Below are 124,045 nucleotides of genomic sequence, written 5' to 3' on the forward strand. Positions count from 1 at the left end.
TTAAGTTCTTCTTTATTTCCCCCAGGTCCTGCCAGGCTGTGCAATGCATTTCCCACCAAAGGCTTGAAAACCATTTGTATCTGACCCACAACTTCAAATGAACATGCAGGAAAACACAGCAGAATGGATCTGGTGAAGAAAGCTTTCCCATTGTTCTCAAATGGGTCAACAAACACAGGCTACAACTTCCCAAGAATTTATAATTCCCAGTTCGGCCCGTATCAGTACATACAATGAAAAGTGAACTTGATTTAACTTTAATTTCTTGTATCATCAGCAGAAGTCCAAGGAAAAAATGATCACTGGGAACGGTCACTAAGACCCTGTTTTCTAGAGGATTGGGTAACATGGCTATTCCTACGGGATTTCAGAAACGCTGACTGCAAACCACTGTTTATTTCATTTCCATCTTCAGAACAGGCAATTCTCAAACTACTGACAAGCAAACCCAAGAACTCCCCGTTTCATAACATAGGTGTCCACCTACACTAACCTAATGTGGTTTGCTGCCTTTGGTTTCCAGGCTACATCTGATCCTAGAGTCACATAATAGGCAGTACTTAATGTTGCCCAAGTGGCCTTAAATAATCCTTTCATTTTCAGTTGCCATTAATCCATGAAAGGAAAGAAGAGGCTGCCTGAACTAGCACTTTCTCGGTTTGTTCTATCATGAACTGGTTTTACTCAATGGAATTGTGCACAAGCAGTAAAGATAGCTATGCCAGGAGAGGAAGGGGGGAAAGGAAAGAGGCTTTTTACTCCTGAGGGCTTTTCCTCTTTCCTTGTCATTTTCTGGATGATATAGCTCCTCTTTTCATTGCCCAGCAGGGAATCCCAGAGGCCAGAGGCAAATTTTCCCTTTGGTCTTGGAGCATTCATGACGGATTCTTGTTTTAAGAAGAGGTTATTAGTTGTTTGCTCTTGAGAATTATATCATCACCATTACAGCAAAGTTGGTCTCATTCTAAATTTCGTTTATTCTTTGGCACACATGAGGTATCTTGGGTTACACAGCTAACATCCCTTTATGCAACAAAGTCAATAAAACCCTTTCCACTGGCTCCAATGGTGGCAGATGAAAAGTTGCAAAGGTGCTGAAAAAATTATTTCTTTAGGGCTTAATTCTGTTTCCACTGGTAAAATTCCCTCTGACTTTGACAGGGGTTGCTTTAAGCCCACCAATTTAAACAGCTTTTTAGAAACCATGAAACTATTCAGTTACCATATAAGCTTCTGCTTGATAGGGGATGCTCATAGACTTTGAACTTTGTTTAGGTTGCACCTTGTTAATAGAAGTTATCACTTTAAAATGTCTTGGCTACTGTTTATATTTTCATTACTTATAATTCATATAAGTTACTGCAGAAATAGCAAAAGATACAACATTTAGAAGAGATATCCAGTTAGGCACAGTATCTGCTTAAATTTTTAAAACATCCTAGTGTTTCCAGGTTCTTGATAAATAACAGAAAATTGCTGATCCTGATCAGAAATTTCACCTTCTATTATATAATATATAATATTACCTTATACAGCCATTTTCAGCCCCTTTCATTTAAGTTTCACGGTTTGGGAAAATACAACCTAGCCTCATCTCAGTGCTTAACTTCCCAAGGCTCATAAGCAAGCAAAAGATTCCTTTGGTGCTTTTCCAGTTTTGTAATGACACCGATGTGCAGAAAAAGATCCATTAGTCAAAAAGACTCTGCACATTCATGGATTAAACACTATTTTTATCATTTTTCTTCTCTCAATATGTCTTTGCTTAACAAATTAAGACAGTTAAACATGCACACAGAAAATCAACCTTCCATATACTTAAGGTACACTTGGGTAGGAGGTGCTTTCTCTTGTTTTTCTGTTGTTGTGCCTGAAGGATTATTTTTCCGCATCCCAAAATAGTTTGTGTTATCATGTATTAACTTCAAGAAGTTCAAGAACCTACAACCAGAAAACTCTCCATGTTCAAAGAAGAAAAAAGGCACCTTTTATCTTATCTGTTCCACACATACTTTTAATTCTGAGTCTGACATCATTGCTGGCAAAACCTTCATAGTTACCAGAGAACTAGCAAGTTCACTACGGTAATGAGCTTCAAAAAGTAAACTTACTGAATCTCTGTTTACAGATGTCAGCATCAAAGAGTTTGAAAATTCAGAGTGTTACCTGATATTTCTCAGAATACTGACTTTAATTTTTCCACTCCCCATTGCTTCGTCATCTCTGTTAGCTCTGGAGATGGAGTGTGAGAACTCCGATACAAATTATCATGTTTACTTTGCGAACAGTTTCAGCTCTGAACACAGTTAAAACCAACCTAGTGATTTCAAATTCTTTCAAACTTGCACTGTACACTTGATAAAATTGACTAACCCTCCCTTCACTTCTGCTCCCACCACCACCCCCTGAGACTGGAGATTCCCATATTCCAATACTTTAATTCATAGTGCAAAACAGAAGAGAAATGAAATGTAGGTTCCTAGGAAAAAAATAATTTACACAAATATTTCAAGAGCTATTTTAAGATGTTTTCTGCATCTCTAGGTTTGCCACTTGCACCAGAGCAAGATCTAGCTATGCCAGTTAATTACTTGGATAGACTATCCACATTTATTAACCACCTAATTTTTTGCAGTGAATGTCAAGCATTGATGCCTGATATTTGGGAATAATTGCTTCCACAGAAGAAGGGTTTGCAGTACCTTTGAATTTTCTTTTCAAGGCTATCAGGATGAGGTCATTAAGGGAAGTCTGTGTCCTGTTATGCATAACAGAGCACTCCCATCTGCTTTCTCTGCTTTTGCACAGTACTCCTGTGCTTACACAGGTAATGCATACTGCAGGAACAAACAGCCAAGTATGGCTTGTGTGTTTACACTGCAGAAGATGTTTGGCCAAAAAATTTTCAAAAGTGAGCACCTGCCTTTAGATTTTAAAAAAGCAGGTTTTGAACACCTACTTAAGTGCTGGGATCATCAGAGGTGCCAGCAAGCAATCAGAGGGTTACATCTTATTCTCTTCCTTGGGCTGCGAGACAACCCTATGTTCTCTTCTAGCTAGGGCTAAGGCAAAGCAGAAACACTCATACAAAAGCCTGCAAAGGCAGAATTAATAGCAGCCTCCAGGGCAATCGGAATGGTGCTGCAGCAGAGCAGCAGGTGTTCAGCTCTTCCTCTCCTACCCCACCGCAAAAGCTCAGTTTCTGTCTTTTTTTTTTTTTCTTCTGAGCTAGCCATGCTTCATCTTGACTTTTTGTTTGTTTGTTTTAAGGGAGAGCAAGGCAACAGCCTCATCACGGCTTCAAATGCTGCCATTATATGCCACAAGTGGGAAGGAACTGGTTAGTAGGTTAGACAGGGAGTCACCCAGGGAGGAGGAGAGGCAAGAGGGGCTGCGGACAGGAGGGAGAAGCAGGATGGTTGCCACTGGGCCCCTCAAGGCCATTACACAAGCTCTTCTGCCCTCTCTAAGCACCATGACCTTCTCTGGGTATTAAATAGGGCTGTTTTGTTTTCTTCGAGCTAGGATGATTCCTGCCACGTATTTGATATTAGAATCTCTCTCTAGTGGTTTGCAAGTATTTGATCCCCTAGGGCTTGTGATGCTGGATCCACTAATGATTCACACAATGGCATTAATGTCATTCATGGATGAAACCACATTTCCTTACCCTACAGGGTGAGAGCGAGATGGGAAGACTGTGGCTAACATTAGGAAGGGACTGGGTGGGAAATAAAAATTGAAGTATTCAGGTCAAAAGACAGTGGGTGGCTAAATAAAAATCCGTGATTTCTGATCGTTTTGGAGGTGGGGTGAACAATAGAGATTTCACCCTCAAATGCCTGAGGATCCAGCACTGAAAAAAATAGACAATAAATGACCCCCCAAGTGAGCAATTTAAAACGATTCTCTTTGAAAACAGTTCTTGAAAATGAGTTGGCAGAACAGTTAGATCTCCCCACAGCAATGCATCATGAGATCACGTACAAGGAAACAGCAGAAGTATCAAAGCATGCTTTACTAGAGTATGCCCTTAGTTGCTCTGCTGTCTTAAGCCAGGCAGCCCAGACTAGTGCCTAACGGCAGAGGCTGAGTGAGGAACTGGGTAGATGCTGCCAGCCAAACAGTGCCTTAAATCCTTGCCTTCGCGTGGGAAATGGACTCTCAATTTTTATTTATTTAAAGTAATCACAGCAGACTGAAAGTAGGAACTTACATTTAATTGCTAATGTGCATGCAAATTTTGAAGGAACATTTCACATACTAATTTCCAGGGGAGCTTCCACTGATGAATGGTATGAGGAAGGTGAGCAATAACACAGGAATGTAGGAACCAACAACTTCCAGGAGTACAGAGGGACTGAGCCAGCTGACTGAGGCTGGCATGCAGGAACATCTTAACCCAAAACACAAAAAGAAGGTTGAAACAAAAGCAAAAGACAAAAAAAAAAGTCCCTGAAGAAATGCATCAGAATTATCTGCTTGTGTGGGGATGCTGATAGCACCAGAGTGATCAGCTTAGAAAAACATGCCAGAGAAATTTCCAGCAGAAAGGTCTGTTCCAAAGCTGGGCCAGACCTAGGTGACTCAGAGGGCCTTCCCAGCTCTGGGGTGGAAGAAAGAGGAAAGATTTCCAGTTCCTCACGAGAAGGGAAACAACACTTGGACCAGATATCAGCCTTATAATCAAGGTGCACTTTTCGTAATCTTGAAATGTCCAGACTGAGAAAATACACATTGTTCACTGGTTAACAAAACACAATAACTGTCAGAAAAGGGGCTTGCATCTTGATTTGTGGATATAATTTATATGCAGGAGAGTCTCAGCTCCAGCTTCAGTTTTGTGGGTGCCAATCCTACCATTTAAGGATGTGATCTTGGAGACAGCTACTCCTCTGAGCCACGTCACTGACGTAATTTCCCAGTGAAGTCCCCTTACACCCACAAATCAGGTGCTGAAATCCCTTTGTGGGATAGTAAAAATGCTGGCACAACTAACTGCCAATGTAAAATTATTCCTGAAAATGAGAGGGACAGGTCAAAGCCCCTTTAAAAAAACAAGCCTTGGTGGCTACGCAGAAAAGGATTATATTATGCTTAGCTAGTGCGTGGGTGTAGAGAACAAGGGACAGAGACAGTCTTCCTCAGTACACGCTCCCCACAGCCCCTTGCAAGGCAGAATACATATGCAACTTTTCAACCTCAAACCCACAATCAGATCGGGATACACTGGAGGGGAGAGAGACAGCTTGCTTGTTTTTTAATAAAAGGTAGGATTAGGAAAAGACGTAGGTGGGGAAGGTGCAAAACAAGCAGGCAGGCAGTCCTTACTCAGCTTCCCTCTTATATTCATTGCTCTGAGAAGTGGACAAGCCTTAGGAAGAAATAAGACACATGGCTGTGGGTAAAGGGAGGGAGGAATTAGAAACTGTAATTCAATCTAATATTTGAGGCTTGGCAAATGCACCTATGGGATTTCATGAAAACCCCTGAATCTTTTTCATTTCGGAGCAATTAACCAGATCCCAGCATCGCTGGCTCCAGTGAGCCGCTTAGCTCTCTGTTTTATTACCCATTTCCTTTCCCCCTCGCCAGCACTAGCTCCCATCCTCGCACTTGGGGAAAAAAAAAGGGGAAAAAAAAACCCCACACTGTTACAATGCCACAAAGGGGCCACCACAAACAAGTGCCAGCCAGTGCATTTCAGAGCAAACACAGAACACACATAAATGAGGCTCACATTTGGATTAAAACGCTGTTGTGTTCAGGCATTTATGTGTGGCATAATTAAAAACATCCAGCCGTAATTTAATAGTTCCCACCAAGCACAGACATAAAGTCTAGCAATTTTTTCCCTCTGCATATTTAACCCTTAGAGACAGAAGGAAGAGGAGGCGGGGGCAGGGGGAGGGAGCAGGAAGCCAGGGAGAGACAGAGGTCTTTTGAACACATTTTTTCCCCTTCCTTTGTGTTACTCTAGTTTGCTTTTTACCTTCTCTGATCTTTTGCTTCTACAGAGAGAAAGCAAGTATCTTCTGGATGTCATCGAAATAGGAATCACATTCAGATAGCATTTCTGTAGTTCAACAGCAGCAGGGCTGGGTACAGGATCCTCGATTTGCAGAGGATAACATCTGTAGCTGGATGCACTGATTCACAATTTGTGAAGATGCCAGATTTTTCAGGCTTAAAAATCAGCTACTAAAAAGACAGGCTAATTTCACCACCATTACTCACCCTGAGCACAGTCTTTCTATTCAGAGCTGCCCTTCTACATCAAAGGCAGCAGTGACAAGACTAAGTACAGTGTTAGGACGGGAAGGATAACCCAGCATTTGCAGCAGTAGCTGAGCACCTGAGACACCAGGGTGGGTTCAAGTCCCTGTTCTGCCACGTCGCTGACTTTCAGAAAGACATCTCTAGGGACTTTTTTTTTTTTTTAAATGCCTAGCTACCAGCTATGAGACTGAGGCATCTGAGTAAGGTCACATCTGTACCACTGGAAACCTGAGTGTTTTGAAGTTTTTTACCTCTCCCCATGTCAATTCCCTATAGGCAGATTCGGGAAGATAACTTTTTTTTCCATCACAAAGTATGTTACAAAGAGAAACATACTAAAGATTGGGAAGTGCTCAAATCCCACAGCAAGGAAGAAAGTTAATAAAGAGTGGAAAATCTGCTTGGCCCTACATTTCTAGATGCTGCAGTCTTCATGCAGGCAACAGTCCATCACCTTGACTCAGCTGCACAGCAGAACTTTGCTTAAGCAAGGAACACAGAATCCCACCCTTATTCTGAGTGAAACTGAAGGAATTGCTCTGCATAAATTAATAATCTCAGTCAACTTTGTCCCAATTTTCCATCAGTTGTGTATATAATAATTAGCCTAGGACCTTAGATCTACTAGTCTTCAGAGACAGAAGACTACCTATGCCTGTAAAAGACATATAAGACTTCTATGACTAGCTGTTCAGCTCTACCCTTTAAAGATGTTCCTGCCCAAAAGAAGATATGTGTAAAAATACAAAGAGGGCAAAGGAAAAGGACTTCCAGGTCAGTAATGTAAAACAGAGCAAACTGAGAAACAAGCCACTTCTGTGTGTATAATTTTTTAAGATCATTCACTCCTCCCTTCAGCCTTTCTTTGTCACATCTAGGTCAGTATCTACTGGCATGAAAATCTGCAGAAAGTGTATGTCAATCTTGCCATTGTGAGGAATAAGAGGAAGCATCCAACCTATTCACTCATGATTATGAAAGCCAGCAATGCTGTGAACTTGTCCCAGGTAGGTCAGAAACAACAACTTGAAAGTCCTGGTACCTAACTGCAAAGTAGCCGTCAAGAAGCCTGGTGATGCTCACAGAATGGTTCATAACCAACATATAGAGAAAAGATCTGTGAAAAACAGCTTTCTAGAATATGTAAAGCAATGAATGTGAGAAAATGATGACCAGTTCATACGTATCCTGCCTGCTGATAAAAGATAATACATCAACTTCATTCTGAACTATTTGCTCAGCTGTACTACCAGGTGAGAAGCACTGCTACCTGTGTCAGCTGCTGTCCTACTGTCAGTGTAGCCAACTAACCACAGTATGGGGTGAAGGAAAGGACTGCCTAGTGGCTGCAGCAATAGCTCTGGATTTGTGAAATGTAGGATCACAGGATCATACAGTAATTCAGGTTGGAAGGGACCTCAGGAGGTACTTTCAGCTGCTGTGAGGTAAGTCACTCAGGCATATCTGCTTTACACTTCAGAGCCCCCAAACACTGACAGCTCTGACCCCCCAGGCACCATTTGGCTGCAGTGCAGCACAGTATGGTGCAGAGACGTGGAGAAGTTCTCACCCAGATCTGTTGGCGGGGCAGGCCCCCAGGCCCAGCACATCCCTGAGAAATACAGGTTTCTCCTCAGGAGGGTCAGTTAACCTGGTATGATGTGGCACTGATGTAAATGTATTGGCTCCCGGCTTCAGAGTCATTACTGCCATCTCTGTACTCCGTACCTGTAGTGTCCATATATCCTTACCTCTCTGCACTTCCCCTTCCCAACAATAAAGCCTTCCAGGCTGCTGTGAGAAAGAACTAAATTTAAGAGTCTGACGGCCCCAAGTACTCCGAAGAGGAGACTCATGTAGGTGCCTAAGACAGATAGCTGTGTGGGAGGGGGTTAGGTAAATAAGTTCCAAACGAAATCCCACAAACTGCAGCTCAGGACTACTGAAGCGTTGTTTTTGATTGCCACTTTATTACCGCTTTTATTGCCTCTCAAATAGATTGCAGAGAGCATGGCATGCCAAGAGAGAAGAATGAGCCCCCCTGTCCTAGTAAAATCATGGGTTTCTTCCAACTAGAAATCCTAACCCTGATCTCTTTTTATATAAATAAAAGTCAGAGCAGGTCTTGCACTGTAGCAATTTCTTACAATGTCATTTTAAAAGTGTTCTGCTGCAAACCTCTCTGCAAATGAAAACAATCCGTCTTCTCAAGGCATCCTGCAGACTGTGTAACTTTTCAGGCAAGGCAGGAGTGGGTGATGCTGAAATGAAGATGGAACAGGGTGACACAGTATACCAGCACTTCATGAGATCTGTTTTCTGCATCCTGACGCTTACTAATGAGAAAAAAGCTCTGCTGTGCCTTAAATATCATGAAATTGCAGACAAGAACAACTAGCTGATAATGTCTGCCAACAGTGCTTCTTTTCTCCCTCTGTACCTCCACACCAACCAGTGAGTGCTGGGCTTCAGTAACACACGTAACATGGACTAATGACATGAAGGCACCCAACCAGCTGAGCAGCAGATCTGCCAACCTGCTGCTTTTGGTGTTCTGCTATAATGATAAAGTCCTGAGCACACAGGTAGGACAACAATGTTTGACATGGGTATTTCTGTCATAAAGTTTCCCAGGTAAAAAATACTTGAAAGGCACTAAAAGTGGAGAGAGTCATAGAATGAACAGTTTTTCTGTTTGACTGAGCCAGAGCTGATGCTGAGGTTCTAGCCAGTCCTAACAGGGAAAAAAAAGCATTTTTTCTTAGTTTCAATAACATGGGTGAACTGGAAAGCTGCCACCTTTCCCCCATAGCTATTTTGCTTTAACTTCCACCCACCTTCACCATCCACCATCATTTTAATGCAATAGATTGCACATATATAGTACTATATAGGTGTCAACCATGTTACAAATAAAGAAAAAAAGCAATCGAATCTGTTCCATACATCTTATGTCACTGTGGCACCCCAACATCACCACAATGAGAAGCACTTCCACCACACAAGCTGAACCGGTGAGCCCAGCTAACCCAACGACGTCAGCAATGAAGCTTCAATATATAACTCACTCACTGCTTCAGAAATCTGCATCACCACCAAAACTCAACCACTGCTGGACTGGAAGTCATCCACTGACTCATGGCTTGCTGCACAACAGTTACTGTGGGACATAATTATAGTCAAGAACTCTGCAACAAACCACTACTCTTAGGAAAAAGCATAGCGGCATCTTTAATGTCTGCACAGAGCAGATGGGGACTGGGAGTCCAGCCCTGCAAGCTTGACTAAGCACATTGGTGAGGCTGTGAGCCATGCCATGAAGCTTCCTGGCATGATAGGGGCAGAAAGTATGACAGTGAGTTCTGAGGAGCTGAATTCACACTTAAGAGAACAGCACCGCGAGGCCATAGATACAACTGTAATTCACACTCACTTGGAAGCCCCTTTCCCTTTGCCAGGCTGGTAGGAGTGTAAATAGGGCTCAGGAGCCAGGGCTTGAAAGAATGAAGCATTGTTTTTCTTAAGGCCATGTTTTAAAAAAATATAATAATTATAATAAATAATAATAATCCCCCTATGTTTTTCTCCTGCGCTTTGCATGCTAGTCAGAATGCACTTTCCTGGGAAATGCATTATAATAACCAGCAATGTTTAGTATCACATCTGAAGTGAGCACATCCCCGTGATTAAAATCCAGGCAACAGAAATAAACACATCAGCAGGACATGCTGCACAGTACTGAATTGGGATTTCTTTGTTTTATGACTTTCTTGAACGTTAAATACTGTGTGAGAAAAACATTGTTCAAACTTAACCATCTGTATTTGGTTTCTTTTGAGTGCATTACAATCATCAGTAATCATTTTAAGCCTAAAATCAGAAAACCTGGTTGTACTTGTGGGAGACTAATTGCAGCAGTAAAAGGTGGCTTATGCAGCAATAGAACCGTTTGATTTATTTTTTTACGTGAATTTATTAGAAACTTGTTTTTACATGGGGTTACTCCATGTTAAAGTGGCACAGCCCATTATGTTAAGCTGAGAGAGAAACGGTTTCCCTGTAAACAGTTTTCTAGATATCAATATTTTTTCCACACTTCCAAGTGGGAGGAAAAGTTATTAAAATTATTGAAAATTGTTAAAATTTTCAAGGCCAAAGACCTAGAGCAAAGAAAAAAACCCTGGAGCTCAAGGCCAACATTTTGCTTTGACAATTTCAAAACATATATTTTCAGTAAAACTTTTTAAATATGCTATTAAGTTTAATATTCAAAACAAAAAGTAAATTTGAATGAGAAAGCCATTCAGTTAGAAACTGCGAAAACATTCTGACAGTTCCAAAACTTTATTTCCACAATAGTTTTCGAGTCAAGATACTTGTGAAAGCCAACCCTTTCCCACAAACAGTCTCAATTTCTGTGAATCAGCATGTTCCATCTTCAAACACTTTATTACCAGCATGACACAAAGGCTCCCACCTCACAAGACCTCTTCTCCAAGAGCCTGTTACTCTCACACCCTCCTGGGAGCTGCCACCGCAGGGAGTGTTCTGAGCTGATCTCCCACCCCTCACTGACAGACGATGTCCTGCTGCCAGCTGAGGTTCTCAGCAGAAGTCTTCTGTCTTTGCAGAAGTGTTATATCTCTCTAGCCAAACACCAGAAGCTAACAGAGAGGAAGAACACAGGGTAAAAGAAATGCTTCACCTGCAAGCATCACCTCACACCTACCTCTTGGGTAAAGCTTCAGATCCTTAGAAAGGTCACTTGGAGAAGATCAGCATGAAGAGGAAGAAGCTGGCCGTCCCACCCACAGTTCCTTGAAATCTCACAGTACAGAAGTACAGTAGTAGCCATCAGGATGTCTGGTGGTATCACAATTTTATTTTAATCATCTACACTGAAAAGCATTGAAATGGTCTCTCTCATTTGTCCTACCTCATTGCACAATATAACTCTGGCTTCCAGGTCACCCTCCAGGCCTCTCTGGCCACGTCCATGGTCACAGGATGTCTGTTACCCTGGATATGTCACCTCAAGGCTTCCCAGCCACAGCATCAGCACACACCCCTCAGCAGTCCAGCTTACAGCATCCCAGGGATCCTCTCATTCTACCAGTTCCTTGTTCCCCATACCAGAGTTAGCAGCTGTTCTCATCGCTTTTGAGCTCTACTCATGGAAATCCCAGCCTAGGCACAGAGGCTGGAAAAACTGCCTTAATCCAGGGTAAAACTTTCTGCTCCACACATTAGACCTACTTGCGTGTTGAACAAGTGACTAGCTGGTTGGATGTGCCTGCATCATTCTGCAGTCTTAGTAGATTAACCAGTTGAGGCCATACCCAGCAAAAGGCATGCAGGAGATGCAGGCAGTTCTGTGCCCAAATAGGATAAAATCAAAACTTGGTTTCTAAATTGCTTGCAGAAAGGCTGCCCACATAATCCCACTCTTCCTTTCTCTAGCAGCGTCAGCATTAGGGGTTTTCTGTGTGTCTTGGGCCATTAAAGCCATCCAACCTTTGGCCTCATGCCTTATAACTCCACCCAAGGCATGTTGTAATTCCCTAGAAATGCACTGTTTGCTGTGTTTTATTGTTTAGCTACAGTTTGGCTTTATTTTATTGATACATGTATGTTTCTTGACTAGCTGCATGGGATTTTTTATGCTGCTGAAGGCAAGAGTGGGAGCAGAGATGCTCTGCAACCATTGCCACTACCAGAACTGCGGTACTCAGCACCTGTCCCTCTTCTGTTTGCTGGCCTTGCTCGTGTCCCCCCTAGAAGCATGGCCCTACCAATGAGCACAGTGCCAGCAGCAAACTCTACACTGTTCATATCTCAGAGTGGACAATGTCATCGTGTCACATTGTGCATCCCCAGACTCCCAATGATGAGTTAGTTATCCTTTACACCTTGGTAATTTCTTAAATCAACAGAAGTGAGCAAAGGAAGCAAATGAGCTTTTATTTGAAATATTATCATTTTGATGCAAGTAGTAAGGTATTTGTCTTCACAGATTTTTATTCCAAGAACTTACATCAGCAGGCACCAAAAAGAATGAATGAACAACACATCTAAGATGTTAATCAGGGAAAAAAAAAGAGGGAAAAAAGCAAGAAAAAAATCAAGTGATTTGGTCAGTCATTCCCAGGTCCAGGATGTTTACATGTCCTAGAAGTATAGAGTCTTAGGATGGAGGAAAAGCAAAGCAGCCTGATGCAGCTTCATTTCTCAAGGCTTGGCCCAGCTGAGCACACACAGAATCTGTGGTAGTACTAGACAGACTGACAAGGTAGAGCATCCAGTAGGAGGATAATTATTTCCACATCAAGAATCCTGAGGTCATTATTCATATAAATTCCCATGGAAGTTGAGCAAAAGTTTGAAGAATTCCCCCACAAATATGAAAGTATCGTAAGGGTATTTACAGTAAATTTCAAAATATAATCAAAGTTGGATGGTATGCTCTAGAATCACTCTCATTCTTACTAGCTATACTGATCTTGCCCCTCTCCTCTTTTTCCTCTAGTTTGACCAGTTGCAAGAAATATAAGTCTTACCTAGCTGAGAAATCCTTTCAAATAGGAAACTGCCTATTTGGAAGTGCATAAGAAAGGAGGAATAACAAGCACCCTCTGTAAACATCCCTTACCTCCTTTCATTTTGCCCTTTCAGAGAAGGGAATTTGCCATTTGGAGCCAGTAAAGTCTTTTTGTTGCCTGCTCCTGGGTCCCAGTTGATCAATATTTCCCAAAACACAACACTGCTGTTTGAGTTGCATGTTAGGCATCTAGAGTTCAACAATAACAGAATTCTTTCTGTTTTGGCAGAGCTTGTCTCAGTTTGGAAACTTTCAGACTTGAGTTTGATGTCACTTACAGCAGTCAATATGCCCATCCAAAAAAATAATGCTAAGTAAATAGAATTACTGCAACTTCTGCTAAGGCAACGGACATCGTTATACGTTTCCAAAACTTTTGCCAGTCCAGGGATAACAAACAAGCAATACAGATTTCATTATATATATATATATGCCTATATAGATGTATTATATATTTAGTTTAACTGATGGATACTGTTAGGGATTAAATTTGTGTAACTGTCAGATCACAAGCCCAGGGAAGGCCAATTGCCCTCATAATTTATGCCACAGCCTATAGAATCTATGATGAGATTAAGGAAGTAATAGTAATAAACTAGTTCTTTTGGCTAACAGAAATCCTCCTGAGTGTGAAATTGCCAAACTTGAACCAGAACACTTTTGTGAGTCTGCAAAAAGAGAGGCTGAAGCAATAACTGACAAGGTGTCTCTCCTACGTTAATAGTTAACTCAAAGGACTGCCCTGGGACATTGAAAATGCCCATGTTGCCAACTACTTATTGCACAGGAAGGAGGAGGAGACATGACCCTTCCTCTTCAAACCCCAGAAAGCATGGGAATGAGAAAAGAAAGCTAAGGTAACTGTTAATAAAATTCTGGATTATATGCATGACATTTGCATGACTATGCATCTCTGATCCCCTCACAAAGAAACATTACGTCTGTTTTTCACCTTGCATCTTCTTTGATCCCTAATAAAAATTAACACTGAAATACTCTGTCTTTAAACTAATGATTTGCACATGAAATGTCATTTGCTACAAATTGATTTTTAGACTTAGCTTGTAACCTCTAAAATTAAACATTACTAAACATCACCTCATATCTTTACATGTCAAAAAAACTAAGGATGTTTGCCCATTCAATGATCACAGACAACTTTACATGCTGAAATGGCTCCATAAGTACTGTGGGGTCCTCACTAGACTGTTTTCCTAACAGCCTGATGTTTCTTGGTAGTTATGGTATGACACATCAATCACAACACTTTTTAAGTATAGCCAACTTAGAGAGTCTGTGAAACCCACAGCTGCAAGGGCTTGGAAAAGCAACTTGCAAAGTTACTTTGAAAAACTTAATTTTTGAGGGGAAAAGTTTCATTTAGACATTTTGATGCTTTTATCACCCTTTGAGCCTGCTTTATTTTTTAAAAATTGGATTGGCTTCCTATGAAATCAGTCAACAGTTAAGTAAATGAACATCTATTTACTTGGCCTGCTACAAATAACAAGAAATTCCTCCTGTATTTAACAAAGTCAGGGATGGTTTCTGTGTAGTTGTCTGTCCCCTTCCTATTTGTCCCTGAAACGTATTTATCTTTTTCACTAGCTATGAGCTAAAGTTTGGATAGACCTGCCTGCAACTATTTAAAGGTCTTTTCCATAAACAGTAACAGCTAACATGGAGTCTAGCATTGAATAACATAGTCGCAGCTGATTCTCCTCCCTAAATGAATTATTTTGCATTTATTAACATACAATTTCTAGTCATTAAGTGTTATGACCTTTTTCTATTGCCCTGCAAAGGACTTTCCTGCTCAAATAAGCCAACGTTGCCCTTCATCCTCTCATAAATACACCAACAGGCCCAGGTACACAGACTAATCTACTAAGACCCTAGTGGAAAAGTCTCTTTACTCTGCAAACAAATTTTTACCTCTCACATCCTTCTCAGAAGGGAACCTTCCCACTTAACTGAACACCATAATTTTATAAGAGGAATGGTGGTGGTGGTGGATGATGTTTCTTGGAAAGGCAGCACACAGCACCCACCAGTCCTACTTTAACTCCTTCAGAAATATCAGTAGAATATTGAAGCAGGGCTACAAAACCACAATGTCAGTTGTTCATGATACATATTCCTGTGCCTCTTCACCTCATCTTCATTACTTAGCTTCTAACAGCCTGCCTGACACAAAGCCAGACACTCTAGACTGGCAACACAAACAGCCACTTTCCATCACTCTGCTAGTAAGAGCTAGGACGTGTATCCCAGTTAGACATTTGGCAATTTCATATTTGCGTCATTTAAACTCCTGGGTAAGCAGCATCTGTCCTCAGAATTTCATAAGAACTATGTTATACTCAGCCTAATACTCAATTTGAATATATTTCCTTGCCTCACCTCCTACACAAAAAATGTAGCAGCTGTAAGCTCCTGCATATGGAATGTCAGTACCATGCCATCACTCTCCTTCCATATACTGATTCCACAGATACACCAGTAGACTATATAGAGTTCAACTTCTAATGTGTTTTGAAATAGATCTGATTTACTTTTATGTCTTTTGTAATTTTCTTCAAAATATTTTTGGCATACCTTACTATGGTTTGACATGCATTTTGTGAAATTTTGTTCTGTTTTGTATGTTCCTTATTTGGAATGGCTTCCACATATTCAATTACGTCCCTTTATTTATTCTTTTTTAGTCTGTTTAGAAACTGATTTTCGGAAAGCAAATGCACACTACCTACCAAAAAGACCCTAAAGCCACCCCTTATAGTTCATGGCACTTCAGGAAATTTAACATTTTGGCTGTTTAAATTTCCTTTCAGAGGGGTTTCCTCACTTTTATCTAACACCTCTGTGGCTCTTTCATTCCCACAAGAATATTGTGCTTCAGTACACAGTGATCACTGTTGCACTGACTCTTTGACAGTTACATTTAGGGCCACGTCTGGCACAGTAACTCTGGCCTAAATCACAAGCTGTTTCTTCTCTTGTTTGTTCTTTGACCATTTACTCTAAAATTTCATTCATGGTGTCAAAAAAAAAAAAAAAAGAGTCTTTGTCTCGTACGCCCATATGATGCTTACACTGTTTATACAGAAACAAAGTTTTTCATTATTATTGTGATTTTTTTTACTCTCTCTTAGCATATCATGTTCATTGTTAGTTGCCCAACCAAGAGATCAACATTGTAATGACATTCTAATATTCTTTGTAATTGAAATCCACAAGCACACTGTGATACCATTAATTTATTTAGCTTGTTTGAACCTGAATTTTAATGTATCATGCCACTTCTTCATCAGCAAAGGTACTCTGTTATTACGGTATGTTTTCTACTCTAATATTATAGCTGCTTTCATTCGTTCTACCTATTGGCATACTTATCTTAATATCATTTCTGAGCTTCTAAATATGCCCAACATAAACAGGATGCTTCCAGAGGGCTGAATAAATTTAGGGCACCTCTTAGTGTCTGATGAGGGCCCGTGTGCCAGCTCTGTCTACATTCCACAGAGTGGAAGAAGCCAGGTCTAGTCCTGCAGCCATCACAGTGGCACCATCTAGAATGATGCCGAGTCCTTCCCATCTGGAAGTGAAGACAATTTCACAAGCAAAATACCATACTAGCATCACTGCCATTATTCAGGAGATCCATTATCCCTGCTTCCTGAACTGACAGTGCAAGAAGAGAAAGGATGAAGTCTTTGGTTTCTACACAGCAAGGCACGCCTGCAAATCTTAGGTCAGGACCTGGACAGTTTAAAGAAAAGAGAGGGAGAGAGCTCTCCTCTCCTACCCTACAATCTAAGCAAAGTTGCTCAACACAACAAATTAGCATATTTCATTTTTTAACAATTAGAATTTATTAACGTGGCTGTTTTTTTCTGAAGAGAGCCTACCTTTCCAGTTAAGAATTAAACAGGGTAAAACCCCAGAGTTTAAAAATTTATCATTCTTGTCAAGATACAACCCATTTTTAATAAGGCTTATATGACAAAAAATCCAAGAGGTATTGGTAACTTACAAAGGAGCAACAAGTCCCTTTTTCCTTACTGCTTTTCTGTGGTACAATCCAGAAATTCAACAGAAACCACCATCTCCATTTGGACCAGTCCCCTGATCACACAGGCTATAACTTCTGGTTGATTTACAGTGTATATCTTTAAGAAAGATACCTTGTTTTAAAGACTTCCTTATGGACAGTCTACTATATACCTTAGCAATTTTCTAATAAATATTTGCCCTTGCTTAACTTATTTTTCAATTTATTCCCAGGTTAAATCTGATTAGCTTTAAATGTCCAGTCTTTAGATTTTGTAAACCCTCTTTGTCAAAGAACCCTGAACTATCACCAACTTTTGCTCAGATACATATTTAAAAACATAGAGATCAGCCATCTTTAGTCTTTTTATTTTTTCTGCACAGACTGAGTTATGATGCTTTTCTGCTGTTGCATTGAGGAAAAGAAGTGAGAAGCTAAAAGGAACCAGAGCAGAATCAAAGTGAGAGTGAAGATGAATGGTGATGATGCCAGTGTTTCTTTTCTTTTGCCTCCCCGAGGCAACTACTGTCCCAGCGTCCAAATGCTGTGAGATGTGGAACACAACCAAACCCTCCAGCCACTTCAGTAAGTCCTCCAGGTATCAAAGTCAAAAACATCATGGGTGTATAAACTTCATTAGTGATGATTCAAACTACCACACAATAGAAGTGTTTTGCATAGCTCAGCAAGATTATTCAAAGATGCAAATCCAAATCAAAGATATGGACATCTTTGTTTTACTGTTAACTGTTTGGTTATTAATAATTGCTTATATGATTCCACAAGTAAATGTAACCTTTAAACAAAACCAAAAACCAAAAATCAGGATAAGACCTGTTCTTTACAATGAAATATAATTTTAGCAAGACACCTGCAAAACAGACATGCTTCTGCATTCAAGGAAACTAGTAAGGAACCTGGCAACTTAACAGAGCAGATTCTGGTTATAAAAACAAACACAGGATCTCATTTCCCCTGATTCTACAGCACGTGCATTATGCGTACATGTGAACAGGACATCTCCACTCCATAGTCCATCACTTGAATAAAGAAGGCATATTTCATCTACTGAAATGTGACTCGTGCCAATCAATAGTAGACACAAATACACTCCTATGGCTCCTTCCTTGGGCTCAGAAAGGAGGGTACTGACTTTGCAGTCTTCCTTTACTGTTTTGACTGACCATCATGCAAGTAGCTTGTTGAAACTTCAGTAATAAAGCAAATACAAAGAGCAGTTCTGGAGGGTCTGACTGGTGCTAAAGATTCTGGCTTACAATTTCAGATTGTAATCAGACAAACAAGCATGGTGATTTCAGCTGCACCTCTCTAACAGACATCATACACTCAACATGGCATAACCCAGAGCTGACTCCAGGAGACCACCTCTTGAAGTCACTAAGGCTTTTCTCCCAAGTAAGGACTAACGAGGAAATGGAACATTGACCCAAGGTGCAAAAGAAGAAGATGAACTTAAACTAAGGAGGAACTAATGCCTAGAAAATCTGTGGATTTGGGGAAAAAAAAAGAGCAAGTGGTAGAATGTGTTTGGAAGTATAAGCAAAATGACAGAAATGTATCACAATAAATGAAATAAGTTTAAGCATGTTCCTAGCAGCAAAACAGAAAGTATGCATCCTTTTCTATCAGTCATGCTACAGCAACCAACAAATGAAAGCAGATAAAATGTCATATAAGATCTGTATTGATTTATTTCTTTGATTTGTTATTTTTTTAGAAAACAGCCATTCACAAATAAACCCAAATCAAGTCTGCTATTGCTCTTCATCAGCAGGAGGGAGGACTGTAAGATTGGGAGCTTTTCAGATGTTATTTCCCTACAATGCTGGTGGTCTTAGGCTCCTGGCCTTTTTAAACTCTTTGCGCAAGCCAGACCAGCATAACAGAGACTGGGAAGAATTAACACCACTACAATAGTAAGAGTCCAGAGCATTAGCAACACCTAAAGAAATGGATCATATTTCCAAGTTACATTGAAATATAAAAATATTTCATGGCAACATGTAGAATCAGTTCAAACAAAAATCATCAGTCACCATAAAGCATATTGTTGTTTTCAAAAACTATAGACTGGATAAAAAAATAACATGTAAGAACGTGAAATTTAGCTAAGCAAAAAAACATAACCAGGATTCTGACAACCCTATAATTTACAGAGCACAGAGATACTACATTTGCCTGTTAATTATCTGCTCATGAAAGCTTAATTCTGCTTGACTTCAGCATATGCAAATCCCACCACCAACAATGGAGAGCTGTGAGCAAATATTGAGAGAACAGACAGTACTGTAAATAAAATGTTGATATAAATGTTCAGCTTTCTAATAATATTCCCCCTCAAAATACAAAGTTTTATGAAATTCTTTAATTGCCTGTATTCAGTCTTGGATATAGGGCAGATTTTAAGGACTATAAAAATATAAAATAAGGAAATTAAATTCTTGAGCATAAGCCACGTGTGCCAAGGTTGTAAGAACGATATGAAAGATAACCATTGTAGCAGTGCTTTACAATATCACCATAACTTCAGGGCTGTCATTTGCTTTCTAAGTATACACTTCTTACAGTACATGTAAGCTGTGCTGAAGCAGCATTGCTTATCTTGTTATGTGCACTGTGTGACTCTAAAACTGTCATTTTATCCTGGTTAAAATGCAACATAAGAAAAATTTATTTTCACACTCAGCACCCCTAGACCTAAAATGATGTGCACTGAAGTACAGACGTGCCTTATTACTTCTACATGCACTGACATCTTAGAACAAAGATGAAAGAATATTGAAATTATATCTCAAATTCCTGGCATCTTAAACTGTAACTTCCTTCTCTGCATTGTACGGGTTTATGTTTTAGGCAGACAGGATTCTGGCTTTTCTATTTCAATTCATGCAAACTGCATATTTTCACAAGATTTATGTTAAGGTCTTAGACAAAGATTTGATAAAAAATCAGTGATCTCATTTTATTAATTACTCACAAGTACTTAATGAAATTTCACTTAGGTGATTACTGATAGAAACCAATAATCTGACGTTTCTCTCATTTTAGCAGTAGTTCAAAATCAAACACCAGCTCATCAATAATAACCAAAATTTACCTCATGGCCATGTTTTCAAAGCTTATTCAGAGGACATTTCATATGGCTCAAACAGATATGTTTGGCTTTCCCGCCTTGTTCAGACTGCATCAGTAATGGATCCAGATTTGGGATTAGACCACTCAGAAATGTACCAGCAAGCCTTCTCAGAATTTTTCTGCTATCCTTATCCTATGTAAACATCCTACTCATGATATATTATCACTAAAAGTTAGACAACACTGAATTATTTTCTGCCCAACATGCAAAAATATATGACAGACTAATGGTTAGTACACTCTTAAGTCCTCTCTAAATTTATGCCCATTTTAAACACAGATTTCCATATTCAAACTGCTGATCACTTCTGGTGTCTGTGGAAAGTTTCAGTCCATCCAGTGTATGGAGAGTCCAGACAACCAACATACAATAGAAAATAGTGAACTCCACTGTGGAAGGTGGGAAAATAAAAATGGTGTAATGCCATATCGTGTTGCTATCAGCCAAAAACCATTGCCAAATCTCAACCTGTGTAAGCTACTGGCTCCAAATAAGGTCATTTCTTCCACAGAGAGGTTAAGCAGCAAATGCAGAAAGTTGATACAGAAATCCTCCAGTCTTACATCATCAGTGCCAGAGAAATGGCTTTGCAACTGTCATGTCAGGAACACAAATGAATGATATATGTGCAGTCACTAGATGTGAGACTAACCACAAAAGCGTCAGCGTAGTATGACAGATTCAGTGGAAAGCTTTATTTTCATCCTTTTCCTCAAAAGATTTGGGGTCTTTGGAAGTTTCTTGGGTTTGGTTTTATTTTTCCTTTTAAACACAAAGAAAAACATTCATCTCCTAGAACTGCCTTTTCCTCCGTCAAGAAGAAACCACTGAATTCAGACAACTTCAAATATGCTATTCTAGTGATCACCTGCATCTAAGGAGGTATTACAATCTGCTAATTTACATAGATATACATAACATTACTCTTACCGTGTTTTCCCATCACTTTGCCTTCCCCACTGACCAGTCCAATCATTTCTTGGTCAGATGGCTAATACTAGACTCCAGTCCCACAGGGGACTGGACTGCCTTTGAGCTTTTCATTCAGTCAGTGTTTACAGCACAGAAAATGCACTAGAAATAATAATAAAGAGTTCATTGAAATCATCTTCTATACTCCTAAACCGCCTCAAGGGGGGAAATAGTACAAATACTGAAATCCAGCATCAGACAAATGACATGCTTTCTTGTTCACATGCAAAGGCCCGCTAGCTCTCTAAAGAAAATGGATCTGACAGAGCAGAACCACCACACACATGCCAGTCTGCCAAAGTCCTTGCAGAAGACAGGAAAGCAAGAAGCTCCCTGTTCTGCTTTCCATAGTCTGACTTTCTCCTCCCTAGTCTTCTTGATATCTGGGGCTCTTTCTGGATTACAGTTGGTGAGGCACAGCAGATCCCCCTGAGCTTCCCTGCCTTCTGCAGCTGGGTAGCAGCCTGGTGACTTTGGTGTGCTCTTCGAGACCTCACCCGGGGACCGAGGTCTCCTGGGCAGCTCACTCCTGCCAGTTCTCCAGACAGGCTGCTAAGGCCAGGGCAGACCACACAGGCTGCTGCAAGCACTGCCACAGCAAACATCGCCACTCTTGCAACACACTAGATTCCCATGCCTGGGGAGTTGCTGGTGTAAATAGTCGCTTTTCATCCTTAGTCCCTATACCTCAGCAAAACATTTATACATAGAGAAGTACACACGTACACACTTACACATATTGCTATGCTGCAAAGCAATGTTACAGACTTGTTCAATCAGAGATTTACTTAGAAGTAGGTTGAAGTTTTAAGCATTTTATTTTTTTCTGGAAATATTAAAATGCAGAAACAGAAAACACAGAGAAAACAGGGGGGTAAAGAATCCACAAAAATACACACAAAGACCTTTTCATCCAACGAGAATCTTGCAATAATTATTTCAGTCCTGATACTTCACTGAATATTGGGAACTTGTGTGAGTACACAGTTGGTCTGGTAAGCTTGTTCACCGAAATTTAGTTTTAATTTGGCCTTTAGGATGAATACCCTAAAAAGCCCTAGTCATTTTGCAGCCTCAAAATAAATTAGCTCTTCCTCTGTCCCAAGTATTCCTTTAGCGCCTTGGTGAGCTGAAGGCAAGCCTCTTATTTGCTTTTCACTCCTGGCATTTGTAAGGGGAGACAAAACCCAAAATACTGATGTTACTTAACAATTTATGGTTTCAGTTATCATAGACTTGAAAGTATCTTACATTTGCTATATAAGCTCTTTCATTCTTATATATTTGTCTTATCATACACCACACATCATTTCATGGATACAACAGCACATGGATTCCACAAATATCATAAACCATTGCTCTTTGTCTGCAAACTGATGTGTGCCAACTACAGTGTATAAGATAATGAAACACTTCACATATTATTGGTAAAGTATATGAGCTGTTAAATATGGGACCTCACAGTCTTACAGCCAAACACCTGGCAAAGTTCAAATGAATTCCACAGGTTTGGTAAAAGCTCATTTTTCGTCACTTATTCCGTGTCTACTCAGAGACATTTTGGTTGTATAAAACTATTTATAGCTCAGTGTCTGGGGAGGAGAATCTTTCCCATCAGCCTCCCCAAATGAAAAGCAACCTAAAAAGCATCACTTAACATTCTGCCAAAATAAGCCTTCTTTGGAGGCTGAAAAGGTTTGGCAAGAATGGCATCCCACAACCAGCATTTTCTCTCCTGTTTTTGCCTCATCACTGAACTCAACTGGGATCAGCAGAACATCAAGAAAACAGTCTATCTAAACAGCTTCTGTTCAAGGCAAAACAGGAAGCCCTGTCATAAGTGAACCTGCTCATCGCTTCCTGTCTCCAGCCTGAGAAGTTCAGACAGCCTGGATGAGTCACAGAGAACCTAAAGATGACTTCTGGGGTATTCAGCCAAATAAATCCCAAATTTCAAAAGTCTGGAAGCCTAGCCATCTGTATGAGCATCTCCTCAATGAGGCTGTTTCTCTAACTTCAGAAAGAGCATTACAAGGCTTCTTCACATGCATGGACACCCTGCTCTGCATTTGACTTCAAAAAGTCTGGTGAGTGCTCAACACAGCTTTTGTTTGCTAAATGCATACTAACATATGTGAAGAGCATTCTTTTTTCCAAACCAAACATTTCCAAGTCTATAGTATATTCTGCTGCACAGGTATGCTCACTCATGACTACTATCCCCTTGAATGCCACATGCATGCCCACGCTGACAAAAAAAAACTCTCTGCGATCTCAGCTCTCAGCTCATCTGCCATTACAATTGCTTCCAATACTGTCTTGGGAATCCTCTTTTCATAGTTTTATGATTTTAAGACATAACCTTGTAAAGCATAATGCATCCTGTCAAAACAAACACCACAAAGTCTCTTAGAATGGGACGCTAATGGATAGAAGATGCCTAGAAGAACTGCACGGATCCACAGCGATCCAACGAACTCAATGCTCCCATCTAATCTACTTGAGCTCTGTAGGAGGATGACATCCAGCACACTCCTGGGGGTTATTTAAAAGCCCAGTGAGAGACTGAAAACACATAGCTGAGAAGGATCCAGTCCAAAACCAGGAAAGTCAAACAAGGATAAAGGCATTCAGAACCTCTTCTATCCAGGACATTGGTTAAAAAATGTGATAACCAAAGGTGTTCCCATTTGACAGCTGTTTGGTAGCCTACACAAAAAGAAAGAGTGGTTTCACTGCAGTTGGTAAACAGATGTTTACATTATAGATGGAACTACATGGCAAGTTCAGCAGGGAAGCCAAGCAGTTTTACTAGGCTAACCCACCCACCAGCAGTAACAGAAGGCGGCATCCAAGTCTGACGCTGCTCGCCGCCACTTGCTGTTCATGGGGTCAGTCCAGGTTGCAGCCAAGAAGCCACGCAGGAAGTGCTTATAATTCCGCTATCTGCTCCGTTTGCAAATACAGAAGTCCAGACAATACAGCATTTCACACAGATGCTAAATTAGCATTTGTAAGCATTTTTAAGTAACACAAACCTCTCTTCAAAAAAACCCGAACAACTACATGTGAAAATGGCTTATATTCCTTTAGCCCCTAAACAACTTCATACTGTGAACTGACTTTGAAATATGAATAATCCCAAAATCTCAGTGGCCTTGGCCTCCTTGAGAGTCAGTCTTGAAGTGTGGAGAAACCGCTCTTGATGTTTTCCCTGATGAATGCACGCAGCCAGCGTGCAGTTACAGCATGGGGCTGTGTTCTTCACATGGTTCTGTTCCCCAAACCCATGCATGCAGTCAATGCATCCGTTCTTTTAGGGAGAATATTCAATGAGGGAAAACTGAAACACGCAAGGTTCAAAAGGGCAATTGCTACCGAAATTCAGCATCCAAACTACTTGCTCTGATCCATTTGAGGGCTGCTTGCTGTTTGTCTTAAAGATCACTTGAGAGCCCCTCTGACGAACAGTGCACTCGGTTTCAGTCTCTGGCACCTACCCCTGTCACCACGAGGTGACCCCTGTGCTGGCAGCTCCGTGCTCCCTGCAGAGGCCTGACGGGTCGCGGTCAGTGCCAGGGTCCCCAGGGCCTGAACTTAGTGACCGTGCCAGGCCCCACCGGGGCCGCTCCCAACCCCGCCCGGGGCCCCGGGCCCATTTCCCCACAGCGCGGGGCCGTTAGCCCCTGCCACGGCCCCCGCCCCGCCGCGGCACGGCCCCACCGCCAGCCTTGCGGCCAGTGGCCCAGCCGGTCCCCGGCCTGGCCACCGCGGGGCTGTGCCTGGCCCCGGCCCCCCGGCCCGGCCGCTGGCCCAGACCCGCTCCGGAGGAGCGAGACCTGACAAGCCGCCTCCTCCGGAAAACGCCACGAGGCAGCGCAGCCCCCCGCGCTGTTCTCGGGGGCGGAAAGGCGGCACCGCCAGCGCCAGGCTCGGCACAGGCGGCGGGGATCGCGCTCCCCGGGCGGCCGCGCAGGGACCGGAGGTGCCGCCGCGGCCCCGCCGAGCCGCCGCCGCGCCGCCGCCCGGCCGCCGCGCCCGCCGCCGCCGCCTCCAAGCCGTTGGGCAGGGCGGCATCTAGCGGCCGCTGCCGGCGCCGCCGCTCCCGCAGGCGGGGGGCCCGCCCGGCGCCGCCGCGGGCGGCCAGGCGGCAGGTCCGAGCCGCGGCGGGGGACGGGGCCGAGGCGCCGGGCGGCGGGCGGCGCGGCGGGCGGGCTGCCGGGGCGGGGGAGCTGGTGGCGCCTTGCCGCCCCGCCGGCGGCCTTGCTCGGTGGTCTCCCGCCTGGCGCGGGCCGTGCCGCCGCCCCGGGCGCGCTGTGCCGCCGCTCGGGTCGCGATGCAGCGCGGAGCGTAACCGTGGCCTGTTAATGGCGGGCGGCAGTGTGGGGAGGCGGCGCTGCCCAAGGTGCCTTTCCGAGCCCGCTGCCAGCCTGCCCCCTCGCTCCCCGTAGCCTCCTCATAAGCCCCCCTGCAGCCGCCAAATAACGCTGTAACCCCCTGACAGGTACCGCCACCGGTAAACCGAGCAAATGTTACAGAGAACAACGTGCATGTAGCAGGGAGTTACAGCTACACAGCAGCCACGCGCAAGAGACTCCTGGGTCAAGAAAGCCACGTGGCTTGGCCAAGAGCAGGACTGGTGGCGCCGGGATGGAAAGCCAGGCCAGAAAGGAGACACGCACCTCCGCACATCCTGCGGAGACGGGTGGTTGCAAAACACACGCAACCAGGCTGGAGACCAGGCCAGATGCAAGATCTGAAATCCATGCTCTCGAGAAGAAACAGCACGTAACGCTTAACAACATCAAATGGTCACGGCCCAAGTTTGAAATCTCCTCTGAAGGAACAGCATCTCTACTAATCCAGTTCCCACTATGAGCACACCAGGGCAGCGGTTCAAGGATGACTGGGAGGGAATGCTGCCATTTCCTGACTCACCAGCCCCGCTTCCTGTAGCCCGGCCTTTCAAGTCTCCGGCCCGGCCCGTTACCAGCTCCTGAAGTGAACCCTCTTATCGTGTGAAGTGCAATGAAGTCACAGGCCCCCCCAGACTATGTCTATACATACTCTCCCTCCTCCATGTTTTTGTCTGGAAATTTGTTGCTCATACTGTTCATGTGAACATTTTTCTCACCCAGATCCAAGTAAAATTATTCATAAAATGAATCAGGTTTGCCAGTAACTACATGGATTGTGAGAGCTGGTTAAGTTATTTTGTACCTGTGGATGCTCTGATGCTGTTGAAAGGCTTCCTATTAGGTTTTATTCATAAAAAGCTGAAAACTCACTTGACAGTGCTCCTCCTGTCAAAAATACAAGTAGAATGAACGCAGAAGTATTTAGTAAAAAAAACCCCTCCCGTTAACAACAGTAGGTATGAGACAGAGATGCTACTCCCAAATGATAAAAAAAAAATTCCTCTCTGTATCAGCGACATAGTGCATGCTTTATCTGCCGCCTCCAAAAAAAATGGAAGAGCAGGCCTAAACAACAGCATATACTGAGACATTTCACAGCGAGAGGTCACAATTTTTTGGGTACAATTTTAACCAGCTAACTATGTCTGGTTTAGTCTGTTCAGGCAAACCTAATTAACATCAAACAGCGTTTTTGCAAAGTGCTAGCTTTGCTAGCTCTAATCTTAAAATATATAAATCACTAGGGAAAACTGCATGTAGCCCCTGATCTGCTGTGTTTATTTCTGCAGAGATCTTTCACACAGCTTTACCCAAGTTCACTCAAGTGTACAAAACTCTAATGAAATAGGTGAAATTCACTTTGGTGGCATCTCACCCGTGGGGCTGTCAGCTTGCCTTGGGTAGCCTTAAGGAGGTTATATTCTGAGCCCACTTGAGCTGGACCTGCAAAGTAATTAGAAAGCGAATGGGCAGGGAAGGCAGCCATTCTGAGCACACCCGCAGTACCAGGCAATGGAAATTCAGAGCCCTCTGTTTTAAAAGGAAAAACAGGAGTGCTGGAAGCCTGGCACAAGTCTGGAAAATTACTTTGACACAAGGAAAAGCAAGGAGATCAAAACTGATTCATTCTCTATGCCAATATCCAGGCTCTGAAGCAAAGCAAGTGAATTTTCCTGAATTACTGCAAACAAAAGATTTCTCATGAAAAGCAATGAGGAAGAGGCAATCAGTAGCAAGGATGAAGATATAATGCCCAATAAGCTATAAAAGAAAGTAAAGAAAGCAGAAATCTGGGGACAAAATAACAGTGAAATTCAGCGTGGAAAAATGCTGGTAGTACAACTGCATTGCAACTTAGATAACTAATAGGAAATAAAAAGATGCTGCATGACAGAGAAACAGCAAATGGTCAAAATTTCAAAAAGAAAGTGACCACAAATGAACATGAACTGATGGGGCATTAAGGTGTCTGGCCTGCAATATCCAAATGTAGTTTTAGGTCCCTGGCCCGTGCACGTGTCTTAACAATATCCTAACTCCATGGCCATAGGAAACCTTAATTGGGCACCAAGCCTACACAATAATTTGGTCTTGCAGGAAGGACATACAGGCACAGAGGCCAAAAGGGCCCCACAGAGCCTTTTGACCTGGCCTCCATCTAGCTTGCTTTCCAGGGAAAGTGCCTTACTGTGTGCAGATGCAGCCATAGGTCTACTTCCTCTTGAGGTACTCGCTAAACTCTTCTTGTGGCTCTCATTGCTGAGGTCACCCCACTGCAGATCTCCCTCATGGTGCTTGCAGCCTGATTTTCCATCCCACACGCTGGAAGGACCCCATTTTCAATATTTACTGTGGATCTCTTCTTTATTTTCTTTGGTCTTCCATCTCCGTTGCCACCAACATGCAAACAATTTAAGGAGAATTCTTTCTGGCTGAAGGAAGCAACGTAACAAAGTAGGAGTAATAGATACAAAATGAGCATCTGTGGGTGAGAAGGGCTTCATGTTGGGTAGATGCAAAAACAACAGCAGCAAACAAATACAGAATCAATTAACTCATACCAGAGAAATTCCCGAGGACTATATGGGAAACAAGATGCAGAGGTACAAAGCTCAGCCTGTCCCGAGAAAGCCAGAGAAGCTGTTGACAAGTAAGTTTATCATTGTGTCCCGCCAACCTCCTATTACAGCATCCAGCAACCATCAGCCCACCCAAGTCCTACTGTCAAAAGAGCTGTATGTTCTCGCTGACAAATGTAGAGAGTTGTGGAAAAATGTGTCCAAACCCCAAAGCCTCACACACAGCACCTTACGATTTTTGACTGTTATAAAACCACCCTGAGTAATTTCCAAAATCAGGGCCAGACCCTAATGAATAATTTTTCAAAACAATATTGTGGATGTTTCTGTTAACAAGTTGAGTGTATAATTTTAATTTCTTCATTTGGAGTGACCCTGTCCTAATATGCATTATGTTCCGTTCAAAAGGCAGCAGAGAACAATGCGGCTGCACTCAGTCAGGGGGCATCGTCTGGAAGGAGAAGGAAGTTGTGCTTTTCCAAGAGCAATTGAGCAACTTTTCAGGGAAAAAGTTTCTGGAGCACAGAGCAAGTCAGAGAGAATGGAGAAATGCACAGAGAGGAGGAGCCTGGAGCACAGAGACAGCAGAGCTCTGAGACAGGCGGAGGAGACATACACAACCAAGGGCCCAAGCTGATGTAAATACTTCTCCCAGGATGCTGAGAGAGGATTGTGAAGACTTCCTTACAGTGCATGAAGCCACTGAAATTTGTGGCTGAGAAAAAGACCAGAACATAAGGGTAATGAGAGAGAAGGCAGAAATGGGTTAAAAGCCTTTAATTTCCATTGTCTCAAAGTTTCTTCTTTTTAGAAAATTCATAGTTCTAGCTTATCTTCTAATGAAATCATGTTCTCTTTGGCAGCCTATATACTAAAATTCGAATGATACAGAGAAGATTAGCATGGCACCAGTACAAGCTGGTTTGGGGTGATGGGAAAGCTCCACAGTACAGGAAAAATATTGACACACCGGAGCCAGTCCAGCAGCAGGCCACCAGACTGGCCAGGGGGCTGGAGCACGGGCATATGAGGAGAGGCTTAGAGAGATGAGCCCATCAGCTTGGAGAAGAGGAGGCTTAAAGGAGACATGACTGCTGAAACTACCTGGCCTCAGGGTACAAAGAAGACAGAGCCAGACTCTGCTTGTAGGTGCACAATGATAGGCAATGGACAAAAGTTGGAGCACGGAAAATCCTAATTGAATATAAGAAAAATCTTTTACCATGAAGCTGGAACAGAAGATGTGGGCTTTCTATCTTTGGAGGTGTCAAGGGCTTGACTGGGCATGGCCCTGAGCTACCTGATCTAGTCAGACCTCGTCTGAGCAGGGGGTTGGACTAGATGACCTCCAGAGGACCCTTCCAACCTAAATTCTTCTGTGACTCTGTAAAACTCACCTTATAAGTTCAAAGAGCTGATGTTTTTAGATGTTCTTCACCTTAAAGACAAGGTGCAAGACAGATCTCTGACAGAGATCCAATCAAACCAGGCCGATTAAAGAAATGCCATGGCGTTTTTGTGATTAACGTTTATGTTTTGTACTGTTGCTGGCATTTCAGATAAATATCACTCCTTTTTATTTGTATGTCCTGCAAGACTCTGCTATCTTGGGCACTTGATTCACCAAGCTACTTTAAATCCCTTCTGTCTGTTTGACCTCTGTGCCCTGCTCTCAACCCATAACTCGCATCAACACTAATCCCTGTCCTATTGTTTACCCCCTGAGGACTGGAAAAGTTTCTACAGGTAGTGGTCTGTATGATTGTAGGGTAGTAAAGCTCAAGATATACATAGCTTATTTCCCCTTTTTTTTCCTAAAAGGAAATGTACATCCTCATCCAGTGCTTAACCTGTCTTCTAAACTACAAATGATAGTTACAAAACGAGGTTCCTTACCTGCATATGTGTGCACACACCCACATAGATGTTCGCATCTGTTTGTATACACACATACCAGACATATCAAGTCTTGTGCATTTATTGTTTTCCATCTCATGCTTTCACAGAAACCCATACTTTCTGCATTTGCAATGCAGTGACTCAGCAGCGGTCCTATCCTTTGCTGTGCTGACCAGCTGTACCCAGTGTATCTCAGGAAGGCTTTCAGGCTGCATTCACATCGAGAGCACTCATACAGGACTACAGTGCCTCCTGCACAGGTGCAGTCCTCACAGCCCTCCCTGCTGCACAGGTGGCTTTGCTCTGTATACCGGGGACAGCCCTGTCACACTAGAAACACTTCCTTCTTGTACATCAAAGCCGACAAAAATGTGAGTCACACAACTTGCCATGCCTTCCCTTAATGCTAGCTTTTGGGTCTACTTTACAAGTAAGAGATTAGTATTGAGAAGAAAAGAAGTCAGGAGTCTGAAGTTCTCCTTTGGCTTTGCCACAGACTCACTTTCTGATCCTCAGGAGGTACTTCACATGCATATTTCAGCTCCTCCGTATATAAGAGGGGTGATTATAGCAACATCACAGCAGAAGCCCTGGGACTTAAGTCTACAGAGCTCTTTGCAAATATAAACTGCACAAAAATACAAATTCTTGTCTGTAACCCCTTCAAAATAAAATATGCAGAAACTGGTACTTCCTCACAGTTTCTCTGCTGGCACGGAGTAAGAAGTGGCCACAGTGGCAGAATGCTGACTCTTTGTACACAGTCTATGATCTCAGACAAGCAAGATTTGCCAGTTTAATGAGATACCGCAAGTTAGTCAACCATTTCATTGCTTTGGCCCCTAAGAAGTGTGCTAGGCATTGATTACAATCACATAGTGTAAGTTATTCTGGTTTGTTCAGTACCTCAAGCAAGCAGCAGTAACTCCTCATGTGTTTGAACTCTGATGCTGGCATTCCCACGCCGTACCGTGTTAGACATTCAGACAACTGTGCTGATCACATATTTCCTCTTACTTTAATAGGCCTTTCAGGATTGAACAAGCGTTCCCTTGTATACTACTATGGTTCCCATCACTTGATGGTCACACTTAATTAACCACTAGTTTAGCAGAGAGCTGGTTACACTTCATTTCATTAAGTGATTTCACGATCACCAGAGGTACACTGACAGCTCTGTTAGCTGAAGCTATGTGGAAAGGGGCAGCAGAGACAACACCGACATTTTGCAGCACTTCCTCATCAGTGATTTTCCAGGCGCTACTCTTGCAGAGTACAGCTGGTTACATTTTCATTCCCCTTTAGCTTTTTGGCTCAAGGCTATCTCAGGCTTGAGGTAAGATAGACTATATCCTATTACTAGTACCTTCAGCAGTGTTGGTCCCTGCATCTTTAAAGTCATCATTTTTATATAGACAGTAAGAATTTCTTCATCTGTCCTCCCTCCTTTAGGCTTTTCTGTTCATGGTCAGCAAATAAACGTGTACAATTACAGGACAATGTCCCATTTAAAAATGCAAGGAATAATTAACTGGAAAACAAGAAAATGTTAAAAGGTTCTACAGCGTGATAAACCAGGCAGTTTAAAAACACTAGGCAATTAACTCTAAAGTATGTCAGTATCACATGACAGGAAAAACACCTCCAATGTTACATACATTAACATAAGCATGTAGACATTACAGGATACCTGTAAAACCATGCATTAAAGCTGCATACCACAAAAGCCTTCTCACAATAGTTTATGCTCATATGTAATGCACAGATGGTTTTACGTTTCTAATGTGAAAGCATTTTTTCTAATTGAATGGGGGGAATTTTGCATGGCTGTACTTCAAACCTAGATCTAAAGTTCAGTCTGTCTGTGTTTTAAGCCATATTTTAGTTTAAGAGAGAAAGAAGTGTTAGAACAACAGAATCATAAAGGAGGGTGAGATGAAAGAGGTACAGATGCATAGTATAAACCAAAAATAATGCCAATTACTTGAATTTTGTTGTGAAGTCCTTTATCTCTGTCACAGAGATTTGTGTTTAGAAATTGTGAAAATTCATAAACAAACTGTATTTCATATAAAAATAGCACCTTTTCTGTAACTATCTATTTTTTAGTTCAAATCATATGAGGAAATAGCAGAACATATACCATTCACTATAAGCAGACAAGAAGAAAACCCAAAGTACCTTGTGCCAAACAGTCAAATGATATGACTACTTGTTACTGCCGTTCCTTAGAGTCTTGTTCTATATAAGAATCATGAGAACTGCGTATTTTCCTACCAATTCCTACAAATTTCATGTTTTCACTTTCATATATGTATTACACTATGAGGGTTTGTGATGAGATGGAATTGTCCCTGGAGTCCAGAATATAAGGGAGCCACTTGTTTCAGGAAGTCCTGGGAGGAATTCTGGTTTGTGTGTATTCAAAACACAAAAAAAACTTATCTAGCAATGGAACTAGTTAATAATGTATGGAAAAATGCAACATGCTGTCCCCCACCCAGCTCACAACACAGTTAAGAGAAGTTCCATGTAAATTTTGTGAACTTTTCTTCAGAAATTACACTTGTTACTGATGGCGGGGGAATTCCATCCCACACTGCTTTTTGCAACTGGCCTGCACAAAATATTATTATAGAGTAGTTTATATTCCTATAATATCTTTCACACATGTTCTTTTCACAGTAACTATGGTGGATCTGTATCACTGTTCCAACTGTAAAGGAAGAGCAAACGGTATGCCAAGCATTTAAGTGACCAGTTCAAAGTTGGGTAATGAGTTACAGATATCCTGGCTGTCCGCAGCCCTCATACTCTGCAAAGTACACCCCAGCTACAGTTTGTACTGAGTCATTTAGCCACAGATACTATAAGCAAAAACAAATTAGATTACTCAGGTCTTAGAAGGGTGATACTTTGTGTACTCAGTAAATAAAGGAAAAGGAAATCAGCAATGGGCTTTGAACCAAAAATGCAAATTCATGGCAAGGTTATTCAGATTTGATTATCAAGAGGAGAAGAAGAGATTCTCACATCCTTAAGGGGAAATCACTAGGGGGTTTTAGATTAGATCTCTTGTTCTGCTAGCACACAAACCCTAATTCCTTCAACTTTGCATTTTTCAGGTAGGTGAGGCATAGATCAATAGTGACAATGACCTTACTAGTGTACCAGTGAACAAAAGATTACTAATTTAACAGGAGCTAAATAAACATCCACCTTCATTTCTCTTGGATGGGTGATTTGCAAAGCATTTCTCACCCCACATATGACATTTTAACTGACCATTTAAAGCGCCCTTCTCACATACCTTTACAAGTTTCTGGGCTGCCACCTCTTTGAGTTGACTGGACACTTAAGTTTTAAAGTGCTGTGCGTTCTCTGTGGTGCTACAAAAGCAAGATTATTGATAATAAGGACAGGATCCAGCAGGGAAAACAGGAGAAAATCCAGCAAATCTTTGATCCGTAGGAGACTCAAAGCTGCATGATTCAAATACCAGAAATTCACTTTCAGGAATTTTGTCAAGTTTTTTATAACCAGTAAGTTGTTACTAGTTTTCCTTGGTATTTATTCTAACAACATTAATAGTGGTGGATTCCTTCATACATGTTTGATTTTAATATCCCAATCTGTGGGAATCCCTCTGGTACTTAACAGAACAAAATTAAACATCAATTACGAAGTCACAGAAGGAAATCTAAAAGTGTCTTTATCCAAAAAATTGTTCACATCAATTTATTAACAAACAACACTTTCCAAGTTTTCAAACATTGTATGACTCAAAAACCATGAAGAATTAATTAATTTGCACTCAGTTTGTAAATATGCTGCTATATACACAAAAACTACTCCCACAATTTATCATGTTGCTTCCCCATTATTAAAATTTGCCCCATACCTCACTGCACATGAACATAACTAAAAATGTTATCATGCCAGATGGAAGGAGAGAAAGAGAGCCTATTCCAGGAGCTGCAGAAATTGAAAGAAATGTAGGCAACAGAAAACCATGTTAAGTTTCTCTTGCTGAGAAGTGTGATGGGAATTTGGAAGGTGCCCCACAGTCAATACCTTTCTGTCATGCACAATTCCCCCTTTCAACTTCTAATGCATGTAGGCCAATCAGAAAGGCCAAGCCCTTGTTCCTTTTGGTTGCCCACCTCTCTCAAGGCAGTATTTCCTCTCAGTTAATCATACATATTCCAACATAAAAACACTGATATGGAAACATTCTCCTTTTTAACAGGCAGATACTCAGAGGCTGAAGATTTAGTCTTCACTGAAACACTTTGCCAACGTAACCACTGCCAATGGTCATGATATTTTTTCATTGGGAGGCATAGACGGTGTGACAAAAGCATTCTTGACATCCATCCCTTCACATCCAATTTTATGTACATCTTCCCTAAACACACGAACTCTTATTTTGTCTCACAAGCATTTAAATTAATGGATTTCACAATCATCAAACAGCTGAAGAGACATAGCTCTGGGCTCCATTCCTACATGTCTAGATACAACAGCTTTTAAGCATCTCTTCTCCAGAAGGGATCAAGTGGAAAAGCTCTGATTTTTTTTTCCCAAGGAAGAACATGGCCTCAAAAAGAAGTGGCAAAGCCTAAGAACGTATCCATGGCCATGAATTCAGGGGCTGTTCACCTGCATCAGGGCTCTGTGGTGCCAGCTGGAGCCTGAGCTTCTCCTTTAGTGGGAAAGGCAGCAGGTCCTTCCTAGTGATCACCCCAACCACTCAGTTCTGTGGGTCAACAACAGTAAGGTGGCACAGCCTCAGGGTGTGGAAGATGATGTAGGTGTGTTGCAGTGAGAAATGAGCTTGGACTGACATTGCAGATTTGTTTATGTACGGGTCCTGTGAGGCAAAGAGAGAAGACATAGGGAGAACACAAAAGCATGAGCGCACCCCTGCCACAGGGGTGGGAAGGAGAGGCAGAAGAAGGAGGCTGGGGAGAGGGGTAGCAGAGCTGAGGGACAGGAGCCAATAAGAACATTAATTCTTCTCTCCCTGTTCCCCATCCCCAATTATACCTAAAACACCAGGAAATACCATAGTAAAAAGACACTCTTTTTTTGGTAAACCATCAGGTTCACTCTAAATAAACTATTATGACTGGAATGTACCCAAATCTCACAGGCTAGAAAAGCTAAGTTGAGCTCCATTGATATGGTCTGAGTTTTTACTTGGAAATAGTCAGTGACCTTAATATTTATTAAGTCTTAAGTTTTTTTATAGCTGCTATCTCATTACACAACCATTTATGACATCCTGTAATATTTTGCAGTCAATGCTTATAAAAGTCAATTCACATAGACTGCAGGAAAGAGGACAAAGAAAACAATCATATGGCTCTAAGAAGAAGGTCTGCAAGTACTAAACTGGTCACTGAAAACTATGAGGGCTATAACTGTTTCTTGATAGAAACAGAGCTAAAGACCGCTTTATTGTTAACCAAGCTGGTCTTTATAGCTTATATAGGTATTCACTAGGTTTTTACTTTTCATTTAATTCTACAGCATCCTTCTTATGACTTGGCCTGTTCTGCCAGAGAAGGTGTATTATGCTTCCCAGGTGTATGCTTCCCCAGACAGCGGGAAAATGAAACAAAGACATGATAAAATAATATAAATCAATGCACAGATAGAGGGACACGTCTCTTCTCCCTCTTTCATTTACAGGACTGACAAGACATTCAAAGAGGAAAAAAATTAAAGGCAAAATGGTTTCTTCTTTCTATACCACACATCATTTTGCTGTGGAACTCACTGCCACAGGAAATCATTATGCCCAAAGACTTCACAGTGGTTATTTCTGTGGATATCAGAAACAGAGCTTTCACGAGTGATCATAACAAGTTGTAGGAAGGGATACTAAAGTTTGTGCTTCAGGAATCACATCAGGCACTAAAAGGTTAGGTATCAATGTGAAACCTAATTGAGTGCAATAGGTTTCCCATAACAAGTAACTTGTGTGGCCCAATGGTGCAGGCACTGGACTGAGTCTCGGCTGAGCTGGCTTCTACTGCCATGTATAACCTCATCTTGAGCTTTGAAAAGCCATGCACCCTCTCTCCACCTCAGTTTCCCCATCTGTTAAAAGGAAACTCTTAAACCAAACTAGATAATGGATATTAGGATTGTTGTGGGTTTTATAACTTTTCTCTGCTTCTAGCTATTCTCAAAGCAAGGGATTCAGACTAGATGAATCTAAAACTCAGTCTCATCTTCGTTACACCTAAGTAAACAGAAGCAGATTTTATATCTTCTTAAATAAAACCCATCTGAATTAGGCTCTCTGGCCTGGATTTCCTAGGGTCCTCCCCGCCTCAGTTTCAATGCTGCAGACTGGAAGTCACCAAGGCAGAAACTACATTTGTTTATAACAGGTTTATTTTAGGCTTTATTCAGTATACCAAACGCATTATTGCTTTTGGACCCAGTATTTTAGTATAGTATTTAGGAAATAAATGTGGCAATGTCATAGCAGGGATTAAAAAAAAAATAAAAGGGGAAAGAAATATAGCTTTATTTATAAGTTGATATATAGGCACTGTACCGTAATGGAGCCTAAAACCTCAAAAGTATTGCGTTGTATTTGCTTTATAGGACTACAAGAGCCAAATAATGACATTTAAATGATCTATTCCATTAACATTGTATCATTTTGTCAATCTGGAATGTATTTTAATCAAAAGCCCCCTTGAAATGGTCTCTTTTGTTGTATTTTCTTTTTGGCTCATTTTATCAACATCTGTTATGTTTATACAATATGAATTAAAACTTCGGAATGCTGTTTGTACTCAGCTACTTTTGTTGAGAATGTAACGTCCCAGGATTGGCAGTGTTTATGTAAATCAGTGCGGCTGACACAGCCATCATAAACAAATGAGAAAATATAACAAACACATTGTTCATGGAGGAAATGTTTGTTTTTAGAGCTGGCTTCAGTCTTACCAGATTGATGAAGAGTTGCTGATACCGGGGATCTGTAGCTTAGCGATTCAGCAGCATGGTTAGGTGCGACAGATTGGGCAGCTTCTTCACTGTTATCTGGAATAGGCAAGAATCCATTTCTCTTTCTTTCTGTGCTGCACATTAGAACCCAAGGTTCAAAAGCTTCCCAGTCTGACTCTTAAGAAAAAGTTTTCTAGCAGAGCTACACTGGCAAAGCTTGTCCAAACTTTACAAATTCTTTTGCCAATAAGGCTTAAATAAGCAATTTAAAATAAAACACTTTACTTAGTGTAACTGTATCTCTATTAAGACAACGTAAATTCTGTTGACTTAGGGGTGAGGTTTTTCACGCTGTGAAAATTCACACACTAAGTGGTAATTACATGATAGCATAGTGCAGAAAAATGCAACAAAACTGGTATCAGCCATCAGCTGAGCTTCAGCCCTCTTCCAAAGGAGAAGCTATTTGTATCCTGGCACCTCATCCTATACATAATTGCCCCGCTCCTTCTCAACATTGTTTTGCCAGCCAGATTCCCATTTGCAAACCAAGCTTCAATAATATATGATGACTTTCCAGCTGTGCCTGTATAAATTGCTCAAAACTATGTTACCAGTCTTGTCTTGGTAATAAACTATTTTCTTCTACCACGCTTAATGTTTACTATTCCTAAAAATCCTTTAGTCATTTATCAAAGGGAAGAATGCTACATGCTTTTCAAGTTTGAAAGCTTTTATAAACACTCATCATTCAGAGAGGTGCTATCCCATACAGAATTAAATATTATAATAATTCTGCTACCCATAGAGAAGTTGAGAGAGAGAAGATTGGACCAGCTTATCTGAGCAAGGAAATTCTTTGCCAGCAGTCTTCCACAACATCCAGACTCCAAGTGGCATTATAGTTTATGACAGCTGTCCCTGGAAGGTCTCTGGCCATCCTTTAATTTAAATTGCACCTGAATACTTCTTTATCTCAACCACATACATTACATCATTTCATCCTTCATGGAGAACTCATCCTAAATCACCCAGTATACATGCTGATTAAAGGAAAGAACTGAAAGAAAAGAGGTTAGCTTCTCATAGCAGAGAGGATGAGAGGAGGAGAAAGACTCATCATTTGTCTCTGGTTCAGAGATGCGCTCATTCTCCAAAAGCATGCACAGTTCTAACCTAAGGTTAGAGAAGAGGACTACATTCATTATAAGGGGCAAATTTTAAAAAGCAAGCACACATTGCTTTAGCAGCAGCTATATGATGGTACCTTAAGTACTGTGTGCAGTTTTGGGCACCTCAATATAAGGACATCAGATTATTAAAGTGTATCCACAGAAAGGCAACCAAGATGGTGAAAGGCCTTGAGGGCAAGACTTACAAGAAGCCGCTGTTTGTTCAGCTTGAAGAGAAGACTGAGGGGTGACCTCATCGCAGCCTACACCTTCCTCAGGGGGAGCAGGTGCTGATCTCTCTCTGGTGATCAGCGATAGAAATGAAGATACATCAGGGGAAGTTTGGATTGGATATTAGGAAAAGGTTCTTCACTGAGAGGGTGGTCACTCACTGGAACAGGCTCCCCAGGGAAGCTCAAGGCACCAAGCGTGTCAGAGTTCAAGGAGCATCTGGATGATGCTCTTAGTCATATGGTTTAGTTTTAGTCAATCATGTGAGGAACAAGGAGTTGGACTCATGATATATATATAGGTCCCCTCCAACTTGAGATAGTCTATGATTCTAGAGTATGATGGCCTGACCATATATTTCACTTTCCCAAATTTCCATCAGCAATAGCAGCATCACACAAGGTATTTTCTGGTTTACATTTGGCTAATTAGATTAAAGGACATCGTCTATCCTACATGTTCTTCTTGACCTCGATCAATCTGCTTGGCAGGACCAGCTCATACACTGTCTAGTTTGCACCCAGCAAGACAATACCAATAATAAACAAATACGATTATCTGAATATAAGTAGACAGACTGTTGTCCTTCCCACATCCTTCTTAAGTAACACCTACATTAAAACACAATATCTGCAAAAAAATCATGTCATATTTTAAATCATCGGTGAAACCTTCTCTCACAGTACTGCACTCCAGAGTTCATTAAGACATTTAATATTCTTGCTGATTTAGTCATGTGAAAATGGATATCTTTATCAATAATTATATCATTTCAAACCTTTCTTTAGCATTCTTCCCTTCTGCACTACACATATAAGGCCTTGACAAAAAATATATTTAAAATTATCACTTATATCTTAGCATCTTTATATCATTTATATTCCTTGCTACACACACACACACTCTACCCACACCGTCCACTTCCAGCCTTTTAACTTATGTTTAGATAACAAACACCTTGGGGACCACCACAAAGCTTTTTGTTTTGCAACGTATGTAACATCACGTTAGCCCTGGTCTGTGATTACAACGAGGAGCTACTACAGTAGTACTAAGATGTGCAACACACTGCTAAATTATGTGCTTGAGGGACCCAGAGGAAAGGAGACACACAATCTTCATTAGGGCCCCCGAGAAATACAAATGAGGTACAAAGTGGCTTTTGTGACCGGAACACCAAGCATAAGCTGGGAATTTTTCAAATAAATATTTCTGTATCCAAAAATACTGCTTTGTTCAAACCAAAATTTGTTATAGGAATTCATTAGTTTTAACACAATGTCTCCTGGGAAAGAACGGTCTGCTGCAAGGTGGGATTAGCACTCCACAGCAGAGGACTTGCACTAAGACAACGTGCCTGCCAGATCCAAAAGCTGGTGGTTAGTACCCTCCCTAGGGGCAGGATATGGAAGAACTAGGTTCAGGTCCTTTCTCCATGGTCTCCTTCATAACAAGCACATTAGTGGCTATGTATAGCAGTCTTAATTTCTCCTGTTGGAGGGGTTCCATGCTGAATAAACAGGGATCTGTACAACCAGCCCCCCCCCCCGTTCCCACTGGCTGCTCTGACCAGCAGGCTGTTTGCTGTTCTATTATTTTCTTTCCAAACAGTCTTCCCTTCACTATTCAATACTTCTTTGTCCTGCATTTGATGAAGCTGGATCAAAACTGTAAAGAACACAAAGAAAACAGCAAACTTACTATGAGATACTATTGAGCTCTCACACATGAAGAGGTGACATTAAACTAGTTTCCACTGTATTAAAATTAACTGCCGTTTCGCTTGTTTTGGGTCTTTTATGTAGTCTACCTTTTGTCCAACATAAAAACAAAATACTCTGGGAGCATCTACCTCCGCATTTTAGTTCAGATCTGGAACACACACTTGAATGAAACTATCCTATTACCTCCATCTCCCATAGGCTGGTTAGAATTGTGAAGCAGTCACCTTTCTCCTGAGACAGCCAGCTGTTTCACTCTGTAGAGCCAGTCTTGAAATCTGCATTTTGTTAACGTAGACATTGGTCTCTCATCTAAGGTTCTCAATGGGATTTATAAATAAGCATGCCTGTGGCTGGGATATAGGTACCATCCTTTTACAGGTGAAGACCTGAATGTGAATACAACTTGTGGAAAGACATCAGTTCTGAAGCAAATCAGTGGCACAGCCAGGAATACTAGGAGTCTGTCACCTGCTCCCACCTTTAAAGCACATCCCATTCACAGGACAAACAAGGAATTCACTATCCTTCATAACTACAGAAACTTTATTTGTCTGAATTTAATAACTGGCCAGCTTTGGCTTTCATAAAATCTGTTTCAGATGACAAAGGAAAGTGCAACACTGCAGCAGAGCTAACTGCTGAGAAAACTGCACTGAGGAAATACTTTGCCCTGGGCTCACATCTCTCCTCCTGGGAAAGTCACTGGCATGCCCTAAGCCTCTTGCCATGCGCATGCCAGCATATGGACATGTTGCATAGACAATTAATGGACTTGGGTTTGAGGACAATGATGAGAACACACTAAAAAAAAGAGTATAGGCATGCTCCAACAGGCAAGATCTACTCCCTTCAGGCTACGTTTGGAGGAGCAAATGGAGAAAAACACAATATACTCATAACGTATTCACTACAGTAGAGGACATAGAGAAGAAATCAATGCAGTCATGCCCTATGAATTACCTTTGGTGCATGACACACTTTGTTCTGCAGGGCTCTGTAAAGATTCACATTTTATGGTCTTTCACAAACAGGTCTGTAATCGTTCTTAGTGAGATATAAATACACAGATCTAAATTCTCCTCCAAGACCATCACATACACCTCCAAGAAGTCACTTACAAGGATGATCACTGGGCCAGGAATACTCTCAAGACTTTAATCCTAACATGTATATATAGATGTCAAGTGCGAAAGTTATGATCCACCCTGATCCTTTCCCAGACTCTGTAAGCTGAAGTCCAAAACACTGTTCAGGTCTGTCCGTAGTCCAGACCGCCATTTTCCACTTGAACATCATGGGCTGGAATTAAAAAAACAGCAACATTCACCATGAGCTGAAAGAGCAGAAACATTTGCTTATCACCAGTGGTTTGTTGGCTGGTTTTGGCAGCTTGCAATTTGCTCGGCACCGCTCTTAACTAAACCCAGCAAGGAGTCACTTAACAGGGCCTTGGGAAGTGTGAGAGAAATTTGGCTAGTCAAAAAAAAAAAGCACACACAAACACAATGAAGGAAACTGCTGGAACATTTCTGATAAGAATCCAAGCCTATTAAAAAGTGCCATATTCAGGAGAAAAATGAACATACATTATTTCACTCAGACTTCCAGAAGTCATGCTTCAGAGGTATAACAACATCACTCTTTGATGTTACATACAACATCCTTCCTATCACATCATCAAGCCTTAAAAAGCAGACCAAACATGTTTCTTGCACTATTTTGTGAGGTTTAACAGGAAGTGCTAGGATTTAGACTTGGAGTCTGCAATTGTTCATTTACTCTTTATTTATTTAAGAAGGAAGAAAACCCTGGAGTAGGGAATCTCATTTCAAAGATACTCTGGCAAAGCATCGCAGTAGTTTCATATGCTCTATCTGTTATAAAGCATGCATCATGAAGATACACCTAATTAAGATAACACATTATTATCCCAATATCCACATGTCAGATTTGGCATAGAAGTCAGGAATGAAAAGTATCTGACAGCTGATTGTGTCACTCTTCTTGTCAAGATGGCCAATTATCTGAGGAAACTACAAATTCTAAATATTGGGGGAGTGACATAAAAGGAACTGCAGCTCCAAAGTAGCTGCAAATGAACAGAAGGAAGATTAAAAGGTGATGTCACTGGCAAAAGCATTCAGGGCAGAACTCTCCCAAAGTGAATGGATAAAATACACAGTGGGGCGGGGAGAGGAGGGAGGATTAGAGAACCTGAAGCATCATTTTTAGCTTGCTTCAGAAAGTTTTAGGGTTATTTCTCCTGCATTAATCCACCAAAGGTACCTGCATGGTTTTTATTCTTGAGCTGATTATTCACTGGTTTATTTTTGAGCAAAGGGGCAGGAGGCCTGCATGGATGAGCAAGGAGCTTCTGGCAAAAACAGAAGCAGCAAGTTTGTGTGGATGTGGGAAAAAGGACAGGCCACTTGGGAGGAATACAGGGATGTCAGAACATGCAGGGAAGCAATTAGGAAGGGTAAGGCCTGTTTGGAACTAAATCTGGTGGAGGAGGTCAGGGACAACAAGAAGGGCTTCATCAAGTACATCAGCAGGAAAAGGATGGCTAGGGAAAGTGTGGGCTGACTGCTAAATGAGGTGGGTGCCCTTGTGACAAAGGATACAGAGAAGGCGGAGTTACTGAATGCCTTCTTTGCCTCAGTCTTTACTGCCAAGGCCAGCCCTCCAGTTTCCCAGACCCTGGAGACAAGAGAGGAAGTCTGGAGAAAGAAAGACTATCACTTGATCAAGGAGGATCGCATTAGAGATCACTTAAGCAAACCTGACGCACACCAATCCATGAGCCTTAATGGAATGCACCTCCAAGTGCTGAGTACCAGCTGAGGGAGCTGGCAGATGTTACTGCCAAGCCACTCTCCATCAACTTTGAAAGGTCATGGAGAACAGGAGAGGTGCCTGAGAAATGGAGGAAAGCCAATATCACTCAAGTCTTCAAAAAGGGCAAGAAGGATGACCCAGGACACTACAGGCTGGTCAGCCTCACCTCCATCCCTGGAAAGGTCATGGAACAGCTCATCCCGGTGGTCACCTCTAAGCATGACTAGGAAAAGAAGGTTGTCAGGAGTAGTCAACATGGATTCACCAAGGGGGAAATCATGCCTGACCAACCTAACAGCCTTCTGTGATGGAATGGCTGGCTGGGTAGATGAGGGAAGGGAGATGGATGTTGTCTACCTTCACCTCAGCAAGGCTTTTGACACCATCTCCCATAACATCCTCATAGGTGAACTCAGGCAGTGTGGTTTAGATGGGTGTACAGTGAGGTGGGTTGAGAACTGGCTGAATGGCAGAGCTCAGAGGGCTGTGATCAGCCGCACAGAGTCTAGCTGGAGGCCTGTAGCTCGTGGTGTTCCCCAGGGGTCAGTACTGGGTCCAGTCCTGTTCAGCTTATTCATCAGTGACCTGGATGAAGGGACACAGTGTGTCCTCAGCAAGTTTGCTGATACAAAACTGGGAGGAGTGGCTGACACACTAGAAAGCTGTGCTACCATTCAGCGAGGCCTGGACACGCCGGAGAGTTGGGTGGAGAGGAGCCCAATGAAGCTCAGCAAAGGCAAGTGTGAGGTCCTGCACCCGGGGAGGAACAACCCCACGCACCAGTACAGGCTGGGGGCGACCTGCTGGGAGGCAGCTCTGTGGAGAAGGACCTGGGAGTCCTGGTGGACAGCACGCTGGCCATGAGCCAGCAGCATGCCCTGATAGCCAAGGAGGTCAATGGGATCCTGGGGTGCATCAGGAGGAGTGTGGCCAGCAGGTCAAGGGAGGTTGTCCTCCCCCTCTGCTCTGCCCTGGTGAGGCCCCGTCTGGAGTGCTGTGTCCAGTTCTGGGCTCCCCAGTTCAGGAGAGACAGGGAACTGCTGGAGAGGGCCCAGCAGGGGGCTGCAAAGATGATGAGGGGGCTGGAGCATCTCCCTTGTGAGGAAAGGCTGAGGGAGCTGGGGCTGTTCAGCCTGGAGAAGAGAAGACTGAGAGGGGGCCTTATCGATGTCTGCAAATATCTTAAGGGCGAGTGTCAAAAGGATGGGGCCAGGCTCTTTTCAGTGGTGCCCAGTGACAGGACAAGGGGCAACAGGCACAAACAGCAGCATAGGAACTTCCATCTGAATATGAGGAAAAACTTCTTACTTTGAGGGTGACAGAGCCCTGGCACAGGCTGCCCAGAGAGGCTGTGGGAACCCGCCTGGATGAGGCTCTGTGCAACCTGCTGTAGGTGAACCTGCTCTAGCAGGGAGTTGGACTAGATGATCTCCAGAGGTGCCTTCCAACCCTGACCATTCTGTGATTCTGATTATAGCGTATTTTTTGGCCAATATTCAACTCAGTGAGGGCCAGTGATTAACATATTCTGACCAGAATAAAACAAATATCCTTCCATGTATTAAAAATCTACTGTCTCAGAGTTTCTCTCAGACAAGTTTAAAATCCAGCAGCATCAGTTACTAAATTTGGATTTCTGTCAGTCATTTTGAGAAAACAATGACAAAAGAACAGTAACAAGTAACAATAAATCACTAACTAAATACAATAAATCACTAACTAAAAACAATAAATCACTAAAATAACTGAATATGGCACCCTGGGACTCTTCACGGTCCTTCCTCATCCTGATACCTGGCTGGTATAAATTATTTCACAATATCAACAAGTCTCTGAAAACTTGATGCAGCTAAGACTTAGTGTCTTGCACCTTCAACTTCCATAGCAGTAGAAACGAAAGGAGTGCTTAGAGGATTTTGTAGGATCTGATCACTGCTCTGCCCTCAGCAGAAGTTCTAGCGGAAGCATGCAACTCTTCCAAAAGGGCCTGATGAGAGAAGCTTTTTACATGGACTGTAAAATGTGAATTCTATTTAAGAACAGTTGTTACTTTATGTTCTTGGTAAGATAGCCGCTAGTATACAAAATGCATTTTTCTTGACTTCAAATAGCATTGTGCCTTTTTTTAACTGGTGAAAAAGAGTATCCTGTATACGGTGAGCTAGACAGTAGGTAAGAACTAGATCATCACATACCAGGAACTGTTTTAAAATCCACTGAATCCATGTCTTACACAGAAAAATCTCAGGGTTACAGGGTTGTTTCAGGTTAGGCAGCCTAAATAATTACTGTTTACTTAATGTTTTGTTCTTCAAACCAAGAAGGAGCTTTGCATGAATTTTTGGCATTTACCTACAAGATGATAAAAAGGTCATTATCAAGTAGTGGACTGAGGTTTTCCTCAAATCCTGTCCATGCCACAGCCTTTCAAAGGATGCTGAATAAATATTTAATCTTTGTGCCTCAGTTTTCAGATCTACAAAACAGGGATTTCTTCCACCTCAGTGCTGTGTTTTGAGGTTAATATTCATTACTTAAGTTGCCAGCTGTCTGCTTTTATGGGCACCATCAGCGGGGTGAATGAGCAGACAGTAAGTTCACAGCTTCAACATGAAAATGCAAAGGCAGCTGTTAATAAACTGTAAATTCAACCCTACAGAAAGGCTAGATTTTAGGAAAGGATGAAGGCTTAGGATCACATTTGTATTTCTCTACAAGCTGACTTGTTACCAGGCAGATTTTCAATATCAGAGGAACCTACCACACATTTAAATGACAGGGCAAGTATGCAATCAGTCTTTCCATTCACACACCAGGTTTCCCCATGCCTATATTTGATTTCAACATTTAACAACACTCTGCACTTGCCTAAAAGCCACCCACATGCTGCAGTGAGGCTGCATACGTTTTTAATTTGGCTTTTTGACTTAGCGCACAGCCTCTGCAGCACTCCAGTTTTCCCTCCAAAGGGCTCCATCACAAGTCCTACAGCACCTGAACAATTATTTGTATGGCCAAACAGGCCTACTAATTTTAAAAGTATCATATGATGTTGTTCTTTGGAAGAAAATTTTCACACTTCAGATATGAAATGAAACCACTGCCACATACTCTATAAACCTTCCTCCATCTGTGTTATTCACGAGCTGCAGTGCTCCAGGACCCTGACAATACATGGGAAGATCATAATGGCAAGGGCTTTAGTTGAAAGTGCTGGATTCCATTTATTTTAATAGGCAAGATTACTGTATAGTGTATCATTGAAATTAATTGGATCAGCTTTTCAAAAGCAGGAGTCCAGACAGTGAAAACAAACAATGTGCTGACAGACTTTACTCTCTAACATGAAAACCAAGTAATCACAAAAGCACTTTGGTATTGCCGTCAGCTCCCTAGTCTGCACACCTAAAAATAGTTTTCAAGTCCCTAACGTGCTCTCCCTCCCATTTTTTTCTTCTTTGCTGGCTGAGTTCAGACGCAGCCTCCAAACCACTGCTAATGGTGTTTCTAGCTTATATCAGACTTGGTAGAAACACCATTTCTCAGAACTTACAGCAAAGTCACAGGGACAAGGAAGGGGGGAAGCTGTTCATGATCTTCTAGTAAGAAACAAAACCTCATTTTTATCTCCATTTACTGCATGAACTTTGCAGACTTCTGCGTTTGATTGAGTAACTTTGCATTCCTGTGATCTAAACTTAGCAACCTTTCCACAACAGTGCCAGAAGAAGCTCTCCAAGAAGCTTTCAAATCCATATCAGTTATTTCAAGTGTGCCAGCAGCAAGGCTGTCGCAATATTAAGGTAGACATCATTAAGCTCAGTAATTAATTTATGAATTAAATGTTTCAGGTCTCAATTCATCTTTAACTTTCCATTTGTCCCTGAGCTGTTGCACTGCATTGCTTACTGAAGGCAAGTACTTCTCTTGCTAAGAAAAATAAAGGTCTTGCCTTATTAAACAAGTGTGTGGACTCTCTGTACACGTGCACATGCACACGCCTTGAGAGCAGTGTTTCATTAGTCCCAACTGGGAGGGCAGATTAAAGAAAAATACCAGAAACCATACCTACAGCCTGACATATCTATGATATGTTGCAATGCTAGATCGCCTTTCCCACAGCACATATCAATATGCTCTGCTTGGCAGAAAGCATTCCTGACTCACAATGGTTTCTGTTCACTGGACTGACGAGAGGCGAGTCATAGCTAATAAACTGCCATAAAATACACATACGGATACCGCTTTGGATCAATGGTTTCTCTGCTAAAGGATGTTACTGTGTAATACAGCTTTAAGTTTTCAACTTTGTCATATTTTCTAAACTCTGATCTCTTCAATTTACTTTCAGTTATGTGACATTCCCCCTTAGCGGAATGAAAGCATGCATTAGCTAAACAATGTGGTTTGGATTTAGTGTTCCCATGCATCATCGTGAAAATGTTTGTATCAGCAGTAGTGTCATTATTGTTACTGGGAACAGCTGCTCTACCATGTCTTCTGATCGTGGAAAGCAGAGTGTCTCCCTTCCCATCCCAGTTTACAAGCAGGAAATTTAAAGCAGGACCGTCGAGCAGGAGGTTTATGAGTACGCACTGTTCGGTACCTGGCTTCCTCCTGCCACAGAGGAAGCAGAAAGTGCAGCGCAGCCACAGCCGCAGCAAAATAAGTGTTGCAAATATAAATGTAGTTGGCTCCCTCCACAGACAGTTCTTCTGGCTCTGGACCGGGGGCTAACCTGGGGCAGAAGTCCTCCCCTCAGGTGCAGCGCTCTGGCAGCTCGGTTCCATTCGACTCGACACCCTTTGAGCGAGAATTAGAGCCGCGAGTTTGCTGATGATTAAGCAGATGTTTAATATCTCCCCCGAGTTTCTGAAGTGGAAAGATGTAACCCTCAGCCGCCTTGCCAGCGCTCCTTGCCTCACTGATGTAAGTTTCCACATCCAGCTCTGTGTGAGTGACGCCCCGCCAGGAGCATCACGGCGGCGATGCCGAGCTCTGCAGGGCCCTGCCACTTGGCTCAGGCCAGCTGGACATTTTTAAGGAAAGCTCACAAAACTTAGAGCTATTTGCGTGATCACACAGAAGAGCAGGCTCTAACTCCCCTTTCAGAACAAAACCTTCAGGAGCAATTAGGCTTTATTTCAAGATGGATAAAATCCGTTTTCCAGGACATTAGACCTTTTGAAATGTCTTTGGATGGGAAGCCATACTTTCAGTCACTAAGCTTTGGTAACTTTTCAACTACATTAAGACCTCAGCTTTTGAATGTATTTCTTTTCGTGGTTTAGAGCACAAAGTTCTATTTTTTGAAAGAATCTTAGATTCCCAGCTTTGTTACAAAAACAGAAATTAGGTACTCTGAACGCTTCATTTGTATCAAACAAACTTCGTTTGAATTTGGCAGTTACGTAGTCAACACACTCCCATATAGCATATCAAAATGTGTACTAGAACAGTTCAAACATGGTAAGCTACAAGGATTTTTGACAACTTTACCTTCAATATTTTTATGGAAATGTCTTTTTGGCACAAAAATAACAATTCCCATCAACCACAAATGCTGAAGTTTCAGTAAACTTAATGGGTGGGAAGAGATGGGTTTTCCTAGGTGAAAAAATACACGCAAAAATGCAGGCACAATGCCAGAAATGTCACATCCTGTACAGAAGGAGCAGAAAACCAAGTTTTACCCATTTCTGCTTAGACGGATATATTCCATACAGTCTGCTTACAGTCAAAGATACTGTGGTTTCTGCATAACTACTTTCTCCCAATCAAATTAAATTTCCTTCAGCTAAAGGACAAACAAAATGCCAAGTAACAGCTAACAGCTGTGTAGGTAAGAGTGCAAAGGCAAAACCAAGGAATCCAGCCTTCAGCCTTACCACAGGAGAGCTATGTATGGTACAGATCTGAGCAGTTCAGACACGAACAAAATGGCTTATCTGTTAGGGTAAAATTCCCGAACAGGTTACTCAGTGGTATTTGTCAGCCCAGTAGTTTCTCCAGGAAAATTGTCTCATAGCTGTGTTCAGGGCAGAAATTAAGATTGCCGGGCACTACTCCAGCTTCTGCCTCTCTGCACCACTTCTCCTCAAAGGAAACGGTGGGACAGACCAGCATCCACTTGCTTTTCCTCAGTGAATACCAGCAGGATTTCACTGCAGTATGGAAACCCTGCTCCTTCATTTGACTTGACAAAAGTGAGGTAAAGGCAAGAAAAGCCACCCCATCAGAGCAGTCCCTGAGATTAACATGGTATGAGTCACAAATATGCAGTAAATCTACACATAATAAGGGATAAACAGCATCTCCGGAAAAAGGCACCTAGGCAGAAAGCACATTGTCACCCATTTTGGTGGAAGAAATCAGAGAGTACACGAGTGTCACACGTGTGGAGGGAAGTGATCACACATGGGAGGATGCAGAGCATGGCAGCAAAGACACTGCTGATGACGTAACATCATCCTCCATGTTATATCCCAGCCCTGTCCACAGCGTGGGGGAAAGAAATTTGTTACCTACAGCTTCACTCCTCAAATCCTCCATGTCTTCTGTTTTTAATGTGGTTTACATTATAAAGTAACCTCTGGCAAAGATGATGGAGCAGCAAAACACAAGTGATGATGTGTCTAATCTCTTCATCATGTCAAAGAACCACTTCATTGCCCCACAATGGCCCTACACTAGTACATTATAACATATGTGGAAGTGAAAAAATGGTGCTTTTTTCAGTTTTGGTCTCACAGAAATTAGGCAGAAGCACAACTCTGTCTTTCCCACTGGAGGAAGATCTGGAGCCACAGACTAGAGCAGCCAAGGCAAGAGAGAGCCAGGGGACCTCCCAACAACTCCTCAATATGCATTTACAGCTTCACTCAGTGTCTCTGGCAGAAACTTCCTGGGAAGGAAGGCAGTGGTCCTATCCTCAGGTCTCTCTGAAGAATGAATTCCACCTAGCCAGGAAGGCATGCCATCTAGGGCATGACATTTATAGCTCTCAGCAGACTCTGGGCTAACACATTCATAACAGCCCAGCTCCCTTCCTGCAGTCACTGAGGGAAGATGGGGGAGGCATTTCAGCTGCAGCGCAGAAGAATAGCTTGCTTTATTCTGATGTGCAAGTATCATCGTTACCGCGCGAGAAATGAAGGGGGGAAGCCAGTCCCCCAACCCTCTGTGTTGCACACAATAAGTCTATCATCCCCATCAATGCCATGCATCAAGTTCACCAGCCACACGTTCCTCAAACTGAATTCTGCAAGGGTTTCCCAGGCATGCATAGAGCTCTGCCTATGGCAAAGTGTCAAAAGTATTACTCTAAGGAGATCTTTGTTTTGGAAACTTGCTTCTCAGCTACAGTTTGCTTCCTCTTTAACAATTTTAAAGCCAAGGAGTTTTCTTTAGTAGTTGCTTTTGTTTTTTATCTCTGCTGCTCACTCAACTGGGGAAGATAACCGCTTCAGATTTGGGTCACCCATATAAAAATGTGTTTGGTGATCTCATCTTCATCCCCCATGGGTAACCTTTGAGATCACAAAGAACAGGAGAAAAATCTATCCCCACTAAGCAGATTTGGAAGATCTGGGGGGCTTTGTTTGTTTGGAGGGGTTTTTTTTATAAAATTGGAATATCTGGGTGTTTGCTGCAGGCCAGCACTGAGGTGCATTTGTAGGCCCATGCAAGTTCCAGCCAACATTGCTTGGCCACAGTCCTTGCTTTTGTAAGAACTGACACTGACCTTTTCAAAGGGTCAGAATCATTCATATGTATTACAAAACATAACAACACTTTGTCCTTGTACAACAACTCTCATCACTACAGTTTCAAGTGTGGGCTGGTACTGAATAACTTTTACATTTGGTCCAAATTTACAGTGTTTCATCCATGCTTATTTTATGAGAAGAAATGGTACAGGAAAACACATAAATGAGAAACAGTATTGAAAAACTATGAGCTGCTGCTACCTTCATGCAAGCTTAGCAAATCGTTTGCTTCTTTCCCTTCATTAGCTTGTTGCCTCCTTCTTTTTAACCTAATAACAATATTTTTTTACTAGAAAAAAAATCCAAGCATATTTGAGAATCAATAATAATGCCCAAGGCAATCCTCAAGAAAAACATCATGACAGTTATTTTTTCCATCATGCTTATGCCACCTTTTTTAAAATATGCCAGACAAGCCACATTTCCTCCACTTCAACACTACTGATGTACAAGACGGAAAAATAACTTATCGTTTTTCTGACTGTGGTCACATCACCTCCACATGGGATTGCACTGGATCTCCTAGGGTAAGAGGTTGAACAGCACCCTTCCCCTTTAAGGAGTTCACAGCATTTGTCATCTTGCTCTTAACAGTTACGTGCTGCAAGAGCTGTAATTTTATGAGTAAGATGGAAAACCTGAATCCTAACTGCTTATGGTTATGAATATAGTAATTCCATGACACATCACATTTTTGGAGGCTTGTTTCAGAGGACGGCTGCAGAGCATTCCCTTCATGGTGTTGGTGAGAACAGCAGAACAGTAAAGTCTTCTGTGGTCCTCGCTGGGGACAAGACACCCAGAACTCATCACGCAAGTGCTCAGGCTGCAGGGCATGCACTGAGGCAAAAAGGGGTGTCAGAGCACCTCAGGATGCAGTGCTTGCTCCCAGACATAATCTCTGCATGAGTTTCACTGGAGTGAGCCACCAACTAACTAAAAAAGCCATTTCCTGCTTCTTTGTCAACCATTTAAAATGTTGTCTTGGTTTTACTTGAAACAGTCTAACAACAGTTAATTTATGCTGAAAGTGACAGGGAAACTTTTTCATTCATCCCTGTTAAAAGGCTGTAAGAGAAGGCAGCATAAAAGAGCCCTGTGGGGATTAAGCAAATGACAAGCCTACCAGGACTGTCAGGTATCATCAGCTTTGCTCTGAAGGCACCTCTTTTTGGGATGTGCTAGTGACCAGCCTTCCATCCCCCCCTTTTTGCTTGCTTCCACACTAGTGTGCTCTCCATCACAAAGCACAGTGGTATTTGCATAAACTCAGCAGAGTCCTCAGCAGCCTGGGATGCTCACTTCAAGGTGATTTGGTGAATTAATAAGGAAATTATGAGACTATAAATTGAATTTAAAAGGAACTTTGGCTGTATCAGTTGTTAGAGTGCTTTCTAGATTTATTGCTGTGGACAGCTGAGAACTAAAGAAAGCACACTATTTTTTGCTACATAATATCTTCAGATTGGTGCACACTGCAGACTATCACTCAGAAATTTAGGTTTTAGTGCCTTAGCACATTTCTTATTAATAATGTTTATGATAGCATCACCATGAGAGAACAAGTATACATATCATATACAAGTATATGATACTGCATTTATTGATGTCATTACTTCTGCAGGCCACTGCGACCCAAATGATTCCCCTGTACAATTCTCATTGCAAGCAGAAATTTCTCTTCCTAAAAGGTTCATACAAACTGTTTCACTTGTCAATGAAGCAAGTTCACAATTTTTATTAAATATTCCCATCTTCATGCTCCAAAAGGGCAACTGACCACATTGCTATGAGGTAAGTTCATGTGATCCAGCTGCCAGCGGTTCATCCTTCAAAATTTGTTATAAAGCAGGCAAGCAGACAAGTCCTAACCAAATTTCCACTGATGATGCACGGATAGCATTTTTCCCCATCCAGATCAACAAAAGAAAATGTTTTTATCCTTGTTCGCTCACTGATAGCTCCCAACTGCCACGCAGTCAAGGCATTAAACCAGAAGTGGATAAAAAAGTAAATCTACAAGAAAAGGTGTAGAATACTACAGTCTTTCAGGACAAAAGACACCATGCAAATTGTGAAAAAGCATGGTATTACAGTACAAAACTGGCCACGTGTTTGTATTACCGCTGTTGGAAGCATAATTCATAGAGCTTTGCTGTGTGAACTCCTATGCAGTAGGAGTTGCATATTCATCTTCTTTCCTCTAGGATACTTAAGGTAGAAATAAAGTCATTGCATCTCCCACTCATGACCCACCCCCCACTCAAAGGACAGTCTTAAGATACTCCTGAAAGAATGAAATCACTCTTGTAGTCACATGAAATACAGTACCATAAATACTTAATTTATCAGGAGATTTTATTACGCCTTTTGAGAGTCCTCCATATGGCAAGGATTCCTTCAGTCTAATTCTTGTTTACCCTAGCAGGTTACTTCCACTGATTTTGTTGCTTACCTCATCTGTGATATGATTTATGTTCACTCATTTCCTGTAAAAGCATACACTAATAAAATGAAAAAATTATGAAGAAATAGCAGGCCAGCTTTGAATTGGCATGGGACATTTCATGAGTAACTAGATTCAAATCCTTTTAAATTACTGTTTCAGTGAACCTTTAAGATTCTGAAGGGCAATTGTCCCCTTTTCTACAGTTCCCATAAGGTCGTTTCATTGATGCTGTTTCAATAAATCCCTGATGAAATAGATAACCTTGTATAAAAATGTTAGGTCTTTCTTTAAAGGACACCTGCTGTTCATGCTAAAGAAAGTAGGAACAAGTTTCATATCCATCCCAAATAATCTTCACAAACAGATGCTTAAAGGAAAAAAGTCTGATGAATGGCCAGAAACATCACATGACATCAATTTGATAGCATTTTTACCTTCTAATAGTTCCCTGGAACACCTCTGCATCTTCTGGCTTGAGCCTGCAAACCACTGGGAATCCGCTATGGCTTGTACTTGCAAGAAGCTGAGCCAAGGAGGCAATGTTTTCCTTCAGGTGAAGGACCCTGATGCCAGGCTTCATGACATCCTTGGCAGAGAACAATTCCAGGTTCAACCTGAAAGACAGAAAGCAGACAGCCAAAGCATTATTTAGTAAACAGGAAACGAGGCATACTGTACCACGTTAGCATTTGACAAGTTTATAATGTGTTAGTAAATTACTTCAAGATGGAAATCAATCTGCTTTATTTGCAAATGTAAAAAAAAAAAAAGTAATTACCCAATAAAACTGCTTATCAAGCATTGCTTTTCTTTGTGTGAGATACATGATAAATTCAACCATATGCATGACATGGTCATCCTAGACAGGATATTGTAAGACCCATTTATCAATTTGCATGACTTTTCACTTATCAATTTGCATGACTTTTCACATTTAAAAAAAGATTTTTAATCTGAGCTGAAATCCTCTGGAATTCTGGCTGATATCAAATAGTTTAAAGCTAAGCACTTTGGAAAAATTCAGGCTTATGCTTATCATTGCATAAGGGTTTTTTGCAGCGGTAGCAGCTAGAAAGATAGCTCCTTCAAAGATAGCTTACAAATCATATACAGATTTTCCAGTATTTTCTAAAACTTTTCAGGTTTTAGGCAAAGTTTCAGGAACTATGAACATACAAAACTGAAAAACATGTGTACCCATTCTCTGACAGTAGGGTGAAATGAAAAATAACATACTTACTGCAAAATTCAGGAGTAATTTCTATGGAATTACAGTAGGCCAGATTCTTACAACAGAAGTCAATGAACTGCTCTAGTTTTAGCTTGGTTTATATTTTCTATTTTCAAAAAATTACATTAATTATTCTGACTATCATCTGGACACACCATAAGCCAGAATCTCCTGTTCAGACACAGGCTGACACAAACCACAGCCAGAGTCAACTGGAGCATAAATTTGCCCACATCCTGTTTTACCAACGTACCTTTCATCCCTGTGGTAAAAGCAGCTCTTTCCATATGCTGTTAATTATTGTCCTCCCTCCTGAGAGACACAAGCTTATTTTTTCAAGCCAGTTACTCTGATGGTTTGTATGTGATCACCTGCCTAAGAGTAACAGAACTGAGGAGACAATGCACTTCATACATGGCACCTACACAGCTGTGAAACAAGTTTCTTCTTCTAAACTGGGTTGGATTTAAATGAATCCTGAAAAAAAAAAAAAAGTCTTATATGCATCAAATCACATCATACCCATCCCCAGTTATATGAAACAGACTGCAGGCAATGAAGATTTGGAACACCATTACAGACCCACCTTTCAAGGGACCAGAACACCAACTTATGGAAAAATTAACCTTTCTGAACCGCATTTTGCTTGTGAGTTAGAATGAGCAGATTTTTACCTTGGAAATCAAAATGGCTGAGTGCAGAATTTAGTATCAGCTAGTGAAAACAAAACCTAAAAATCCCAGAGAGATGGATTTTTTTTCATTCTTAATCTCACTGAGTGCTACCAGTTGATGCAGTACAAGTGATGGAACTGAGTGGAAACCACGGATGCTGCTCAGGATGAGTTGCTGTCAGAACTGTGCTGCTGTGGCTCCATAAAAGGAATTTTATTTCTTCTAAATGACTAGATTCCTGTTCATCCTCTGCCTCTTTTCCATGTCCATAGGCCAGATAGAAATCTCTATTTGCCTGCCTTAAGCTTTGTCTAAAAGTACTACACATTGCATTACTATTAAAAGTACTGTACCTAGCAGAGGACACAATGTGAATACATGATTAATGATAATAACTAATTCCTGAATTACATGTGCAAACCCCAAATGATATTTAAATAAGAGGAGTGTGAATACTGTTACATTCCAGCAGTTTCTAGAGTATTTCTTAGCAGCATGTAGGTTTTCTGACTCCACAACTTCACAGTTTTGCTCCGTTGCATTGGAAAGCAAATGTTCCACATTATTGCAAAAGCCCATGAAACGTCCTTAGGTTTTGTCAAATCAGACATTTGTATAAAAGCAAGGGATAGCTTGTTACACAGTTCTGTGATATTGGTTTTGTCTGGGATCATAAGGTGTCTGCATTCTCTACGTCAACTATACACCTCGTATTGTCATCAGTCAGCTTTTCCAGGTCTAAGAACACACTAAGGACTGGCACTGATTCACTGCTCATTGTCAGTGACTTTTCTTTCAATGAGTCTTCTGTCTGTTGCTGTAAAGAATAACCTGACTTTGGGAGTGGAGGAGACAAGCAAGCAAAAGAGTTGTTTTATGAAAGACTCTTCAAGGCCAAGGCATCTTTAAATAGAATTGGCTAAAGAAAGCCTTCACCAATATATTGCTTCTCAGCAAAACATCAAGCCAAACTGTAGTTGTATTGATAAGATCATAAGAATGAAGGATCATTCAAGTCAGAAGGAACCTCAGCAGTTCTTTAGTCCAGCCTCCTGCTGAAAGTAGACTCAGCCATGAGCTCAAACCATGTGCTTGGGCCTTTCTCCAGTCAGGTCTTAAAAACCTCCAAGGATGCAGACTGCACAACCACTTTGGGCAGCCTGTACCACTACCCCACTGTCATCATGGTGGAAAGGTATTTCTTCATATCCAGTATGAATATCTCTTGTTTCAGCTTGTGCCTGTTGTTTCTTGTCCACCACACACCATTGTGAAGACCATGGCTCCATCTGCTCAGCGATCTCCAATAGTTATGGAGAAGCGTGGTGGGAGGTAGGGGGGAACAACGGACAGATGACAACACGGGACTATTAGATGCCTCCAAAGCCTCCTCATCTCCACGATGAACAAGCCCCAGTCCTGCAGCCTCACAGTGCAAGTGGTCCAGACCTGAGCATCCCAGTTGGGCAACACCCATAATTCTCTTGAAAGTACAGTCCATTTCTCCTCCATGTCATTTATGAAAATGCTAAACAGGCCAGGTCCAGGGATAGACCCTGCAGTGCTCCATTTGTTAGGCCTCCAGGCAGTTTATGATCCACTAACCCCCACCCTGTAAGGACAATCATCCAACCAGTTATTCCACACCATCCTAGTTTTTCAGCCTCTAAACTGTAACATCTTATCTTGGATACAAGAACATGATGCAAGACAGTGTCAAAAGCCTTGCTAAAATCAAGGTCACTGACATCCACTGCTCTCCTCTTATCCACAAACCACTCATTTCTGCATAGAGAGCAATCAAGTCAGTCAGGCGTGGTTTGCCTTCTCCTTCATATGCCCAGAAATCTGTTCCGAGATGACTCCCTTCATGATTTTCTCAGTGACTGAAGTGAGGCAGACTGACCTGTAGTTTTCTAGGCTGACCTTTTTTTGTCTTTTTTAAACACAGGCTCAATACTTACCATTCTGCCATCATTGAGGATCTCCCCCAGTCTCCACAACCTTTCAAAGATGAACGACAGCAGCCTTGCAAAGACATCAGCTAGCTCTCTCAGCATCCTTAGATGCAGCCTATCTGGTCTCATAGACATGGCTCAAGTTTTCACAAGTAATCACTCACTTGGTCCTTAATTACTGCTGGTAGTTCTTGAATCCTTACACTAAATTCAGAGACCTAGGAGTCCTTGTCGGTAAGACAGTGAAGCAAACAAGGCATTGAGTGTCTTCCCTATGGCTGCTGTCACTAAATCATGTGTCCTCCTCCATCTGCTTCCAGAGCACTAAACCTATTCTGCAGTCAGACCTGAAAGTGGAGAAGGTACCATTTTCTTACTGCCAGGAGTCACAGGTCTCCAGCTTTCCCCACCATGGCAGTCTCCATTTGGCACCCACAACATACCATGATCTCCTGGTGCCCCTCCTTCCATGTAGCTGGGGGTTCAGGCTGTCATTAAATGGGTGCTTAACACACCTTTACGAGGATCAGCCTTCCCAGCAGCCGCCAAGATCCAAACATGGCAAAAGAAAGCCACAGAAGAGCCAGGAGAGTACAGTGGACAGGACCTAAAAACCATCCCAGGCACCTACACTAGCCTGCCAACAGCCATGCCAGCTGCCCAGGCTGCGCTCACAGCCCTCAAGATAGTAGTGCTGCCCACAGGCCAGTTAGACGGCAATTGCACACTGTGCCCAGGCATCAGCGCCTGCACAGAGTGCCCCCCGGTCCGTGGGTCCCTTCTCCTGCACAGCCACGAGCCTGCCCAAATGCCATCCAAGGGTGCTTTGATTAGCTGGTGAGTGTCACTGCTGCTGCACACTTGTGTTTATGCAACAATGTCATTTCAAGCAAGGGCATTTCATTTACCATGTTAAAAATGCCTTTTTGTATGGAATAACAAGAGGTACTTACACGTGGATTTTATCAAGTAGGTCTTTCTTACATAATTAGACTTACCTCAAGGAGAGATACAGAGTTGTAGCCACACTGCTAAAACAGGTCTAGTGTAAATTTTTCTTTTATAGGACATGTGAGAACATTTTCTCCCAAAATGTAATTCACTATAGTAACGTAATGTGTTAAAGTATTAAGGCTATTTCACCAAAGTTCTGATATCCAAGTTTCAGGTTCCTTTCAAGTGCACATCCAGGAGACTGGATATAACATTGAACAAAGACAATCTGCCTTATGACCTAAAGAAGAATGCCATTTGGTAAGAAGCCAATATCCCTGAATGGTAAACTGTCTTGAAATGATTCGTGGAAATGTAGTTCAGGCCCTGTTGCTATTAAATCCAATGGAAGTTTTCCCACTGAAATAAATTGTTAAGGATCTAACCGTAACAGATCTAATCATAACAGGGAGGTTTCCTTAGACGACACGCAGTACAAGAGAACTTTTCTTCAGATAGGATTTACTTTGTATTTTATGCAAGTTTGAAATTATTAAAAGGACTTTAAGAGGGGTGGGAGAGAAGCATAATCCTAACTCAAACACACTCCAAGGACCACAGCACATGAGAGCACAGGCAGTGCTGCTTGCTTGGATTTATTCACAGATTTGCCCTCATCTTTTTCAGCTGGCGCTCCTGTGCTCTTTCTGCACAGACAGTGTTTACCCATTGACTCACCACTGGCCATCCTGCTCAGGACAGCCCTAGGTTTTATTTGGGCTTCTTGTAAACCATTGTTTTATTGCCCTGAGTGACCACCGCATCTTGTATAAATAATTCTCAGGAGGTTGTTTCGGGGGTTGCTTAATGCTTGTGGTGATTTTTAGTCTGAGCATAGTCAGGACTCTGAACAATTGAGAGGGTGGGCTGGTTAGTTTAGAGGAACATCATTAGGTTGGAGGTTGTTAAAATTACTTACCCATGTTTTAAACTTCAGCAAGTATTAGAGTTATTCAGTTCTAGTTTCTACTATTCATGCATTTTCTGAGACTAAGGCATGCTTTTTTTTTTAAAAAATACACTTCATTTGGCCAGAAAAACTGAACAGGTTTATTTCATAATTATCATTCTAGTACAGAACCATCTACACTGCTATGAATACCTGTAGCTGCTACTAAATATAAATACAGTTTGTTTATATTAGCTTTCTTTTGTTTTATCATCTTTAAAGAAACCCCATTGTGAATAAACCCACAACACCGCAGGAAATTGCTTACATCTAAATGCAATTATTTTTTTTCTTAAAATGTTATAAAAAAAGATTTCTACATACTTGTCACAGGCCCACCAATTTTCTTCTCAACAAGACATTTGGTAAAAACAGACTATGAAAAAGCTTATCCAAAAGTTACATGCCAATATTGATCTCACTATATAACAGAATAGTATATATGTACCACAGAAATGTTAATCATGTGCAGATGACTGAATTCAGTAGTTTTGCAAGTGAATTCTGTGAAAAAATCGTTCTTCAAATATGTTCACAGAATACCCTGAGATGAATAAAGGGAAACAAAAAGCTCTATAAAACCCCCTTATGCTGGAAAAGGACACCACTTAAATGAAATTAATTTTAAAATTGATTTGCTGTGCTCAGTGTTAACCCCTGAAATAGACACATTTAAACTGATTCAAAGTTAAATTACACCAATAAAATCACCATGTGCATTGATGTAAGTGTATGCATGCTAGTGATGGGCTTTTGTTTAATTAGATCTATATAAAAACAGTTTTCAGTGGAACTTTGCATGGCAGACAAGGCCTACAACTGCTTGCTGTCTCTGTTTTAGCTGAACACTAAACTGAGTGGGAAATTCTTCTCATTATATCAGGAGCCAAAAGTTTGGCAGAGTTCAGTCTCCATTCAGTATATCTACAAATATTTACACTGACTGTAAGATGACAGGCTTCCCAGCACCCCCTCATCCTGGGTCCCTCCATGTCCTTAAATGAGTGGACATTTAGCTATACAGTCTAAAGGCCTTCCGATAGTACAGCACTTATTGTGAAATGTGTTGTTTGGGTTAGCTGAATGTCTCTGTCACTTATTTCCCAGAGAGGATTTGAAAGTTACGTATGTTTAGCTACTACTGTATACTAAAGACAAATGGATTTCCACAAGGTCTCATAATCAGCTGGGAAACTGTCTCTCTCTCATGCTTGAAAAATTGCAGAACAAAAAAGAAACAAAGGAAACAGATAAGAAAGCCTTTGTGTTTTGGAAAAGAGATGGATTGGGGAGTGGGGGGAGAACGTTGAATGTTTGGGGGTTTTCTGCCAAGAGTTTGCTTTTCTGTTCCTTTATCCCTTACTAAGTTTTTCCCATGAGCACTGTCAGTATAAAATACTACTGAGTTAGAAGAATAGCGGCTCCTTCCCACTTTGCATAGATGTAGCTGTTTATACAAGGACATTCAGCTTTAAAAAAAAATTAATTAGGTTGTGCATGAGACCTTGGGATAAGCAGTAAAGGATCACGTGAGTGGATCCACATGCTCGAATTGCTCAAACAGCAGCTTAAACACCATGGCCTCAGCGCACCCCATGCAAAACTGTAGGTAAAAACATGTCATAGCTCTTGACTTTGTTTTCACAGTGCGAGTTCAAAAACAAATGTACAAATTGTAACTACCAGCCTACTTTAGCCATGTCAGCATTAAGGGGAGTACAGGCATCTGAACATTCAAAGCTATTGACAGTGCCTGCTCACTGCTTCCACCCAAACCTGAAGGCATCTAAACTCACTTGGTGTTTCTATTCAGTGCATTTCCCCACATGATTAGTAGTGAGTGTGGAAATGTCTTAGAACAAGCAGCTCTCTGGCATGCACCTGCTCCCAGCCCTTACACATACAGCAGCAGCACTGCAAGCCCAACACAAAGCTCTGCACCATGGTCATTGAAGTGTGGCATCCAACAGATAAGACCTGTAGAAGACTACATTTGGTGGAAATGTGAGAGATCAAAAATGGGTTCTCACCTCAGCCATGGGGCATCCAAACCCTCACCTGGGAGCTCCAAGGCATGGGGGATACTGCAGCACTCAGGCTCTCAGGGAACCTGCAGCAAACACCCTCCCACGGAGGCTGCTCAGCTAAATGCTCAGGAAAGGAGGACATCTGCAAGCAACACCCAGTCATCTCTAGAGAGAACAAATATGAATGTACACAAATGTACACAGAAAGAAAGACCCAAAACCAATTAGCTATCTTGATGTCTCATGGGTTAACCCTGGCGGACATAGTACTTATTATTACTGTATTCAGAATGAGAATGATTTAGCTATCCCTGTATTTTCCAAATTATTATCTAAGCCAGTAGGAATCTTTTAAAAAAAAAAAAAAAAAAAGTGTTAAGCTTGTGTTAAATCCATCTGCCCTGGCATTATAACCAACCAGAGGCAAAGTAATTTATTTCTCAAAATGACACCAGCACAAGCTATATATATTCAAAGTGTTTCAAACAAACTTCCACAGGAATAAGGTGAGAGAAGCAAGTAAATTAAGCACTAAAATAAATACCTCGTGATCTTGCTTATAACCAAACAGGGAAATAAATAGGTGTTCTCTGGATAGGTCACCGCACAGCAATTTCCAAGGGAAATTTGCAAAATACTAAGCTGCCCTTGCAGTCTGAATGCAATGACATAATGAGTTTCTTGCAAATGTATGCCAAAAAAACCTAATCCAAACTGGAAAGAAGAGAGGAAAGCTCCTATAAGACAGTTTTTATAAAAGCTTAATTCAGGGCCTCCACCCTCATGTACTGTACCAGCCACCTTAGCTTTTCCATTCTGCCTGGTCCAAGAAAGCACTGACTAGCATATTAAAAATACTGGCTTTAAAATGTTTGGAAATGGACAGTGACAGCAAGATATGTTTTAATAATCAGACACAGACTATTAGATGACCTTTCAGTCATCAAAAGAGGTACAGAGATTTAGGTCTAACAGAATACAAAATAAGTAAACTAAAGTAATACAGTTGGGAGAAAAAAATATGAAAAAGATGTCAAATTGCTCAGTCCTTCCAAGAATCAGGCACTTTCTAGTAGAAAAGTGTAGTCAGGTTATTAAAACATAACGTTGGGTATCTGGAGATACAGATAATACCCTGTTCCCAGTCCAGTAAGTAGAAGGTTTTGACACCTGTAACCAGGATTTCAAGCAAAAGCACTTCTCCTTCCAGCTGTACAATCAGCTTCCTTGGAAAAGGCGCTTAACCCCTCAAACTTCAGCATTCTCATTTCTAAAACAAATCTAGCCCACTTCTTACACCACAAGCACACTGGAAACCATAATTAACTTTTCATAAAAATACTGTAAGCTACAACTTTCTACATATATTCATCATCTAATTTTTTTTTTCTTTAACTAACCCCTCTGCTCTTATGCACTATTCATGTGCACCACGCGTTTTTTCATCAGTTATGACTTATGGCAAGGACCCACCACAACAAATGGAGAATATATGATGTGTACCTGCCTCCCAGTTAAAAAATAACATCATGAATGCTGGTATTACTTATCTGGTTTTCAGAAAATGAGTGGTGATCTCTCTGCACCTGACATTCTGGGAGCAAATTCTGTGTATCTGACTTGCTTTCTCTCTTTCCTTCCTTACCCCCAACACCAGGACTCAGCTTCTTCAGGCTTTTTCCGTCTGCTGTCGCTTTCATCTCCCACTCACCTACTGTCACAACGTATTGAATGGCAGCAGCTCATAAAACTATGCTCATGGCTTTATGGCTTTTCATAAAACTACTGCTTTCTATGCCTTTTTTTTTTTTTTTTTTTTTGCCTTACTTCTGCGGTGGCTCTGTATACACCCAGTGTACTGAAGAACAAGCCTCCTTTGTGATTGTGTGAAATAGCATTTAACGGCTTCGCAAAACTGATACTATTTCTAAAAAGGGTATTTCATTTCTCAAACATGTTGAAATTCATTAAAGTATTTTGTGCCATCTGTTTCCTCTTTGTAAATAAATAACTCTTTCCATCATGGCAACTGCTACGACAAGCTACTAATATTCATGAGGATGTAGCAACACTCACAGGAACAGAAAAAGTGACGTATATGTGAACAGCAAAGAGAACCCATTTCAGCTTAAGGTGAACTTGGAAGCAGTCCCCAGTGCCAGAATGAAGATGATATCCTTACATGTAACTCTTACATAAACAGATGTCTGTATTCCCTTATCCAGCAAAGACCCCCAGGGGATTTCAGCCCACTGCGAGTCAGACCCACCATTTCTTGAATGAGTTCAAACAGTTGTTCAATGACATCTTCATGAGATCAGCTGCTCTGCCAGCACAGCTGGCTTGCTGGTGAGGTTGGCTGGCTTTAACTGGAAACTGTTGGTATCTGCCAAATGGGGGCCAGACACTGGAGCAGACTTTCCAATTAGTGGAATACTCCATCCGATGGCTGGATGCGATTTCTCCGTGTGCGTATGTGCACGCTCCACCTGCGTGCTACCACATCTGAAGGCTGCGCTGGTACCCGTACAGGCAGCCTGCCCTCCCAGGTGAGCCAGAAGGGAGGCCATCTCCTCCTCACTGGGCCAGCAGAAGCCGGCTCAAGTTTCCCACAGCTGAAAGTTGCTGCGTGCATGTTTTACGTAAAGGCCCGTAGGAGCCGAAGCAGCTCGCTCGCTGCCCACCAGTGAGCTGTGAAACACAGGTGATTAGTTCCAGATGCTGCTTCGGTGCCTTTCCTTCTGCAGAAAGTGTGCAGAAGTCGCTTCTTTCAGTTTCACAGAACTCCCCAGAAATTGAAAACACACCAAAAGCCAGTATGGATTTGTTATCCCTCCCTCAACATCAGACAGGCTGCAGCAGCAACCAAGACATCTGTGGAAAGACGTCTCCACGAGGTGAAGAGGTCTGTGTTACACTCACTATGGACCTTACAGCTGATTCATCTCATAGCAAGAACCAGAACCTCATATTAAGTTCACGCCTGTTGTCACAGCATACCCAATACTTGCAGCAGGTTTGCCAGCCCCATGACAGTCCCATTCACACTCTGACAGGGACCTTGCTTCGGACAGTTAAGAGGAGTGCCTTGTGACAGAATCCAAAGGAGCAGGATAGCTGCTTCAAAACTCAATGTACTTGATCTGCCTGTTTATGCCTCCAATCTTCCTCACTAAGGTTTTGACCAACTGCACCAAACCAGTCTTTCAAACTCCTTACAAGTTTGTTTCTTTTAAAAATCTCACCACAGGAAAGCCATTTTTCTCACCACTTCTGAATTATAATACAAGCAGATCATGTAGCTGCATCTATCTGATAATTCACAGTACAACATTCACCTGTCAATTCAAAATGCTTTCTTCTTAGCACACTGTGAGCACAATCAGTACATAATCTTGGTAGAAACTGCCATTTCCTTTCTGCATATTCAGGGGCAGGGGAGAATCCAGCTTTAATTGTTCATGAAAAAAATGCATCAATAAAGAAGCTGAGCCTGCAGTTTTTAGACATATCAGAAAACGTAATTTCTTAGAGCCTGAAAACATTCCAGTGTAAAACATTTTAGGCTAATGGAAAGGTAATTTTGCCCCATGTAAACAGTGAAGTATTTATAAGGTCCTCCAAGGATTTCAATCAGACAGGCTGTTGGCTCATCTTCACTATCCTTGTCATCATATTTTTCTGTACTCATGCTTCTATCTTATATACTTGGTTATGAGAACTGCAGTAGCTACCAATAGACTTCCAAATGCACCAGATCAGCTGTGAGCTGTTACTCAGCCTCCAGCCTTTTCCATCAAAGAAGGGTGCTGCTGCCCAGGACTCCATGAGCCCTCCTTTTGACAAGCTCCACTGCCCTGTGTAGGCCTGCAGCTCCTAACCTTGAGGGCACAGCACCAGCTCCTCCTCTGATCCTGGACACTTTAGGAAAGTGAACAGCTAAGGGTGGGAAAGGTTTATTTTAGGTTGGAGGAAGGGTTATATCTGCTGGTATTTACTGTAGCATAGGAAGAGTAACTTGTTTTATTTTTTCAGACTCCACTCTAAAAATAAACAGTAATGCAACCAGAATCTTGGGCACCTTTATACAGTTTTACCAATCTAAATAAATAAAGTCATTGTGATTCACATAATACCTTTAGGTAGTAACTTCATTAAATAGTCAAAACTAGAGCAGGTCAAAAATCATCTTCTAGAGTTCACACAAAATTTTGCCTTTATATAAGACCTTTTGTTTAAAAACTTGACAATAATTGGTAAAGACAACAGATGCTGGAAGTCACGTGAACTAATTTCCCTTCTATAATTGAGAAGATTGAAAAATAAATTGGTTTGGCCAAAGCAACATAAGGAAGTGGGGCAGACCCAAAAAAAGAACAGTCACTCCTCCTTGGTCTCCTGCTTCCCTCTGTAGTCTTCCTCTTCCTGTCTCGTCTGAATATTCATATTAATATGATTACACTGTTTGCACGTGACTTTTTTTCCTAAAAGACATTATTCAAATTTGGACACAAATAATTTCAAGATAAATTTGAAATTTGGGGTGAAATTTAACAGTAAAAAATTCCAAGAAAACAGCATCTCTGGTCATTGAGGATTAAGGCTGAAAAGGCCCATTAGCTCATTTTGTAGATCACCCAGTGTCACTTGTTTTTCCCCAAAATCCTATAAAGAGAGATAACCAGATCTCCTGAAAACTGCAGAGCTAAGTAGCCTTGTGTATCACCACCTATCACAGAGCAAAAAAAGTGCATCAATAACATAAGTATTGGGGTTAATATACAGCAGTAACTCTGCCCAGCTGGAATTTCACCTTCCATTCATGTTCAGATTAAGACGGCCATCGTCACACAGATTCAGGTGCACCAAGTCTTCACCTTTTCCTTTAGAGCAGTTCTAGATAATTTGGAGCCAAGCACAGCCTGAAGGCTCAAGCACAGCGAAGCAAGCTAGTATCAGTCTCTTGCCAGATTAAAGGGATTGCGAAGGGAGACAGGCTGGGTTTACCCACAGAGATGTGCGGGAGCTGGTTCAGGGTCAGGAGGGAGCAATAAGTCCTTTCACCCATCCCACATGGGCACCACCAACCCCACACTGAAAACAAGGCAAGGCTGTGCTGTTGTTCTTCCACGCACACAAAGCAACATCTGGCTCTGCCGTAGTATTTTTGTCAGGGGGTCAGTATTGCTGTTCATGGCTCATACAGTTGCTTCTCAGGTAATGGAATCACACTAAACTCAAAACCCAGCACAGGAGAATAGGCAAAAAAGGGGGATTAAAAATGGTTCTTTGCCATGTTTGCTTGGGATTAAAAATGGTTCTTTGCCATGTTTGCTTAAGTGTGACGTAGAGGCAACTTAAAGCCCAAATGTCATTTTAACAAACCTCACCCACATCTCACCACCTTCCCTCCATCTTTTCTGTAGCAGTCAGGGTTCTCCCCAGACAAAGTGTAGCCTTGTTACAGGAGCTCCCTTTTTCTTTTGTGCAGCCAGAACAGGATCCAGCTTCTACCGCAAACACTACAAAAGATGGGCTGGATGCCCTCTGATACGAAACCATTGCCAAGCCCACCTCCTGATGATGCCTCTCAGGATGGAAGTGTCAAGCAGCCGTGACACACCCTGGCTTCTCAAAGAGGCAAGATGGGATGCACCACATGCATCTTGGTGAGTTGTCTTTGAATGAACACTTGTGTCAGCAAGACGGGTGAGGAATCTTTTGGTTTAGCAGTTGCTAGTCTAGGCCCAAACCAAAAGCACCCCCCTGCCCCCACAAAGTCCGGTGATTTTCTAAATCCAAAGCCTCATCTAAGAAGTTCACTAATTACCCCAAATTTTATAACAGGCCAAACCAGGACCTTGGATCCCAAATAGCCCTCAAACTTGGGTTGGCTCACATTCTGGATCCAATGTCTGCGGTGTGGGCTAAGGCAAAACTAGAAGGGAGAAAGAAAAAAAAAATCAGCCCTGCTCCATGGATCTTTAATATAGGGCCACCTCTGATACACTCTAAAAAAATATAATGAGACCACTATAATATATATTCCAGCCAAAATTCTTGGCTCCCAAAACCATCTTTATATGGCATGCAATACAGAAACACCCAGGAGACGCTATAAGAACTTTGACAAGGCTAATATTAAGCTAGAACAAAACAGAAGTACTGGCACCAGCTGCACTCAGCTCTTAAGTAAACTTGTCCCATTAAAAAGTAGCCTCTAAGATATTTTCTCTCTGAAGTGTATAGTAGCTTATAAAAAGCAGGAAGAGTTGCCAAGTCATAGATGTGTTCAAGTACTCCTTACCCTCATTAAAGAACATTCCCTGGCAGCCAGAAGCTTTGAGTGCTCCAGTGAACCAGATTTTATAAGGGGGGGTGTTTACAGTGGTGTGCAATGTAGCTGGAAATCACAGTACACTGTAGCAACCCTGTACTAGATACAGCTGTGTTTGAGCCTTGTCACCCAGGGCACAGAATACAACAGGCAGGGTGATCAATGACGTTCCAAAACAATAATGTCTATTAAGAAAAGAAATCTCAAGCCTCTCTGCTCCGTAGAAAAGTATCTAGAGATGCCAATGCCTAAATACACATTAGGTAATGAAATACCACTGAGGATCTAGGTCTCGCTTCCATTAGCTTCATTTATAATTGTATTTACAGAGGTGTCTTTATAGTAATCATGTACATAATTTAGGTTCTTAATGTACCCACTGATTTCCATAGCAGTTAGGAGTTAAATTCTTCTGTGGATCTGGACCTTAATGCCACCCCCCACCTTGTTCATGTAAAGGCTATTTTCGCTTCTCAGTTCAGTGTCTAGCACATCTTCTGCCTGGTGATGTTATCCAGCCCTCTAAAAGGAATCAACAAATTATCAAATACATAAAGTCTTTTCATCCTTAACACCGATGAAAAACTAGGGAAGATAAGATCCACACTTTCTCTCTAACAGTGTTAAGTGCTGAGAATGTAAAAACATGCATTCTCTTGGGTTTCTCATTTTTCCTCCCTGCTACCAGCAAGGCACTGTTTTCCAAAGGCTTTTCAGTTTCAGTTGAAGAAGGATCCCAATTTATGTGGCATTTCAGCAAGCTGCTAGTTATCCAAATCCTTCAGGCTGCATACACAAATACAATTTATCACCTGATTATTAAGATATGCTAGCTACCAGTTCCTACACAGTTAACCCCCATCCCTGTTATGATTTGGGGAATCCAGCAATGCACAGTGTATACATTTTGTGATCTTAGAGAATAACCAAGACTGAACAAAGAGGATGTAGACCCTGCCACACACGTAATTGTGTCACTGACACTTTCCCAGAGCAGCAATAATGTGGTTGCAAACCCTCAGCCAGTCTGACACAACCAGAGAAAGAGGATAGCCTGTGCAAAATTACACCTGGGTGTAGGCATCTGAAGATAAAAATGATCCCAAAGTGTAGCAAGTAATTAGAACTTAAAAACAGCAGAGCCTCACATACTCTGTGTGGTCACTCTGAGATAAAAGACTAAAGAAACAGATAGGCAGGCTCCCACAGCATCTGGATAGCTGCAGGACTAGTCAGAAAGAAAACAAATGAGAAATCTTGGTCTGCAGGGAAAAGAAATGGAAAGAAAAGTCATGGCCAGGCACCTTTCTGTGGAGTTTTGACTCAAGTTTCAAGCATGCTCAGAAGTGATGAGGAAACAGAGATAAGGAAACATGTACAGGGACTAATTTCTTTTTTAAGTGCCTTGTCTTAATCCGTGTATTTCTCATGCTAGGTAAAGTAACAGGATCTTGGTTTTCAAATTCTTACAAAGACTGCATGTTAGGCTTCATAGTTTGTTTCAGTTATGACATATTTTGCTTTAAGAGGCAGATTGTAGATCCAGAGTTCCCTTGAGTCAATATTCAAGGTTTGGGATGCCTAAGCTATAAGACAGCTCTAGGGAGCAGTCCACATCCTGGAGGTCTAAGGTGGCTTAATGGTGAAGCTGCATTTGTTTGAGGGGATGACAAGGTAGTATACAGCATCCAAGAAGTGTGCTGGAGAGACCAAGAAATGGGCCGGTGCCATAGAATCACAAAACCACGGAACAGTTTGGGTTAGAAGGAAACTTTAATGAACATTCCCCTGCCACGGGCAGGAACTTCTTTCACTAGACCAGGTTGCTCAAAGCCCCATCCAATTTGACCTTGAACACATCCAGGGATGGGGCACCAACAACTTCTCAGGGCAACTTGTTCCAGTGTCTCACCACCCTCATCATTATAAACGTCTTCCTTATGTCCAATTTAAACCTATCCCCTTTTAGTTTAAAATTGTTGCCCCTTGGCCTACAGGCCCTGGTAAAAAGCCTCTCTCCATAAGCCCCCTTTAGGTATTGAAATGCTGCAATAAGGAGTCCCCAGAGCCTTCTCTTTAACTCTCTCAGTCTTTCTTTACAGAAGAGTTGTTACAGCCCACTGATCATTTTTGTGGCCCTCCTCTGGATCTACTTAAAAAGGTCAGGAGGTTCACAACGGCCCACTCCTCAAGTCTGTCAAGGTCCCTCTGGATGGCATCCTTTCCCTCAACCATATCAACCGCACTACTCAGCTTTGTATCACCCGCAAACTTGCTGAGGGTAAAATCCTTCTATCTGTATCATTAATAAAGATAGTGAACAGTACCAGTCCCAACATGGACTCCTGAGAGGCACGCCACTTGTTACTGATCTCCATTTGGACGTTAAGCCATTGACTGCAACTCTTTGGATGCAGCCAACCAGCTGATTCCTTATCCACTGAATGTTCCATCCATCAAATCCATATCTCGCCAATGTAGCTAAAATGATATTGTACGGGACTGTATCAAAGGTCTTACAGAAGTCCAAGTAGATGACATCCATAAGTCTTCCTTTGTTCACTGATGCATTCACTCTGTCACAGAAGACCACTAGATTAGTCAGGCATGACTTGCCCTTTGTGAAGCCATATTGGCTGTCTTGGATCACCTCCCTGTCTTCCAAATGTTTCCATGATCTGTTCCATGATCTTACTTGACACAAAGGTGAGGTTGACCAGTTGGTACTTCCCGGGGTCCTCCTTTTTATCCTTTTTAAAAATGGGTATGGTGGTTCCCTTTTTCCAGTCGCTGAGGATTTCACCTGACTGCCAAGACTTTTCACTAGTTCAGATGTTTATCAGCCTAGTCAGACTATGTCTGAGAGGATTTAGACTGAAACTTGGCAGCCTGTAAAGTATCTAGCTATAAAATCTTTACCAAATTGTGATACTATGTATTTCGCTTCAGAGTATCAGTATATCCTGTGACCGCGTAATCCAGAAACTTTCTGTAATGTTCCTGGAGAGGAAAGGGAAAGGAGTGGGAGGGAAATGCAATTTTATACATATTTGTATATACACATTTGTCCTACAAGTGAATAGGACCTCACTCTGAACCAGGAAAGCAGCTGTAATTCTTTCCATGGACTAGTCATTTAACTGGATTACTATGGGAAATTTTATGGCTTCTTCCCCTCTGTTTTATCTGCCATGGTACATATAGAAGTCATCCATAATGTCACAGATTGTTTTTATTTCCTCCTACCACATTGCTGGCTCTTTTTCCTCTCGTGTCAAATACAGTTAGATTATACCCAGCACTTAGTGTGCCTGCTAAAAACTTTCAGATATGGCTGCATTTGGAAGTTATAAAGTGTGGACAGTGTGAGTCATCAATATTGTATTCTTCTAAAGGGTCATTTAAAACTAAGATATCGTCCAAAAGACCTCAATACTGGGAGAAATGACAGCTAAAGTATCCTGCAAACAGCTTTGGCTGTGGAGATATACTGCCCAAACATGCCTTAAGCAAAACAAAAAGCCTTTCTATAGTAAATAAATTAATTGATTTTTCCTTCTATTTCTTCACCACATTACCTAATTCATTCATAGAGAATATCTTAAAAAATCAGCAATTCTGCTAATTATTTTATAGAAGACAACAGTACAGAGTTCTCACCACTTACAGATAAATGTAGACTCAGCACCTACATTTAGGAAAGAAAACTATTCTTATTACTGGTTAAAAGCACCCATGAACAGACCAAAGTTTTGGATACTGGTTCACACACTGGAAGATACACAACACTGGTTGGATTAGCATAAATTAAAAAATAAAAAATGTAACTTTTTTTCTAAGCTACTAATTTAGACTATAGTCAGTGGAGGCACTTCCAGAAGACAATTCATCCTACCTGCATTAAAATTCTATGCTTGGATGGCAGGAATTGCTGCTGAAAATGTACATCTTACAGTACCAAACACACGAGAAGCCCAGACTAGTCATCCAGAAGTCGGGTAAGGCAAACTCCACCATCAGGGACTCTACATACCCCGTTGTTTTTCTGCTCTATGGCACCTGTTCACAAGAAACAGTCACAACTCTCTGTGAAAACCTCTACTAGAATTCCCGTTGGACCAATTGAACCACTAATAAACAGCATCTAACAGGGCATTATAGAGCACTTACTGCTCTCAGGACTCTGGCGACAGTGGTAATTCAGATCATACCATAAACTTGAAGAGAAAAGGAGCCTCTTGTTTTATTTGTACAGCACATCAAACTGTGGGGACACTGTTCAGGGTCAGGGTCTCCTTTTACTCCTTTGTCCCTCCAAGCTCCGGCTCGCAGAGATCCCAAACAGTCTCTGTGCAGAACATGGCATAGAAAACTTACAGATCAGCAACATAAGAGACCTCACCATTTTCTCCTGTGATGAACAAAAGGTTCCATATCCAAGTAGGGAATGCATTTTAGCTTCAGGAGGGAACTGTACAGGGATGCACTGAACAAGTCACCGATCATCCTGGCCACCATGACAGCCAGCGTTACCAGTAGCAAGGACTGAACATCATTTGTGATCTCTACCTAAGGAGGAAACAGAGCAAAGGATTTTCCATTTTTTTCATATACCTGGAGACAATGGCAATGGTTGCACAGGACTGCCTACTTCTTTCACAAGGGAACAAGGAGCAATTCAGTCTGCTAAAAGTGGAAGGGCACTCCTCCCTCCTTTCCCAGGGATAGGTAATCAATCAACTCTTCCACCAGTCTTGGCTGATGCAGTGACAGCTCCCCCTCCCGTTCCTATCAGCTTGAAGCATTACACTTACATTAAGACTTACATCTGATTCCCATATTTCACATGGCTTGTAATAATTTTGAAGTATCAGAGGAGGGTAAGTAGAGATGGAGTAGCCAGATTGCTTAAAATAGCTTGGCATTGTGACAAATATTAAAAAATGCAAACAAATCCAAATATTTTTTCTTTCTTGCTGAGCTCAGGAGATATAAAATTGTTTTCCCATACTGCTGCTTCCTGACAGAACAAGCTCCTTCTACAAACATTGTCTTGAAGGATGCCAGAAAAGGGAACAAGAAGCTTTCAACAGAAGTCCAGCTCAGGAGGTCAACAGCAGGAACATCATGCAGTTACCATGCTGAACAACATTCAGCAACATGAGGCATGGTGCAGGCATCCCTGTCCCCGTGATCACAAATCCATGAATGTGGCACTGCAGCACTGTTTGCAGAGAAACATATGCACAAATTATGGTATCTCACCTAAAACATCTTTCCTAAGTATACTTGCACTTTCTCCCTATGTGGTGAGGGTATGGTCAGATAAGCAGCAAAGTATGTTATATGGGTTAATACTCTATCCCCCTCCAACTATTTGGTTTTGCCTCAGCGGTTGGACACAGCCACCGTAACAGCTCTGTGGGCTGAGCTCACTGCAGCGCAAAGGTAGGCTGAGTTCACTTGCCCTGCTACTGTGAACGTCTAACAGCTGTGGTGGCGGTGACTTAACAAACCACACCAGTACAACTGCCTTTGAATAAAGGATTCAGAGCAAATTCTCGTACACACAGAGTAATGTGAATGCACATAATACTGCTCATGCCCAACTCACAATAAAGTCAAATATTTTTCATGGTGAAAATGACCGCACAGAAACATTCTCTTTACTCTACCTTAATAAGACTTTTTTGTAAGACTTGACTCTACCTCCTTTCAGTTCCACTATTTCCCCTACTACTGCATCATATTAAAAAGGGATATTCATTAGCAATTATCTCGGGATTAAATATGCAAACTTTTCTCATAACACTAAGAGGCTTTTGCTCAGAAACTTCTAATTCAGCCAAAGTGAATTGCAGCACATTGCTGTTTAATAGACCTCATTAGCTAGAGATTGTTAAGTACTCCAAGCATCTACATTCAAAGAATGCCAATGAACACATTTCTGTCTGATAAACTGTAGCAAATTTACCCAGGCTTATACTTTCATCCTCCTTCTGTTTCTGTTCTGGGTTTGGAAAGATAACATCCAGGATGATTTACAGTACATCCCAACAAGGGACGCATAGGGTATGGTCAGCCACATACAACAGGGTCATGCAACTGTCCTTTCTGCTTGGACACAGCCGGAGCTTTCTAATAACACCACAGCATTCTTTGAATGTCTCTTTAAACCTAGTATTGAACTGTTTTATTTAAAAACACCAGGAACATGTCAGTTGAAAGGAAAACAGCAACTGTGGGATTCTAAGAATTGCTTCATCATATCTGCAGCAACTGATTCACACAGATGGAGACTCCTTTGTTGTGGATTCCTTTAAAGGTTTTATTTAAAAGTATCTTGCTATGGGGAACTCTTCTAGAATAAAACCAGCATTAAAAATTAATATAAAACCACTCTAAAACGCTAAATTTAAAAGCTCTTGAAACTCAAACTCTAAAAAACACTCTCAAGTGATTGCTTTAACCTATACAGAGTATCTCCAGAACAGCAAGAGCCAGCAGGAACTGGCTTTTCAGCTCCCCTCCTTGTTTTTCATCCCATTTTATCCCTTCCTCCTACCCTCCCACCCTCTAGCAGTCAAGCTCGCCTGGCCCAGGCCCTCATCCTTTATTGTCACAAACATCCAGCAGCATTTTACATCTGCTATTGAGAAACTCTGAGGCTTGTGCTGATTTTCCCCAGCCCTGCAACCCTCCTGAGTGCTGGGATCTGGGAGGGGATGGCTCCTCCTTATAGAAGTGCATCAAACACAGCAAGTGCCTCTGGGTTCAGCATCAGACTTCAGTTCCTCCAAGAGTTAATGCCTGCAGAGCAGTAATGCTGTTTATCTTTGGCAGGCTAGTATGGTTGAGGTCATTAAAGAAAGACATGTTATAAAAGCATTTTGAGCAATATCTTTTGTATGTAAGTAAGTTTAAACTTCGGCCAAAATAGAGCTGATAGAGTTGTCCTGAACTCTCACAGCACATGGAAACTAGAGAGGCAATTTTAGTGATATGAAATTCACTTGGAAATAGGCAATACTAAAGCAAAACCATGAAGCCAATCTGCAGATGACATAGAAATCAATTATATCTTATGAGGCATGAGCATGAAAAACAGATAAAATTGTTCATAAAATTTCAAGAAAACTTTGCGTGAAAGTTTTACTCATTATGTGACCTTAAGATAAGGTGAAGGTATACACTAATTATAGATCAAGTTATTTATGAAGCCCAGCCTAAAGCAAAAGTTCTATTAAAAAATTACTTGATTTCACATCCAAGTATTTGGAGAGCCAGAGAAAACCTTATTTCCTGCTTACTAGGGACTCTCAAGTTGTGAGAGAATATTTATTAGCTACAAAAAACATATCAAATACAAGAATAAACTCCAGAGATCAAATGAGAAATGCTGGGGAAGGAAATCACAACAAAGAAAGATTCACACACAAAAGATGCAGTCACTCATACAAGAAAAAGTATGCCACTCTTAGCACCGGAGAAAAAGGAAGAATTCATCAAAACCTGGACCTACAGCCTAAGTCCATTAATGACAGGGAAGACAGCAATGCAGCAGCAAATTTCTCCTTAGGGTATCTTGATAAAAATCAAGGAAGCACAAGTTAATCCAAGAACTGTGATAGATTCAAGTCATCTGACATAAATAAATGGACACACACAGACTTACACACGCACACAATATAATGTGCTCTTCATAAGGCTTCATTAGTATTCCCAGTTTAGAGAATGGCCGTCTGCTCCCTGCTGAGAGAGACAAAGTGCAGAGCCTTGGGACTGGCTGCATGAGGACGTTAGTGCTGGGTGATCTTGGGTGTGAATTTACTGTGTATTAGCTACTTTGCACTAACTGCCCTGGGTACCCTTGGTGCTTGGGAAGTGAAAAACAACATACTTTACCTTCAAAAAGGAGCCCGCCTAACTCACGCAAAAGCACTCAAAGTCAGCCTGCACAAAAGCACTCTTAGTAGGTACTAGAAGCATCCACCCAGGGAATTAGTGCCAAGTAACTAGCAGGCTGTAAATTCACACTGGAGCTCCCTGCATACTAATTCTCCCCACACACGGACCCTTGTAAGCCCCGAACAGCAGCCAAGCAAGCCCAGCCGCAGCCCAACACCATTAAAAGCCCATGTGGTCCGGGGCTGGAAGTTTATGCTGCCTCTCCTTTAAAAATACCTATCTGTTCAAACCAGTCCCTAAAGAATCTAAGAAAAGAACAAATTATGCAGTGTATTACAGAGGGAGAGATAAAATAAAGGTGACAAAAGCAGAGAAAGGAAGGGAGTAAGTTGGGGGCAGCCACCAAATACGAACTCCTTGGCCATTAAATGTGATGTTTTGTTTATTGATATTCATTCCGAGCCTGCATTTTAGGGGCTGCTATTTAGGATGCAATTTACTCTCGGTGTATGTTGCCAGATATTTTTTTTTTCCTTTTGATCCTACGGGTGCGGCAGGCTGTGCCAAAAATGTCTTTGCCTAGGGCAGTCGTCTATGTAAAGCCAGCAGCGCTAATAGGCGCTGGAAGCACTCGACGCTGACACTTCATACATCAGCAGCCTAGTAAATTGCACCTATTTTTTTCAATATTCTCTCTATATACAAAATCTTGAAAAATGTCATTTACACACAGAGACCACAATTAGTTTATTAGCACAGTTACTCAAACCTATTTAAATATCTTCTTTGTCACTGGAGGCACTTTTCAACAACCCCCATGGTCCTGAGTTTCTCAGGCCTCCACATCATTATAATCTATTAGGCACCTTCATGTCAGCTCTGTTTTATTATATAACACATAATTATGCATTTCATTAACAACATCACCAGGCACAGTACATCAAAGGGAGAAAGGCAGCTGCTCAGGAAATTCAAAAGATGCAGTTTACTTAAAGCTCACTGTTAAAACCCTCCCCCACTTTTCAATCAAATTGTGGTGAACATGTTTCAAAGGTTTTACTCCAGCTCAGAGAACAGAGTCCAAACAACCTCATTAGGCGCAAGGCTGCTGATACAGTGAATATTCCCTGAACCCTTCATACTTCAATAATGTCAAAAAAAAGATCATAAGCCAGCTACACAGTGCAAATCGATTTTCTTTCTTCTACTGGAAACCCACTTAGCAAGAGCGCTCTCTTGCTACTTGCAGCTTACAACGACAAATGCAGGAGAGAAGGCTTATAAAAAAATAAAATTAAAAAAATATATTTTGTAGCCTAATTCATTTTTCAAGATTTGTTCAAATAGGAGAGCTGTCTGGCAAACTGAACAAACAAAAGACAGAATCTTCTCCCTTCCCATGATATAAAGACCATCGTACTTGGTAGAAGCAAACTCTCCCAAAGAAATGCTTTTTATGTTCTTCATCCGGTCACAAACACTTAACTGCAAAGTCTGGAATTTGAAAAATATTTGGAAAAAAACAAGCGACTGCTGGACAAAGGTACAAGACAATATGTCTGAAAGCAAGTTTAAAAAGAGAGTGAGTGGGAAGTCTTGGTACTATCAGCCACATCCAGTTGTTTGGGAGCTGAGGTTGCAGCTGGCACAAAACACCAGCTCTAGGCACAGTTTCCTGGTCTCCATGCCACCAGATTTTGTGGAGGAGTACACATTCCCCCAGGAAAGCAACTTTTGTTTCTCTCACATACAACCAGAACTTCTCTCATTTGAAATTTTTGCTAGTATTGATTAAAGACACCAAGAATAAAATCATTCACAGTCAACAGAACATTACCAAAGGGTGGAGGGCTTGTACCCAACAGAAACCCTTTGATTGTTTTTTTCATGGAGCAAATGCCAACAAGGTTGCAAGCTGATTGCTTGACATAAAGAAGGGAAGGAGAGAACAATTCTCTATTCACAGCACTAAAAGAGCTGTTCGTGCAGCTTTCTTGAGAGCAGGAGTTTACGGTAATAATGTCTCCCATGATTAGATATTTGTATCATCACAGCCCTTTCATAAACAATGTAGATCTTCATTTCAGTTTCTTTAATCTCTCAATTATGACCTGCTGGCCCTTAGCAACCTGTACGTTGAACGCTTGAGTCACTTTACTTCCCACTTAATAATGTCCAGACAAACTATGAACTGAAATGCTGTTATCATGATCTGCTGTTTTCATCTGGGATTACTCCAAAAGAGGCACCTTCTTCACATATCGATCCAGCTGAATACTCCCTCCCTGCATTTCCATTAATCTCTCTTTTACTAAGTGAAAAATATTCCTTTCTTGTGCACTTCACCTTTAAAGAAATCTTTTACAGTCCTACGACTACATCCATTAATTCAATTCACTTTATCTCCTTATCACTCATCACTATCACTGCTGGAAATTTTTGGAAAAGTGGGATGCTGCAATACAGTAAACATAAATCTCCTAAAAAGACATGATTGTCGTGCTAGCCCCAAAAAGTTATGCATTCATGTTCCCTCACACTGCTGAAAATGATTATTTCTTGCAGCCTCAGGCACACGAAGCTGTGCATCACGCTCTACAAAGGGCGGCACACCCAGCGTAGGTTCACTCTGAGGACATCCTGCCAAACCCCAGTGCCAGGAGGATTACACAATTAGTGGGATTCTTCCTCTTCCAGAGCTCAACTCCATTAACTATTCCAGGCCATTACAAGAAGTAGACAGCCTCTAGCACCCTAGAGCTTAATTACTACCAAGACAGAGTGCAAAAAAATGTCTTAGTGCAGGGCGCTTAGTTTTTCTCTTCAAGCAAAGTAGTTCTTATAATTCACACTCATGCACTGCTTCTTAATTTACCTTAATTCATAATGTTCAGTGAGATCTTGTCCCGTTTTTCTCTGATGTAGGTTTAAATATTTGTGGGAGTTTTTCTGAAGCCAACCAGAATTTTGTTGATGATTTCCTTGTTAAAAGAGAGAACAACTTTTTCTAGTTCCAAGACCAAGCACAGCAGCAGCAGATTGCTAAAGAAAATGTAGAAATACCCAGCACAGCTAAGTAATCCCTGGAAACATATCAAAATCCTTTAAGCCTCAGTCCTTGGGAACTTGAATGGAAGATGCTATGCAAATGTTTGATTTCTTGTTTCAGTCCCTCAAGGTCTATAAATACACCTGTTTTGACAGGTTGTGGCAATGGATGCAAGTGATAGCGGAAACAGTAAAGGTGATAGCAGCAACTCTTGCCAAGATCCCCTGGAAAGATATTTATCAGTGATTTTTTTGCAATCTGGCTCTTTTATCTTACATACATAGCAGACACCAAACCCTGAAAGGAGGTTTTAAAGCTGTCTAAAACCTGTGTCTCAGGAAGGTTACACTGGTTCATGTTGTGCCAAGTGAACCTTCTATTAATAAAAACAGCAGCATTGTGTATGTGCACTGCTGAATACACCTAAACATTCAGCAGGCTCACACATTAAATCTTTTCAAAACAAGCACTGTACAGTATAATAACCCAGCTAAGCAACCTTGTACTTTTTTAACCCACAGTATCACAGAATTCTTAAAATTAGCATTCATGAGCGTTTTTTAAAATAAGATAGACAACTGCAATGAATCTCTGTCATATTTAAGTGATGCTAAACCAAACATCTCCAGAATGCCATGAAGAGAAGAGCCCAGTGACTACAGACAGCTGCAGAGTGGACAGTGGATTTAGCAAGGCTATTTGATAAACGCTCTACACCATGGGCTACAGGCTTCATTTCAGATTTAAATTCAGTAGGAGTTTAGGCTTTAAATACCAGAACAGAAAACTTACAAAAGCTTGTTCACAAAATGAGCTTAGGTATCCATTCACTGAGCCTCCAGTTTCTTAAATAAATGCATTATGAAATCTGAGGTCCTAAAAACCATTCCCCATACCCTTCTCCATGAGAGTACAGTTTCACTTATTTCGTTTTCCAGACAAGCTACTGCCAAAAAACACACAGTGCTCTTCCCCTAGTTGGAGCAAATTCAACAGAAAATAGTAGGACTTGATGTATTTACCAGTTTGCTGATTATGCATTGCTATTCCAATTGTTTTGGGATCAATTTGAGTAAGACTAGGATCAGTACAGCATTACTCTGCACCTCCCCTTCTTTGTAGAAAGGTGACATCACTTGCAATCAGGTTCTGAAATAACATTAAATATACCATTCAAACACACAGGGCTCCTCCTGACAGGCAGTGTAAGCATAGCGAACGTGTACCCAGTTAGGAATAACTGTAGGCTTGGAGATTTTGAAAAATTGTTTTGACTAGGGTTTAAACACTTCATTAGAAAAAAATCAGGAAGCTTACTAACAGAAAATTAGACCCTGTCAAAACAACTTCTGTGAACCATCACAGGTGTAATCAAAAACATTAAGTGAGCCCTAAAGTATTTAAGTGTGACGGGCTGATGCATTAAACAGCCTAGCATTGGGAAGAACCTGCCAAATGAGTTTCCAAATAATTAAGCACTTCCTCTGTCTGCTTTTGAAGGAAACATGACGTGAAAAATCTTGAATACTACATGTTTTTCCCAGCTTCTGCAAAAAAATTTTCCTTTCTCCACCAAAATCAGGTGGAAAACTCTCTCCTGGGGAGTTAAAATGAAGACTGTAGCCATGGGGAGAAACCTGACCACAGCTAAATTCAGTATTGATTAACCCTGCTTCAGCAACTGTTCTGAACTATTTTTAAGCACTTAAGAAGAGAAGAATTGGAACCTGACCACTGAGTAGGCACATACGCCTTCCTGCGTTTCTGGTGAGGACTCCATAGTATGTGCCTTATTAATCAGCAGTGCAAAAAATGCTTCCTGATCCAGAGCACGTACACGTGTATTCATTCTAAAGTGAGGGTCAAAATCCCAACAAATGCTGACATGACCTGTCATGAGGCTCCATTACTTTCTCACACCGGAAAGGCTCTCCTGAAAGGCAGCTGTGTGCTCCTTATCATTTTTTCTCCAGAGCACTGGCCTATGTTTGCCTGAGGAGCCTAATGTCCCTTTCACACCCCTCCATCTTAAGCAAGTCAGAGGAAGGCACGATCAGAGATCTCCCAAGGTCTATGCTGCCAAAGTGTGCTGTGAGGATGTATTCATTTTTTTCAGTCCGTTCTTTCCCTTGTCTCAAGCATTGCATACACGCTGCTAAACAAGCAGGAGAAAGGGAAAAGTAGGACGCAAGCCTCCCAAATACATTCTCTTTTCTTTGAACAACGGCCAGGCTGAAGAAGAGCATGAGACGGGAGCAGTATAACCACAGTAACCTGAGTCTTCATGCTATGTGATCTGAAGCACCAGACATCTCCACTCCAGCCATCTCCACAGCTGTGCAACTTCATCCTTTCTAAAGCCAGGCACCGCTGTTTCACAAGTTGCACCAGCAACTGCAGCAAAGTCACCTGCTGCTGCATAACCCACCAGTGGACAACTGCCTGGGTGGCCGCTGCCCGTTCAGGGTGTTAGTGTGTTGGGGTTTTTTTAGAGGTGCAAGAAAGCAGCTCAGGTCTGGCTCTGCAATCTTGCCTGAGGCACAGCCATTAGGCATTCAAGTGTTCTTCCATCATCACTCTTCAATGTTTCAAGATGACCGAAAAGCCGCCATTAGGACAAGTCCCACCATTTAAGCTCCTCTTTTCTGCAGTGCTTCTACTTTTCCACATGCTTTCACAGCTTCCCCTTGGTGCCTGCTTCCATTCAGTCTTGCTCACAACAGCAGCACGCCTTTCACCAGCATTCACCGCCACCACCATGTGTGTCCTGGACCCAGTCTTATTCCTTTTCCCAAAAGCAGGAAAAATGTTGAAACTGCAACAAAATGTGTTGTTCTCCTGTCTTTAGCAGAGGGGGAAGGCCACGCTCCTCCTTAGGGATTTGCCTCTCTCAGGACCTACAGTAGGAGCCTTCTTCCCCCTGACAGACCACGTCCATCCCAGCAGCTGCTGTGCCGTGTAACCACTTTGCTCCTGTTTCAGCTGGGTCCAATAATCAAACAGGAATTTCTGGCCCTGACCCCCCATTCAGTAGAGCACCCAATTACATGGGGGTTTTAATTCAAGATGATAACAAACCCCTCAGGCTGGAAAAAAAGAGATATGCTTATTATGGTAGCTTTTGTCCCAGAGATAAAGCATTTCCTCAAAATTTGGAGGAAAACACTATTGGCAATGTTCTGAAGGCTTTAAAGTTAAAAATATAACAAAACTTAATGGTTTCAGATGCTTTTCCTGACAATGTAACTGAAAAATGTCTTTAACTTGGAAACAAATTAAATTTGCCAAAGAATTAGTACATAAGACAGCCCAATTTGATTTTGTAATTTGAAAAAATTAAAAACAGATAAGATACTGTGAATTAAAAATAACTTTTGCACATTAAATTCTCATGAACTTTCATTAAGGTTTGTATTACATGTCCCAAATGTACAATTGTATGTTGTAATACACTAGATCGCCTTATTTATAAAATACCTTTAAGGCTACTGAAAGACAGAGCCAGAAAAATGACTATATAAAAATGTTATCTTCTTGCATTACAACTTCGTTTCCAATGTGTGTATTTAAAACATTGATGCAGTCTCAATTTCAGTATCTCAGATGCACAACTGAACTTTCTAAAAGTTCAATGCCAATTGAATCCATGTACAATTCAGTCATGTCTGTTTATTTTACTGATAAAAACCTGGTGCCAAAGCTGAAACAGCTATTTTAAAGATAAAGCTGGATTCTCTTCTAATTTGTGAATTACCTACAGACTAACCCATTGTTCCCTAGTTGCAGTTCTTTACAGATGATGAATGAATGAATTGGAGGGGACTTCTTCTGACTTTCTTGGGCTGGGCTCACAAGGCTACCATCCAGAAAGAAAAAAGGTTTTCTTTCATTTTTCCCTACATACTTTTTTAATGGAATGTTCCAGTGGCTTGACAAATGGTTTATCATCCCTATTGAGCAGTATTTTTTAGGTTAAAACCCAAAAAGCTTTCATTTAGAGTATTTTGGCATCTCTTGAGAATTTTAAACTTGGATTCACCTTGGCCTCTCAGATTAAACTACATCTCCCACGATGCACCGTGGTTGCTGCCTCCTTCCTCAAACATACCAAGAAAGTCTCTTTGGTGTTTCATGGGAAATATTTCATTCCATACAGAAAAATGCTAACATGAAACAACAAAGCTTACAGCAAGATATTTTAAATACTTTTTCTTTATTTCCGTTTTTCAGATGTTCAGCTTTTTGATGAAATGTCAAAGGTGTTTGTAAAAACAAATCTGAAGGCCTAATTTTCAGTCAAAAATAGAGTAGAGGGCATTTTTTAAAATCATTCTAACAAGGGTGGTGCTGAAAAAATGAGCTGTTGCAGACTTCCATGTTTACAGTCACTCACACCACAAAACTAGGCACTGAAGAACATTTTGCTGTATTTGACCATAAGATCATACTAATCTTATTTGACCATAAGATTTTTTCATGTGAACAAGAAATTAATGTATTTCAAATCTGCCTGTTCTCCTGCTTGATGGTACGCCAAAAGAGTACTCAGCACTCAGAGAAGTTTTCTCCTGACACCTCAGCAAACTATGAACCTTATCAAGGAAAGGATCACTCTTTGGATGGTATTACAAGTTTGGATGGGAACTTCCTTCTCTTCAACTAATCAGATGTTACACCACATTTTATATGCCAAAACCAAGACTGGTTTCTTTTAAGACCAGAAGGATCGATTAAATAATTCAATTTGATATCTTGCAAAATACCCTGCTTCCTGTAGTTACTCATGCCATAAGACCTGCCCTGAAGAGCTCTTCATGGACCAAGATCAAATAGCCTCCGTTTTCTGAAGCCCACAGCATGACAGTGCCGCAACTCAAGTCCCACCGCTTCAGGGTCAGCTGGTCCTCACTTTGGGAAGAACATAAGGGCACTGGTACACAAGGCCAGCTTCGTGCCAGCACTCATTTTGTACACTTAATAATTTACCAAATAAAAGTAAGGCAAACTGGGTGGAAACTGTGCCTTACAGAAAGGCACCTGCACTGTAGTTGGTGTTTTAGTCAGATGTTTAAAGGGTATTTTTATTGTTCCCTTCCCATACTAGATCAAGATCCAAGAAGATTGCAACTACATGAACAAGCCTCACATGAGGCACAGTTTGCACTGAAGACCCTTTGCACCATTAAGTTCTGCCAACTCTGCAGAAACAGCTCCTTGAGTAACATCCAGCTCCCTTCTCAGGCTCTCCCTGTTGGTTACACAACAGTCCCGGGTACTCATAAGCCAGAGGGGTCAAGCCCCAGAGAATGGCCAGACAAGACAACCATTTCGTACCATGAGCTGCTTCCTTCCTTACTTCCCAGCTCAAGGAGCAGAAGGGAAGAGGGAAAAGCAGGAGGTCTGGGTGGCAGAAACAGCCCCCACCCAAATGGATGTGGAGGCTGCCCAGGACAAATGGGCGCTGCTGGTTTGTATGACGAGCAGCACGTGCACCACCAGAGCCATCCTCCCTCCCTTCTCAGGGAGATCTTGCCCTGCCAGCAGCCAAGTAATAATAGCAACAGGTAACAAGGGGGCAGCAGGCAGGCTGGAACTGAAAACTGAAGAAACATCATTCGTGTTCTGACAGATGTGCAGAACATCACAGGGAAAGCAATTCAATGGGCAGCCCAGCATTTCTGCTAAAACTCTCTCTCTGCTTCTCTGCATGTAAGTTAATTAGATGCCCCCAAAAATCACTCAGAACAGCACAATATAAATAATTTGCAGAGGCGAGCAGGGGAAATTCACAGAAATGCTACAAGGTATAACCGGGTACCAACCAAGACCCAAACACCGCTACTGGCAATCCAGTCCATGGCTCCCCAGCACCACAGAGGAGGAAGCTGAAGTGGAACATAACACAGTCCAACCACTCCCAGCACGTTGAAAGGCACACCCATTCAGACTTTTTCTGGCATCCCATTAGGCAAGAAGAAATCCTAGAATTTATATCTGTTAAAATTTACATTTAATCCAAAAGTAATACATATCACAATTTTGTTGCCCAGTTAACATACAGTTTACCCATCCTTGCCTGTAGAATAGAACTGTCATCCATTAGATCAGGCCTCATTCAGAAGAAATTTAATTTAAATCAACTCTATGTTGTCTAAAGACAACTGTATGTTGCAACACAGACAAGGAATGCCATGAGCAGCTAGGATTGTTTTCACTGTTTGGTCTTCAAGCACCAGCTATGTCATTTTATCTGACACCTCCACCCAACAAGGAAAGACTCAGAATTTATTATTGGTTTAGCATTTTCAAAACCATCCTTCCTGCTGGCATCATCATGACTGTAAACCGTTCAAAATGCAGCATCTTGTGTCCTACAACCATTGAGCAACACAGCTGTTTTAGAAGTCTTGAGCTTATTTTTCTAACATATCACCATTCTGCTTTTCTTAAAACTTCCTTCTCATTAGTTGGATTGGGTCTATGCTGTATCTTCACGTTGCATATGTAAAACAAGACGCGTCTGTCATATATACGGTAAGTGCCCACAGCTGATGCTCTACTTAAATTTCTTGTGCAATGACTTCAGCTTCTTGAGTTACTCTCTCAGAGGAAGTGAGAAGATTAGCCACAAAATGTGCAGCATTAGGTCCTGCCTATAATTTGAGGTAAGCACATTTTACCTAAATTAGATGTACTGAAGAATTACAGAGAGAGGGGGGAAGTTAGGGTTTGATTGTTACTAACTGCTGATACAGTTTATTTTATTGCTCTTACTCAAGACAACGCATAAGACTGCTGTGAAGCATGTCAGGAGTATGTATTACAACTGAGGTATCCAAATTATGCAAAAAATAAATGTTCATTTTCATTTCTTAATGGAATGTATATAACAAAGATGCCAAATTTCTTAACTATAGGACAGTGGTCACTTACAGCAGTGCAGTTTATTAAATACAGTGCTCTGCCAGTGTTCCTGTCTGGATGTAGGCATCAGAAAGTAGAAAGCACAAGCAAACCTCATCTCTGAGTCTTCAATACTGTCTTATGAACCAGATGATTTTACATACAGCTGCTTATTTCTGCCATATTGCAGATGCAGACAGACATCAACAAGCAACTTCTGATAGAGCTCTGAACACCCATCAGATGGTCATTTTATTTCAGTACCAACACTATGCCCATAAGCACAAGGCACTCATTCACAGCAGCCATACCCACCATTAGCAAAAGACTCAAGGACAGACCTTAGGTGGTTTAATCCCCTACGGAGTTTTCCCTTTGGTTTATGTAATGACATGGCATTTCCCCTTCCAAATCCTAAGGAATACTCTATTTTCTCCTTTAGTCGACATCTGTCAAAAGACTGATACTTCCATGTTTCACACTCAGAGGAGGATTCTGAGCTTTAACCTTTTCAGAATTAATTGCATTCCCCATATTCATCAGAAGAGATTTCTTGGAGAAATAAATTAGACCAATAAACTGATACACTGCTTTAATTCTGTTTGAACAGAACAGTCAAGAAAGGTAAGAGAGGCATGGCTGTTTTCTGTTGTGTGTAACAGAAATGAAGGCAACCTGGGTGACAAAGGATCAAAATAAAGCTTCTCTCAGCTTGCACACAGGGGCATCAGCAGTACTGGACAAGAACACTAATCGTAGGCTAGCCCAGTGCCACCTTTCATCTTTAAACCTTGTTATTGAGAGGTAAAAATACAAAAGGAATGATAAAAATACAGAATGACCCAGAGACAAGACACACTGTAGGAAGATGCTATTCCTCTTCCCACATCTAGAGCACCCTGAGACCAGCAAGCTCAGGACATGTTACACTTAAAAAGACATGGGAGACAGAAGGCTGTGGGAAGGCAAGTCATAAGGCTGGTCCTTATACTTGCCAAGGAAAATGTCACCACATCTACTATTTGCTGCAAAGAGCTGAGGATGAGGGTCAAGTGGCAGCATGGGGGGTAGAAAGAGGCAGCCAAGAGAGAAGAGGTGGGCAGATGCCTGTGGGGTCTGCCATGAAAGGAAAAGAGAGGAAAAAAAAAAAAAAAAAAAAAAAAAAAAAGCATCTTACAAACCTGTTCACTACAAATCCCACATTCATAACTGTTTCCAAATGGAAGGCTGTGTGAAAAGCCAAAGCAAACATTCTCAATTCTTTTTGAACCCATCAGACAATATAGGAAAAATATGTGCATTTTATGGTTTGAGGGCACAACCTTTTAATTATGTGTTTGCATTGTCATGTCCAAGACCTTTTTTCTCCTCAAAAATTAATATTTCCTCAAGCAATGCAGCTATTTATCTTGGATGAACATGAATTGAAACACAATCTGCCGCTGCAAGAGTGGCGCAGCAGAGTTATAACATGACACCTAGGGGAATTCAGAACGCATTGCAATGCAATCCTCATCATTTTTCTAGTGCCTTTTCAACTGAGTTTCCTACAGTTCTCTTAACAGTTTCCAGCTATTGTTTTGCATATGCCGTACATGCAAGCTCACAGAGGCACTTGGAAAAGAAAAAAAAAAAAAAAAGAGTAAGTGCAGGTAATGGGAAAGGCAGGGAGAAACAGAAGCAAGTAAAATGCAGGCTTTTTCTCTCTACTGAGGCCGAATAAAACACCGTTCTGTCATCCAAGACCAGCAAGTGTTCTGGCACGTAATCACCTCTCACTTCCCTGTGATGAAGCACAACCTCATAAGCACAAAGCTAAGGAAGATGCTTTTGCCACTAAGGACTTGTATCTTCAGCAAGACCATAAAGTAATAGTTTACAAATGATACCTAAATTCATAGAATCATAGAATGGTTTGAGGTTGGAAGGGACCTTAAAGATCATCTAGTTCCAACCTCCCTGCCATAAGTAGGGACACCTTCCACTAGACGAGGTTGCTTAAAGCCCCATCCAACAGGTCTACCTTGGAAAGGACGTTACATTTAGTGGTAATTGGGGCTGTCAAAAAACTTACACCTAGTGTTCATGCACCAACATTTCCCCCTTCAAGTATTACAGACATAGTAGCTGGCCAACAAATCATGCAGTAACTTCTGAAAGATGCCTAACAGCAATAAAAGAAGCAAAAATACCAGAGTGTGTTCATACTTATCGGATAAGTAAGTGCTAAAGTACCAAGAGAACACCGAGGGAGGAGTGTTTCCATAATCAATCTAATTATTATTTCACAATAGAGAATTTTTTATGCACATACAACACCTTTCAAGCTAAACATTAAAAAAATGCTCCCTACACAATTTACACAACCTATCACTAAAATGAACCCAGTTCAGAGCAAGTGCCAATAAACAGCTGCTTTATCAAACACTGCGCAAGAGCGTATTAGGAGGGAAAATCCTGGCTTGGTCACTCCAGGTAAATCCTGACATCTGCAAAGATTTTAATGAGATCCTTTTGGGCAAAGTCAGCCCAGCAGCCAAGACTGAGTTTAGTCATGGGTGAAATTTCCACACACAGTAACACTCACAGGACTTGAATGTCCTGCTGTGGAAGGGTGAAAGCTTCCCCCTTGTGTCCTCCACACCACTACTCTGTTGACTAAGCTGAATTTCAGCTGTGCCTTACAACTCACCATCGCCAGGTGTTGCAGCTGGGGGGAGCAAAGAACATCCTCTCTAATTATAATTAGAGTATTATTCGCAAATCCTTTAGCTTTCAAAGGTTTGCCTGTAAAGTATTGTAGCGCAGAGTCAAAATCTTCTGCTATAAAAGGGGGGGGCGGGTAGGAAAGATAAGTATGAAACGTTGTTCCAAGAGAATCTCAAACTTTTGAATTTTATAAGGCATAAATTTACCAGAGAGATCTAGGAGGCGTCCCATTGCATCACTTGGCCATACTACTGTAAATCCTTCCCTTACTCCACCCTGAAGGCCATATTCAGCCCCAATGTAAAAAGATGCATTGCACAAGGCCCCCAGCCCCCATAGAAGTCAATTCACAAGCCAAACAGTGTGATCTACCATTTTTTTTGTAAACCAGAAGAAACCAAAGATAGTATATTCTGTGTTCTTGTTTGTAAATCTCAGATGCCATTATAATTTCTGCAACCCCCCAAAAAATTTCAACATTGGAAAACAGATAATCAGATTTCTCAAAGTGTTATTTCCAAACTTACACTTCACAAATAAAAGGTCCCAGAAAAAAAGAAGAAAAAGAAAAAAAAAACCAAACCAAAAAACCCAAAACTCTTCAGGCAAGCTAGAAATAGCCAGGCCAATAATTTATTTCTCTGTGATTCAATGTGCATGGAACACCTGTGGTTCATTTAGCTGCAGCAGCAAAAGCTCAACTCAACCTTGGCCACACAAATACTTAAAAACTGAACATACATACCATTATCACAGTGAGGGAGATGGGTTAGTCTTGACACACCACTGAAAATGAGGCAGCTCCAATGGCAGCAAAGAGACCTGGATCAATCCATGCTCCATATTCATTAGTTTGAACACCAAAAACAGAAACAAGGATCAAATCGATTATCCTACCATACAAAGCTCCTGTGTACCTGTATGCAAGAAGAAACAAAGCAATCCTCTTGCCAATGATAGTGTTTTCTACAAATGCTTCTAATATTCTGCTGATCTTGGATTAATTTTGTCAACTTCTGTAGTGACCCCTCTCCCAAGAAAAGCTCTAGCACCCTTCCTTCGTATAACCATTTACTTAGTGTTGATCACTAGCATGAAACTGCCAGATCTACCATATTTTGAAGAAAAAGGACTATCGGCACGTCTGTCTTGACGTCCTTCAAAGTCAGATAAAAATGAACCTTACTAGAATCCAGTCAAAAGTATAGATCACAGATGCACACACTGGGATATTTCAGATAAAAAGCCTACACTTCTAGAGCTCAGGCCTTATATAATTTCTTAAAATTAAGTCTACCTGTGTCCCATAAACCTGGCAAGTAAAATAATACAGCCATATAAAAAATGGGCAAAATAGAGTAACCGGTACTAATGACCTGCTCAAAGCTAACCAGGAATGAAGCTGTGAAGAGAACCCTGGAGTCCTCAAACCAACCATATGCTACACTGAAGAGCAAAACCAAAACTGAGCACAGTTGGGCAGGTAATTGCTGGCATGATACACAGCATTTCATTCCATATGCAAGGAATTAAATACACAGATTCAAGCATCAGCCAATGAACTGGATTTGTACAGACATTCATCTTCCAGAAATGGTGAATTATTATTATTATACAAAAGCCATCTATATGATATAGATTATTTGATTTGAGGAGCATCGTCTTGTATCATTACACAACTTTTTCCCACTTACTCATGCAATTGATTCATTTTATTTGAAGGATGCAATTCTAATATTTCTAGAATTGTTATAAAAATGAAGTTATTGGGTCAGAAACACGGGTGCTTGCTGACAGACTATCTGTATCTATTCAGCCAAGTATGCCATGTTTCAGCAAACACAGCATATTAAAAATTTATTTAGATAACAGTTTGGGGAACATAGGAGGCAAATACTATGGGGTAGGGCAAAGGCAGAAGGTTGTACACTCAACTATCTCTTTTTAGAATTGTTTCAGTATTTGAACTGCATTATGCTGGGTACCCAGTCTCCAGCCATGGCTCCCTGATTGCTGAACATTAAACCTCTCAAAATTAGTGTAAGAACTTTGCTCAAGCCTGCCACAGCTTTCTAAAATGTAAAACAATAGGCCTAATTGCAGTTTTCTCCAAAGTCTAGGGTGTTGATGTCCAAGATTAAGATTCAAGCTATTAGGTGCACAAGAAACAGATGAAAAGCCTGGATCTGAACCCATATTTTACAGTTACAGAGACGGAGCCAGCAGCCAAGACTCTCCAGGTCCCTAAAGGACTCAAATGATCTATACTTGGAAAGCACATAGTTTTGGCTATAGTCCTTCCACAGCTATTCTCAGATGATTTTTCTTCATTCTCTTCCACAATTTTAGCATCTCTTTCCAAGCAAGCCATCATGTTCCACCTATATAACCTCCTCCAAGCAGTTATAGCTTTGCTATTGCCAAGCTTTCAGCTTACAATTCAGACTGTTGCTACTCAACACAGGCCTTTTGTACAGGAGGCTCAAACCAAGACAGGTGAAGCTTACAGCATAGGAATAACCAGGCCACTGGCAACAGCAGAACCTGCTGTCCAACAGCTGAGGATGAAATAAAATGCCAAAGCAGTGCAGAGGGAAGCATATCCAAATTCTTCATGAGTCCCACATTTTAAAAGATATGTGATCCCTCGCTTCCCATTTTCAACAAGAAAAGCAACAGCTGCAACACAGAGGAAGAGATGTGGAGAGATACAAAACATTAAGAGGATCCTTTACAAAAATAGAATAATAGTGTTCATTTGCCTAAACCTGATTAAAAAAAATCAGCAAAGTGCATAGACAGTTAATTGGAGTTTACATGACAGCCTGAGCATCTGGGGCACTTTCAGGAAAACAAAGAATATTTGTTCTTTCCAGTCTGGTCTGAGTGACGTTAATCTTGATCAAAACAAGGAGAAACTGCAGCCATTTAAGCCAGAAAGGCAACTATACTACTTCAGCAGGGCTCTTTGCCTATTCTTTTCAGGGTAGTAAGTCAGGAACTTCCCAGCATACTTGGCTCAAATATGGAATTTAATTCTGATGTATCCCTCAAAAGGGAGCACTACGTTACTTTGAAGAAAACCAACATTATGAGTAAATATACTTGGATATCACCTCAAATTACATAAATGCAGTTTGTTCCCAGGTACCATTCATTTAGTTCCCGTTACCTTGACTGAAGGTTTGATTAGAATATCTGACTCCATCTGCACCAATCCATGTGCTTGATGAACAGCTATATTCTGAAATTTCCATCTTAAACTGATTTATGCTTAAAGACAAAAAAAAAAAAATAAATGGATGAATAAATCACCTTAGTGCCTGTACAGAACATGTCTATTAGATATAAATTTTACACAAAACCCTACTTTCCCTTACATCTCTCAAGCTGTTTTATTAACTAATAAATCTAGTGTACCAGATCAGTTTATTAATTATTCTACTAAACTAATAAATCTGGTTTAGCAGAGCTCATATTCCTCTACATAAACAAGCCTCCTGCTGAAGAAACCCAAAATTTCCAAAACCAGGAATCACATTAGACTGCCTAAAACCGGAAAACAGAGGGAAAAAAATCTGATGAAAATTCCCAGCCAGGCCTTGGTCTCCTTATCCATCACATATCATTGTAACACTATAAAACAGGATTAGCAGACCAAAAATTTATCATTCCTGATGAACACCTTCAGTGGGTACGTACAGTGTCCCAAGCTGACAGATGCATTTGCAGTTAGAAAGCTTTGCACAGGAGAGCACATGGAGAACTGGAAGAACTTGGAGGTTTCCTCTTGCACAGCAGCATAGGCTATACCCAAACCACACCTAAAAGATATTTGTCCAACACGTTCTTAAAGCCCTTCTTCAGTAAATACTGGCACTAGTTATTTCAACATCTTGCAACCTAGACTGCCGGTTATCATGCTGACCATGACCAGCCACCTTCTCAATCTCTGTCATCTGGAGCAACTGCACTCTTCAAGCAGGTACGACTTTCCTCTTCCAGTCTGGAAAGCATCCAGCATGTTTTGGACATCACCACAACCTAAACAGTAACACTATGAACTCTGTTTCTGGAACAAAGAGCAGGAGATCTGTGGTATTTGACCCACCTGAACTCAGTTCCCTGCTCAGAACTACAAGGAAAACTTAAAATGCTGCCAACATCTAGTACAAGAAAATTTATTCCAGACCCCAGATTGGCAACCAGAGGAACACAAGATACTTCCCAATCCTGTATTTGCTTTTTACATTAATCCAACGACTCCAACAAGAATATATTCCAAATTCATAACCGTCAATAAAAAATAAAAAAACTTACTACTCCGTCCTGCTTTAGAAGTCATATGGTTGTGTAACCCACTTATAGCAAAGGCTCAAGTTCTATATAAATGTCTATTACCATTAAAGAAGTGCGCACACAAAAACCCACACATCCGAGAGGCAATTTGAAGGTTGCAGCAATGCCAAAGTAACAGAGAGAGAAACAACAAAAGAAAATTTTTTTACAATTAAAATACATGGTTGAGCAAGAAGAACAAAGCATAGAGGGTGGAGACATAGTACTTGTTTACACGCAGGGTTTTGTACCACTAACTCTCTTTCCACTTGAAATCAGTACAGTTAGTTAAGACAGATTTCTCCCTGGTGCCAACAGGAGGACTGCACTGCCATACTGCATGCTGCAGGAATACATGTGTTGTACCCAGACCTGCTAACAGAAGAAGCCCATTGCTCCTTTACCTCCTTCTCCTGCCTCCCTATGACCTCCTATTCCTCCTCGTAGGAATATCAAGGCCTGCTGGAAGCACTACAACATGCTACTAAAAGCACCGCTCCAGCATAAATTTATGAGGATGTTATGCTAGAAGGAAGCACTGTCCTACTGACATAGCCGCATACAGCCTCATCTGGAGCTGTAGCTCTTATACTGTCATGTTTTAAATGAAAAAAAACCTTACACTTCACTGAGTTGGATCAGCACAAAAGACAAAAACATTTTACAATTTTTTCATTACATAGTTCTTATTAGAAATCTTAAAGCAGCAAGGGTGCCTATTACTAACCTGTTGGATCTCCAAAGGTTAATGATACTTACCTGTCTCTGGAGAACTGACTAAGAACCTCAGATCGCACCAAGATGAGCCAAATCTACATGGTCCTAACTGCAAACATAATTACCTTTTTAAATGTCTAAGAACAGGAGAACAGTGAAGAAAGTTCTTTTTCAGGTTTAGTCTTGTACTTTATTACAAGCTTCCTAGAAACATTATCCCTACCTTCAGCACACGCATGACCCTGCAAAGTCCAGAACGATTTGGTGTTTAATTTCCTTCAGATCTATCCATTTTCAACAGCATGTACTCTTTATAACTTGTAGCCACACCAAATGAAAAATTGGCACTAAGACCATTTAGCCTCTAGGTTGGATCAGCCTGACTATTTTTGATTCAGAGACAGTCAAAAAAAAGCAATTAAATTATCATGGTTTCAGATGTTTTTCCTTTAGAGCAAAAATAGTTTTGTTTTGAAAAATAACATTTTGCAAGCCTTTAGTCCTTAAAATAAAAAAGGCTGTCAGGGTGAGGAAAAGGGCTTTTCCTGTACCAATCCAAAGAGCCATAGTCACCAAATCCTGGTGCTAAGTGCAAAGTTTGCTTTTATAAAGAATATGTAAATACATTTTATAGCAAACAATACTGAACAAGGTATTGCAAGTCAAGTGACAGTCCAGAATTGAGCAAGAATAGAAAAGTATGTCTGCTTTCTATATACTTAATAAACTATTCAGGGTCCACTCAGCAATGGCAAGTTATTCAGTATTTACAGTTCTTATGCAATATATGTGACGCTGCCCACCTGGAAGGAGGAATTCATAATTTTTGCAAATTTATGAATTTGTAAAACTAGAAGTTGGTAGTGACTTTTTGCAGTAACTGTGAAATCAAGCTGTCATTTAACCTTAATCTGAGCAATTCTTTTTCTACTTCCTCTGGATTCCTTATAGGTATTTCTCAAGAAGGGAACATGGACTGCAAAACCTGTATCGGATTCAAGGATCTCTTCAACTGCATCACCCACAAAATCCTTAGCCATTCAGCCACCTATTCCCTGCTTGTTTATTAACACAACATTTGTCATTTTAAGTGTCTGGATTACAGTTTCTGCTGTAGTGGCATGTGCTCTGGTGTTTTTACCTGTCAGCGTTCTTGTATAGAGATCAAACCATGTCCCTCAGCCAATATCCTCACTGAAGCTGAGGATAACAAAAGTTTTTCACCAGTTTCCAGTTTCAGATTTCCAACTAAAGCACCATCTGTCTCCTATAAGCTTATATACCTATCTGTAAAGTCTATACACCTTTAAAAGCAAAATTAGGATTCTAAATTGAAAAAGAGCTTGTGTGATACATACAGCCATGTTTCAGGCTCTTTTCATTTAACTCACTTTTGTTTCTTACTTCCCCCCCGGCTTTTTTTTTTTCTTTAATTTGACATGATGGCAAATGTCTCTCACTGGAAAGGTTTAAGTGTGATTAAATTTCAGTGATTAAAAGATTAAGTGTGATTCTTGTCTCTACAGGAATTCATTTTAAACATTCGGCTCTGATGCACCTTTGAATTTTTCCATCCCAAATCCTTGTAACAACTAACTAGGAGAAATGGTTCATAGATAATATTTACATAGATATGTTCCTGGTGATTCTCCCCACTTACATTTCTGCATTGTTTCTTAGCTGGTTGCTTCTTATGCTCATGACTGGAGTGCAAGGAAAGAAATACGGTAAATATATTGTAACAGTTGTCGTACATACCTGCAGGCATTAAAATAAGTAAACAGACTATTGTGAGATGTAGAAACAGACAAAAACAGAAAGAAAAGTGTCTAAAAGCACTAATGGCAGCAGCTACCACAAGGAAATTGTCCTTTTGTATTGCCCACATATCCCAGAAGATCAGCATTTGCTCATAAGCAATAGTTAAGGCCCAGATTCATCCTTTCTAACTTCAGAGACTGGACTTGCAACTAGGCAACTGGCCACCAGTTCTGTAGCTACCAGAGACCACCACTACCTGCAGAAAGACTTGCAGCATGTGGTACGCTCTATGCATGCCCAGCCTCCCCACCAGGCGCCACGGCAGCCAGTGGAGACCCAGCCAGAGTTGGGTCTCCAACTCCTTGCAGGCTACTGGCCTGAGACTGCAACTTGTGCACAGCACGGATCCAGGATCTGTGTGTCTTTCATTAAGGACCTAGTTTTCTGGCTGGTACTTCAAATTCTGCTGTATGTCAAAAACAATCACTGCTTCAATTTAAATTGCTTCCTGATTTATGCAAATTTAAAGTCCCTTGTTAGAATGAACAGCTAAAGACTTGTTCCTAACTTGCAAACTTATTGCTTCCATTCTCTTATAAGGAGAACATTTTGAAAGGACTAACATTCAGTCAATCGACAGAAGGAAGCTCCTAGACATCCTAGCAATACTTGACAGCTCTAATGCCTAAAGCAGATTACATACTACACAGTAGACACACAGGCATTGCAATCCAAATGGACGAAGGGACTTTAACAGGTCTTTCTACTAGCTTTCCGTATACCCATTCTGAAGTAAACATGAATGAAACCAAAAGTGTTTGAAACAGAGCACAGCAGAAGGTGTTTTCACTGGCTGCTTTGCATACATCAAGAGCAAAAGTGTTTTTTACATGAGATGACTATTTCAGTTACGCATATTTTTCAATACAGCATAGTTCAATATAACAAAGCTATATTTCATTCAAAACTAATGTTAAGGTTTTTATCTTAGCTGAGATTAATTCACATTTCTAAATAAATGAAGATACATCCAAAAAAAAAAAGAAAAAATATTTTTAAAAAATGTCAGTAGACATCGGGAGAAAAACTACTGGAACACACAACCATATTTCATGCACTCTGTGGATTTTTTTAAAAGAGCTCAGATAGCACATTTATAGACACCCTCAAGCTGAGATTCAGCTGTGTGCAGTTGTAATGATTTGTCAGACAATCGTATCTCAAGCCTTTGTTTCCCTGTATCTCAAAGATTATAAGCTTATGTGCAGAGCACATCTACAAGAGATAGATGAAACTGGGAGCAGTTGAGTCTTCGCAAAGCTCAGGTCAGGTTTTGTTTCTGAAAACTTAACTCTGGGACAGTTCAAACCCAGGTCAATTTTTTGCCAAAGCCTCAAAGTCCAAAGGGAGCTAGAAGGACAGCTAGCCTGGAGCCAGTGGCTACATATTTAAAATAGTAGCCTATCTTCACAGCTAGGTAGACAAAAAAAAAAATTAATCTTCTCAAGTAACCTTTTAAAGTTTTGACAGCTTAATATGTAAGTATATATGCATATATCCTTAAATTGTCCACCCTGCCCATGGAAACACTGAGCTTTTGGAACAGAAGCATTAGTCAACTTGATTAAAAAAATAGAAAGATAGCTCTGCCAGATTCTTGGCAAAACATTATCTACGTTGTGATTTCCTCACAGAGAGAAAGGTGATGAATTGAGGAGAAGCAAACACAGGCCAAGGGGCAGAAGGGCACTTAGGAAGACGGCTTTGCCTAATCTATGGGCTGAAGATTAGATATTCAATTCCAGTCAAAGGAATGGCACTTCGGGTTATGTTGTGGGTGTGGAAGACACTGTGATGGGTTCTTTCCAAGTTTAAAGGCAAACTGGTTTATACAAGATTATTTTTGGTTAAAGTCACTGTGACACAGTTTCTCTCAGTTGCCTGATTATGTTAGTTTATTAAAAAAAAAATATCTATGCTTCTCTCTCAGATCAAACAGTTTTTTTCCTGAAGTTTTTTGCCAAGTTATAATAAAATAAGGACTGTGACCTGAGCAGGACCTTCTAGAGCTAATAAAAAGCAAAAACAGTCTGAATAAGAGTTTGTGCTACAAAGTTAATGTAAAAAATCAGTATTTTTAAAAAAACATTTACAGGATGAAGAAAAAGTATACAAACAGAAAAGCTCTGGTAAGCACTACAGCCCTACAAAACACATGCTGTTCTCCCAGTTTCAGGTATGATCTGGCAAGGTGCTAACCACTGCATGAACTGTTGGAGTCAGTAAGGCACTACTCATAAACAATATACAATAACTCTTAGGAGGCATTTTCTTTGCCTGACACTAAATCTTCGCTAGCTGATGTTTAGTCCTATAGTATCTTCTAAGATACTGGGTCTCATTGGCTTATGTTGTGGTTTGTTTAGGTTTGGGTTTGGTGGGTTTTTTTCCAAAAAGTAACAAGGAACTGTGTGGGTTTTATGTGTTTATGTAGTTTATGCATGGGTTTCGTAATGTACTATGAGAAAGCCAAACCCTTCCCAATAGTAGGAGACGCAGCTATCAAACACACAGCTCCAGCTCCAAATTGTGAAAATAGTAATTGTTACAAACCTGACCCCTCACACACAGAGATCCTTTGGAAACCGTGGCATCTACACAGGGCTAATGGGAATCACAGATGGGACTCTATTCCTCATCCTGCTGGTTTGAAAACTGGATTTTTGTTAGGATGTCCCACTGCAGCGCTCAACAGCACAAAGCGCCGAATCCTTTGCAAGACCTGGGCACAAATTTGTAGCACAACGAAAGAAGGCTGGGCAGTGGAAAGAATCTCCCTAGAGCTGAGAAAACCCCTTTTCCCTGCCTCCCTTTACCCAGTCCTCCGAACGTGGAAGCAAAAAGCTTCGAGTGAGCTTCCTCAAGGTGTCACCGCTCGGCGAGATGTCGAGCAGCCGCGGCTGCAGACTGACACGCCGGCATCCTGCCGCTGAGAGGAGCTAAACGCCTCTGGTCTCGATGGCATGGACCTGCTCCCGCACCGCCCCTTCCCGGGCATCCCGCCTCCTTCCCGCCTCCTCCTCCTGCCGCAGGTCACGATTCACCTCCGATGTGCCTACGAGGGAACCCAACGAGCAGGTTGACCCTCGTCGCAACAGGCAGGACCAGGCAGAGGAAGAGGAGCTGCAGTGCCGCAGCACCCAGAGCTTTCCAGGACTGAATGAAATCCACTCTTTCAGACCGTAACGAGACGAAAAATAGTGCAACCGATGGGAAACGTATGCAGCCCTGTACCAGTCTGTGGCGAGCTTGCAGAGACTTGACCATGTGCCTCAATCTACTGTTATTCACACTTTTGGATCCAAAAGTTTCTCCTCTCGTATTTAAAATACCAGTTGTTTTCCTCCCAGTATCATCCAGGTCACTGATGCACACCAACATTATTGCTCTTCCCTGAAGCGTATGTCTTTTTGTTGGCTCAGAGCAGGGGCCACTGAAGGCATGTCTGGGCTGATGGGAGGAGAGCACCTATATGGCCAGCCCACTGGTCTACAGTAGAGCAACCCTCTCTCCACAAGAGAGGGAAAAAAAGTAAACAATATAAAAAAACCATACATCGCCTACATAAAACATACTGGCAAGTCTGCCTAAGAGAGTGCAGAAGAAAGGGGCTTCAGTGTGCACCAATTTCCCAAGGTCATCTCAACACCTAAAAAGGTCTGAAAACTCCTCAGAAACACTTACTCAAAAATGGTGGAAAACCAGGAAAATTATGACAAGCAGGTGTTCACTAGAGAAACTAGCAGAGAACCCCAAATTTGCACTATTTACTAAAAGTGCAGCAGAAAAGCTCCGAAAGCTTCCTTCCTCCACATTTAATAACATACTTAGTTAAAACCAAAGCACAGAATTGAAAATTATGAAAATGTTCAAAATATGGGAACCTTTTGTCTATACCCTTTTCATTCCAGTGGCATGATCCTCCCCAAAGCCATAAATGCCAAATGGAAACTCCAAAGCTTAGTAGTAAAATGGGCCCATCATGCCTCCCCAGGAAATCTGAGACTCCAGGCTGACCTCCATCAGTAACCACTAGGGATAACTGACTCCAGATACACAGTTAGCTCCAGAAAGTTTTGTGTACCTATCCATAACTTTTAAACCCTCTTTTAAACCATTTATTCTTCATGCGTGCATTCTTGTTAAACCAGGCAGAAATCTCGTGTTTTGTCTTGAGGCAAAAATACACATAGTTATGGTCATAGTGTCTTAATTGTTCTTTCCAACATAACAGCTGAAACAGTGCCCAGGTGGGGAGGTGTGGAGGAGGATGCCCACCTGGTTCTGCTACACCAGCAAGCTGTGTGGGGTAATGAGAGGATCAATCACTAGCAAGGAAAAATGGAGAAAAATTGATGAAATCTACTTGTGACAGCCCCCTGTAGATTGTAAATAAATGCAAAAGCACACCAACATAACTGCCACGTGTCACTAAGATGGTGTAGTACCATCACAGTAGAGCAGCAGTGTAAGAGCAACTCTACAGGAAAAATACTTCAAGCATAAAAAAAAAAAAAAAATCTCTTCTCCATTTCTTATATACCCACCAACATCAAATACCTATATGTACTTTGGAAATCCGTATGTTTGCTGTAATGTGTTGCATGTTATCAAGTACCAGCAGGTCAGACCCACTTTTCCATACATCCAATTTATGACCTGCCCTCATTAGACACTGTAAATATTATATAATGAAGAGAACCATATTATTTACTTACAAGAATGAGCACAGTTTCCAACAGCTTGCTTGTTTTTCTAAGGGATACTTTTGGAATTGAATTAAAGAACCGCATACCTAATTCATTAATCTTTACATTTAGGGAAACAAAGAGCTCCCAGAAGACCTCCAAGCATTCCAAGGAAGACGGTTGGAACGAAGGCCAAGACATTCATGTCCAGCAAGTTCTTAACCTGAATCAAAGCGAAAAAAATGTTCTGAGCATCCTGCCAGTAACATGACATATTGCACCCTCTCTTACAAAACCCGATACCACAAAGTGATTCCCATACAGGAAATAAATCTTTCCTTGTGGTTTAGGGAGCTCAGCTAATTAACTTAAAGCTGATCTCATGAGAGATGGTGTACATCTCACAGGAGTGGAACCAGCAGGTAGACACTGGTGTTGGCACACATAGCAGGAACCTCTGTGATGCACTGCAGTTACCACAAGCACTCAGCATTTCAGGTTACATCCAAGTACACATGATATAATGGCCTTAACGAACACTTCAAAAGACTCTGCTGAACCAGAGCTTTGCTCACTGTTCATATATTGTGTCAACCTGCATCCATGTGCATTGAGATAATTTAGAAGTAAATTTATTTAAGTAAAACTGTGAAAATTGATGCTGATCTGGAACAACTCACAGAAAAACAAATCACAACATATAGAATATAAACTGGCAGCTGGAATAGTTATTGAATTTTCTGCTTGATTGCTCAACAGGCACTAAGGATGAGAGCAATAGCATGTTTTAATTTTATCTTCCAGCCAGCAAAGAGGGGTCAACAGATTGGTGGCAATCTATTACAAGCTGTGAGGATATTATTTCCCTAGCCCAGACTTGGACTTATACAGCTTTTTGTCAAGATTAGGATCTGGACAGAGTAAGAGATTATAAAATGCTCAAAAAAACTCCTGGTAAAAAGGGTTGTCTGAAAAAAAAGTCCTAAACTGGTATAATCTTGGGGGTAGCAGATGGAGAAACTCTCAGCCTTCCATCCAGCCAAGCTTGAAGAGTTGGTCCATTGGGTGCTATGGACTGAGAAACTGGGTCTGGAAGAGGAAGAATCCCAGCAGCTATTCCCAGGCAGAAGCAGCCCAACACCTGCAGGATACACTCTCAGGGAGTAGGGAGAGATGTAAGGCATATTGTGCCTTATAATCAGGACTACAACCATCACATATGTCGGTACTCTAAGTACTAAGCAAAACTAATAATGCTATTTTTACCAATAGCTGCAACAAAATCCATCCTTTTCCAAAGGATTTAAAGAGCTCTAATATTTAACATGTTGAAATTCAGTGAGAAGTAGCTTAATTTAAAATAGAAAAAATCTGGTTTATTTACTGCAGGACCCAGGTGTCTTGCATTATATTCTACTTAATTCCAAACTTGCGCTAAAACTAAAAATGGACATACAAGGTTTTATTGTTTTCTCTCCCTGCCTCCATTTTTCCTAAGGGAAAGATATACTGGGATATTTGTTTTAAAGTACTGTGCATGTACATGTGAGTGCTCCATGCACTGGGAATGAAAGGTTGCACAGTGTATTGTTTGTTTTTGTTGTAGTAGCAGCCACAGGCTTTGGCCAGTCATCAAGAAAAATCTGCTACCTACAGAGCAAGTTTCACTTCTACAACTAATCCAATGGTCTATGTAAAAATAAAGTGAAGCTTCCTGCAAATCTCATGCTCTGGAGTACAATAAACCCCCCTTGTAACATTATGCTAGGTAGTATGAAACTAAAGCAAACAAATAGTTTTCTTGAGAGACATAACCACAACCTTTCAACTCGGAGTTTATCCACTGTAAACTGTGTTGGTTAATGCCACAAAACATGAAAGAAGTAAAATTTCCCCTGAGCCCTGTGTTTGGTGAAACAAAAATATCTCTGGTTATCTGCATTGCATTGAGAGCCAAGAACTATTGAACCCTGCCAGAAGTCATGGTGATAATAATTTTAGCTATCTTTTTCCTCTAATGACACTAAGAGAGAAAAGAAGGAGACAGAATCCACTTCTCTTTTCAGAAAACAACCTGAAAGGAGTGTTGAAAGAGCAACGCTTATTCTAAAATAGCAGTTGAGGTGAATCCACTCTCCCTGTGCACACAGCTGTTCATTACACAATACATTGGCTTCAGCAATGAATCTGAAAGCCTTCAGAAAGCCTGACCTTTTCCCTGTCCGTGTAGTCTCACCTTTCCACCACAGATTTTTATCTTCTTGGTTGTGTCACTGCAACTTTTTGGGGGGCTGCAATATGAGCTGGTCGACACAAAGAATCTGGGTTGAAAACCAATGTCTTCTCCACTTGCCCCAGCTAAACTTGTGGTAAAGGAAATATACCCCAAATATTTTTGCACAGCATATGGAAAATCATTGTATCAGGCAGCATGCACACAAAAAAAGTTGCCCATTTTCCCAGCCAAGCTATGCCTACCTGTGGAAAATACCATAATCTCTGGTTTCTGCATTGCTAGAGAGATACAAGTCAGAAGAGATTCAGTGAGCAATTAAAGTGATCAGGGAATTACCTTAGGAAAAATTGAATTAGTAGCAAAAAGTGGACTGGGATTCAGGTCAGGTTTTTATCTCTAGTTCTCTAATTGATCTTCAAGTCAAATACAAAGAAGAATATTTAGGCAAGAAGTGAAGATCATGATACTTGCACGTCACTATTGAATCACCTTGCAATAAAAATGAGCGAAAGACATAACAAAAACAACTACTTTTAGGCAGACACAAGATAAAATTCAAAGATCAAGGTTGTGTCGTGCTGGAAGGACTCAAGTAAACGTAGCTGAGATTGAAGGTCACCTCTGTTGTGCAACCAGGAACAAACAGTGATTACATATTTTCAAATGTTTAATCTGCAAGCACAGTACAGCAATGCCTGCAGCAACAACAAGGAGCTCAAGCCAACTACAGGAGAAGAGGACACCCTATTTAAGAGCTTATCTGCTTCTTCTTTTACTTTAAAGTAGCCCTCTCCTATCCAGCACCAATACAGAAAGTTATCTTAACAACTTACATGATCAGCTAATAAGCACACAGTAGATGCTTTGTTCACTTCAGTTTAGAACAAAACAACTCTGTATTGTATCTAAGTGATTAAAAGATGCCAAGTATGAAGGCTTCTGTATCCACTGATCTAATAATTGTACATATACCATCCTTTCCCCTTCTCAGCCCCCCTTCCCCACTACTCCCCCAGCAACAATGCTGAAAGAGACAAACCTAAAACGTTGCACCTCTTTCCTCCCACACCCACACGGTACATACCCAAAATATAATTATTTTCTCTGCTTCAAAAAATCCAAAATTACCTCTGTAAACAAACCCATAGAGGGAAGAGGACCGTAAATCTGTGGTCAACATAGCCATCAAGCAGTAGAAGAAGGTTTGCCAGGCCAGTCTGATGTCCCAGAATGAAGACACTTCTAACGTGAACAAGACCCCGCTGCCAATGGGGGCACAAAATACTGAAGCTATGCGTGCTCCCGCCCCAGCCGTAATGAAACTGCACCTACAACAAGTAGAAGAGGCAAAATCCAGGTAATGGGGAAAAGAACAGAAATGAAATACCTCCATAAACACCGTTTCCTGTCAAAGCTGGTTTTATGGGGCTGAATTTAAAGACTTGTTGGTTTATTTTGGGGTTATCATAGTGCCTTGCATCTCTAGGATTTGAGTTGAGATCCATCTGTCTTCACCTCCAGCCTTGACAAAACCCTCAATTCTGTAACATCATGCAGGGACCACCACGCCATACCAGCCAACTGCTGAACCAGGCCGGGCAGACATGCCACTTCACACTTCACACCTGGGAAGCAGTGCAGTCACAAGGGTGAAATACTGCAGGGAAAAAGGTAAGAAAGCTTGGGATTCACTACAGAATGAGAGTACAGCCCCAGAGCCTGCAGGCTCAACGCGTTGCCTCAGTTTGCAAATGTGTGAGAAATCCACAGGGAGCATGCGTGCCTTGTTTCCCTCCCTGTGAAGGCGTGGAGCTCACATACACCCTGAAGAGCAACAAACTTCTGTTGCTGTAAGCTGCACTAGGAGCTCAAATGGCAAAGATCTGCACTGTAAGCCAGTTCCAGTGAAGGAAAAAGAAAAAAAAAAAAAAAAAAGAAAAAGGAAGAAAAAAGAAAATTAATCATAAAAGAAAGGCATTAAAGGACAGACTTCCTTTATACTCTTATTATTATTTATTTTCCCACACACCACAGCATTTTCTTTCCAAAGCACCCAGTTCATTATATGAAAACAACATCTTGCATCAGACAAAAGTTACATTTTTAAGGAAGGCCACAGTATGCAAAACAGAGGGAAAAATATAGAAAGAGGGAATAAAATTATACTTTAATTCTGCCTTGGAAAATAGATTCAAATCCAGGCTTTGGGGGGATACTGGGTGATGCTGATACATATAATGCACTAATCACTAGCGCTCACCAGCTTATAAAGCCTTGCATCCTCTGGATGTGCTACCTGAGACCTCAGGGATAATTTGCAGAAATGCTGAGCATTCAAGTACTAGCTGAAGTCAACAAGCATACAAAATGCTTGAGTATTTTTAAGATTAAGAAATGCCAAGTTCTTAGCAAAAAACCTCAAACAGACCAGAGTAATCTCTAAAACATCAGAGGGCCCTTTTTTGTGTTCTCTGTGGTGTCCACAAATGTTATCAGTGCAAAGATGGGTGGCAACGAGAGTAATGGACAGAAAATAAGGGAAAAGATTAGAGAGTTCATGTGTCAAAGCCCTTAACAAAGCCCTCCAGTAAAGCTACACAGGCAACTTTATGTCTGGTATTTCCCAACTCACAAACGCTGAGTTAAGATACCCTTGTGTATGGATTTTTACTGACATATCATATCGTATCTTCACAGTGACATTGTTTCCAGCAGCAGGGAACTCAAAAGGTACTGCACGCCACAGTAAAAGCTGGGCAAGCTTTGCTTGGATGTCTTCAACCTCTTTCTCCTATCAGTTGTACATGCTATGTATCCCACCAATAGTATCAACAATGAAATTGGACCCCTCCTACACATCCATTACAGCTGCCCGATGGAGGGATGCCTTAAGATCCTTCAGTATCCTAACGCTTGCTGAGTTATACCTCTGCCTGTGACTGTACTCCGAGAGGGTACATCTCTTGAGCTTACTTAACTCCAAAAGATACCAGGAGAGTGGAAGTCTTTTGTCCTGGTCTTTGTAAAGAAGCAAGGTCTCACTCGGACTGAAATTTGTCTCTGCTGCTCACCAGCAACTCCCTCTGTGAAGGGGACTCCCACAGAATTTGTCTCTCCCAGGATGGCTCCCAACTGCAAGCTAGCACTTCTTTCTAATTATACTATAACTGGATGCTGCAGAGAAAAACAAAAGTTCTCGCTGCTTCTCTTACTGCAATTGCCGATTTCTTCCATGACTAACATTTTGCTTAACCAGCACGTCTCAGATTTATTTAAATGACCGATCTTAAAAGGCTAAAGGCAAAAGAGATTCCATATCTTCCCTTTGATTTTCTTTTAAGCTACAGATAGTTCACAGTGACTGTTCATTTGAATTCCTTGTATTTCTTTGGGAAATTAACACATGGGGGTCTTTCATTTTTTCCTTGCTTTAGGAAAAAAATGGTATCGTATAGAAGTTTGTATGTCAAGATGACAATAAATACCATCCAGAAGACACAAACTGGTTTGTAATTTCTTCGTCTGGAAACTAATCTCATTAATTTCACAAAAGAGAGCTTACCAGAGTTATCTCAGACACACATGAGCAGAGAAGAGCCATATTAAAAGTGTGTCACAAAAAATTTACTTTTTCAAAACTAGAAAAATACAGCAAGGGCCCCCCGGGCACATTGTGCAATCTCCATCATCTCTTTTTTTTTTCCTGGGACAGCATCACTGATTTGAGGATAAAGGCCATGTGTAAAAGTCCTGCATCTTTCTCCCTCCTTTTACAACCCAGAAGGCAATGGGAGAAGGTCTTCAGTATTAACATATTATTTCACAGGCATTCAATAAAGCAACTTGTGAACTTTGTTTTGACTAAAGACCTTTGTTTAATTAAACAACTTATTTTCAATTAGAGCAGGTGGCTTTTTCCCCATTCCAAAGTGACAAACAGCAGGAAGGCTGAAAGATTGCTGGAGCGGTATCTGTATTCCCCTTCCAGATGCAAAGGGCTCAACAGTGACTTGCCGCACACCCCCGGGGCACCAAGGGTGGGTGGTGGGGCAGCCCCCCCAGGGCCCCACAGCTCTGCCCATCACTTATCAGCTGAATTCCAAGATGTGGTGAAGATCGGGAGGTGGACGCCAAGGGTGTCTGACTGCAGCTGGCTCAGGCCGCAACCCAGGAGAGCACTAAAAGTGATGTTGTATAATTGAGAGCACTCTTCAGTAAATTATTCATAAATCAGCCACGATTAAAGGCAGAGGAGGGCAGAGCCCTAGCTGGCGTGCAGCAGCAAACCTAGATTGGTTTCAACAGATTTAAACATGGAAAACATGAACACATCTTTCAAATATGCAAAGTCCTGTTGACATAAAGGAGGAGGCTACTAAAGACTTTCAGATTCTTGACTCAGAGACTTAAATGTCTCTTTTGAGAGAAGTGTTGTGATGATAGACCATGAAATGCCTTTTGAAGAACTGCATGTTAATGTCTGCCCAAGTGTGGTGACACATCAGACTACAGTCCGTCATTTCAGTCATCTGTTCCCAGGTTAACAACCATGGCAGCCAGAACAGCTCTGCTTCTAACAGAATATGTGTAATGATTTAAATTATTACAGTGTGTTCCCAGGCAGCACTTCAAACTACATTTAAAGGGGGGGGGGGGGGGGGGGGGGGGGGCGGGGAGGGAATCCAAACCCTTAGTGAAAAGAAAAAACTATTCATTGTATAGTCTTGGAAGACTTTTCTACAAGACTTAAATTAGGAGCCTTAATGAATGTCTCAGAGGCTTTTAGCAACTTACGTGTGTTTATGTTTAATAAAAATGGTGGATGGTTCCAGATAAATTAAATTAAACTAGCTCTTAATTCCTACATTTTAAAAAGGCATCATGTTAATACCATGCTGACTTTCTTCATGGAAATATGATTCAATCCTTTGGCTCATGCATCACTGTTACCAACCCAGCACAAAGGGGGAAAAAAATTACAGCTGCAGTCTCTGAGCTCCTGGAGACAAATGTCTGAAAGCAAAGAAAACAAAAGATACCTAAAGGGAGAGCTAAACCTTGGTAATCATTGTCTGGAAGGTTTGTGGCTGCCTCTGACTAACCATGCACTCCTATTTTTGAACATCTGAGTCATCCCCTAGGTTGCTGCACCTCCGTCCAAATGAATAAATAAATATAAACCCATAGAGTAACAGCAAATGTGAAAGGGTGTTGGGGAGGAGGGTAGGTTTGGTCAGGGTGGTGAAGAGGAAGAGAACAAACCTCAGGGATGAATACTTTCCAAACCCAAAAAAGATCAGAAATAAAACAGCAAACCGGCCAACAAACAATCTGTATCATATTAGGAGGGACTAATTTTGCCATCTCAGCTCAAGATACAGTTTAATGATGGTGGTAATCAAGTGCAGCAGGATTATCCTCCAAATGGTGAATACAGGAAACTATCTCACTTACCAAAACAGCAAAGCCCAAAACCTGGCCTGCAGTTACTAAATTTGGCTGTATTGCAACAGAGCAAATTTTAAGAATTGCTCTGACCTACAGAGCAGGACTGGGCAACCGTCCTTTCCCCTTCTTTCTACAGCATGATGGGGATTCTCTTTCTTTGTGTATAGCAAGGGCTGGGGATAAAGTCATTATCCTTCAAACGGACTATAAAGTCTGCTTTTCCCTACCTAGAAAACATTGTATTACACTACTGCATGAACAACAAGCAGATCCAACCTGACCTGCAATTTGCCATCTGCAGAGCTTTGCGAAGCAATGCCTGGTTTCTGCGGTCGCCCTTAGCTGACATCTGTGGCTGCCGTGTTCGTAAGCTGGAAACATGGGTCCCAAGGGCCTGGCTGTCCATCACTGCGTGCCTTACACAGCCACTTCAGCACTTCTGCAAGGTGGCTGTAAAATTGTTGCCCCTTTTGTGCACAGCCACTTGAGACTGGCTTTATTTTTATACAGACTTGGTGTAAGTAAAAGCAGTTGTACGAGATGCAAAGGAGCTGGCAGGCCATAGCTGTGGGATGGGTTGCTTTTCAGAAACAAAATGGACTGCAGTTGTCCAGATAACTACTTGCTGAGTCTCAACAGGGAATCGTACTAGGGAACCAAGCCAGTATTTAAAACACACAGTGAAAAATGTTTTTCTTCACTGCATGGCATGAATAGTTGTGCTAATGCAAAGGAAGGGACAGCAGAGGTGAAAAGCACTCCCAGCGCAGGGTATTTTTTAAGCCAGTGTTGCCACCAAGACATACATTGCAAACCCACACCATCAGCCTGATAGCTTTAACTTTTGTCTGCTATTTCATACCCCAAATGGATCATGGGACCTTTTGGCCCGTAGAACAGCCCAGAGGCTACAGCCAGCACACATGAGACAAATGTCCCTGAAAAGGTCTTGATGTTACAAAAATGTTGAATAGAAGTCCCATTCAAATACCCGATGATTTCTGGCAAGCCCAATGGTGACCCTGCTGGGCAAAAGAACTTGGGGGGAAGAGAGAGAGAGAGAAACAGAATCAACAATCATTAGATGCTGATGTGTTAGATGAGTCAGAGTTTTTAAATCCAGCCCTCACCTTGCTCTGTCCACAAACAAACTGTCCCAGAATTAACAGATGATGTAGATACACATATAACTTCTGGCTAGACACAAAAATTCAAGCTCCCAACAGCATTGCTATATGTGTACTGGGGGTAATGAGAGAAGAAAACAGCTGATGAGGGCCCCTGCCCCAGCACCCTGCCATGCCTGCCGATGCCTGAAGGCAACCAGCCTCTTGCCTTTGCACAGGCTGTCTGCGGGGCAGGGTGTACACGTGAACCTGTGTGGTTTGTCAGTTCAGACTTTAGATAGCTTAAAACCACTCAGTTATTACTCACATAACAGCAAACTCCCTTTTTCTACTGTTGCTGGATTTCAGGGTAAGTTCAGTAAAACATTCACTTTTTCTCTCACCTATGCTGTTAATTGCCTGTCTATAATTAAGTTGAACACAGCAGGACAGTAAATGACAGAAACACTCAATGTTTTAGCCCTGCTGCCTTGTAAAAGTACTGATCTGGGCTACAAGGGATACCCACATAGCACAGCTAAAAGATCAATCTAAAACCAACAGTAACTTTTATATGGACTGATGGTCTTTGGCTTAGGCCCCTTCCAAACACTGAGTTTTCACAAGTTATACCAGCTGCCACTTGTATTTATTTTATAAACACCACATGCTAAGTGTAAATTGCATCGCCACCACCACTGATTTCACCCCAGACACTTTTATACAAGTTACGGGCAGTGGAATCCAGCCGTAGGCCGAAGGCCAAGACAGACCGCTCCAATGGGGTTGTATAATAGAGGGGAGTTTTTAAATGAAATACTGAATTAACCAGTATTTGGAAGGGCAAGAGATTTGGTTTATCACAGCGTTACAGGCTTGCTGTGTAGGACACTTAGCACTTACCAGCACTGAGGCTGACCACAGAACCACCATGGCCAGCCCTGACTCAAGCGCACACAGCCAGCTCACGTGAATGTCGCCATCCTGCCCGGCTGGCAAACAGATTACTGCATTGGCACCCACAGACCACGTCCTGCTTTTCCATCATCTTTTGCCCCACAGATTTCTGCAGGCAGAAAGCGTACCACAGGGAAAAACCAAAACAGGCAAGCAGTGCAGGCTCTTTAGAAGGATGGGAATGAGTAACAGTAAGGTGAACGATGACTTTCAGATTCAAGTCATGGCTTTTTTCCAGGACTTCTTGCCCATCTTTAAAAACACTATAAAGGACCCGTTGTTACTCATCAAGGCCCTTTTCAGGTCAGAAGCAGAGGTAAAGGACCTTAAGAACGTGCACAAGAAAACACTAAATGGTGTCTCTATATGGTGTCTTCAGGAGACATTTTGCCTGAATGAAGGCTTCAAAGTCTTAAATCAGTACTTACCTTCATGAATTTCCAGCTGTTACTAGTAGACAGAATATATGTGAGCAAGCTCTTTCCCGCTTTATTTTAACCAAAAGGACATTTCTCATACTAGGCCTTCTCACATTTAAAAAACACGTTTCAGTCTCCCTGGGTTTTCAGTTTGTTTCTCTGTGCTTGTTCTGACTGCAGTTCTCCACGACTCCTCAGCTCCCACACACTTTGCCACCTTCTCCAGCGCCCAGCAGTGATTCACTGTGTGTGCAGGTCAAGCACAGCCCTTCCACTCCTGAGGTCGCAGCGTCACAGCCAGCCACCGCAGCCTTCCCGGCAGCCTGTCCCATACAGGCTTTTGCAAGCACATCATGCCGCACACCCAAACAGCAAAGTGCGCGAAAATGAATTTTGCTCACCTGCAGCTGAAGGTGGTATTTAGATGGGAAGGCCTTCCAGGGCAGGAATTACATGTTTGTACTGATATCAGAGCCTGTGAGAGCTTACCTCCTGTGTCTCTTTGTATGAGTTTAATACAACAGGACAAATTTTATATTATGACAGGACCAACAGCATGTGTAATGGTTGTTGTGGTACCCTGGAATCAAACTGTGGTTTCTTTCTGTATATTCCTTATTTATACTTTAGTGTGTATATACACACATGCATGTATATGCATACAAATGCATGTGTATACACATGTATGCATGTGTATTCATCCACTGTTTATATATTTTATAAACATAGACATAGTTTATATATAAGAAACCCCAAGGAAATAATATTCCAAGTACTATAGGTTTTCCACGAGGAAAGCATATAAAACTTACCCTATGTCTGACAGAGCCAGCGCCAGCCGGCCCCAAGATGGACCCGCCGCTGGCCAAGGCCGAGCCCATCAGTGACGGCGGTAGCGCCTCTGGGACAGCGTATTTAGCAAGAGGGGGATAAACTGAGCAGCAACCTGCAGCCAGAGAGGAGTGAGACTGTGAGAGCAACAGCCTTGCAGAGCCCCAGGCCAGCGCAGAGGGAGGCAGGAGGGGCTCCAGGTGCCGGAGCAGATTCCCCTGCAGCCCGTGGTGAAGACCATGGTGAGGCAGGCTGTGCCCCTCAGCCCATGGAGGATCCCATGCCAGAGCTGGTGGATGCCCAAAGCAGGCTGTGACCCTGTGAGAAGCCCACACTGGAGCAGGCTCCTGGCAGGACCTGTAGACAGAGGAGCCCAGGCTGGAGCAGGTTTGCTGGCAGTACTTGTGACCCCATTGGGGACCCAGAGCTGCAGCCCACGGGAAGGTCTGACACTGGAGAAATTCATGGAGAGCTGTCTCCCACGGGGAGGGGTGGAGTGTGAGGAGCCTCCCCTGAGGGGGAAGGAGCGACAGAGGCAGCGTGTGATGGACTGACCCCAGCCCCATTCCCCATCCCCCTGCACCGCTGGGGAGGAGGAGGGAGAGAATTTGGGAGTGAAGTTAGGCCTGGGAAGCAAAGGAAGGGGTGTGGGGAACGTGTTTTAAGTTTTGGGTTTATTTCTTATTACCCTACTCTGATTTGATTGGTAATAAATTTCCCTAAGTTGAGTGTTTTGCCTGTGACAGTAATTGCTGAGTTGATTGCTCCCTGCCCTTACCTCGACCCACGAGCTTTTTGTCGTGCTTTCTCTTCCCTGTCTGGCTGAGGAGGAAGGTGATAAAGTGGCTTTGGTGAGCACCTGGCCCAGCACACGCACCATCCAGGCCATTAGTGAAGATATCCACAACAGTATCTGGCCCAGTATTGACCCCTGGGGTACACCAATGCTGACTGGCCTCCAGATGGACTTTGTGCTACCGACTATAATGCTTTGAGCCCAGCAGTTCTGCCAGTTTTAAATCCATCTCACTGACCACTTATGTAAGCCATACATCACCAGTTTGTCTTATGAGGATGTTATGGGAAACAGTGATGAAAGCCTTGCTGAAGTCAAGATAAAGAACATCCACTGTTCCAGTCATCTCATTAGTACAAGATTGTTACCCACTAAATTCATACTGACTATGCCCAATCACCTTCTTGTCCTTCATACACTTACAAATGGTTTCCAGGGTTATTTGCTGTGTCATCTTCCTGGGGTCATGATGAGGTTGACTGGCCTGTAGTTCTCTGGATCCTTCTTGAAGACAGGAATGACACTGGCTTCCTCCAGTCCTCAGGATTCTCTCCTCAGTTTCCATGACCTTTCAAAGATAATTGGGCATGGCCTCACAATGACATCAACCACCTCCCTCAGAGAAGGCATAGAGTACCTTGGCCTTTTCCAAGTCCTTTGTCACCAAGTTCCTTACCCAGTTCAACAACCAGCCCATGTTTTTCCTAGTCTTCCTTTTACTGCTGATGTACCGGTAAATACCACCTTCCTTTCTTGTTGCCCTTCAACATCCCTGATCATATTCAATTCCAGGTACACTTTGGCTTTCCTAACCCCATCCCTGCACACTCAGACAGTGTCTCTGTATTCCTCCAGGGTCACCTGTCCCTGCCTCCACCCCTTGTGTGCTTCCTTTCTATGTTTGAGTTTTGTGAGGAGCTTCCTGCCACCTTTTGCTTGATATCCAGTTCATTGGAATGGATTGTTCTTCACTATGGAGGAGATAATTCCTGAAAACCAACCAGCTCTCTTGGTCCCTATTCTCTCCAGGATGGTCTCCCTTGGGATCCTTGGGATTCTTCCAACAGATCCCTGAGTAGACTAAAGTGTTCTCATGATGTCCAGAATTGTGGTCCTGCTTTTTGCTTTTTCCCCCTCATCTCAGGATCCCACATGTCACCATCTCATGGTCACTGCTGCCACCAACCTTCACATCACTGGCCAGTCTTTCCTTGTCAGTAAGTACAAGGTCCAGCAGAGCATGTCACCTCATTGGCTTCTTGATCATCTATCAGGAAGCTGTTATCAATGCACTCCAGAAACTTAATGGATTGCTTGTGCCCTGCTGTGTTGCCCTTCCAGCAGATATTGGGATGATTGGCTAAAGAATCCCACAAGGATCTGGGCCAGGGACCATGAGACTTCTTTCAATTGCCTGAAGACAGCCTTGTCTAATTCTTCATGAGCCAGCAGTCTATAGCAGACACCCGCAACATCACACATATTAGTGTGCCCTCCAACCCTGATCTGCAAGCTCACAGCTTACTCTCACCTGTACTAAGGCAGAGCTCCATGCATTCCCACTGCTTTCCCACAAAACAGAGCAACTGCCACTCCTAACCGTCCCAGTCTGCCCTTCCTAAAGAGCTGCTGCAGCACTCCAGCAGCATCAGCTATCCCACCATATCTGTGCAGACCAGGAGCCCATCTGCCGTGCTCCAGCCTCAGCGAGAGGTCACAGGCACTGCCCACAGCCACAGAGAGCTGCACCTTCCCTGGGGAGCTTGCTCTAGGTTAAGCCTGAGAAAGGCCCACGGCTGAGGGAGCTGGGCCTGTTCAGCCTGGAGAAGAGAAGACTGAGAGGGGGCCTTATCAATGTCTGCAAATATCTTAAGGGCGAGTGTCAAGAGGACGGGGCCAGGCTGTTTTCAGTGGTGCCCGGCGACAGGACAGGGGGCAACAGGCACAAACGGCAGCACAGGACATTCCTTCTGAATGTGAGGAAAAACATCTTTACCTTGAGGGTGACAGAGCCCTGGCACAGGCTGCCCAGAGAGGCTGTGGAGTCTCCTTCTCTGGAGACATTCAAAACCCGCCTGGATGAGGCTCTGTGCAACCTGCTGTAGGTGAACCTGCTCTAGCAGGGAGTTGGACTAGATGATCTCCAGAGGTCACTTCAGAGGTTGTAGCCTCTGCTAATTCAGCGGTAATTTCTGCCCCAGGTTCTGGAGACCAGCTCTGGCAGCTCCTTGCCACTGTTGCTGAGCCCAAAAGCACTGTCAGCCCAGACCCTGGCCCCCCCTCTGCATAAAGTGCTGCATCTGCTGGCTGCATGCCATGGATGATGGTTACACAGGCTGCCCCCAGCACCAGCTGACAGGGTGCCCAGGTCCCCCTGGTCAGGGTTCAGTGGGAATAAAAGCTCAAAGCCCCTTTCTTACAAGAAGCTCTTTGTTATTCATACTATCTACCATAGATACCACAAACCAGGCAAAAATTTTACCACTTGGTTCTCTCCACAGGTAAGAGGAAAAACCAGTCAGGGTCAGAGATGCCTTAACATTTATATTGGTTTTAGCCACTCAGTGATTTTTACCACCACCATCCCAATTATCACAGACATGATGATACCCATCAAGGACAAATTAATCATTCAACAATAATCTATTACAGCATTAGCAAAAGATAGGTGCCCCAGACACACAAATAAACAACATATCTGACACTGGGTCCACATTCACTGAGCACCTTAAGAGAAACTTAATCCCTTCCCTTGGACATCAACCATACCTAAAGCAGCACATGCCCCTTAGGTACAAGGGGGAAGAGAAAGAGGAATATTTTAAAGACTGCCTTCATCAATCTCATGACAAGAACATCATCAAACATTATACTGTACTATAGGTTAAGTTCTTGCACAGTATATCAAAGCATACCTACACAAAGCACCACAGGATATTTAGTGTCCACACCCACCTAGAGAGACAGAACCTCTAGTCAGTTAAAACTTCATGATGTGTGTTTTCTAATAAACAAACATAGAAGAGGTCACTCTTGCTCACCTGCAGGTAATTTTCCACCAGGTCCCATTTCAATTTGATGAGACTCAACTATCTGATGAATCAAAACCCCCAGTGTCCCAACTGCTGTTCCAATTAGCCCAATTAGCAGCCATTGATCCCACTCTTTTCTAGAAATAGGAGAACACAGTTACCTCCCAGCCTACAGCACAGGTCTATTTCCCATGCTTCCTCTCACAAACATGCAAGTTCCGTTTTTAGAGCACTTTGATATTAACCGTGACTGCTTTTGTCAACATCCCCTTAAAAAGTGTAGACTCAACAAAACTCTACCTTCAGGTGAAAGCCATTTCCATTTGAGTAAGGAACACAGTCAGGGTTTTTTGGTTTTGTTTTTTTTAAATATATAAGTAGCAGTGCAATCTGCTTTCAGATGCTAATTGTTTGTTGCCATTTCAAAATTCAATTATGTGACTCAGTAATTAAGCATTCAGTAGAGCACTTGGAACTCATTTCAAAGTAATTCCTGTTTTCTTCTATTGCAACTAATGCAGAGTACCAATCATATAAGTGTGCAAACCTTTACCTCTAGCTTATGTTTTTACTAAATTTACACTTCAAATAATAAATGTGAACCAATAGTAATTACTGATTTATTTCCAGTATCATTTAGGACTACAGCACCCCTACTGAAATTCAAACAGCATGTTTCCTGGACATTACACTAAGAGGCAGTGAATTTCAAGAAAAGTCTCAGTAAGACAACATTCCCCCAAACCTCTGCGAAGTCTCATCCTTTTATGTTTTATAAATTGAGTAGTTAATAACATATTTTTTGCATAGTCAAGAATTTGTCAAGAGCAAAGGCATAAGCACTTTCAAAAAATGCTCTTCATCAAATTTGCTTGCCACTTGGCTCCCTTCTACATACTATTGAAGCGTCTTCCTCAGTAGAAACAATAAATAAAGTTTTCTTAATTCCTTCTGCTATCAGGCATCTCCCTGGATTGTCCGAACTACCCATAGCTTACAGGCACCTTAAGAGTATTTAAGGTAAGTCTACCTGTTCGTTTTCTCTTGTAGCCACTTCTTACAAACTTTACTGTGTAAAGGCAAATAATCCAAACTCTCATGGGCTATCAGGTGTTCTCTCTCCCCCTCCTTGCAGTGATAATATGCAAAACTGCTTCTCCTGATGCTGCATTGCCTCCTAAGATCCTGAGAATGAATCAGATCAGGCCCATGATCTTCTGCCATTAACATCTCCTCTTCACCATTTTCCACATGTGTCCTATGGGAAAAAAGTGATGGCATTACAGTGGCCTCCAAGAATCTTTGGGAAGCCAACAAGACCATGTGAGCCCAAGAACAGTCTCCTTGAGACTGAGATGAATGGAAAGCCACCCAAGGATGGAGTAGCTGTGGCACAGAGATTGGCTGGTTTGTGTTTGGCCTTGGTTAGCTGTCACAGTCAAAGCAATGAAAAGTTGTCTGAGCTGGAGCTCTCTGGTGAAGAAGTCACTCCAAGAACAGACTGACCACTGTAACAAGATTATTGCACCAGATCCTTGCAGGCTGTTCAGAGGACAGGAATGCTTAAGCCATAGGGGCTTTGTCTGTTTTAAAATACGATCACTTGCTGTGCTTTGAGTTGTCCAAAGATCTTGATCCACTATCTAATCACACAATTTAAATAAATTAAAATCTAGGTTGCAGTAACATTCAGTTAGACCCCAAATTCTCAGTATTATATAAGCACCCTAAAAATGCTTATTCTCTAACACAATTGCCTTCGAATTTACATGTCAATTTTCTTTTTAGAAAGGTAAAACTCATTTGCTGGACTACCAAACTCACTACAGCTTGGCTACTTTACCCAAGGTAGCTTGCAAGCTGACAGTTCAGTCAAAGCAGAAAAAGACTTGATGCATAGCAAATATTTACTGTAAAGACAAATCAGTAACATGACGCACGTTTGCCACCTCCAAGGCGTGTTTTTGTTACCAAAGACAGAGTAGAGAAGATTGCTGCTGCTTTCCACTTACTAGCGTGTGGACCAATTTGGAAAGGTCTCATCTCAGATAATGAGGAAACATACATAGTTCCTCCGTTGTCAGGTAGTGAGTAACTAAATGGCAAGAGAGAACAAAAGCCACATGCAAATTATCTGAAGCCAAGGCTTTTGACCTATGATTTTGCAATGCTGAAAGTTTCCTTGTGACCCACACTTTTCAAATGTAATGAAACATATTGTCCAGGCAATACTGCCCAGGGCAGGGGGCACCTCCACATCAGGAATATAGCAATAGCCCAAGTCCAACTTCTTATACCATGACTGTGGGGTTTGCCAGCTCAGTCAGGCATTTTGTTCTAGGCATTTCAAAAGTACTATGCAAATTCAAGACCTGGCAACTCTCAGCCTAAGGAGAAAAAAAAAAAAGAAAAAAAAAAAAATTGGAGACATGATCTACATAGAAACCAAAGACTTCAGAAAACAGTTTTTCCTGGAAACTATGTGAATGGCTACAAGCAACAGTAAATGCATCAGAAAAGTTAATGTTACTTTCCTTACAGGTGTAGGGAAATAAATTTATCTTTGCCACCAAATACATCCACAGAGAAGTTATCTGACAATAAACACACATTGTGTAATCAATTAAATCACTCAAGTCAAAGGTGAACTGAGGAGGAATAGCCAAGTCCTCACTCTGATTTTGACTTGTTATCTAAAAAGTGGCAAGCACTTTATTAGACTAGCTCAGACCTTAGTTTTGGGTTTAAGCACAAAAACATATTGTACAAGCTAATCAGCATTTGTACAAAAGCTGGGTTTAACTAATCATATTCCAAGTTTAAAACAGAGCAAAGGAAAACAGAGCCCAGATGAGAAAAGCAGGCACCTGAGAGAGCTCCTGGCTAGGACCGCCCCCACATACACACACTGCTTCATGCAGGGGTGCCCAGCCTGGCTACCACAAGGTGTCTATTTAGCACATTTCTTTATTTCTGCAACATGGGGATTTGTATGATGCCATTTTTCTACTTGTGTTAGATCAAACTAGTATAGGCAAATAGATCTGGGATTGCAGTGTGAACAGAAATACAAAATCCACTGATGAACACAGAAGGGGGCACCATCCACCACCCCCCGAAACTAAAGCTACCTTTCTAGGGGCAAGGGATGAGGCTAAGTCATTCTGCTCACTGACAACACAGATACACCTCATTCCATGTTATGGTGGTTTTTTATATAAACAGGACGGCAGTTTTCCCTCAGACAGGAACACCATTACCATCCCTAACAGCATACCTGAACATTTGTCTTTGCTGTCCCCAGTTGCCAGAAAAACTGAAGCTGACCCCTCCTCTTCCGTGAGGCACGCATTCAACCCAGTCTCTGCAGCAGTGGCTCGGCTATACTGCAGATTCTCACAGGCACCCACTCATGCATTCAAAGTGTTAATGAAAAAAAAAAGAAAAAGAAAAAAAAAAGAATGAAAATGGTATTTCAAACTTTGACCCCTAATTTTTTTTTCCCCACAGACTCCTCTATAGTTAATTTAAACCCACCAGTACACTCACTTATCTGAAACACACTTCATGAGCCTCTGTGAAGCAGTGCACACATGGTCAGGGTCCAAAAGTGAGAAGGCAAAAAGCAGAGACATTTGAGATTGCAAGGGGGGCACAGCTGCATCCCAGAGATGCAGGAGTTGAGACAAATCTACAGAGGACAGACGCAGCCTTACAAAATATGTACAAACACAGGGCATTCATTCATTATTTTACAATGAAACCTGATGACATTTTCCCTCCTTAACAGAAAAAGTTATTTTCAGAATACTTAAATGAAGAAAGCAAATGCAGATCGGGGTTGTGAAAGTGTTCTGTACCAGAAATTCCGCTGCTAGAAGTACATACTAAACTGCCCTGTCAGAACTTGACCCAAAAACTCTGCATTTTGGCTGTCATTGTTAAATCTGCTCCCACACAGACATACACATAGACCTCCCAGTGCTGAACATGAGCTTTCATCTTTCTTCTGAAAGTATTTTGGAGAGTGTATTACCAGTTCTGTAAAGTCTGCATTAAGGATTGTCCTGCTTTCTGCAGTGAGTCCTCATCTCCAAACATCACACAAGGATGTGTCCACTTATCCAACAGTTTTTTAATTCCAACTTTGCCATAGACAAAGGCAACCAGAGGCAATGATTAAAGTATCTTCCAGCACTGAGAAAGTATTAAATTCCCACCCCTACCCCTACCCCGAGGAGAGCTCAGGCTGTGAGCAGCTCCCAGGTTTTCCACTCATTTCTGACTTTGATACCTGCACCTACAAGGCTCTATACCTGCTTTTGCAAGGCTTGCTACCTTACTTGCAAGTTTTCTTATGTCAGAGGGAACACAGTCTAACTGGGAACTGCTGCTTTGGAGGCAAGGAGGCGGCTATATTCTGTGTTCGTCACCACAAAGCTAGTAGCTACACACTTAACTTCAGCATGTGCTTTAAGGACTGAAGTTATAAATTCAATTTGACTTAGTTGGGGGAGAGTTATGAAATACCAATGTGGGGAAAAAGCATGCTTTCAAGTTGCCAAGACCCCAATTAGGGAGCCATAGAGCTCCTTGTTCTACTCCCAAGCAGCTTCCATGCAGACCATGGGCCTCCTCGCGCAAGGGCGAGGGCAGAGTGCGGAGGGTAGGCAGGCACCAGCGCGGCGCTCTCCTCCTCGGTCACGTAAGCACACTGAGCTAGGCTGCCTCCAGCCAGGACTGGAAAGGACTCCCTTGAAATCGGAAAGATCAGCAAAGGACTGGACCACTGCTACTTGGCAATCTTGGTGGGTTACAGGTGAGGGGAGGCAAACAGAAGAAAGGCAGCTACCACATGACTATCACTAGCTGGCCATTCCAACACACAGTTTTAAGCTACCCCATCTAACTCCTCTTCCAAGCAAGTGGGAAGGAGCAACAGTTTTATTTGCCTAAATGTTTTTTAAGTGTGAGAGTATGTGCATACATTGCTAAATTAGCAAGTAAGAACTACCCACCAAACAGCATTAGCAATACAGCATGAGTTTAATTCCAGAACACTTGGTCTTTGAATCCACTTGTCTTTGAATAGTACAGACATAAATTAGAATCCAGCTATTACACATAAATGCACCTACACCAGAACTCCAATTCTTGCTACGGTTGTACTAAATCATTCCTACCTGGACACCAATTACCAATAACCTGTGTATCCAGATGGCTATATAACATAATTTCAGCTGTGTAGTAGCAAGCCTGTAAAAACCCAAGCAAATACTTATTTGGCACCCCAGTTTTATGCAAACAGAGAACAAAGTACTTTTTGAATGGTGTCAGGAGGTGTATATACTTAAGTTATATGAATTCCTTCTCTCTCCACTGCCCCCTTGTCTTCAGCTACAAGCTCATTACTGCAGCGTAGGCAATTTGTGCATCTGTCAAGTAAAACAGTGCATCATTTTTGCTGGCTTCTGTTTTAATATGAAGTATCATACAGCTATTATAGAATCACAAAAATACAGTCAACCATTAGAGACTGAGAGTTAACAGTTTTACACTGAGTAACACAACAATTCCAAATCAATCCGAAGGTAAAGTGAAGAGTATTTGAAATGCCAGAAAAAACAGTTACTACTCTAAGGAACGTGAGTGGTTCAGAGTTTATTTAACAGATTGAAAGCAGCGTGGCAGAATGAAGAGCTTCCGAAGCAGTGCTCTATTCACAGCATCCCACTCTGAAGATCAAAACCATTATACTACTAATTGAGGTGACACTCAAAAGATTTTAGATAATGAGTGTTTAATGCACAATCTGAATTTCAGCTCAAGGAAGAAAATAACGATCCATAGTGATTGAATAGCGATACAAAAAAATCACTACCTGGAAACATCATGGCTATAATTCATTTCACATTATTTCAGTACTTCAAAGTTACAGCATTTAAGGAATGAAAGACTACTAACTTAGCATGAGAATTTTGCTATAAATGCAATGACTCTTACATTTGATGCTGACTGTAAGGACACAGACATTTCAAACGTTTTCTGATAAGGCTGTAACAAATCTAATATATTGTTACAGGCTAGTAGTACCATACAAGATCGTAACTTTAATCTGTGTATCTTCATACAGAAAAAAACTGTACATATGACAGGAAACGGTTTCAGAAAGCAGAAACCAAGATGACTATCGCTGTCTCCACAAATCCTGACATTGTGGCAAGGAGTTATTTTAGAAATTTCTCACAAGCAGACAGTTCCATAGTTCAAAGTGCAACACACCACCCAGAGATGAGAAATAACGTGCTTTCCTGAAATGAGAGCCCAGCAAACAAACTGTGGAAGAAACTGTTGGCCAGAAAAGGCAGGGGTCAAGCTTGCTGGCAGTTTGCTTGATACCATGACAAAAGCAAAGAGCTTTTAGCATAGACTCTTGTCATTAATGGTATTGACACTATTAACCGCATGCATACATTTAAACTTTAAGCTGCCGATCACCAATCACTTCGATTAACCTGGGAACAAAAGGGCCAGCTGCCAGCATCACAGCTGCCATGGTTTTGGTTTACACTGCTCCTGGCGGTGGCAAGCTTTGCATATCAAAACCTAAAACAAATGCGAGTCATCTCAACCTGCTGTACTTCATCACAGTGTTTAACAATTTTAAGCTCTATCTCAAAAAATGTGAACAAGATCAGTAGAACTAGGTTAAGTCCTGTCAGGCTGAACTGAACTTCAGGAGTTCCAAGTGCTAGTTTATCTCCCAAAATCATTCTGCAAGGCTCAACCCTCGTATTAATCCAATTTTCATGACACTGGAAAGATCTGCTAGAAACACGCCTCTACATCTCCATGATAACTTCACACCTCTACTCTTTGAGCTGCTTTCATACAATTTGTAACAGCTTTTATTCCTGTGACAACTGGGAAAACAGCCATTTTTTCACGGTCTATTCTCAAGTCAAGTAACAAATGCATTTACCTCTACCAAGTTTCTTGTTTTCTTGGTAACTTTTATCAGTAGAAATTGCAGAGGGAAATCAAACCCTTCTGCCTTCCCTTTCTCATTCCTGCATGCTTAAAAATATAATAATAATTTCAAATGAAAACAGCCAATGTGTTAAATCAGCATACCTACACATCTATGATCATCATCAGGGAGCAGAGTGGGAAGAAGCACAAAGCAGCTGATGAAAACCTTCCTTGTTTATGTCTGCATAGCCATTCCTTCAGTATTTCTGAGTTAAATATACAGGGTTTTTTAAACCCCAACTGCATAGTTTATACATTATAAAACCATGTCTACAGTTCATCCACACTGCATACATTAAAAGCAGAAAGTTGTGATGCTTCTGTTAAGAAATAATGCAAAGTCATAAATCAGTATAGAAAACATGCATTATATCAGGAGATCCCAAGCACTGGTTATTTGTGCACTATCTCAACATAATCCATTAAGTTATTCATTTATATAGTTTGGCACTTGTATAAATAATAAAAGGCCTTAAAAATATATCACTATTTTAAAATGGTTAAGACTGAAAAACATCATGGAATTGTTTGAATATGCGAATGCTACTTGAGAGTTGGCATATGACAGTTTATAGAATGGAATTCACTGTACATTAATTTACAACCGTTTATCAATTGAGCTGAAGGTACACGTCCATTTAGTAAAAAAGAAAAATACATTATAAACTGCATTAAGGTAAGAAAGCTGGTATTTTACCCATTGAATGGAGTACTCATTCCTACAGAAGCTGAGATCAGCTAGCGATCTTTTACATTTTTCTAAAGCAGCATAAGTTATATTCACACTTCCAGCATTACAGACAATATACCCTTCATATCATTTTAGCCCATGATCAGCAGGGTCTGCAACAGAAAAGATTTAATACACTGTTTCAGGAAATAACACAATCATATAACAGGTAAAAGAAGAAAACCCTCTCGCACAATTGTTCCATTATGCAGAGTTAACACAGATGCATTAACAAGTTTGGTGGGGTTTTGTTTGGTTTGGGGTTTTAATTTATTATTATTAAAGACCACAGGCATTCATCATGTCCCTCCAATACCTCCTCACCTCAGAAATCTTCCTAGGCTTCACAAGAGTTCTGTACACATTATTTAGAAAAACGTATGAGAAGCATTCTGTCCCACCGCTTCACTTCTCTCTGGAATTTTACTTGCACAGAAGACCAACTATAGTTTTAAGTCATCCTTTTTTGTTACAGTAACACAGATTCAGACTTGCTTATTAGACCAGTTTATTCCTTCTTCTCTAGCAGTGAAGACTAGCCACACCAGTTTTCAAAAACTAGAGGTCAGAATAAAAACAAGTAGCAGTCAGACACCCTGCCTCTATCACAGTACAATTACCAAGCCGCCTGCTTAAATGAGCTTTCTGCATCAAAAGATAGCAAGAGAAGTGTAATAAATATTTTTAGGCCCTGAATTACTGTCCCAAAAGCTAAACAGGAAATACATTTCCACAAACTCACCATGCAAGTAGCCATGTAAACCACTAATACTTGTCTAAATTAGACAGTTTATTATTACTATTATTATAGTTGATCAATTGCCATAGAATGCACTAAAATTTTCCTTTAGGCATCCCCAAACATTTAGGAGGAATGTGCATTATGCATTTATTTCATGATAGTTTGAGGGCTTCATTCCTGACTTTCTCTTGCTGGTCGTCAAGTATTTTCAACCTGCTTTCAGGAAGATGAGCGCAATCAAGGCAGCTGGTAGGTACACACCTTGCAACATTTTATGTACTTTATTATCAATGAGTAAGGCACGTTATTTGTAATATGGATATTTCCATAGGCTTGCTCATTGTACCCTAAGGTTTGCGAAGCATGAATCATACGGTCTTTGGGTTTTTTCTTTGCTTCACAGTACGCTTACCCCTCCCTCAAACAACCAAAACACAACACCTTTGGTAATGCTTTAGAGCACAAAGCCCAGGTGATCACCACCATGATACAGATTTCCAAATCCAATTTGAAAAAATCTTGTATTTAGACCTTTTCACTTTGTCTCTCACAAAAACGGCTTAAAATGGTGCTCTACTTTGCAAGAGGTACAGAGGTTTGAGAAGAAAAAACCCACACATTTGCTAACAACAGCAAATTAAAATCTTGCCAAAAGAACATAACACAAATTAAATAGTTGTAAGAGGAAGAATAAAATTCTGGCATCGAAGTAGGTTACCCAAGAGAAACCACAAGAACATGAGAAAACAGATTATTAAGTAAGCATTGATCTGACATGGATACCTATAAAACAACGTAAACTTTGTGGAGGACAGTAAGCAGCAGTGCTTCAAAATCTTCAGGTAGTAAGAGTTTTGAGGAGGCTCTCAACTTTATGCAGCAGTGAAAGACACTTTAAAATTTCATAATTAATTACACTGAAACTATTTCAGTGGGAGCAAAATGGAAAAACACCACACTTAAAAATCACTGCAGGCATATTTTTATAGCCATCTTTTATATTACATACTCTGGTGTCAGAGAAAAGGTCAGTTCCCTCCACCACTTGATTTTTCTTCTGCAAAACCTATGTGCTGGCAGCTAGATAAGCAAATTTTCACAGATACAAATGGTTACAGACAAGGAGGAATCACTCCTGCGGAATCAACCTGCACCACATACAACCAAGGGAACAACCAGCCTTTTTCATGCTCTGTGAATAAGTCAGTCTCTAAAATTGTTACCAACCATGTAACAGTCCACGAGTATTTCTCATTCTCTCAATAGTTTATGCTGAAATTTTCCCAAAAATTCACCTCTTAGA

General features: G+C 41.6%; 1 protein-coding gene and 1 non-coding gene across 2 annotated transcripts; one reads left to right on the top strand and one right to left on the bottom strand.

Moving 5' to 3' along the window:
* The first annotated feature begins 28,904 nt into the window (after positions 1-28,904).
* Positions 28,905-29,010, top strand: LOC119145710. Its single transcript, XR_005103515.1, has one exon. It is a non-coding gene; the product is annotated as a U6 spliceosomal RNA (small nuclear RNA).
* A 5,500-nt stretch (positions 29,011-34,510) lies between these two features.
* Positions 34,511-115,615, bottom strand: LOC119144974 (chloride channel protein C-like). The gene is given in 19 exon segments (XM_037380960.1): positions 34,511-34,541; positions 34,621-34,829; positions 36,929-37,024; positions 37,990-38,104; positions 53,546-53,725; positions 71,683-71,849; positions 88,595-88,766; positions 90,357-90,528; positions 91,022-91,122; positions 94,565-94,662; positions 99,444-99,558; positions 99,560-99,636; positions 102,734-102,977; positions 105,735-105,827; positions 107,960-108,135; positions 109,107-109,187; positions 114,248-114,293; positions 114,295-114,375; positions 115,269-115,615. Coding segments are annotated over 19 exon segments (2,547 nt in total). The 5' UTR covers positions 115,562-115,615.
* Positions 115,616-124,045: the final 8,430 nt, after the last annotated feature.

Source organism: Falco rusticolus, chromosome 3 (assembly GCF_015220075.1).
Source record: "Falco rusticolus isolate bFalRus1 chromosome 3, bFalRus1.pri, whole genome shotgun sequence".
NCBI lineage: Eukaryota > Metazoa > Chordata > Aves > Falconiformes > Falconidae > Falco > Falco rusticolus.